This window comes from Canis aureus, chromosome 28 (genome assembly GCF_053574225.1).
Source record: "Canis aureus isolate CA01 chromosome 28, VMU_Caureus_v.1.0, whole genome shotgun sequence".
Taxonomy (NCBI): domain Eukaryota; kingdom Metazoa; phylum Chordata; class Mammalia; order Carnivora; family Canidae; genus Canis; species Canis aureus.
In genome coordinates, this window is record NC_135638.1 from 34,208,542 (window position 1) to 34,352,720 (window position 144,179).

The 144,179-nt window shown below is 39.3% G+C and overlaps 2 protein-coding genes across 5 annotated transcripts; one reads left to right on the forward strand and one right to left on the reverse strand.

Moving 5' to 3' along the window:
* Window positions 1-45,077: 45,077 nt before the first annotated feature.
* CHCHD7 (coiled-coil-helix-coiled-coil-helix domain containing 7) lies at window positions 45,078-51,930 on the reverse strand. The gene is made up of 5 exons (XM_077876901.1): window positions 51,817-51,930; window positions 50,253-50,296; window positions 48,704-48,773; window positions 47,151-47,249; window positions 45,078-46,378 (listed from the first exon to the last, which is right to left on the reverse strand). The coding sequence occupies exons 3-5, from the start codon at window positions 48,755-48,757 to the stop codon at window positions 46,274-46,276; spliced, it is 258 nt and encodes an 85-aa protein (XP_077733027.1). The 5' UTR covers window positions 48,758-48,773; window positions 50,253-50,296; window positions 51,817-51,930; the 3' UTR covers window positions 45,078-46,273.
* A 380-nt stretch (window positions 51,931-52,310) lies between these two features.
* PLAG1 (PLAG1 zinc finger) lies at window positions 52,311-103,257 on the forward strand. 4 transcript variants are annotated; one of them, XM_077876904.1, is made up of 5 exons: window positions 52,311-52,535; window positions 83,769-83,873; window positions 91,796-91,894; window positions 94,444-94,802; window positions 95,327-103,257. In XM_077876904.1, exons 4-5 carry the CDS (start codon window positions 94,561-94,563, stop codon window positions 96,582-96,584), a joined length of 1,500 nt encoding a protein of 499 aa, XP_077733030.1. In that variant the 5' UTR covers window positions 52,311-52,535; window positions 83,769-83,873; window positions 91,796-91,894; window positions 94,444-94,560; the 3' UTR covers window positions 96,585-103,257. The 4 variants fall into 4 exon arrangements, with proteins under 4 accessions (XP_077733030.1, XP_077733032.1, XP_077733029.1 ...); XM_077876906.1 differs by lacking the exon at window positions 94,444-94,802; XM_077876903.1 differs by lacking the exon at window positions 83,769-83,873.
* The last annotated feature ends 40,922 nt before the right edge of the window (window positions 103,258-144,179 follow it).

The window sequence follows — 144,179 nt, forward strand, 5'->3', positions numbered from 1 at the left end:
TTAAAAAGAGGGAGGGGGAAAAAAACCAACCTTGTTTTATAATGATAAAAGCAATAACTAAGGTTTTATTATGCCTGGCATGAAGCTCTGCCCTTTACACACATTATTTCACTAAACAAGAATATCACACGATTACTCAAAGAATAATAAAGGTATTTGGTGTATGCCAAAGAAGAAAAGGCATCTTATTTCACAAGAGTGACATCCTACTCAACTACAGATGTGTACTGAGCAGCTCAAAAGGCCCTCTTAGCCTAACCAGCTAATGTTCCAAATCCTTGGTTAACAAGGTTAATTAAGAGAGAGGCACAATATTGCTCCTCTATTACAATTCCAAAAGCGTAGAATCTAGGGGCCTGTCTATTTAGCTGAAGAATAAAGAAGAGACTCGAGGGATTTAGGAGAACAAAGGTCTGGGGTGCAGTGGGCAGCCACCACATCGTAACAACATTAACAGCAATTTTTTCTAATTGGAGTGCATCTTGGCTGTACTGCTACAAAGGCCTGAAGTTCAATTGTGGTTTTACAGTGCCCATAAAATTGTCTAAACAAATTCGGATTTACTTGAAGAGCTCCTATGAGAAGACACCACATGTAAATTACAGGGTTCTAGAGGGTAATCTACAACAAGGTGACTTAATACAAGGGGGGCAAGTGCTCTCAGCATCTGTTTCGTACCAGTTTCCATTTGAAATTTAGTCCTAATAAAGCCATAATCAAGACCCTGACACCTAAGTGAGCCTTGAGGGCAAGAGTTATACCTCAGGACTGAGCCTTCTGCCATCCATTATGACATGATCTAGCATCCAGGAGTCACCATGCTGCTCAAGAACTGAGAAGAATTCTTGGTATTAGGAGTTTGGCTGGGTACAAATGTGTGGCCATGCCCTTTTTCTTTTTCTGTTCATTTGGTTTTTACATTGGGATGTAGTATTAGTCTGCTCAGGCTGCCATAAGAAAATACCGCAGACCGGGCGGCTGAAACAACAGAAATTTATTGTCTCACAGTTTTGGAGGCTGGGAAGTCCAAGATCAAGGCGCCAGCTCATTTGGTTTCTGGTGAGAGCTCTCATCCTGGCTCACCAACCACCTCATCTCCCTATAACCTCATGCAGCCCTTCCTCTGGGTATGGGCATGGAGAGGGAGATCTGGCTCCCCTCTTCTTGTAAGGCTGCTAATCCCATCATGAGGGCCCTATCCCCAGGATTGGGTCTATGCCTAATTATCTCCCCAAGGCCCCATCTCCAAACACCACCACCCTGTGGACTTAGGGCTTCAATGTATGAATTTGGGGAGATCCAAAGAGCCTGAGATAGAAAAGGAAATCCAGGGCATGAATGATCTTTACACACACACCCCCCCCCCCCCACTGTCCTAATGGTGAGGTGGTCATGATTCGTCCAATGAAATCATTTAGAATCTTGGAGGTACAGTGAATTAAGTGCTTGGGGAAAAAAAAATAAACGAAAACCCTAATTCCGACCTTTGAGAATCAGCACTGGAGAGAAACATGACCAAGAATTTGGTCCAGCAAACAAGAGCTGATGTGAGGCAAGATGTCCCATGCAGGACTGTTCTGTGAAGAGCTCTTATGGCAGCATCTAGGCACCTCCATTTCCAGGATGGTGACCTCTCTGGAGTTTATCCAGGCATCTCCAGCTCACTTCCCTCCCAAACTCCTCAATAATTTCCCTGTGCTGCTGGTGAGCAGACCATGGCTCAGTGCCTGCGATTCCCATTCATTGCCTAGATTCCTTTTTTTTTTTTTCCTCACAAGTTTGCTGTCAACTTGGAATCCAAACCAGTGACAAGTGCACCAGTCATTGGTGCTCAGCCCTTGAAGGTTGCTTGTAGGACGGTAACCGTGAGTGTGCTAGCACCTGGACCTCCCTTCTGTGGGCCAGCACTAACTACAGCAGTGATGGTAGAGGTAAGACCCCTCAGCTCAGTGTCCTCAGCTTCTGCTTCAAGGCCTGAGCTTCATCGGTTTGCCTCACATTGTCTTCACCCTTGCAATTTCCAGGGGCTAGCCTTGCTATCACACGGGGCCTCTACTCAAAGCCAGGTACGCCTGTCCCCCTTGGCTCCTTCTCTCCCCCATGGTGGTCTTTCTGTGCTCCTTTCTTCTCAAGTTCACCAGAATCCCATCACCTTTCCCAAGGGAAACCTCACCTCTCCTACCTCACCAAGAATATTGAAGCTGAGAAATACAAACTCTGCAGCAACCCAATCCAATTTCTTTTTTTTTTTAATTTATTTTTTATTGGTGTTCAATTTACTAACATACAGAATAACACCCAGTGCCCGTCACCCATTCACTCCCACCCCCCGCCCTCCTCCCCTTCCACCACCCCTAGTTCGTTTCCCAGAGTTAGGAGTCTTTACGTTCTGTCTCCCTTTCTGACACTTCCCACACATTTCTTCTCCCTTCCGTTATATTCCCTTTCACTATTATTTATATTCCCCAAATGAATGAGAACATATAATGTTTGTCCTTCTCCAACTGACTTACTTCACTCAGCATAATACCCTCCAGTTCCATCCATGTTGAAGCAAATGGTGGGTATTTGTCATTTCTAATAACTGAGTAATATTCCATTGTATACCTGCACCCCAATCCAATTTCTTCAGAGGCATTTCTTTCTGCCTCCACCTCATCAGCCTCAGGAAGCAATGCACCTACTTGGTTAACCCTATGGCATGTGCCCTCCCAGGGCCTTCCGGGGCTTTTGAGGCACCCTATCCTACACCTCAACCTCTCCACCTTGCATTGCTCCCTGCATCCTGTAAGTACACTAAACACCATGCGAAACTTGAAACTAATAAAAAATTAACTTTCCAAAAACCTCCATTCCACAGTGTCAGTAACACTCTCTCCTCTTTATTAGTAACATCATTTAAAATGCAGCCTAGAGGAATGTGTCCATCTCCTCTCCTCACATTGGTTCCTAAGCCATCCAGCCTCCACATCCAACAGGTGATGGCTATTTCTATGAAAAGATCCCTGAGGATTTTGCTCCTCATCTTATTTTACTTCTTATGACTGACGTTGTTAACCTGTCTGCCCTTGTTCGGCATTATCTACCTACTGGCCTCTTCCACTGCCCACTCCTCAAATTATCAGTGTTCTTCAAGCTTCTGTCCTCAGATTCCTCAATGTGTAGATGACTCCTCACCCCCTGCCCGGGACATCTAACCATGCCCATTGCTCCTCCTCCTGGGCTCTGTCCAAGCCGTCCAGACCAGAAACCCTGGGCACAATGTTCTTTTCTTTATCTCTCACCTCTCCATGCAATTAGTAATCAAATCCAGGCTACTCTGGCTCTCCACCATCACCAGCAGGTTTTCCTCTTGGTCCTTAGTACTCCCGCCTTAGTTCAGGCTCTTACCACTACTCTTTACATCGAGGCTGGCTCAGCCTATTAGTAAGGATTGCCTACAGCTGGGGTAACTGAAAACCCAATGTGAGAAGGATGGAAAGTGGCAATGTATTTCTCTCTGTTGTTTCAGGTAGTTGTTCAGGTTAGTAGGGTGATCCATGTACCAGGGACCCAGGGTGCATTTGCTATGCATGGCTTACAGCCCACATGTCATTAATGAGCACAGTCTACAGTGACCACTAAACTTTGACCATTATGCTAGATTCCAGCCCACAAGAATCCAGGGGACAGAAGCCACCTCTACATCTTTTAAAAACAATCCACGGACATCGCACACCTCGCAAACCCCACATCCTCTTAGCCAGAATTAGTCAAATGACTAGGCCAACCTGCAAAGGAGCCTGAACATGGTCTCTATTTTGTGCTTCCATGAGCCAGCCAAAGATCAGGGGTTCTATTATCATAAAGAAGAACAGATGGCAGGTGTCAACTTACGGTTTCTGCCAGGGTCTACTTTCCCAAGTATGTGTGTATACTCTTCTTATCAGACAGGACCCACAGATCAGGTCCACCTCAACTGCCCTGCCGGGTCGCTGAATGCCTCGCAAAGTCCAGAATTTCTAGTGCCAAGCAGTCCTCTCCATCAAATCCAGATATGCCTCTTCTTGGTTTGATGACAACACAATAAAAGGCAAGCCATTTACCCCCATCACACTCAATATACAGGTGCCTGAGAAGCATGATAGCCATGATTAGGAAGAGAGCAAGAGAAAAGAAAGGAAACAAAAGAAAAAAGAGAAAAGAAGAATCTTCCATTTAAAAGTGGAGGGAAGGGTGGACAGAGGAAACACCGTGGTGGTCCCTAAGGGTGGAATCCTGCTGAGCAGGAATCAGCAGGGCTCCTTTTATCAAGTGGTGCTGCCTGATTCTGCTCTATGAAGTGCTTCCCTGTCCCTGTCCCGGCCCTTGCCCTGCAAGGCCTGAGAGGGCTCTTTGTTGTTTAATTTTTTCCAAGGCCACATCCATGGTAAACTTTGCAGACTATACCCTTTTCTCAAGACTGTACAGCTGATATAGCCTCAAACTGGAGATGTGAAGAATTATAGACTATTTCAAGCCCAGCCTTTGTTTGCTTTGATAATACAATTTGTTCAATAACCCATGGGCTTCTGGTACATCATTTGACATTTGTTATTGTGCTGGATCCCATGCATGGTTGGCAGACAACCCTTGCCAGAAAGGGCTAGCAACAGGCTTGGGACCACAGTTTTACCTCTGCTAAAGCCATTGCGTTTTACCCACGCTGTCGAGGGCTTCCTATCACAAAGGGTGTTGGCCGTTCCAACCATCCAAGGCTCCAGATTGCCACCCTCTCAGCCAAGATTGCAGATGGAGAGTGTCCCCCAACATCTCTGCTTGCACACGGGTGCTCTCCAACCTGAGTTCAAATCCATGAGATTATTCTTAAGCAGCAGATATATCCAAGCCAAGCAAAATTCTGAATCTATCTTTTCCCCTCATGCCACAATCTTCTTCAGTAGATGAGTTTTTAGGGTAAAATAAGGTCATTTGAACCAAATGTCTCCACTGCCAAATAGCTATTAGCAGATTTCTAGTCTGTATTACAGATTAGATTTAAGAACAGTGATTTAAGAACTATAAATGAATAGATAAAGAAGATGTGGTTTATGTATACAATGGAATATTCCTCAGCCATTAGAAATGACAAATACCCACCATTTGCTTCAACGTGGATGGACCTGGAGGGTATTATGCTGAGTGAAGTAAGTCAATCAGAGTAGGACAAACATTATATGGTCTCATTCATTTGGGGAATATAAAAAATAGTGAAAGGGAATAAAGGGGAAAGGAGGAAAAATAAGTGGGAAATATCAGAAAGGGAGACAGAACATGAAAGACTCCTAACTCTGGGAAACGAACTAGGGGTGGTGGAAGGGGAGGTGGGGGGGTGGGAGTGACTGGGTGACGGGCACTGAGGGGGGCACTTGACAGGATGAGCACTGGGTGTTATTCTGTATGTTGACAAATTGAACAACAATAAAAAATAAATTTATTTTTTAAAAAAAGAACTATAAATGTGTACTTTCTGTTGTGTGGAAGTCCAGAACTATGTTACCCATGTCTGCTATGTTGGTTCTGCTCTGTAAAGTTCCAGGGGCCTGGACTACCGACAGCCCTCACTCGGCTGACCCCGGGAACGTGGCCACCATGATTATCAGTTAGATGGCCACTTTTGTAGCCACTTTTCAGGCTGCAGATATAAGAAGGGACAAAGACAAAAGAAACAAAAGCACCAATTTGCCTTTTAAGAATATTTCTAGAAGCAGCCACACAACATTGCCTTCAAACATTATGAGTCAGATGCAAATGAGACCGACAACTATAGTTTTTCCTACATCAGCCATGACTCCATCTAATAACCAACCGTTAAGAGTGGGAAAATGGGCATTCATCACCTTGGTCACAGGCTCTCCCAAGTCACGGCTGGGGATTCAAAGAAGTTTAGCTATGCAACTCAGGTTGTGATTTGAACTTTCTGAAGCCCTTTTCCAATTCTGCAAATGACTGTAATTCCTCATACGACTGTTGTAGGGATTGAGGTGGCAATTATAAAATGCCTAATGTAGGGTTTGTTATACACTCAATAAACACCTCTCTCTACTATGTCCCCTAACTAAATTCTAACCTCAAACTTCCAGTTTGTGGCAATATGTGTGGTACCACTTGAAATCTCTTTATCTTACGTTTATACCGGTATTTTTAAACCTGTATGTGAAAAGTATTTTAGTATTTCACTTGAGAAGTGGATTTATTACCTTTGGACTAACATTTGTGAAGGTTACAGTGTTGAGAAACAAGTCCTGAGGTCTAATCAGAAGTTTATAGAATGCTACCCTTCTCCTCACTCCATACCACACACCAACAGAGCTCCAGCATAACAGCAGATTACAGTGCTGCAAGTACAGGCAGCACTCTGAAAAGAAATACTTAGGGAAACCCCAAAGATTACAGGGGAGACAGAGACAAGGACCCTAGAGGGATTTGAAGACTTTGGCACTTACGGCCACAGGAATATTAACACAGCCCAGCTCCCAGCCAGATGAACATCAACCCTCACACCAAAAGCCTATTTACCCCAGTTTCTATGACCCAATAAAATATGCTCAGCTTTCAACAGAAACTTACAGAGCATGCCAAAAATCAAGAGTAAAACACAGTCTGAAGAGACAAAGTACCATTAGACCCACACTCAGGTAGGACAGAGATGTTCAAATTATCAGTCAGAGAATTTTTAGAAACTATGATTCCTATATTAAGGGCTCTGATGGGAATAGTAGATGATGTGCTTGTTATCCATCTAACAGGCCTTTTTTCTCTTTCCACCAGACCTGAGTTATGTTAATAAAGGGACTTTTGGAAAGCCCCTAGGAATGGGGCCTGATTTCCAGGGGAACTAATCATGACTAGGGGGTTAGAACTTTCAGACCCCCACCCCAACCTCCAGGGAATAAAGAGGGGCTGGAGGTTTAATCACTTGCTAATGGCCAATGATGTAATCAATCATGCCTAGTAATGAAGCTCCTTTAAAACAGAAGAGGACAGGCCTCAGAGATTTTCCATGTTGGTGAATGCTTCTATGTTGCCTAAAGGAAGGTGCACTCCAATTCCATGGGCAGAAGCTCCTGTACTTGGGACTCTTCTGGGTTTTATGTACCTCTTCATCTAGCTATTCATCTATAACCTTTATAATATCTTTTATAATAAACTGGTAAACATGAGTAAATGATTCTCTGAGTTCTTCAAGCCATTCTAGCATATTAATCAAACTAAAGGAAAGGGTCTTGGGAACATCCAATTTATAGCCAGCGGCACAGAAGCATAGGTAACAACCTAGACTTAAAATTCTCTTGTACAGTGGAGGAAGTCTTATGGGATTAAGGCCTGTTGAAAGTAAAACAGCCAGTTATTTTACCAGCAAAATGGGTTTATTCAGGAATAGCAGAGAAATTGCAATTTAGGACATGCTATAGCAAACTATTAAAGTCCAGAGATCCAAGGAGAAGAAGGTTATTTTCTAGAAAAAAGGAGGAAGTTGGAAGGGGCTGCTTTGAATGAAAGCAGGAGGGAAATGAGAGGTCTAGGCTCTGATGGTTTCTCATTGGCTGAGTTGTAGTATCTTCTTATTGGCCGAACTTCTTGCTGGGTCTGGAGTCTCCCAGCTGGAGTAGTAAAGTGGGCTTCTTCCTGCTGGTGATGCAAGGTACATCTTTTCCCATTGAGGTTTGTGATTGACTAATGGTAGGGCATGAGAGCTCCCCTTTCTGGCCCCCTGACTCCATTTTAAATGAGATTTCCTTTGTTCAGTTTCACGTTTCCTCCTTTTGATCAAGACTGTTCACTAAAAGCACTCTTTTAAAAAAAATAGTTTATTTATTTATTTATTCCTGAGAAACACAGAGAGAGAGGCAGAAACAGGCAGAGAGAGAAGCAGGCTCCCTGCAGGGGAGTCTGATGCAGGACTTGATCTCAGGACCCCGGGATCATGACCTGAGCCAAAGGCAGATGCTCAACCACAGAGCCACCCAGTTGCCTCTCTGAAGGCATTCTTTTTTTTTTTTAATGTTTTATTTATTTATTTAATTTTTATTTATTTGTGATAGTCACACACACACACACACAGAGAGGCAGAGACACAGGCAGAGGGAGAAGCAGGCTCCATGCACCGGGAGCCCGACGTGGGATTCGATCCCAAGTCCCCAGGATCGCGCCCTGGGCCAAAGGCAGGCACCAAACTGCTGCACCACCCAGGGATCCCTCTGAAGGCATTCTTGTTAGGAGTCAGATTTTCCATATTTAGTGGTTTTGCCCCTCTGTGCCAGGAAAGACATTTCCTTGTCATGTCCCATGTTGGAGGGAAAGTACATAGCAGTTGGAAAACACATGAGATCACATTTGAGTAACAAGGAAGGTTAGGAAAGAGAATTTTCAGGTATTTCCTATTAAAGTCTATATCTATCGAGGTTGTGAACATCACACTATTGGGTATGTCATTTCTACAAAGATTAGACAGGGAGCAAGTACATGATTTTAAAATAAGTATGTAAAGCAGAATCAAAAGTACTATGACAAATGCACCTTGTATGATGGTTCTAGCCAGGAGCCCAAACCTGACAGTAACTAACAAAATAGGTTATAAGAACAGGGGTCATTAGGGGAAATTTGTTGTAACCAATGGCCTTGTTCCCTGATCTTATGTAATTGAATTTCTACCTCTCCAGCGTCATTTATCTAGGTGCAACAGGTACTATTTGCACTTACATAAACACCTTATTTAGCAAGTAGGTAATCAAGGACTATACCGTTATCTAAGACTACTTTAGCCAATGAGCCTAGTGATCACTTTTCGGCTGCTACTGCTTTGGCTGTGGAATCGACTAGCATTCATTGTTAGGGAGAGATTTCTGATCATCCTTCATTGGCACTTACTAGGGGAGAATGGCTAGGGGAGAATGGCTCTCCCTGTAGAGGAAAACCTGCAGTCATGCATACTTCCCAGAAGCTCCTGTTAAAGACAGCTATGAAGGTTTAGTGAGGGAAATCAACTGGAGACGTCTGGTTTATTATGGATGTCGACAAGGACAGTTAGTTAAACATCCCAATAAGTATTGACCTTCAACTCACCAGCTACATTGACCTTCAACTCACCAGCTAACTAAATTAAACATTCATATGCCCACAGGTAATGCTGTCCACCACAGATAAAATCTGAAACCAGGTGGAGTGCAGGGGACTCCAGCTAAGGTCTGGTTATTGATCCATTAGCTGGGATTTCCTGATCGGCCTTTTCAAGCTATGGATTAGAGGAATTTGGATGATATTCTGTGAGGTACCATTCCACCCTAAAGGGGTCTTTTTGAAAAACCTTGAGATGAGAAGTTAGCCCTTTTGTATTTCCCTTGAGTGCAGGGGAACAAATCGTAAGAGAAATTGGTTACAGGTAAGGCCCAGGGATCTTTGGTATCATGAACACATCAGAGTTGCTGATGACAAATCCAACAGTCAGAAGAGTTACCCCGCTTAACAATGGCCTGGGAGATACGGATATTGGTGTTCTCTTCCCAGGCCAATGCCAGAGTAAAGGACAGAAAGAAAAGAATAAAGGATTTTATGTTTAGTTAAAGTAGGAAATGCTGATACTTTGAATCGGGAGGAAGCAGTCTACCTTGAGGTCAGATTATTTCCTTCCTCATCAGTTTGATTAGGAGGCTTCCAGCATCTGTGCAGGACTGGATGTCAGGCAGAGCCTTCTTCAGGTGTGAGATCTGTAGTCAAGTCTCAAGTCCCCAAAGCTTAGCCACCATCTCAGTAATGAGAAAGAAAGAGCCAGTATAGTCCCTTCCAAGGAGATTTAGGAGCCATCTTTGTTCTTAATGATTCCAAATCAGAAAAGTGGGACAAAACTGGAAACTTCAGTTTGGAGAGTCACAGTCAGATATCTGAGGAAACTAGAATTTAGGATCCAGTCCAGTTTATAGGTGTAGAACAAAATCTCAAAGGCAATTAACATGACTGGAATCAAATAGAGACAAAGATGCAAACATAATTTTTCTCTCTATAAGTATCCCCATTTTTTTAACCAAAGATAATCACAGTAAAACTAATTCATTTGGGTTAAACTTGGCCTGGTTATTCACATATGTATAGCAAAAATAATGACTGCCTATGTGTTTTTCAGACTGCTTTACTAGAACTTTTCATAAGGAGTCTCAGACTGAAATATCTTAGCCCCTGAGGTCAAGAAGCCAAGCCAAGGACTGCCTATCAGATTTACCTACAACACCAAAGCCTTGGCAATATAGCCAGTGTCCCCACCTGTGTCCAGTTTGCAAGGATAACAGATTTTTCCTGAACTTATGCAAATAACTATAATGTCATGAAAAGAATACTCGAGTTTCCAAATTCTGAAGGGATCAGATAGGGAGAAACAAAATTAATATTTTCATATTTGTTTACAAAGGTATACTTTATCAAATTGCTGTATGTCATAGACAGCTTAGGAAAAAATTCCTTTGAAAAAAAACAAAGCATCATGGAACCAGCAGTATTATGACCAGCAGTCATAATAGTTATAGTCACCCTCCTTAGTTCATATAATTAGTACTTGTCCTGCTTGAATCTAGTTTGTCCACTAGTTCTGGAAATTCTTACCTAGTCCAATTTTATGATCTTAAAGTTATCAGGAGAGTGCCTGGGTGGCTTAGTCGATTGGGCAGCTGATTACATCTTAGGTCATGATCTCACTGTCCTGGGATGGAGCCCTGTGTCAGGCTCCCTGCTCAATGAGGAGTCTGCTTCTTTTCCCCTTGTTTCTCCCTCATTCTCTCTCTCTCTCAAATAAATAAATAAATAAATAAATAAATTTTTAAATAAAAATAATGAAGTTATCAGAAATCGTCACTTGTAGGTGCCTGGATGGCTCAGTTAAGCTGCTGCCTTTGGTTCAGGTCATGATCCCAGGGTCCTGAGATGGAGTCATGTGTCAGGCTTCCTGCTCCACAGGGAATCTACTTCTCCTTCTGCCCCTTCTCCAATTCATTCTCTCCCTCTCTCCCTCTCTGTCTTAAATAAATAAATAAAAATCTTTTAAAAAAATAAAACCTACATTTGTCAAAATTGCTCTCCGTGAATCTCCTCAAAAATCAGTAATTCATAGAAACACGTATAAAACCTTCAGAGTAAAACAGTAACTACCCATGAAAATACTTAAAGATGCTTATTTTTAAACATCCGATGAGAGTTTGTTATAATGGAATTGACAAGGAAATTTGGTTATCTCTGTAACATGCAACATTTGAAGATAATAATTAGAATTATGACTGATAACATTATACTAGGACATATCAGATTTCCAAAAATTTCACAATTTTTGAAATGCTTATAACATATACCTATGCAAATAAAACATATAGAAGGCTTATTATTATGTCTCATTTGACAATGCTTCCCATATAATTTAACATAGTAAATTAGCCTAATTAGCTTAATATCTCCCTTCTTACAAGAAAAGAGAACAAATCTTTTGAGATGCTCTAGGGACTCTCTGGAAAACCCAAACATCGATTTCACTAGAAAAGACTGTATTTAGAATTTAATCTGGAGGAAGTTTGTCAAAAATATCAAGGTCTTAAAACATTTGGTCAAAAGCATCATAGGTCACCGTGAAACAATACTTACTTATCCATTTAACCATAGAGACAATTAAAGACTTCTTGGGCAAATATAGATTACATAGCTCTGAGCAAACTTAGCTTGACTTTCAATATTGTGAGTTCTACTAGATTTAAGGCAACCATAGACCCGATTCAGACAAAAAAAACAAAGAACTATTTTGATAAAAAGATCACTTAAAAGGTAAGGAAAACCCTTTGTTTACAATTTCTTATTAAAAGGTGACCAACAATTCAAGAAAACTTGTCCTCTCAGTAGATGAAAGAAAATTAAGGTTTAGTTTTAATAAATTCACTATGGATATCAAAGGCTTTTTTTTTTTTTTAATCTCGACTGTGTTCTTTAGCTTGGCCACACATGAAATTCCTTTCCCAAGATTCCTTTCCACAAATCTTCTACAAGCTTTTTTGTTTTTTGTTTTGTTTTGTTTTGTTTTGTTTTTTTGTCTTTTCTTTTTTTATTCAAATTTTGTCCTATGTTTTTCCTCTCTAAACAGTCTTGCTTTAGGACAAAATCACTCTCTTTTCTCTCAACAAGAATGCATCTCTAGTCTTCATATCATCTCCTACTGATAACACACCTCCTGCTTTCCTTGCATAAGATCTTTCCCCAGTGGGACGCCTGGGTGGCTCAGTGGTTGAGCATCTGCTGTCAGCTCAGGGCATGATCCTGGATCTGGGGATCCAGTCTCACATCCGGCTCCCCATGAGGAGTCTGCTTCTCCCTCTGTCTATGTCTCTGCCTCTCTCTGTGTGTCTCTTAGGAATAAATAAATAAATATTTTTTTAATAAAAAGATGTCCCCTATTATTCACAGTGCCCTTAATTACATTTATTAGATTTTTTTTTTTGCACCTCACAGGTACATCTATTCATGCCAGAAAGAAAACAACACAACTACAAGTGTACAGCGATGCTCCGTGTTGCCATCTAACAGAGCTTGCTGAGATTTACAGCCAGAGTGATGGTCCATCTGACGTGTACTCCGAGTAAAGCTGGTTAATGATGACCTCCAGCGGGTGCAAAACGCCAAGGTTTCAAAGCTTTGCTTCTTTTATCAGCACTTCTGATTTTATAAAAGATGAAGCCCATCAACCCCATTCTTACCCAAATTTCCTGGTAAATTTGAGTATAGTAAGGCACCATCTTTAACAAGGCTTTGAAGCATCTTGGTGCAGGACCCCTGTTCAGACTGCCCCAATATGCACAGCCAATGACTCAGAAAGGTCACCAAGTATGCTTCATTTATTAGAATTCTTAACCCTTTGAAACCTTAATTTCTAGTGAAAACTAACAAGTAAGCAATGATAAACTTTCTGTTTCGTCATTCTTCTTTAGATTGGCAAATTTGTTAAACAAATTTTATAATTCCTTAAAGTATATGCCTTCTTCAATTTTCAATGTAGCACTAACATTTCCAACTATCTTTTAGTTTCTGTGTTATGAGAAGCCGAAAGTAGATAAAACTCTGTTTGTATTTATGTTTCATTATTTTATTTTATTTGGAAATGATCTAGATATTTAATGACTATCTATCATCTAATTTAACTTAGCAAAATTCTAAGTTTTTAAGTTACTGAAAAGATTTGGATAAACTAAGTAAACGTAAGTATTGCTGAAAAGTTCCTTTGTAAACTTTTATCTCACATCTATTTAATAATAAATGTTCTTAATAATTATGCTTAGATTAGTCGTGAAAATTTCATGAGATATTGAATAGCTAACCGTCATCTTACATTATCCTTTTTACTGACAAATTTCTGAGAGATAACAGGAACTCATCTGACCTTCAGTAAGCCTGAGTAGAATAAAAGTATTATATTAACTGCTGGAAACTCTAAAAACATGCCTGTTTTAATTAAACCAACAAGCTTAAAGTAGCTTTAATACTTAACTTTTTTCCTAAATCATGTGAACCTAAAATTCATTTGGATTAAGTTTCTACTATATTTCTAAGAATTCAATTTATTTAAGTGCTTACTGTTCTTTAAGCTAATTACATAGATCTCTTTTAAAAATTAATTTTGGTAATACCATCTGGAGGAAAAATACCGCATATCTACATACCCACATATATAAAGACACACATGAACACACAGACAAATGCAAACAGAGATTTTAAAGCTCCCATGTAAAATTACTGCCATGAATTAGGTATAATAATACAAAACTCACTAGTTATAAGAGAAATTGGATCTACTCAAATAACCTTTCCTCTTTCCTTCCCCTTCTGATAAAAATTGCCTCCTTTAAGTTTTCATATCAAAGAGATGGTTCAAATATGAGTTCTGGAGAAGACTCTGAGTAGAAACTTGGCATCTCAATGGCACATGGGGAAAAATGCAAGATTTTGGTTCCCTCAGGACAATATGTACAAGCCTTCTGGGATGAATGGTAGAGGTTTGAGGATTGGTAAATAGGATTTGTAGACTTCAAATTGTTTCTGGAGCCACACCTCTGGTCTTGCAAAGACTAAATATGTGCAAATACAGCCATTTTCAATTCACAGAAAAATTCAGTTGCCACCTAAATGATATCAAAGGACTGGCACACCCATCTCCACTCACCTGCTAGAATGTTTGTCTTTCCCTCTGACTACATTTAGCTTAAGGAAAAGGCCTAAAAAAAAAATTCTATCAGGCCCTGAATACCAGCTTCCAATTTGACCAAATTTCTGATCACAAAGTTATTTAATCCTTCGAAATGTCTTGTCAGGTTGTACCTGAGACAAACAGTACATATTTCAGGCAGCATTAAACAACTTCATGGATCTAAGAAACATACTCAAGGAGACTATAAAAGATATTATCTTCACAAGATCTAGAGTCACCTCCATAGATAGCTAAAAGGACAGACAACCTGCATGTCCCAGGCAGGCAGAAAACCAAGTTTGTAAAATGAGGCTGCTTGCAAGAAGGCAGAAGTTATCTGTGGGAGGGAGAATATCAATAATAAATTGTTCTGGATTTGGAAAGGAAGGAAAAAAAAGTTTATTTTCCTCTCTGGACTAGACCCAGATGGTAATCTGTTTACAAAAACTTTCAAGGATCCTTCCTGGTTTAAGAAATTCTTTAACTATGGCTCCTACTTTGGCTTTTGACCAAGGATTGAAAAATATCTGAAGAGGATCACTCATAGAGTTGGGTAGTCTTATTTCATTTTGGGGGGGGAGGTGGTATTATTTCAAAAGGTAACCATTTAATAGTCTCTTTAGAATGGAAAAGCAGTTCTAGACAATACTCAGTACTAGACCAAGCACTCAAATAAAGAAAGTAAAGGGGAATTATATCAATCTTATAGGTCAGTCTTATAGTCTTGTGTGAGATACCCTTTATCTCTTTGATTTTTCATAGGCCTTTTGCCGTGAATCTTTCAATGAAACTATTTTGAAATCTTTTGGAGGCTTCTGCATGCCTATTAAAATAGGTATCCCATTCTCTTTGTCTTTCAATTTTGGAGATGTAGCTTTCTAATATAGTTTTTAAAAAACAAGTTTGGCAAGATAGAAGTTCCCTGGGGTATATGGGTGGCTTAGTTGGTTAAGCGTCTGCCTTTGGCTCAGGCCATGATCCCAGAGTCCTGGGATTGAGCCCCACATCAGGCTCCCTACTCAACAGGGAGCCTACTTCTCCCTTGTGTTCCTCTCTCATGCTCTCACTCTGCTTTCTCTCGCATGCTCTCTCTCTCTCAAATAAATAAAATCTTGAAAAAAAAATAGAAAGCTCCCCATAATGGCCACTGAAAATTTAAATTATCTTTAGTTAAGTTGAACCATTTAGTTAAAAATACACATGAGGAAGGACCATAGTTTTCAAACATAAAACCAACTGGGCCCTCTGCAGAAAGTGGGGGCTCTCCACAAAGTATTTAGAGGATTGGACTCCCATTACTCAAAATCAGAGGTTCACAAAAACAAAAAGTACTCACCAGAAAGGACAAAGGCTTAATGAAAACAAAAAGGACAAAGCCTTTGAACAGATCCCTAAATACAGCCGTGAGAGCTCAAAACACAAAGAGAATAGAACTTGAATACTGGAGAAAACATACCCTCAAACTCCAGGGTTAACGACAAAGCAATGAGCTCAATGGCCTCAGTAGGTACTGGCAAATATTTGATCACCAGCCTTGGAGCTATTGAGGTCTTTACTGGATCCTATTTCTCTGACACCTAGTAATGTCAACCTTAAAAGCAGAACATCTTGTTATTTTACCAACCAAATGGACTTATTTGGGAATAGCAAAGGAATTGCAATCCAGGACATGCAAGCTATGGCAAATGAGAGGCAAATATGGAGATCAAAGGAGAGTTGAGAAAGGAAGAGAGTTGGGAGGGGCTGCATGCCACATGAAACTGTGTAGTATTATTTAAGAGTAATCAAAACTATATATTAATCAATTAATCGAAACTATATATTGTGAACTCTAGAACAAACAACCATTAAATTTTTTTAAGAAATATAATTGACACACTAAGAGGAGACAAATAGAATTATATAAAATGTTGAACTAAATGAGGCAAGGCAGAAAAAAGATGGAAGAAATAAAAAACAAATGACAAATGCAACAAGTAGAAAATGCTTTATTCATCTACATAAATAATCACTTTAAATATGTGTGGCTAAATGTACCAATTAAAAGACAGAGATTATCAGATGGATAAAAAAAACACCACAGGATTCTACAATATATCCCAAGGAATTCACTTCAAGTATAAAGACTCAGGATAAAAGCAAAGCAATAGAGAAAGATACACCATATTAACACTAATCAAAAGAAAGCTGGAGTAGCTTTATTAATTTCAGATAAAGCAGACTTCAGAGCCAGGAGGTTTATCAGGGATAAAAAGAAGCACTACCTAATGATAAAGAGGTCAATTCTCTCTGAAGACGTAACAGTCTTAAATACGTATGCACCTAACAACAGAGAATCAAAATACATAAGGCAAAAACTGATAGAACTGAAAGATAAATAGAGAAATCTACTATTATAGTTAGGGCTTCAATATACCTTCATCAATAAGTACATAGACAAAGCAAATAGAAAATAGTAGGATACCTATCATCTGGATAGTACTATCAACCAATCTAATTGGCATTTACAAAATACACCAACCAACAACAGCAGAATATATTTTCTTCTCAAGCCCATCTCTATCTTGGACCATCCACCAAGATAGACCACATACTGGGCTATCAAACACATCATAAAAAATTTACAGGGATGGAAAACGTATAAAGTATATACTCTGACCAAAATGGAACTAAACTAGAAATCAACAACAGAAAAATATCTTCAAAGTCTCCCGAAATATTTGAAAATTAAACAACACACTTCTAAATAAGCCATGAGTCAAGGCAGTCTCAAGAGAAACTTAAAAATATTGTTAACTAAATGAAAATGAAAATAAACTTACCAAAATGTATGCAATGTAGCAAAAGCAATGCTTAAAGGGAAATGTACATCATTAAATATATCCATTAGAAAAAGAAGAAAGCTGAGCTTCTACCTCAAGAAACCAGAAAAGAGAGGCACGTGGGTGGCTCAGTAGTTGAGCATCTGCCTTTGGCTCAGTTCGTGATTGCAGGGTCCTGGGATCAAGTCCCACATGGGGCTCCCCATGGGGAGCCTGCTTCTCCCTCTGCCCATGTCTCTGTTCTCTCTGTGTTCTTCTGAATAAATAAATAAAATATTTTTAAAAAGAAAGAAAGAAGCCAGAAAAGAGAAAAGCATTTTAAATCTAAAGCTTAAAGAAGATAAAACAGAACATAAAATACTTGCAATCAGAAAAGGAAGAAAAAGAAATCAGCAAAGTTGCTCAGTCTCTAGTTGTCCTCATATCTGGTTGGAAAGTCCTTGATAAATTCTTTTTAAGGTTGACTTAGATTCTCATGGAACTTAAACCTTAATTCCTTCATAAAATTTTTAGAGCCAATGTATCAAAGCTCATTTAAAAATATAACTGGGACACCCGGGTATCTCAATGGTTGAGCATATATGCCTTTGGCTCAGGTCATGATCCTGGGATCCTGGGATTGAGTCCTGCATCAAGCTCTCTGCAGGGAACCTGCTTCTCCCTCTGCCTGTGTCTCTGCCTCTCTCTCTGGGACTCTCACAAATAAATAAATAAAGTATTTTTTAAAAAAATCTAACTGGATTTTATTTTGATATTGACCAACTCATTTATTGAGAAATGTGAAGACTAGTAGTTTTAAGTGGTTCAGAATAAGAAATGGCTCTCCAGCAGAGTGGTGGAAAGATGGGCTTCTTAATGAATTTCATTGGAGCAAGAGGAAAACAAATAGGATATCTTACACTAAATTCCAAATAAATAAAAGAATTATATGTACTAGAAGAAAAATATGAGAAAATTCAATTCACAAATTCAATTCATTAAGAAAAACATGAGAAAATTTCATTAAAAACACATAAAAGTACTAGAAAAAAATGAGAAAATTCAAATAGAGCCTTATACTAAGAAAAGCCATTCTAATTAAGACTAAAAATCTAATTAAGACTAAAAGGCTAATAAGTCCAACCAAGTAGATAAATATAAAAACCTTCCTTATAGCAAAAAACAAAAACAAAAACAAAAACAAAAAACAAAAAACAAAATAAAAAAACTTTCTATGCCTTTAAAAGGAATGTGTAAAAAAAATAAAATAAAATAAAAGGAATGTGTATAAAGCTTTTTTGATAAGTATAAAGTTTATATACTTACTTACAGTTCAGTGTGAAGTCTTTTGGTACATAAAATTTATCAAATGAAGAAAGTTTTCTTGCATTCCTAATTTTCCAACATTTCTTTTACTAACATCATAAATAACTGTTTTTTCAATTTTCTAATATAAACTTGCATAAAACCAGAATTAGCTCTTCCTTGAAAATTCTATAAACTATACCCATAAAACTGGATGGGCTAGCAGGTTTTGAGATGGAGGATCTTTAACCATCATTTCCATATATTTAATTCGTATTGGTTGATCCAAGTTCCCTATTTCATCTTGTATCAATTTTGCCCTTGTATTTCTTTCTAGGAATGCAGCTACTTTATTCAAGTTTTCCATTCTCATAAAGCATATACTTCAATAATACTCTTTTATTAATTCTAAATCTCTTCATTTCTGTAATTGCTTTTCCTTCTTCTGTATTTTAAATGATACTGAATCCAACTCTTTTTTCCACACCCATATTACCTTTATTAGAAGTTGAGGCTTTTGTATCTAACGTCTACCTAATTTTTTTAGAAAAAAAATCTATGAAGCTTGGAATTGGCCAAAGAGTCTGCCTTTTTTTAATAGAGATGTTCCTTATTGAGGCTCCCAAGGCAAGTAGCATGGCCAGGCCATGAGGCTTATTTGAAGCTGGGATGAAGGTAGAAACAGGAGTGAGAAAGATTTGAAATTCAGAAAGGAGGAGTGAGATTAAGAGATCAGGCAGCTAGAGGTTGTCATTGTATTACTAATGTGTCAGAGGTAATGTGTCCGCTGAGGCCTCTGAGTGTGAGAACCGCATTCTGTCGTCTGACTATTCCCAAGTAGCACAAAACTTAGCACAAACATTACAAAGAGAAATCATGACTTATTGCTGATTTTGGCCTAAATTCTGACTGGAGAAAATGGGACCATCTTTAAAACTCTCTCTCTCTCTCTCTCTCTCTCTCTCTCTCTCTCACACACACACACACACACACACACACAAAATTCTGGATTTTAGCTAAATTAATCAGAACCTGTTGTGTGGCAATGCGCTTGGGCAGTATTCCCCCCTTGGGCATGTGCCTTTTCTTTTGGCCCACTGCTCATCTATTTGTGTTATCTGCCATTCTAGGTAAACATTTGAGGTTTTGGATCCTGGTATAATAGGTCTGTGAATATCATCCTTTTACAGTCATTACAGACTCATCACCCAAGAATATAAGGTTCTCTGTGCACAAACCCACCATGTCCTGTCATTTATGTACCTAACACAGGATCCATGTTCTCTGTCCACACCTGGCCAGTGACAGTTCTCAACTCATAACCAGCCCTATCCACACCCTTAGTTTTGCAAATATCATATAAAATCAGAGCTTGCTTCTTGACCTTAAACTTAGCTTTTCATTGTGATGAGAAATGTCTAAATGTATTGATTAAAAATTATGTTTGTAAAACTCTTAGGATGATAAGTGAGAAATGCTTCTAACAACTGATACGAGGCTTTAAAAAATAGGATAACAAATGGTGTATAATCCGACCATATAAAATAAAATTTGAAACAATTTAGAATCATTTGGAGAAGACCTTATGGATGGACATGTACCAAACATATCTTAGGTGTGGCCTCAATGGATAATGTGACAGGGTGATTTTTTGTTGTTTTTTACTTCTCTTTCCTGTGTCTTTCAAATTGTAATGAGAATGTCCTAGATGTTTTGATGCCCACTCAGATCTCCCTTCCCCCTGCCACCCCTCCACCCCCACGCCATCCCAGCTGCTACAAGTGATTACCAACAACTCGAACCTGTCATCTTCTCCCCAGATTCCTCCCTCCCTGACTGGGCAAAGCCAATCACTCACCTCAGGGCCTGTGTTTGTTTGATTCAGAATACACGGGAGACAATGCAATGTTAAGGTTTAAGCTCCAGAGTGCCCCCTCCATCAACGTGGATCCAGGCAAGGTACAGCTTTATTTACCCACAACCTCACCTAGCTCTTTCTCCTTCTCTATGAAGCTTCCCTCACTGCCTTGCAGGTTTTTAGCAACCAGCCCATTTACTGAGTGCAATGGATGGCTGGGAGTTTTAAGTGGCCCAGAATAAAGGAAGGGCTCTGCAGCAGAGCTGTACTGGCTGTGGCATTAGCAGCCCTACTACTCAGGTCTTTTGGACATAGTGTGAGTCCTTCCAAAATTCATACTTTGAAATCCTAATCCCCAATGCCATTGTATTCAGAGGTGGGGCCTTTGGGAGGTGAGCTGATCTAGAGGGCAGAGCCCCCATGATAGGATTGGTGTCCTTATTTTTTTTTAGGATTTTTTTTTAAGTTATTTATTCATGAGAGACACACAGAGAGAAGCAGAGATAGAGGGAGAAGCAGGCTTCCCAGATGGGGGATCATGCGCTTGATCCTGACGGCAGATGCTCAACTGCTGAGCCACCTGGGTGTCCCAGGATTGGTGTCCTTATAAGAAGAGTAAGAGACTTCCTCCCCCTCTCCTCTTTTCTGTCCCTTTCCAATCCCTGTTTCCCCCCTCCCCCTCCCTCTCTCCCTGATAGTAGTTACTGAATTTCCCAATAGTCAGATCTACTAAGTGTTCAAGGTGTCAACAACTGAGGGATATCAGAAAAAAAATTGGAAAGAGTTCAATATTTAAAACTGCACAAAACAAAAAACCTTACTGTAGGAAAAATTTAAAAGAAGGACTTTGCTGAATTTTCTTGTGTACATTATATGGTTCACCATGGATTTTTTAAAAATATGTACAGTGAGGCAACATAACCATTTTTAATACTTAGAGCTCCTAAAGATCTTAATCTAGCCCTATCCTTCTCTTTAGCCCCTACTAATCTCCACGTCCTGGCAGTTTAGCATTCTGAGTATCTCTGGTATCCCTGCTGTCTCCCACACTGCCCACACCGTTGTCCTTAACTGCCACCATCCAAGGTCAGGCTTCCATCCACTCACCTGAAGTTTTACAAGAGTATTCTTAATTATCTCCCTGCCTGGGTCATACCATCCTTCCCACAGGACCGCTGGACTGGCTCCTCTCAAAAGCAATTCCAAAACCATCTCAGTCCCTTGCAACAAATTAGCAAGCTAAAACAAAACAAAACAAAACTTCATTAGTAGGTATGACATGGACAACAGGACAAGGTTTCCCAGGTGTGTTCTGGTGTTTCTCAAATGTGACTTTCTGACTAGTTTTATCAGATGCATTTGGAAAGTGTTGAATTTCCTGGAAGGGGGCCCAGGATCTACATATTTATCAAGCCTCCCAAGTGTAAAATGTGAAGACCTGTCTACCACCCCAAGCTCGATTCTCATTACTCACTCACTCACCAACAAAAAGTTTCCCAACCCCAGACACCTGTTAAACTCATCTACGACAATTTTGTTTTTAGCAGCAGTACTCAGGCATCTCTAGATGAATTAGAGAAGGCTATCTGGGAATGAAGACCAGAAATTGGTATTTTGAAACCCCGGAGTGCATTTAATATGCAGCCAGAATGGTGACCTGCTGGCTGTATTTAAGGTTGAGCTGCTCTGAAAAGTAACTACACAGGTATGACGCACCTTACCCCCATTCTGTAACACTGCCTACCTAGAACATAGCTCTACCCTGATATTTGCTAAACTAATGCCCCTTAAGACTTGGCTTAGCTAACCTTAGTAATCCCTGGGAGCTCTCCCACACTCCCTCCTGCAGACTGGGTTTGGTCCCCTTTCTCTGGGATCCTATAACACCACATGTCTTTCTCTTAACATTATGATAAGTACCATTGTGTACACAATATAATTGTTTCTATATCCTTCAAAGAAGTTCGGGCTCTTTAAAGGCAAAGACGTTTGTTCATGTATCTTTGCCTCCTTTGAGCTTTGTGGTGTCTGGCATATAGTGGGTACTGAATAAATAATTGTTGACTGAAGAACTGAGTTAATGATAAAAGGAATGGCTTGCTCTTCTTGATAAAACGGTAGCTGGGTGGCCTATCTGGAGTAAGAGTCCTAGCGTGAGGTTAGAAATATTGGGAAGAAGACAATATGTGAGAATGTAGTTGTGAATTACCAGTAGATGAGTGAAAGAATTGACTCTTGCAAATATATTAAAGTGCGGAAATAAATTTTACTGTATTCGAAATATTGGCTTAACTATGCAATCCTTTCTCTGTGGAAGGTATTGCAGGTGCCATAGGGCTGTATGTATGTAATTAGGAAAGACCCAAAGAGGATTTGATTACTGTTGTAATGGATTGTCAGCCTTTTACACCTTAGTGTAAATAAAAGTTTTGAAGGTGGAAGGGCGCCATCTACTGAGAAAATGGAGCATAACAGAGACCCGAAAGCTTCAGAGATTTCTCATTTATAAATTGTTTCCAGAAATTGTCTTACCTAATTTCTTGCTCTGTCCATCACATATTTTATAGTATTTTTCAAGACCATTTTAAACATATCCAAATTTAGGAAAATTTTACATCTCCTCAATAAATATTCCATGCCCATTTAAAAAAATTTTTTTTTATTTCTTTGTTTGAGAGAGAAAAGGCATGAGTGGGGGAGAGGGGCAGGGAAAGAGGGAGAAGTAGACACACCAATGAGCAGGGAACCCGATGTAGAGCTCAATCCCTGGACCCTGGGATCGTGACCTGATCCAAAGGCAGCTCCTTAACCAGCTGAGCCACCCAGGCGCCCCTTCATACCCATTTTTAAATACACCACATTTTGTTCATATTTTCCTTAAAACTTGCATTATTTTTTCCTAAATATCTTTAATTAAGATTTTAAAGAATAAAAATCAGTGGATAGCACAGCTCCAAGGTCCAGGCTGTTATTCATTAACAAACAAAAACACTGCCATTTGTTCTGTGAATAAATTCAGGAGAGGGGAAGAATTTTTGACACAAGGCAAGGACCAGGTATGGTCACATTATTTCATACAAAAGGTAAATGATGCTCAATGAAATGCATCATTGGAGGCTTTGCAAGAGGTCATCTCTGACATTGTAGTGTGCATAGTACAGCAGAGGAAACCACCTGGATCTCACTTGAAGGAAGAGCCACCTGAAACCTGCTTTTTAGTTCCTATTGGCATAATATGGCTAATGCTCTGTTAGTTGCATAAGATTTTCTCAGGGCCCCTCCTTGTACCCAGGACACTTAGTTCTTACTCAGATGCGAGGCTAAACCAGAGTGGCTTCTGTGGCGTTCCTGCTGTGCTTCCCTGGCGGGTCAAGCATAAGTAGCAACAACAAGAGACTCAGGGAAACTGAAGAAACTTACCCAAACTCACACATCTGGTGAGTAGTTGAAATTCCAAGGCGAATCTCTTTGACCTCAGACCTAACTTTCCCCCAGATGCTGAGCCTGTATCGCCAGGGAAAAGGAGACAGTCTCCCCAAGGAAAAACAGTTGTAGGGCAGCATCAAAGAGACATTAATTCTTAGACTGGGGCTATAGAGTTGAGCAAACCCCCATTAATTTTAATTCTTTGTTGTATCTGTGGGGGAAGTGTTTCTCAAAAGGCTTGATAGGAAAACTAATCATTCTCTAGTTCCCAGGAAAAAAGGATGCCGTACATTCAGTTGGATTTGGAAATTGCTGCAACCTGTATCCCTTCTTGAAGAGTCAAAATTCATTTTATATTAAGAGCTCTGAGAGGTAAAGGACTCCGTTTATCTAATGCTTCCTACAGAATTTTTCTTGTAGCACATCTAACACCTAGTGAACAGGGGTTAGAAAGTGTTGTCCTGGCCAGTCACTGTGAGAGGTCATTAATGGGTTTTAAGCAGGACATTCACATGGTCAGATGTGCATTTTGACACAGGATTCTGGCAGAGGGGGTTTGAGACTGGAGTGTTTGGGGCGGGGGGTGGATTCTGAATATGAGAAGCAGCCAGAACCTGAAATAAAATATCTGGGGGAAAAAGGAGAGAGAGAGAGAGAGAGAGAATGAAAAATGGAAGAATATTTAGGAAGTCAAATCAATAGGACTTGGAGATAGATTTGATACAGGAAACTAAAAAAATAATGAAATAATCTGCAGATTTCTAGCTTGGGTGACTGAGTAGATGTAGCATATGAGAGAGAGAAACTGCTTCAACTTTTAAATTCAGTGCTTTCCAAATGTATTTAAATCTAACGTTTCTATTTATTTTTGGATTTGGGGTATCCAATGGAACTGATCTCCTGCAGAACACACTTTCAGAAACACGGCTATCAGCGTCTTTTGCATCAGAAAGGCAACTGGCCCAGAAAATCTGCTCGACATTACCCAACTTTCAGAGGGGAAATCTTGAGAAAAAATCTATTGAAACAAATGAATTTTGTAATATAAATTAATAGTGCAAAAATAATTTATAGTGACATATAAATCTAACTTTAGAGAATACCCTTATCTCTTCTGCCACTCTGAGATCTAGAGCAAAGGATTGGCAAACTATAGCTCTCAGGTCAAATCCAGCACACCGCCTATTTGTGTAAATAAAGTTTTATTGGAACATAGCTGTACTCTTCCATTTATATATTGTCAGTGGCCACTTTCATGCAACAATGGGGACATTGAGTAGGTGTCACAGAGACTGAGTGGCCTGCAGAGTTTAAAATATTTACCATATGCCCCTGAACAGAAAAGTTTGTGAAACCTTGAGCCAGTGAATTGTGAAGCACACTGGAGACACTTGTAATAAATCAGCAAATTGATACATTGAAATCCAAGAATATGAACACCAATACACTTGCAACCCACCTCCTCAGGCTATACCAGCTGATGAGTACAAAGAAATCACAAGGAAGAAATCCAAAGTGTGGTTCTCTGGACCAGCCTCCCACCCTGCTTGCAGAAATTCAGGATCTCCGGGCCAGCACATACTTACCAAGGCTTGCATACACTTGGCATTTGCCAGCTCTCCCACCACCATTCCTGCCACTACCCTCCTCCCTGGCTCCCAGTCGCCCTAGCAGGCTGGTCCAGATAGCTATTAACAAACACCACCTTGGTGCTTCCTGGAGGCTCTATCAGTTAGGAATGCATTTGGTAGCAAATAAGAAAGTCCTTCTACACATAGCTGGCAAAAAAAAAAAAAAAAAAAAAAAATGCTTATACATTAAAAAAAAAAAAAAAAATCTAGTCCTACACACCCAGGGCTAGTTCCAACCAGGAAAGATAAAGTAAGAAGAATGGCAAAGGGCTGAGGGAGCATTCCAACCCAAATTGTCTTTTCCCAAGATTTTCTGGTATCCCAACCTAATGGCTTGCACTAACACCTTGTTACTCAGAACTAGCTCATATGGGAACCTCTCCCTGCAAGGGAATCTGGGAAGATGAGTGTGTAAGCTTTCCAACCCATAGAGTAGAGGAAGGGAGAGGAAACTGGGAATGGCCCTGAGAGTACCCAGACTTTACAGTATCTGGCTCTATTCTTTGCTTTGTTCCGTCCTCCAACACGTTCTCACCATTGCTGTCCAAGGGAAGACAGTGCCTCGCACTCTTGTTGGCTGCCCCACAACGGTGTGGGCTCCACACAGTCCTGTCAGGGGTGCTCAGCAGCTTACAGAGGCGTAAAGGCTGAGGCCTTGTGTGTGTGTCACAGCCTCCGTTCCTCATAGCGTTAGGCACGGAAGTAGTTCACTATGGGAGATCCTGGGCAATACCTTACTGAGGAATTCCTCACTATATTGACGTTGCCATTATCTCCCCTCCTTTCTCATTCTACAGCTTGAAAGAATCTTGTATGTGTACCAGGTCTCTTCAAGAAAACTCTTTAATGTCCTGCCTAGAATCTCATGTTAGTTAATCTCTGGAGGGTCTTCCAGATATCTCCAAGCAAGGCTGATCTACAGGTTGTATGTAGCTCAGGATCCCACTCTGTGATCCTCACAAATCCTCACAAATCAAAAGTGGCTTGGAAGGGGCCATGGAAGCAAGTATTTACAAAATAGCTACTGTTTGCACAAGTTTACGGTCTACATTTTAATCATGAACTGTTGAATATTTAATATAATGTCAAATAGTAAACTCGATATTTTAATCATAGATATTTTGCCTTTTTATTTTATTTTTTTAAAGATTTTATTTATTCATGAGAGACACAGAGAGAGAGAGGAGGCAGAGACATAGGCAAAGGGAGAAGCAGGTTCCATGCAGGGAGCCTGATGTGGGATTCGATCCCAGGACCGGGATCATGCCCTGAGCCAAAGGCAGATGCTCAACTGCTGAGCCACCCAGGCATCCCTATTTTGCCTTTTTAAAAACCAGACCAGACAGAAAATTTTAGCAACATGGTGACTAGTACAATATCATGTTCTTAAATTTGATAAGAATCTGTACTGAGAGAGTGGATGAATGGCTGGTTGGTTGACTAAAATGTTCGGCTAAAGTCTATACTAAAAAAAAAAAATACAAAATATGTAATATATATTGTATATTCTAAAAAAATTAATCTGCTTTAAAATCAATCAGATAGAGTTTTATTCTCTAAGTTAAAGAAGCTGTACTTAACTCAGATGCATCACAAAATAAATATTTACACCTTTATTAAATATATTCATTTGGTCACGTGTGACACTAAGAATCTGTCCAACATTATAACATAATAATAAATTTTGGCATAGAGTATTCAAATTCAATCCATATACATTATCTCATTTGACTTTCACAATTATTAAATCACTCCATTTTCTCGAGACTGGATCAGCCACCTCAGAAACATGAATCCAAATGTAAGGGGCACTAGTTAGCAGCTCCCTACCCCCACCAAATATATTTTTGCAACCTGTTCACTAATGCTTGACATATTTTCATAAGAGATGAGTCTTTCATTCCACAATTAGAAATAAGACCAAGCAAAATGTGCGTGGGACAGGTAACATTCTATTCAGTTTCATACACAGGTGTGAAGGCTATGCACAGATGGGTTCAGGCTCTAGGCAGATAAGCCAATGATTCAACATGAGCTAGGCCATTATTATGTTTCCCCATCTGTAAAATGGAATGATAATTCTCTCTACTTCCTGTAGCTTTTTTTCCTATGATTAAATAAAATAATATTTACAAAGCACTTAGTGAACCTGGTAGCTAGAAAGGATTCCATAAGTGTTAGCTGTTCTTGCTCTTGTTCTTGGACTCACGGGGAAAGGAGAGACAGTGCAAAGGGCACCAAGGTTTCTAAGGGGAGAAGAAATCTACTCCACAAAGGAGAAAAGAACACCAGAAGAATAGAGACGTTACTGTGGTACATAATGGACCAACAGGCCAAACTTCCCGATTTTTACACTTGGGGGTGTGGGTGGGCCAGCCAGGGGCTCAAGGGCAGCGGAGCCTAGGACTCACTGGGGGAGGCAGTGCAGCGAAATACCACCAGATGGCAGCATAGAGCTACTACCATTGTCACCCTCTAGCAGCATTGCAGCTTCATCCTGCTGAGCTGTGTATGACGTTCCAGAGAATTGGGTTCACAGCAGTGGAAATCAGAATTATCCCAGCCAGACTCTCTAATGCACCATCTGAGCCCTGAGTGCTAGTGTCCCTGAAATCCTCTCCCCATCCACTTTCCCTCCTCTATCTTTTTCTTCTTGCCGTTCTTGGGAATACGGAATGACTAGTAAGTCATTTACTCAAAAAAGAATCAATCTACGCTCAAAATAAAGAATTGCAAGTTCTGCTCTGCAGTAAGCATTTTAGCTGTTCTTTCTAAATCCATAGTACTTCATCTATGGCTAAAACTTTTATTAAAACAAATCACCCGTCGCCATGTCTAACAGCACCACCAGTGACAGGCAAACCACATTCTGACAAAAGCAGTTCAAAAACAAAGATGCCACAGAAACCCAATTGCTTTTGTAGAAAAGTCAACCATTATTCCATCAACGTCTTTTAAGACCAATTTTCTGATACTGAATAGTTTCTCAGTGGATTCCTACAAATAAAGCCTATTTCATCCACAAACCCAAAATCTTTATGAATTTTCATTGTTGATTTAGAGAAATAGGTCCTTTTCCTTAACAGCCACAATTAGCAATAACAATGAGTGATCCACCTCCACCACAGATCAAAATATTGTAGGACCATTATTCTAAGTCTGTTCGTTTTTAATTGGGACCAAGGAAGTCATCCAAGGAGAAGTTCGCAGGTATATATAATGTCCATATATAATGTCCCCCGAATGCTATGATTTATATTTGGTGCTTAGATATAGTCAACAGATCTGAAAAATGTATGTATCCAAATGATTCCCTAGAAACTATACACATGCAGAAGCTAAGAACACTATTCCTGCTTAGGTCAACATTTCCTTATGCATGAAACTTTCCCTTATCTAAATTTTCACTGTGTTAGGACTTAGCCTGATAACGGCAGTATGTTCACATCCCGTTTCTGTAGGTATGCCCAACTTTAATATGGATAAAATGTGAGCCCATGTTGATTTAAAAAATATTTCCAGAATTGTTTTTCAATAATGACACTACACTGAGCTGAAGACAAAAAAAAAAATCCACTGTTTGAAATACGTGTTCTTTCTCTAAAGTTAAGATCACCAGTAATTAATTTTTTCAGCAATAGTAACAAAACACAAAATGTATCTCCTAATATGATGCCTTGGGAAACTGCAATTGTTCTCAGGTGGGACCCCTTGCAAAAAACATGACCTGAGTCCAGTCAGGAGGAAATCATGGGTAAGCCCCAACTGAGAAACATTCTACAAATAATTGAGCTGTACCCTTTAAAAATGTTACTCACAGAAGGCCAAAGAAGAAGGAAAAACTGATTCAGATCAAAGAAAACCAAAGACACAGGAAAACTAAATGCAACAGGTGATCCTGGGTTGGATCTCAGACCAGAAGAAAAAAATCACGGTCTGGAACAGTCCTGGGGTGGGACGATCTTGTGAAATTCACACAAGGTCTATAGATGGGATATTAATCATGTATCAATGTAAATTTCCTGATTTTGAGACTCATACATGGTTGCATAAGTGGATGTCCTGTTCTTAGGAAATATACAATTAAAGCATTTAGGAGTAAAAGAGCTATGAACTCTTGAATGACGCAGAAAGAATATATAATTTTTATGTGTATAAAATACACAAAAGAGAGAAAGTGAAAGCATAGCAAATGTTAACAGTTGGTGAATCTGAGTGAAGAGTATATCAAGGTCCTTTGCACTATTTCTGTAACTTTTCTATAAATTTGAAATTGTTTTTTTTTTTTAGATTTATTTATTTATTTATGATAGACACAGAGAGAGAGAGAGAAAGAGGCAGAGACACAGGAGGGGGGAGAAGCAGGCTCCATGCAGGGAGCCCGATGCGGGACTCGATCCCGGGACTCCAGGATCGCGCCCCGGGCCAAAGGCAGCGCTAAACCACTGAGCCACCCAGGGATCCCCGAAATTGTTCTTTAAAAAAAAAAAAAAAAAAGGTGATCCATGAAAAAATAATAGAAAGTCATTCCAGACTCAGATCCAGTAAAGCGATTTTGACTATATTCTTTTCTTAATAAAACATGTACCAAGAAAAAAAAAAAGGAAAATCTAAAAAGAAAATTAAGATAACTCACGTCTCTCTCCTGCAGGTGCTCCCATGTCTCCAGTATTTCCTCCCCTGTTTTTGCTGCCTTGCGTCTTTTGTACTCTCTCTGTGGTTGCTCAAAGCCTCTACCCAAGCCTCCATCATCCCTTGACTGGAGATTGGGCTCCCTGCCTCCGCTTGTCCCCCTCCCCATCCATTCTCAACAGCGGCCAACGTCCTTCCTTTTGTGTTCAGCACTTTCAGCCAAGTTGTACACATTCGCCAAAAACAAACAAATGAAACTCACCAAAGTAGAGATTTGGGCAAAATACATAGTGTCTGGATGAGTATTTTGGCATTTGAAGACATTGAACTCTGTTTATAATCAGTAAACTCCCTTCTAGTCTTGATTATCCCTAGAGTTCACCTTCTGCCAAATGCCCTCAACTCTAATTTCATGCTCTTCTCTCCACCCTGTCTTTAGTGGGCTGCCCAAATTCGACCTTACGCCATGGCTCTCTCCACCCGGGCATCGCTGAAGCCAGGCAGCTGTATCGTAATCTCTCAGATCAGGTCAGGTTGGGCTCTACCCACTGGTGGAGCCAGAGCCTCCTGGGTCTCCCTGAAATCTGCAGGTCAAGGGTCAGGCACCTGATACTAAGCGTAACTGCCACTAACCAGCTGCAGGCATTTGGCAAATTGTATAATCTTTCCTGTTCTCAAATTTCAATTAAGTAAAACAGAGGATTAAATAATTTCTAAAATCGCTTTTAGTTTTGAAAGACTATAATTCTATGATTCAATAGCCAGGAAAAACAGAAATAATCAGAAACGCAGGAGAAGAAAAATTTTGAAATGCAACAGAATGAAAGATGATCACGAGCATCATGGCTTTATTGTAGGGCTTTGATACAGAGGATAGAAGAGTAAGGCTCCCCTCACACAAACCGGTAGAATAGAATTAGGTGATTAGAGACTAGTAATTATAGAAGGAGATAATAAATGACTTAGCAAAACAGTTGACCATGTCTCTGACCAGCTATGGATGAATGACACATCTCCAAATGCTGTAATTAAATATCTCTGAAACCAAATTCTAGTAGTGAGTAAGCTTTTCTTCCTTTATACTTTCAACAGGTTGAGAAGTCCAGTCCATTTTTTAGGTCACTAGATAGATGGTTCTCAAAACACGGTCTTCAAGTCTAGACTAGAGATGAGAGCATTTCAGCGAGAAGGGAAGGGTTGATGAGCAGCAAGTCTAACTTTTTATTAAGTACGTGGGGAAAGTAAAGACCAGACTGGTTGAATGACTTTTCAGAAGTCCCATTCTTTTCAGAATGGTGGCTCACTCCCAGAATATCTGACTGCATGTGTCACTGCCACATGTTCTCATTCATGAAACGCTTCTAATCAGTCAGTATCAGGCTGGTCTCTGGTGCTCTTACTGAAGCCACGGCCATGCTTGACTTCTGGCATTGATTCACACATTTCAGCGTATCCATGCCTCTGGAACTGCATGCCAGCCTCAGTAAATGATGTACAAGACCACCTTGTGCGGGATTGGAGTCATTCCACCGCTTCGGGAAGGGGTCCAACATGCATACCCCCTACCGTGGGTCCCTCTCTAAAGTGGACCCAGTGAATATAATTACAGGCAACTCTTCAGATGCAACCACCCAGGCATTTTCTTTTTTGCAATGTCAGTAAGAGAATAGGGCTACTTATTGCCCCAGGGACTTAGATCTCCATCAAAGTGCCTCTAGAAATTTGCAGTGTTGGAAAGCCATTGCACTATAGCACCTTGTGCATATTCTGAATTCAGACTAATGAATCAAAGAAAAAAAAAGCCAATTCATTTAAAGGAATACTCAACAACATCGCTTCTCTGGATTTGTCTGGAAAGAGAAGATCAAGTTAAAGGGAACTCCATAATAGAAAATAATTCTCTTCATTACAGGCATTGGCAATAATAAACATAGACTTTCTCACCTGATATGGTGATGGTCACTTCCATTTTACCATGGGAGAGAACAAAAAACCTGACATGCCTCATGCCAGCTCTGCAGTGAGCCTTCTCCAGCACCTCTTGGGTTAATCCCTAGACCCATGCTTTTGCAGCTCCCCTTGCTCTGTGCAGACTACTCTCTCCAAAGCCTTAGGATCTAACAGAACCTGCTATTTCATATTCCCTTGCAATATTTTTTCATGAAAACAAATATTTTTTATCAGGTAGGAAGCATCTTCAAGACAAACAAACAGGTAATTTCCTGCATCTCCAGGTCTTGGGTTTGACACTTGATAAAAACCTCCCCAATCATCTAGAAGTCTGTTTTGTTGTGTGTGTGTGTGTGTTTTTAATGTGACTCTACACTTTGCCAGGTCTCTCGAGCTCTTTTGTAATCCATAGCATTCTAGAAGAATGAAAGTGATTCTTCATCAATTCAAAAGTTTGAGAATTCCTAACCTAGGAACTTTGGATTTAGAAGGACATTAAGTTCTGAGTCCCTTGTTCTAGAGAATCTAGATGTACAATTCAATTTGTGAGATCATTCACAGGAAGGGGGAATAGTAGAATCAGGGGATTCAATTTCTCTTTGTTGGAAATCAGATTATCTGAATCCAAATACGTATTCGTTAACTTACTAGCACGGGAATATGGGAAATCACTTCACCTCTTGAAAGCTCATTTAAATCATTGGTAAAAACAGGTGTGTTAACAAGTTTGATAATAAACAACAGATTTCTATTATTATTATTATTATTATTATTATTATTATTATTATAACTAGCAGCTGCCCAGAAGGCAGTTATAGGTGTTTCTTCTATCATGTAAGGTTGAAGGTTGTCATGAAGAATAAATGGGAAAGAAAACAATGTATCCACAGAAAGTACATGGCACAGGGGTTGGTGCATAGTAAGCATTTAAAAATATTAGTTATTGTTATTACTGATAGAAATGTAGCATCAGTAAGAGGAGGAGCAGTGGTAATAACATTGCTTCATTATGGAGACAACTTGTAGTTATTAACAGTGGAATATCTCCCCAAAAAAATGTTCTTGGCAGAACAAGTATTTCCATCCTTGACTAGGGTTCATTACAAATACCCATCTTCTCTGAATGGGGCAAGGACCTTTGAAAGAACATTCTAGAGGATCTGGAAATACACATTATCCAGTAATATTCTAGATAAGGAAACATTTTTCCCTCCTGAGACCATCTGTTTTTTCTGATTTTATTAAAAAGCTTTCTTGTGCCACTTTAATAGTCGGGACACCGATAAAAACAATAACAATTCCTGCCAATACTTCTAATATAACAATCTTCACTGATCTAATATTATGACTATTTTAAGTATTTACCTTCAGTCAATTGATTCTCAGGAAGTACTATTATATAATAGATGTGCACTGGATTTGAAGTTGAAACAAAACCAGATACATCATATATTAACCTACTCCTCCATCTACTGCCTTGGACAGAATACTGTGGCCCTGGCCTATTGCTGATTTTTTTTTTAATCTGTTTCTTCATCTGTGAAAATAGGAACCCTCATAGCTGCCCTGCCTGTCTTCTAAGGTTGTTATTGGAGATCAGATGAGGGAAAACTTGGATTGAACTGTCATTGAAGTCCTTGTACAAATTGAATTTGTTCTTATTTCAAAATGTGAGCTCACTCAGCCACACAAACACGAATTCTTGGATTTTATTTGTACTAACTGAAAAACAACTTATTTGGTTGGTACATTTACCCCATCATCGGGGCCTGGATTTGGCTCTGGAAAAGGAGGGACAGGCAGTTGCAGAATATGCTTTAAGGTATTCAGATGCAGATCTATCTTCTTGGAGAACAGAGAGGACTGTTCCTGCTGCAAGAGCTTTTCAAAGACTCCTTTAAGGAATTTTACCAGGCCTTCTCAGAGCTGTGCGTGCGCCAAAACATATATTGACATGATAAACCACAATGGATTTAAGTGTTTAAAGTCAAAAATACACTTTTAAAAATAAGTACTTAAGTTGGCTGATTGAGCAATAATACCTGGATGCTGAATTGAATTTGTTTAGAATAAACCACAGAGTAAACTTTTTCTCAACATTTTTCACTGAAGCAAGGAAAACCAAAGGCGAGAAATACAATTCCATGAAACGTTTCCTCATTTCTACATTATGGAACAATTGCACCTCGTAGCAGAGTTACACAGCTAAGCCAACAAACTCTGACATCTCTGTAAAAATATTTAGGTTCAAATTAAAATTAAATAGGCTTCCTATGCCCGTGGCTCTGTCTGCTTATTTCTGTCTCACACTTGAGACTTCTACCTCCTGTTATCCCTTTTCTAAAGTCCAAAAACTCTACTACAAAAGAATCCCCCAAACTTGAAAAAAAAATGCTGAAAATGACAGGTGCCTATTTTTTCACCTCTATGTTCTGTGTTTGCCTGTTGGTGTTAGAAATGGAACCATCCAGGGGCACCTGGGTGGCTTAGTCGGTTAAGCGTCTGCCTTCAGCTCAGGTCATGATCCTGGGGTCCTGGGACGGAGCCCAGCATTGGGCTCCCTATTCAGTGGGGAGCCTGCTTCTCCCTCTCCCCCTGCTGTGCTCTCTCTCTCTCTGTCGAATAAATAAATAAAATCTTAAAAGAAAAATGGAGGCATCCAGACTTTCTTTTCTCTTCCTTTGGTATATACAGTTCCCATTACACTTTTCAGTTGTCTCCATTGGTCTTTTTTTTTTTTTAAGATTATATTTATTTATTCATGAGAGACAGACAGACAGACAGACAGACAGAGAGAGGCAGAGACACAGGCAGAGGGAGAAGCAGGCTCCATCCAGGGAGCCCAATGTGGGACTTGATCCTGGGTCTCCAGGATCACTCCCTGGGCCGAAGGCAGGCGCTAAACCGCTGAGCCACCCAGTCTGCCCCTCCATTGTTTTAATTTGGGTGGAATATTGTGAAATATTTTGACTTGAGCCACTTCTTGTGTGGGTGGGATATCTAGGGTGTTCCGAAGGGTACAGGTGATTTTGTCTTATTCATTAAGTTCATTCAGGGAGACCACACCACCTCCAGCATATTCTAAGGAGTGATATATTATTTTATTATTTTGTGAGATTTCAAGCCCTAGCTTGGAGCATCAGAGGGGAAAAACTCTGTTTAAATAGATAAGCAGTTCAGAGAACTCTTGCTCCCTGTCATGTCCTACAATTTGAAGACATTCAGTGTGACCATACTTGCAGGTAACTGAGAAGGTCTCAGAGTTTGCCACAAGGGCTCTTGTTCTTCCACTTCTCCTGAATTGGTCCTCTAGTCCAGGGCTAGGAGTTGAAAAGAAGGACCCCACTGTGGCCTGAATGTACAGCAATAGATTAGAAGCTGTCAAATTCTCCTGTGGCTTACCAGGTCCCTCCACATAGTGAGATGTGGATTCCTTAGGTTGCTCACCTCCGTCAGAGTTGAAGATCCAAAATACCATGTGTTTAGCACAGCAGGGCCTCCGGCAGCCAGGACAACAAATAGCATATTTCCAAAAAGGGGAAAAAGTGTTTCTTCCTCCTACCTGAGGTTATATTACTCCATTATCAAATCAGCATCTTAAGTATTTTATAGTAGCCTTCTGATCACAGTTCCAAGCTTGACTATGAGTACACAGTGTAATGTCCTGGAGAAAAGTGAGAAACTGAGGCAATTATCAAGGGGCTTGACAAGATGGCCATGGACAAACTAACTGAATTTTTCACCTAAGATCTTAGGATCCCCATGGGGAGAGATTTTCTTCAGAGGTGGTTAGCATTCTGTAGATTCAAAATGGGAAGTGCTTTTGAATTCCAAAACTTCATGCACAGTCTTTATTTTATTTTTTTAACTTCATAAGTTTTTTTTTTTTTTGATATTGTGAAGCAAAAATCCATTTTCTAGAATTTGAATCTAAACAAGAATAAAATTAGGGACTCCTGGGTGGCTCATTGGTTGAGCGTCTGCCCTCAGCTCAGGGCATGATCCCAGGATCCCAGATCGAGTCCCACCGGGCTCCCTGAATGGAGCCTACTTCTCCCTCTGCCTGTGTCTCTGCCTCTCTCTCTCACTCTCTCTCTCATGAATAAATACATAAATCTTTTTAAATAAATAAACAAGAACAAAATTATACATTGATCAGTATGAGTGAGTACCCAAAGAGTTTATAATAAGACATTGATTTGATATGAAGTCTTTGCTCATTTTATGTATGACAACAGCCCCTATTCACTCCTTGCTGTGTACAGTTTTAAAGTTCATTGTACTTACCCATTGTCCTGATCCCACTGTTTCCTTTGCTGCCTGGATCCCAGAAAAAATTTTTTTAAGATTTTACTTTCACATCCTAAAACCCAGATGTTCATTAGAAAAGCAAAGTCAGACAAAATAGCAAGAAGCAAACTCATCCATTTGTGTGGTGGCCTGAACTGCCAGGGAGGACTGAGCTCTGTTGCCCATCCCCCCCAGCCATACCCAGTAACCCCTTGCCCCACCCCCACATCCCAGGACTCCTCCCCCTTCTCTTGCCTTCAGGGTCCTTTCATTCACAGGGCTTAAAACTTTCTAATATGCTATCTAGTTCATTGATTGTGTTCATTGCTAATTCTCTTTCTCTAATCAAGTAAGTCCCAGGGCAGTAGGAGGCGTTGCCTACTTTGTGCAGTAATAAATCTCATTTGCTTTGAAACTCTTTAAGGAATTCAATAAATATTTGCTGTACAAATGAATAAGTTGCCAGAAGTTAGGTACTCCTCTAATGCTTGGGTCATAAAAACTTCCTTACTGATCGCTAAATCTTTTCCTTGCTTACTTTCCTCATCCCTAGGTGCTGAACTCCAGCAAAATTTTAAACGCTGTCCATGTCATTCTTGTACAATTCCCTGTGGCCCAGAACTCTTTCCTAATCTAAACACACCTATTTCTTTGATCCATTCTAACCTATATTCCCCTGAATACCTTATGTTTCAATATATAATTCATTTACTCTTGGTTATTCACCCCTTATAAGTAAATCCATCCTTTGTTTTATTGTTTAGGGAAACATTCAGAACCTCAGAGCCATCACATTTCAGGAGAAAGGTCTCTATTCAAATTAACATAATGCTCTATGCTTTGTAAATACACTACTGTCTTCTTGAAGATTACTGAGTTGCCAAACCATACAATCTTACGCATCTGGCCTTCTCCCTTAAAGATATCCAGATAGTAAAATCACTATAATTAGTTTGGTAATCACTCAGCACTAAAAACTCTTACTCAAGAGCTCTATTTGAGAGTATGAGGAGTTCAACAACATGGAAGTAGATAGTATTGATCTACTATTTGAGCAGATAAAAGACAAAGTATAAGATTCTTGATTTTTGAAATTATTAAATTTTTTTGAAATTTTTGAAATTTTGGGGGTTTTGAAATTAAAACCCCATTATTTGAAAGGAGATTTCATTTTTTTTTTTTTACTTTTCCTTCTCTTGAAAAAGTAGGGATAGAGAATAAAATAAATAATATTTATTGGGGCTCCCTAGATTTCAGTCACTGAGGTTGGTATTTTACAGCTGCAGAATTGGATACTTTTGCATTGAGCAATTTGTCCAAAGCTCATGGCTAGGATAGTTTAGGATAGTTAGGAAGAAGTGGGGTTCTAAATCTGCTCAGTACAAAGCAAAGCACACACCTTCAACCACCAGCTATATACATCCTATTCCGTACCTCGTTTCCGCAGCTTTTCACATCTTCTCTCCACTCCCTCATACCAAAATTATAAATAAAGGATTTTTTTAAAGAGAGGTAACCCTAACACTAAATACTCTTGTGCTAGATGTTAGGGGTCACAGAGTTGTGAAGGGCTGGGACCGTAGCCCCTGTGGTTGACAGGACTGCAGAAGTAACCAGTCCAAGTTTCACTGTAGTGTCATCATTGTTCAGTGTTGTTTTCCCAAGAGGTAAAGAAATGCAGTCTACTGAGGTTGTGTAAGACATTTTTCAAAAGTGGGAATTATGCACAGAAGCTGTCAAGGGTTTGGAATGTTGTTATACAAGATGACATATACATCTGAAATGAAAGAAACAGAAAGACAAGATGACACTCTAGTTGCCAAGTATATGAACTATAAATTGAAAACACCCCACCCCAATCCACTATTCCCTGAGTCTTTAAGGAGCCTATGTATGTGTCAGGAAGCTCTTCAGTACAACAAAATGACAAAACCAGCCTTCTTATCCAGGAAAAAAAAAAAATCCACTCTGCAGATCACCTGGACCCTTTGTGTTCCTCTTCCTTGTTATTTCCTGACAAAGAGCACTGTCCTCTCTATTGTCACATCTCACTATCACCTCAAGAGCAGAGAGGGAGACAGGGTTGACAGCGCACATAGAATCAGACATTTTAAAAGAACTCGTTCGAATCAATGAAAGGTTTGGTAGAGAATCTACTATACAGTCCATGATGCTGATTAATCTGCAAATTTTCTCCTAGATTATAAATTTTCTCATTCACTTTTACATCCCCTAGAGAAGCCTTTTATCTGTGTGCAGACTCAGTAAGTGCTAAATGGCAAAATGAATAGTAATCCGAATAATAGCCACAGCCAGGAGCCACAAAAAATGGAAGGGCATTGACGAGGTAGGGTCCAGCACTGGGAAAACGGGGGTGCATGGGGCCAGGCCGCGGAGCCCTGCCCTGCATCGCAGTTCCTTAGGCTCCACGAGTCTCCTGTCTGCAAGCCACGGAGAAAGCCAATTTTACAGGGTTGGGGTGGGGCTTACATCCCCCCACCCCAACTGCAGGGTGCTGCGCCAGCGTGGAGGACCATAGCAGTCTCTGCTTTTGCAGACCAGGACGTGACAGATACAACCTGTGTGTATGATGTAGGGACAGCACAATAGGCACCAACATATAATCGAGGACGGAGTCAGCTAGAGCTACACACAGTGTCAAGGCATAGGGAAGGTGCAAAGAGGGGACACTGCATGTGAGGTTGGGGAGTTACCTGGGGGAATTGGAGTGTGGAGTACAGCTGACACGCACAAAGATTTCAGGGTGTCCGAAAAACTAGAGGTGATCCCTAAAGGGAATGGAGGGCAGTTTTTGAAGGGAAGAGAAAGGAGAGGGCTCTTGATCATGGGTAGAGGGACAATCAAGCAAATAGGCAGTTTTATTCATGCATGTCATGCCCTGAACATAGATGGACAATATTTTCTTCTGAGTGACTTGGTAAATATTTCCAGTTCTTTTTATAATCTCCCTCTTCCAAAATGGATTGTCTTGTTCTTGCTGACTGGGGACTTCAGGTGTATATGAAGCATCTAGGGTAGTGTGAGGGGGTGAGTGAGAAAAAAAAATTATAAGGAGAGAACATTCTGAGCCAAATTATACTGTGAAATTGTAAAAGTGAAGGAGTGAAATAAAACAACAATCAATTTGGCTTTTTGTAACCGCTTCTAGCATAGATGAAGTTTGGGGAGTTATTCTAGGGGGGATTTTGAGAAGGGATCAAGTAAAAAGGTTATAGCAATTGAGATCATAGCTTTACCAAGTAGACCAAGAATTAGCTAGGCTTTCACTTATTACAAATAAATTCAGTATGTCTATTTTTTATAGTAATCTGAATAATAATCTGAAATCTTCTTTGGGTTTCACAACAACCTATTAGGGCATTTAAAAAATACATCTTCATGGTAGGAAAAGCTCTAAAAGCTGAAGCAATTTACAGTACAGGCAATAAGTGGCAGAGCCAGAATCAAACCCAGATATTTTGACTCCAGATGCAATGCTGTTTCCAATCATGTCATGTTTTACTTCTGTGTATTAAGCGGGATTTTTTGGTTTAGGTTCCGGCATTGGAAGCTTTATTTTCATCATTACTAATCTTTCATTTTTTTATTCTTCAATGCTCATTGCAATCCAGAGCCAGCGCCCTGCACCTATTAAATCACTCCCATCTTTTCTCTCTGCTGCTCATCTGTCCCATCAGCCACCAGCCCCCTCCACCCCCGCAAACTTCCCTGCAACCTGCCATCTTTCCCTCATCCTGCCAATACTGGAATATGATGCTGTGAAATGACCCTCACTTTCTTTTCATATCTCTGGAGGGCTGTCGGTGTTGGTGGAGGAATCTGTGTTGGTCCCAAGCCTATTTATTTGCGGATTCTAAACACAGTGATAAAAGAAACCGAAAAATTAAGCCCCTGGACCTAGGTGACAGTTTTTGAGATAAGCAGATTTTTAAATGTCAATTTACAAGTTTTCCTGGAAGAAAGCAGGCGCTGTGAAACAGACTTTGCATTTTGGTGTGCTCCACCCAGCTGACCAAAGAAAAGCTCAGCATTCTGAGAGATATCCAGCAGGCTTGGGAAGTCTGGGAGGGAGACAGACCTCACACTGACCACTCTGCATGTTCAACCACCACCAGTAGAAACCACTGGTAATCTTCCACCTGTCAAGGAAAATTTTGTCCTGTGTTTGCAACTGAAAGGCAAACCAAGCCCACCTCTTTTTAGCTCCTTTTCAGAATAATGCATTTGAAACTTAAGGAACATTTCTTATTTTCTTATTCTGCAAAATAAAAACAGAAAGTGAGAAATTAAAAGAGCGTTTAGGTGACTTTATTTGTCTCATGTTACCATGTCTGATTATGTAAGTGGCTACCCAAGGAATACACAGTGAGTGTCACCATAGAGGCGGGAGGGAACTGAAGAGAAGGTGACATTAATTCTGACTAGCGGTGCTAGAGATGGGTACTAGAGACAATACATGTGAGCTGAACCTAAAAGCAGCACTTAACTGCAGCTCTTGAGAGATGGCCATTCAAATTGGGAAAATCGGGTACGTTCGGGCAATGGAGAAGGTGGCAGCAGGACACCCCACAGGGAAAGGACACAGTCGGACATTTCCATGTCTGCCTCCCTCACTGAAATCCAAGGTCCTTGAAGACACAGTCTTGGTCTTGTGTGTCTAAAAGCAGACCTGTTCCCAACTCCCACAAGCCTGTGCCCTTCACAAATGTCCCCAGATCTTAGAGGACCTTGTAAACCAAGGGAAGGATTGGGACAAGTATCCTGAGGCAATGGACAGGTCTTGGAATTTTAAGTGGGAATTATGGTATTTGCATTTTGGGAAGACTCTCCTGGCTGCGGCATTAAAAAAGGAACTGGAGTCAGGCAAAAATTTATGGAGGAAAACAGTTGAGACAAGTTGTAGTGATCTAAGATTGTTTTAAACCCTGTCTCAGCACCTCCTGAATTATTCTGCACACAAACTGGATTGGACCCTCTCCATCACAAAACACTTCATAGCTTTCCTTTAGGAGTAGAATAAGGTTTAAAGTCCCAAGCAGAGCATTCAAGGCCCCTCATAATGTGAACCTACTCTACCTGTCTACATTTCTTCCTTCACCTACTCTGGTCGCAGTCAGTAAAGACTAATCTCCAAATACCCCACATGCATGTGTCCCTTCGTGTTTATTTATTTATTTTTTCCCTTCGTGTTTATGAAGGCACTTACCCTCTTAGAAGTTTGTTCTTGCTCCTGCGGTGGCTTTCATTTCCTTCTTCCACTCAGCATCGCCAAGTTCTTTGAGGGCCAGATGGTGACTTATTCATGCATGCTCCTCCACCCCGTTTAGCCTAGCACTTTGCACATTATAGGCACTTGGCAAATATTTGTGGAGCAGAACTGAACTGTAATAGCAGTACTAGTACTTGGATTCTTTTAATATTTATTGAGCACCAGAAACCATAAATAAGAAGATCGGTCCATTTAATTACATTAAAATGTAAATCACTTCACAGAAATTTTAAGTTCAAAGTCGAAAGACACAGAATACAAATGACAAAGAGGTAGTTTCCTTACAACATCAAGAGTTCCCCAAATCATTCACACTGACAACCTAAAAAAAAAAAAAAAAAAAAAGAATTGGGTAAAGGAAATAAATACACCCATTCCATTTTTCATTCAATGATTTTAAGGATGAAAGGGTTTTAAAGTACCCAAGTGGGGGGCAGCTGGGTGGCGCAGTCCGTTAAGCATCAGACTCTTGGTTTGGGCTCAGGGTCTTGAGATCCAGCCCGGTGGTGGGCTCTGCACTCTGCCAGTGTAGAGTCTACTTAAGTTTCTTTTCTTTTTTTTTTTTTTTTTTTTTTTTTTATTGGTGTTCAATTTACTAACATACAGAGCTACTTAAGTTTCTCTCCCTTCTCTCACTCTCAAATGAATAAATATTTTTTTAAAGATTGTATTTATTTATGAGAGACAGAGAGAGAGAGAGGCACAGGCAGAGGGAGAAGCAGGCTCCATGCAGGGAGCCTAATGTGGGATTCGATCCCAGGGCTCCAGGATCATGCCCTACGCCGAAGGCAGGCACTAAACCACTGAGCCACCCAGGGATCCCTAAATAAATCTTTAGAAAAAATAATAATAAAGTACCCAGTAGGATTGAGAGTGTGAGGAAAGAAACACTCACAGGTTTTGTTCATTTTGCCGGGGGTGGGGGTGGGGTGGGGTTGTGGATACCTACAATATTTAAAATGCAGAAGCCTTTTGGATAGAAATTCTATCCCTGGCATGTATTATAGATATAAAAACAGAACAGGCAAAGAGCCATACACAGTGATGGTTGTTGCTACCTTGTCTTTAACAGCGAATCCATCAGTGGGAGACTGGTTCAATGACAGTATAACTACACAAGAGAAAACCGCAGCCATCAAAAGAAATGGAGTAAATCTATAATCACTGGTGGAGAATTACTCCAAACTCTATCACTAAGTAAAAAAAGTAAGGTACCTCCAGTTTATGCACTATGCTGTTCCTTTTGTGCAAAACAAATTTAGAGGTATCCTTCGTATGCATAAAAACCTTGAAAACTTTTTGACATGGGCTGCTTCTAGGCAGATTTATTTACACTGTATACCCTTTGCATTATTTGGACCTTTGAAGATTACATACCTTTTTGCGTCATTAGAGCATGTTCTTCAATGTGTTCAGTTTAAAAAGCCATCCCTTCCCCCAATACATACACATTTTTTAGTCAATTACCCACACTTGAAGCTTGCCAGGTATTAGGGATATAACCATGAGTAATATTATTTATAACTATATATATATATATATATATATGACTTACATGTAACTATGAATGATACTGCTTATACTTTCAAGTAGGTAGTGATTCTCAAAAGGATTACTTTTACATACTGCACTCAGTGTGCCACTCTCTCCCACTGCATAGAGAACCTGTAATGAGATGCTTCCTCAGAGATGCATGTGAACAAGTAATCCTCCTTCTACATATTCTGCTAGTTGATAGTTGATATCAAAGGCTTGTCAGATTTGAAAATTCTCTCACTGCACCAACAAACATCCTGATACAACTGATTTATCAGGGTAATTAGATTCACTTCTCCTGTAGTGTCTTGGAAAGAGAACTACAATAGTGGCAAATTTGACAGTGGTGATGGGACTCTGCCCCTCCAGAGTGGTGCAGCAAGGTCTTGTGCAATCCGGTTACAAGAAGAGTTTGCTGAAGTTATCAGGGTATGTGTAAAGATGCAAACAAAGAATTAGGGAATTAGTGAGGACAAATTGAGAATTGAACATCTTTGCCTAAGTGGAGCCACATTATGATTACATACATTAAAGATTTGCTGGTCAAAAGTCTCCAATTAGTTTGTCACCAGGAGTACTGCATAGAAAACACACTTCCAGAAACCATTCATCAAAGAGCTATGCCCTTACCACAAAGCTACAGTAATCAAGAGACTGTGGCTAAAAACAGACATACAGATCAATGGAATAGAATTCAAAATCCAGAAATAAATTCTGACATATACAATTGATTTGCAGGAGTGCCCAGACAATTCAACAGGAGAAAGCATAGCCTTTTCAACCAAAAGTTCTGGGGACCTGGGCAGCCACATGAAAAAAAAAAAATGAAGCTGATTCCCACCTCATACCATATACAAAAATTAACTCAAAATGGATTGAAGACCTAAAGAGCTAAAACTACAAAACCCCTTAGAAAAAAACATATGTAAAACTTTCTGAGCTTGATTAGGCAATGCTTTCTTAGATATGTCACCGAAAGCAACAAAAGAAAAAATAAATTGGACTTTATCAAAATTAAAAACTTCTGTGTTTCAAAGGACACCATGAAGTGAAAATACAACCCAGAGAAGGGAAGAAATCATTTGTAAACCTTTATCTGATAAGGGATTTGTATTTAGTAAAGAACTCTCACAATTCACTAATAAAGATACACTACCCAACTTTAAAATAGGTAAAGGATCTACATGAACACTTCTCCAAGAAGATATTTGACTAGCCAATAAGCACATAAAAAGATGCTCAGCATCACTGGCTTTCAGGAAAATGCAAATCAAAACCACATTGAGATGCCAGCTCACACCCACTAGTATAAGTGTTAATGAGGATGTGGAGAAATTGGAACCCTCACACATGGTAAAATGGTGCTGCCACTTTGAAGAATAGTTAGTTCTCCCAAACGTTGAACACAGTTACCATATGACTTAGCAATCCAACTCCTAGGGACATATTCAAAGAGATGAATGCCTACATAAAAATTTGTACACAAATGTCCAAGAAACAGCATGACTCATAGTAGCCCCAAAATAGAAACAACCCAAGTACCCACCAACTGATGAATGGATACATAAAATGTGGTAAATCTATACAATGGAATGTTATTCAGCAACAAAGAGGAATGAAGTACTGATACAGGTAACATGAATGAGTCTTGGGGAAAAAAAAAAAAAGTGAAAGAAGCCAGTCACAAAGGCCACATATCATATGATTCCATTCATATAAATTACCAGAACAGGCCATTCTAGAGATAGAAAAATAGTTGCACAGGTGTTGGGAGAGATGAAAAAGGGAGGTGTTAAAAGGAAACAAAAAATGTGTGCTTATGGTTTCTTTCTGTGATGGCTACCCAACTTTGTCAAATACTAAAAACCATTGCACTGTACACTTTAAATGGATAATTTATACGGTATCTGAATTGTATCTTAATAAAGTTGCTATTAAAAAAAAAAGAGGTAGGCCAGGACAAATATCTCTGGGAGCAATGTTGACATTGGTATGTGCATTTAAAGAAGCGACATTAAAATTCCAAACCCTTAAACAGCACTCTTAGATACTGAAATGCTTGTCACACAAGTATTAGTTTCTTGTCAGTTCCTATTTTAATCCATCACTTTTAGAGCAATCAATACAAATCAAGGAATTTCTCAAACAATCCATCTTTTATTCAAATAGAATCACATTTAACAATCAGGGTCATATGGCTTAAAAACATCTGACCCGGGTTTTGGACAAAGACCAACGAGATAGATAGTTTGTTGTCAGCAGCCTTTAAAATAATACACTTGATCCAGCACCAGAAAAACAGAAGGGACACAGGCTATTTCTTTCGTTGATTTTTTAGTAAATGTTAAACTTTATTAAATAATGTTATAAAACTGTTCAGTATATGATAAACTGCGTTAAAAGGTAGTGGCTATGAGAGCTGCCACACAACCCACCTCAGTCACTATACTGAATATTCTTGTTTATAGCATAAAATGAATTGAAGCTCCAGTCTCATCCCAGTGTATCACCTATGAACCCCCATACCCTTCCTTGCCCATCTCTTCCAGCGAATAGAAATCCCCATTTCTAAGAGAATCGCCCTTTTTTTCCATTACTGTGCTGCAGGAAGACCATGCCTTCAGGTTATCCAATATATATGGATTTTAGTCACAGAATCCTTTAACTAAGCCTTTGCCTAAAAAAAAAAAAAAGAAAAAAAAAAAGAAAAGAAAACCAGTTCTTTTGCATGCCATTTATTTAAGATAATCCTCCTGCATCCCTGCTTCCCTACCCAGTCAGCGTGCTAACCTTATATAAACAAAGATAAGGGAGTGAGGTTAGAGGTCTTACTTTGTACCGAGCCTGAGATTTGAGGGCCACCACACATCCACTCTCAACTTACCTTCCCAGTTTCTGTTCTGCCATTCCATCGACCACCTTAAACTCTAGGTAAGACAGTCTACAGACCAGTCTCCAAAGTTATCTTGAGCTTCCTTTCCACTATGTTGTTGCTGGCATCATTTCCCATCCTTGGGAACACCACCTTCCTTTCATGGCCAGTGTTCATTACCTTCGTTCATTACCCAGCAAAAAAGCTCCCCTCCTTGTGTCCAGACCTTTTCTAATGCTCCCTACCTTCAGGAAGTAATGTGAACTCAGCAGCATGGCACAGCCAGCCATGCCAGACAATCGTCATGGCACTGAGAGCAAACACAGAGGACACAGGGCTAACCTAATCTCTCTTTGGAGAATTTAAGATCTGTCTGGGTAAGGCCTAGAAAGTGTTAAAAGATTAATCATTTGTTTAAAATATTCATCTGCTTCTAAATTAAATTAAAAATTTTAATGCAGTCAGTAAGGCATCTTTCCCATTGCCCCCAAGATCTCGTCTCTTTCTGCTGCTGTAGGCATAGATGGCTTCACTCCTTTCTGTCTTCTCTGGACCATGATAGAATTCTGCATGAAGGTATAAAAAGAAGAAGAAACCAAAATCAATCATATACTAAGTGCTCATCATTTGCCAGTAATTGGCCACCTCAAAAAGGAAATTCTAAAAATCAAGCGTAAAGAAGAGCCAAAAAACTAATTCTAGTACTTCAGATAATGTTTTCAAACTAACAATTAAACAGAAGTGATTATTCCCCTAAGAATACATTGATGCTAATTGGGAAGGGAATATACTTTTAAGTATAAGAGCACAAAAGTGTGGTCCATCAAGAGGCTCTACTAAGTAATTGCTATGTGAAAGCAACAGTTAATATAGAAAAGGGAAAGGAAGTAGCTGGATCCAGTGCTCAAAGAAACAGAAATCATATACCAGCATCTAAAAATGGCACCTTTTTACCAACCAAGGGTGGTGGTGGGAAAGGAGAAGGCAGAAACGGAAGCCTAAAATGGTTATGACAGAGCAAGCTATCCATTCTGTTCATCTCCAGGAGAACTAAAGTTATAACAAGGTTATTATTTTAGGGCTGCAGCTCTTAAATATGCATAGGAAGACCCACCTATAGGAGAACGGCATTCTTACAGCCTGGAGGAGGGAGGGGAAGCAGGGGGAGGGAGCCAATAAGAGCTCTCAAGGATCCTTCAGGACACACAAGAGGAGGGTCAAACAGTTAAGTTTCCCCAGTCATCACTACGAAGGGATTGTGGGTACTGACTCAGTTTGGGCTTCAGTTTCAAGCCTAAGAGATGAGTTTTAACACAAAGCCAACCAAGTGAGGCTTACCCAGAATTTCCGGCAGTTTTTGTACTTCATGAAGTAAGTGGAACACCTTTCCCTGTCATAGTTATTTTCATCCATACATCTGGTAGAAGCATCAGATTCCTTCAAGATGTAAGATAGGCATCATTTAAGAGAGTGGAATGGGATCTTAAAACCCCAAAACTCCAAACTTCTAAAGCCACTTCCCCCAAAGCATTCCCTTCAGTTTGTTTTAATGAATATATAATGAACAGAAACTGAATTATCTTTCCAACCATCCCAGCACTCCTTCTGGCCAGAGCAGACATCTTCCTTTTCATAGTCTGGGTCAGTTTTCTGAATATCTGATCATGGGAACTTGAGCTGGAGCAGTGACTGAGATCATTTATCCCAGTAAGCATTTAACAAAGAAGCTGAGGCAAGGTGCAGGGTGCTGAAAATCACTACTGCACAGGGAGAATCAAAACCCAGTCTCCTGACGCAGAGCACAGCTGTCCTGCTTTTCCAAGTTCTCACTTTGACTTGACTGTTTGATGTTAAGCTGGTTTCAAGATCCTAAGTAAGTCACTAATAACTGGTCTACATCAAGGCAACTTAAATTAACACCACTCATCTAAATGTATTTTTGGCTATCTCTCCCTCCATTACATAAGTACATATACTATTATGTACGCAGTTTTAATAGATATCATTAATATGACTTCAAAACCTAAGTGAGCAACACAGGGCTGTGAGTTCAAAGGAAGGTAGGAGCCATTGGGGAATTAAAATTAAGCTGTCTAAACGGAAAGTAGATTGGATAACAAACTTCAAAGTGATAAGTATGATTCTGAGAGGTCATCTAAAGGAAAGCTTTAAAGGGGTAGGTAATTTGCTTCACAGATCTAAGAAACACGGTCTATTTTACAGAGACTTAATAAAGCTGTTGAAAACAGATCTAACATATGAAACAAAGCTAAATTTCTATGCCAAATATTTAACGAATGTGCATATTTGGAAAATGCACGTAGCTTCAGGGAAGAGCACAGTCTGATGACTGCATTTATTCCAGGGTGACAAAGCCACAAGTCTGTATTGCTAGTCATACCAAAGAAATGCCAATAAAACCTTATTACTACCGCAAAACATTTTGTGCATGAGATACCTTCGTAGAAACCTTCAGGCTTTAAATAGGCAAATTCTATGATACCCCTTATTGCAGCCAGGCTCTCTCAAGGACAAGATGAAATTATTGCCATTAACACATAAATTTCAGTGGCAGTTGAAAATATGCTGTGCAACTTTCTACTTTTGGACTAAACACTTTCCTTGGTGTTTACATATGTCTGTCTGATACTATAGCAGCAAGTAAATGCTTGCACATTATGTAAATGCAAACCTAGAAGGGATGGATCTTTGTTAGCTAAATTATCAATACCTAAAAAATGCTCTAGTGAAATAAGGATACACTGGCCAGGAATATTTTTTGAATAGAAATAACTTTATTCAAGAACTGCAGAAAACAGATGCCCACAAAAATAGAACAAGCCTGTTTTTCCAAGTTAATACTCATGAAAAGTGAAAGCAAACCACCTTACCAACAAGCAAGGGTTTATGTCAGGATCTCTCAGCCTCCGTGCTACCATGGGCATCCTAACAGTTTTCTTACTGCAGGCAGATGTTGGAGAAAAGAGTTACACAGTGAATGACAGAAAATAAATCAGTACATCTCATTAGAACCATGAGTACTTAAAAATTAATTTTGGTATAATGATTATCCAGTAAGGAATTTCATACATCCTCTATATTATGAGAATAAATATTTGGATGGGTTTTTCCTTTGCATTGCCATGGTGCCTCAGGCCACATTTAAATTCATCCACTGAAACTTGATTATAATGTCCAGGAAGATAGTTCAGCTATAATTAAGTTTTAGTTTATCTTTATTTCTAAATGTTAAACTATTAAGTATACTAACAAAACCTAAGAATATAGCATGCATTTTTTTTTTTTTTTTAGATTTATTTATTTGCAAGAGAGACAGCACGTGCACAAAAGCACAGTGGGGAGTACAGAGGGAGAAGGAAACAAGCAGATTCTCTGCTGAGTGGGAAGCTTGCTTGGGGGCTCAGGGGCTAGATCCCAGGACCCTGACATCATGACCTGAGTTGAAATGCTTAACTGATTGAGTCCCCCAGGTGCCCCAAATACAGCATGCATTCTAACGATTACTTCCTTATTATATATTTGATCATTATACAAAATAAGTGTGGAGTAATTGGTACAACCCAACTTTAGCAGAAACATTTTTTTACTAAACTTACAGTGTATACTCTGTAGCCAGCACCAGGGGTGGCCAATATACCAAAAAAACAAAAACAAAAACAAAAAACCCAACTTATGGCTTAGCTGGCATTCTAAAAAGCTAAAAAAGAAAAACTGAAACTTTACTTCTAGTGGCATCTTCTATTTAACTGATACATCCCTGGGTTAAAGGAAGTCACAGAGTGCTGGTCCATTCATCTTCCAACTCAAGTCTTACACATGCAACTCTGCAGAAGTCTTTATCAATTAAAGATTATCACAGTTCTCTAAGAGCCAACTAGTGATTCTAAGGCACACAGTACTCATATACGTCAACTATATTCCAGGATAACTGCTCTCTATAATGGAGTTTAACTGAAATTGGTATGCCTATTATCCTCAAGACATGTCATAGAAAGGAACTAAAAGAGAAAAATTAAAAAACAATAATCGACAAACTGTTACTGCCAAGTGATTTTTTTCATTTCAATATATCGGGATACTATTGATGAGCCACCCACAAATATTTTTAAATGCTCTGCACTAAGTTTAAGGGGCTGAGTTAACTTGAACTCTTGAATCCTGTTCTAGCTTCATCATCTTCCACCTAAATTGGGGAAAACAAGCAATAATGTGGTATGACCTACATAACACCATCCAATAAAAAACTGTGTCAGTCTGTATAACCAGACAAAGGTCAGAATTTTTGTATGAAATGGTTTCTACTCTTCTTGCCCTAGATGACACCATCAAACAATATCAGTCATGTTTAAAGAAACAAGGCATATTCAGGAAAATCAATCAAACTCCTAAAAAGTGGAGGTATTTCCAATCAAGACTCACCTAGTAAAGAGACCAGGATGTCCAGGCGATTAATCGAGATTAATCTTTGCAAAGAAGGATGGAGAAAAGTTTAGTCATTCCAGGATCCTTTAACTTTCAGGAATCCTCCAAGTAATCCTAACATTTTATGATTTTTATTGAACAATACATGTGTATATCTAGCTAACAGAAACATCTAGGTAAAAGGGAAATTCAAGGTGCTATTCAATTATATCTAGAAGCTTCTTCCTCTCCTAAACACAATTCTTTTGGAGGCTTGACTTCTTACTAAGAGATGATGATACTAAGTAACTTACACCCTTCTTTTTTTCATCCATCCTATGATGTGAGCACACAGAACTCTGCTTAGCTGTTCCTATTCCTTATATATAATCTCAACAATGATCATTCACAGACAAAATCAGGTTGCGTGCCTTACATGAAAGTACACTTTCGCTGCATTGTTATTACCATCATCAGTCAAGAATTCTTTAAAAATAACATGTAGGTAGCATCACATAGAGGCAAATCAGGTTTGCAGCACGAATTTATTCTGATTTCCTTTCCTTTCCCTTCCGGATTCTAAATACAGGTCAATAGAAATTCGGGTTTCTAAATGTCACCTTTGCACGAGAATCCTCACACCTCAACTGGAAATGAAGAGTCTTGAAATGTCAATTTACAGTGAGGGGAGGGGAGGGGCGAAAGGGAAGATCTGCTGGAGAGGACTTACCTGCTTACTTTCTGAAGGCACCAAACAAATATTCTAGAGCTCTACTTGCAAAGGACAGCCAGAAAGAAAACCAAAGATCTGAGGGAGGGCCGCAAAAGCACGGCACATTTGAGGAATAACTCTAACATCTCTTCCAAAAGGCAAACTGCTTTAAAAAGTATGCCTTGAATTCCCATCCAGTTCACATCCCCACTCTCCAACTAGCTTTGAAAGGTAAGGGGAAGGGAACGTTATTGAACACGTCCATGCCCACATGCTGGTCCGAGCCATGGCAGGGTCTGTGGCTCTGCTAAAACGCAGATGCACCTAGCAGGAAGCTGCAACACGCCATGCGAGCACCTGAAGCCCCTAACCCACTGCGGGGGGCAGAAAGGCAGGGTCAGGAAGTCGGCACGGCCCGGCGGGGCGGGGTAGTCCGGGGAGAAACTGGAGCTGGGAGTCCGCGGCCTCGCTGTCCCCCGCGCTGCTGCCGGGCCGTCTAACGGTGGACAACCGGCACAGGTGAACACACCTTGCTTTGACCTTCAACGGAGCCGAGTGGGGCAAGGGGAGAGGGGCACGCGGGAAACTGGAAGTGGGGGTCGGCAGTTAGGTCCCACAGGCTGAGAAGCAGCGTGAAGGAAGAGCCAGGGGTGCCCAGGCAGGGCGAGGGTCACCTTCCTCGTCCCCAGCCCGAATAAGCCCGCGTCGTGGAGAGGAGCGGCGACAGGAAAGGGCCCGCGCTGGGGCGAGGCCTGGCTGCAGCGGCTCCACGCCGAAGGAGAGGACTCGGGCCCCGCGGTGGCCCAGGAGCACCCCTCTCTTCTCGCGTCCCCGCAGCCGCCGCGGAAGGAGGGGCGGGGGACCACTCACCTCGGGCGGCCGCCTCACCAGCGCCCAGGCCGTCTCCAGCTCCAAACACGTCAATGGCTCACGCAGCTGGACCTTAAGTAGCGCGCATCCCAACGTGCTGCCCCCGCTCCCCGGCGGCCGGCGGCCCAATCAGCGCGCGCCGCCGCCTGACTGACAGCCGTCCGGGGCCGTGCCGGGCGGGGGCGGGCGGGTCTCGCCCCGCCCCCAGCCGGCGGGAGGAGGGCCGAGGCGGGGGGAGTGGGCGGCGCCGAGCGCGCGGCCCCGCCCCTTTCCCCCGCCCCGCCGCGCCCCCCGCGCGGGGGCCCGCCTCTTAACACTTTGGTTTGACGGGCGGCGCCGCGGCCCAATCGGCGGGCCCGTCCGCGGCGGCGGCGGCGCCTAGTGGCGGGCCCCGGGGCGGAGCGCGCGCGGGGGGCGGGCACAGCGGCGGGCGGGGACCGGGGGCGGGCCGGCGGGAGGCGGGGGCGGCGGCCGAGCAGGCCCGGGGAGGCGGCGGTGGGCGCGACGTCGGCGGCGGCGGCGGCGGCGGCGGCAGCGGCAGCTGCAAGTTGGGCTGCAGGGGCAGCGCATACACTACAATGGCTGCTGGAAAGAGGCGTAAGGAAACAATTTCCAGGCCCGCCGCGTCCAGCCCGAAATATGAGAAAAAAATTATTAGAAATTCCGCGGGCGGTGTAAAGGCGGCGGACGGGCCGGAGGGAGGATGTTAAAGCCCCGCGGTGAGTTCTCCCGGGGTCCGGGGCGGCGGAGAGGCGTTTAGCGGGAGAAATATCAGGGTTATTTAAATTATGGGACTAGCCGAGGGGGCAGAGGAGCAGCGGCGGCGGCAGGAGGAGGAAAAGTTTGTGCTACTCTCAGCCCCTGCTCAGGACCCCAGAGAGAAAAATAATAATAAAAAATAAAATAAAATAATTAAGCGGGGGTGCGAGGATTCCCGAAGTCGCTTCTGACAGGGCAGGGGGCGATGCGGCTGGAGACCCAAAGGTGAGGTCGGTGGGAAAAAAAAAAAACCCTTTATTCAGGGTCTGGAAAGTTTGAAAAGTTTTCCTCCTCCTCCTCCTCCTCCTCTCTGGTGCTGTGAATATTGTGACAGCGGCAGCGGCAGCAGCGAGAGCGGAAGACATTAGAGACCCGAAAAATAAGGGAAAAATTAATATAAATTCAGTTTTGAGAGTAAACTCTCCGCATTTTCCACCAAAACATCCCGGGGGAAGGTCGCTTCCCAAAGGGCCTGGCGGAAACCCGCAGTCGGCAATATTTGGGGGGCACTTTGAGTGACTTGGGGTAACTTTGCCCCTTTTTCAAAAGAGGTTTTTCTTTTTTGGAGAAATGAATTTGTTTTTGCCCTTTCCTCAGGTGGGCGAGTCGGGGTCGGGGTGCGGGGTCTGCGGGGAGGTGTGAGCCCTGGATGTGTGGCTGCGAGGGGGGGTAGGGGGAGGGGGTGCTAAATGAAAGCAGGAGATCTGCACAGAGCAGGGACAGCTTGTTGTCAGTATCATAAACAACCAAAATGGAGGGAGAACTCAGGCATATAACCAAATAAAAATTTTTTAAAAATCGCAAAAAATCCCTAAAAATCCGGGATGCTCCCCCTTTTCTCGCTAAAGGTAAAAGTATGAACCGCCTTTCCCCCGAAGTCCATTTTGACTTTGCAGGGACCAAGGAGTTAATATTTATTTATTTTTTAAAACTTTCGAAGGGCAAAAGCCTTTTATAACTCAACCGACAATGAGAAAACGTGAAAATCCGATGCAAGAGAAGGAGGGGGAGGGAGGGGGGAGGTGGTAGTGCAGAAACTGCTAAACTTATTGGTAATGTGGACTGATCTGAGATAAGATAAACACTATATTTGCTGTTTTATAACTCTCTTTTAATGATCTTTGTGGGGTGGGTTGTTTTTTTTTTTTTTTTTTTTTTGGTGGAAAAAAATGTGATGCCATTTTCTTAATAGAGTTAATATGTGTGATTGGAAGAATAAACCTTTCCGGCTCTAGATTGCATTTTCGTCGCATTTATGTTTCAGGTTTTGTTAGTGGCTCCCTCCTTTCTTTAAACTGGGCTCTACAGAGGAGGGGTAGAGAGGTGATGTTGCACAGAGAGACTGGAGTGCAGGACTGGAGCACCTTTTGGGGAGGGGTGGGGAGTTGCTTGGTTTCTCCCTTCCTGACCCGTTTGCTTCACCTGTTCGTCCTCAGTAAAGAATATTAAGCTGAAGTTTTCTGGTTTTACGTATATAAAAGGATGGTGCCTCTTGCATCACATTGAAGTTAATGGGAAAGTGCTGCTGATGTTGGTTCCACGTGGGATATGGGACAGAGCAGGGCATTTTAAAGGGACAGCTTCTCTTTTCTTATGATTTTCATCACCTGCACAGAATCCCTGTCTGAGGACCAAAGGCAGAGGTGCTGGGAGGGTGTGGTGATGGAAGAGCCTTTTCTTTCCATTACTCAAGTGCACCCACCTTTAGGAGTGATGGAGGGAAAGGAGGGATAAACAGTCTCAACAGAAGATGGATATTGTGTAGATTAGTTTGTATCCAAGCTGTTCTTTTGTGTAACACGCCTCCCAGGAACTTTTCATGTTACATTTCTTTGCTTTGGAAGCTGATTTTGGAAGGATTTGTGGAAAAATGGAAATAGTTTAAGGTGTGTGGTGTAATGGTATAGCATTATTGAACAGTTATGAATTCTGTGCAGTAAGATCAAAGAGCTGTGTATGCCCATAATGTGATTTTACAGCCATTTTGTAAAAGCTGTAAAATACCTAATATTCAATTTGGCTTAAGGTACATTGAGGACTTCTGGTTGAAAACTGCAGACAGAGTGGTGGAGATTCTTTTACCCTGTAAGCAGCAGGCATTTCTTTAAGGAGGAAAAAAAAGCACATACACCAACACCATGGAAAAGTTTACTTATACCCATCCTATACATGTGCTGTAACTCTGCTACTTTGAAATTAAAAGGTTTTAAAATCCTGAGACCTATCAGTTTGCATCTTTTAAGTTGAATTTATTTGTGTTATTTAACAGGAAATGTTTACTGATCATAAACTACTCTTGACTCTAATGGTTTACATTTTCACAGTATTTTCAAAATTTAAAATACGTCAATTGTTAGATGAATTCTGTTTAAGATTAAGGTTCATCTCAAGTAGAATTTACTTGTGTTCTGTTTCCCACAGGTATATGGAGTTCTGAAATAAATGCCTCTTTTCCTTTGTTTTTATGGGTTAGAGAAATGGATTTAAATTAGAGCTAGGTTTTTAGACGTCTTATATAGAATATTTTTTACTTCCCAAGCTGTACAAACAGATTATTGTTTTGAAGCCCATTGTATGTTAACATGTGTTCACAACTGAGCTCCTATCTGCACGCTTCTGTAAATACCTCCCTAACAGCATTACATTGGTGTAGTGTTTGAGTACATCATCCTGTGGTTTCTGATTTTGGAAGCAATTATAACTTTCTAAGAACTCTTTAAAAACTATTCCTATGAACCACTGTTAAATCAAAACTGATTGGAAAGTGATTAAACTATCAATGGGAAAGAGAAACTTCCCCTTCCCCAAAATAATCATCTGTCCAGAAGTTTCAGAATGCCATTAATATTTATAAAACCTTTGAAATTTCTCTTATATTTTTATTGTATTGTGGCTGAAGAAACCTATATTAACTATAAGTAGTCAGAATTAGCCTCTGTGTTTAAAATAAATGAGACTTTTGGATCTTGAATAGTTGCCACTTTGACAAACTAGATGCAACTATCAATAAATTCAGTTTCTGTAAAAGTGAAGGAAAAATATTTCTTCCAAGTACATTAGACCATTGAGTTATTTAGTCTGTTTGGACACTTAAAGTTATGATTAGTTTGTCAACCTAAATAAAAGTGCTGATATTGTGATTTTTTTCCCCCGCTCTCTCACAAAGGGTGGTATAAAAGTTTCTTCGTGTTTGGGTTTTACACAACTAGCTACTTATGTGAATTAGAAAATGCACTGAGAGTGCACAAAGTATAAAATCTGTAATTCCTTAGAGAGTCTTATTTAGATAGGACACAGCACAATCTCTAATTTAAATTGGTTATGTTGAGCTTTTTTAATGTCTCAGATATACTGCCTATTGAACATAGCTTTTCTGAAGCTACTACTAAATTATACCAATTTACAGAAATAACACAAGGATATAGAATACTCAAAATCTTTATTTCAGTTAGCGAAGCCTCCTACTTTGAGATTCTTACTTGAAATTTATATGCCTAATTCTGCTATTCAAAATTCTGTAAGGAGTTTAGCTGTTGTGGAAGATAATTTATAAATATGGGCTAATACTGATAAAATTCCCTATATGTATGATTATTATAATCAAAATATTTTAATAAGCAGACATCTTACAGCTAAATAAATTAGTGAATTTGCTTTTATCAGTATAGTTTAAAATTTTTAAGAGTACTCTTTGATTTTAATATCCTTTGATTTAATATCCCACAAAGGTGGGAATTTTTTCCTTCATTTTTAACATAATCCTGGTTGTTACTATACACATTTTGGTTGCATTCTGGAAATTTTCCTTTCTAAGGATTAAATTGTTGTTTGCTAAATGAAATGTAATGCTTCCCTGTCTTTGACATTTAAAAAGCCAGATAACTGAAACATATACCTATAGTCATCTTGTAAATTTTGTTTCAATGATCATTTGCCTCTTGAGCTGTGTAATCAAAATATTGACTCCTTCCAGGAATGTTTTAATATTTTTTATTTGGAATCTTGTTCTTTGGAAAATTAAGATATAAAAAAAATTACCTGTTACACAAACATTTATGTACACACACACACACACACACACACACACAAACCCAAGAAAAAAGTTTTACTGAATGAGTTTACTTACACTGCCTGGAATATTTGTTCTTTTTGATGTGTTTCCAAATGTATAAGGAATAAATATAAATTTTTTTTCTCTTTGTATTGATAACATCTTAGATTCTTTAGTTATTTGAGTAAGGGAAGAGTTTCAGAAGAAGGAAAAAGCAACTGAATGTATTCAACAAAATCCAAGATAGTGAATATGTTAAAGGTAAAAGGGCTATAAATTGTCCCTTGAGCTGTGTTTTAAATGTTTTAAGAACCTGATAAACACCTTTTCTGAAACATCAGATACTTTGAATGTATATCAGCCACTGTGAAAAAAACAAAAGGGGACCTTTAATTTCTTTAATTTTAACAGGAATTAATGTAGGCAGCATATTTAACCAATTAGTAAGTGTTTAGGTAGCCTTGTGAAAGTATTTACAAATAAGTTAAATGTGAAGGCAGGGTACATCAGATTGATAAACTGCAAAGTTAACTATGATTTTAGGATTCATGTGTGGGAATTCTTTTCCATTTTATAATAAGATCACTTGGGAGGTAACTAATTTTTACTTTTTGCATTTATTTCAATGCCTAATTTTTTTGAAATGCCTGAACCTGACATCTGTTGTATTACTACTTCTCATTTATAACAGGACAACTTTGATATTTCATTAGCAAATTTAATTTTCAAGCTTAATTAAGAGAAATTAAATGAAAATGTTTAGGTCATAATATTTTATAAAAGTATTGGTGTGTACTTATTAACATTTGATGTTGTAAGAAATATACATGTATGAAAGCCTTCTAGAAATTATAACAGAGGCATAAGTTGATTTTTACTTTTAAATCACTTGGCCTGCTGTCCAGTGGTTTGCATTCTATTCAATTTGTACACCTGTCCCTGCCTCCACTTTCCAGAGTGATATTGACAAGGATAGAGTGTTGGGGAATTACCAAGGGTGCTTTGGTATTTTTGTTTTCTGTATGTTTGGTATTTTTGTTTTCTGTATGTATTATTGTTTGTTGTCCTTGAGGTGTTGGGGCTTTTGCTTTTTTTTTTTTTTTTTAATGTTTATCAGAAAACAGAAATCCAGTTTTATAAAACAATTTCTTATTTTAAAAAAGTGAAGTGGTGTGATATTGCATTAAAATTGTTAGTGTTTAAAAGTCCCAGGATGTCTTGTAAACAGAGTTACTGCAGGATCATGGTATTAAAACTAACCACAGTGTGTGTTGGGAATTTGAGATGACTGCCTAAAAGATGTGTGTGCATATGTAAAATGAGTGAAATTAGGCAATTAGGTCCTAGGTTAATAGGATAAGCAATTTGCTTGAAATGTTTCCTTGCATTATTTTTTAAGTGAAATTTTTTCCTAACCTAAAAACAGAAAATCTAGAACTATGAAGGTGTTAGAAAGTCTTTTTGATGCCTTTTAAAAACAAGAGTTTAAATAATGAAAGTGTGTAATGGGAACATAAGAATGAACTAAAATGTCCAAAATTAATGGGAAAGAAGTAGGGAGATGAAAATTTTTGAATAAAATAAAAGTCATGGTAAATTGAAAAATTAACCTATGTGAATCAAGAATAACTAACTACAAAGCAAAAATGATAAATTTACCCCCCAGAAGGGGAGAGATAATTGGGGGTATCTATAGGATAGTATTTCTGATACAAATTGCTGACTTTTGATAGCCTTTTAAAAATAGATTCCCCAAAGCCTTTCCTCCATATCTTCTTAGCTTATGAATTAAATTAAATTCTAAGAATAATTTGTCATGGTTATTTGCAATTCTTTATTTTTAAGTAAGGAAAATTATTTTTTGCTATGTTTAAATGATTTTAGAGATTATTTTAAATGTGTACCTAAGTGAAGTGTTCTGAAAAACCTTAGAAAATATTGAAAATTATTTTCTTCATTCTTCATCAGAAAGTTTAAAGCTTTCTCTTAGGTTAGTGAAATAGATTTTAAAAACTTAGTCTAAGAACAGGGTACTTTGTGGACTTTTTTAGGGCCATTTCAATCATTTTCTACAGACTTAATAGCATTTGAAAAGCTTTTCACAAGGTAATGATAAGAACATTAAGCATAGTTCTTAATTTTTGGAATGTTTTTAAGTGTATGCTGACAGTAAAAGGAAAATTTTCTTTTCTATTTATTAATTAGCAATTGATTTTCTGAAGGAGGATCTAGACTTATTATAGTGTTATGTTCCAGTGTAGAGGTTTTCTTTGGTATGAGAAAATATTTTGAGGGTAGAGGAGGCATCTTTTCCTAAAGGACGACCGAATTCCCCATAGATTGTGAATGATGATCTGCCCTTGGCAGAGTCTTGAACTCTTCCTTTTTTGAGAATGAGAGACTCATTTTAGACTTGTAACTATCAAATATTTGAATGATTGTCTCAAGCCAATATTGAAATTGCACATGTGCATATTGATTACTTATAACCTATCTTTTGGTTTTTGAATATGAGAATATTAATTCTCAGATTAAATGCTACAGCCAAAGGGCTGCCATCAGGTTTTTAAATATATTCTATCATTTTAATTTGTATTTAGACTTTAGAGCCTTTAATTTTGAGAAACATTTTTAGAGACTGTTAAACTAGAAATCAACCAGATAATGAGGGATTTAGTTCCTTTGGCTACAAGGCAAAATAAAAATATGTTTTAATCAGTTTTGTTAACTTGAAGGTATATTAGTAAAAAGTTGATCGAATTGTTCTCCATCAGGAGAATTTTAAGAAACCGAACCTGGAAGATTAAGGTAGTTCAGACGTTCAGGCTAAAAATAATACAAGTTGAATTTTAGTCTGTTACATTTTCTCAGTAATTTGATTTTATTTTCTTGTATTGTCTTAAAGCTGGAATTACATAGAGCCCACATCACTTTTCATCATGCCCTAAAAGAGTTAGAATAACAGGGTTGTTGTTTTTTTAAAATCAACTTTAGTAAATGAAATGAAAATACAATTTTATTTAAGAGTATATTACCTTTTCTAAGCTTTTTGCATTTCCTAAATATAATTTCTATAACTGTTCCATCCCAAAGAAGAGATATTAGCTCCTTTACTTTCAATTGAATTTGTTCTAAATTTGCAGTTTATGAGAGTTGTCTCTTTATATAGCTGAATAGGATCTATTATAACCTTAAATATTACCAGTATATCTGATTATAAACTCCATCTCAAACATGAATTTACTTTCCTTGTATTTCTAAACTTATTTTTAAAGTAAATCTGATAAAATGTTTTTCATGTGTTTTTCTAATTTGTTACGGAGTTCATTTAATTGTATTGAGTTTCAACCTTTGTTATGTTACTTTTCTAATATTAGTAGTAGTTTATCTGCAAATTACTATTCAGATGCTTAGCGTTTCAGCTCTAAAATAGAATTAGATCTAAAAGAAAATATGTTAATTTTATCAAGAGTGGTGGAAGCAGCTCTAGTAGTTCTTATTTGGAAGAGTTTAAAGTGTTTGAAAGAAGGAAGGTGCCTGCAAATACAGGCACTCTTTGAACAGCATTTGGTGATATTTTATCCTTCTCTTTTAATGCTTCATAAAATTTGAGCATCTTCAGAGCTCCTGTCTTATAAACAAATAACTGATTTAACTATGCCTTGTGTAAAGTGTATGTATCAGGCTTAACTTTTAAGGTAATTTGCTTTAGTTTCTTTTTAAGGAAAAAATAGAAGACAAATATTCCTTAGCAATAATTTGGCACACATACATTTTAAAAGGTTAATACATGTAAAATACATCATCATAAATCAAAATGAAAGTAACTATCAAGTAACAGATTTAATTAGACATAGAATGAAGGTTATAAATATTTGGATAACTTGATGTACTGCTAAAATTAGGGAATTTTAATTGAAAGTTGTTTTTGTACCTGAATTTATTTTTATATGCCTAGAAGTTTGTAAACAAGGTGAATACATATAATTGACAGTTTGTAGAGGTTTATAAATGTCTATCTTTTGACACAGTGTATATTTTTCAAATACAGGCACAAAACTACTTAGAGAATTAAAATATTCGATTATTGTAGTTTTTTTTGAAGGAAGAATGGTGACAAGTGGGTTAGAACTGTTTTTATCTATGTCACTTGAATATCCACTGTAGTTGAAATTTTTAATCATTAAGCATATAAGATTCTTAGGGATATTTTAGTTCATTTTAAGTAGCATTACAGATGTTTTCCTTAAAAGTCTCTTTTTGGATGTTATAATTAAGACAATCACTTTAAATCTTCAACTGCTTTTATTTAATAGCAGTTTTGTTCCCAAGATCAGATTATTCTTAAAAGAAGTTTCTACCTTGAAGCACTTTTAATTATAGCTCAAGTAATCTTTTTCAATATGCATGAGGCTACTCTTGTTTCTTGAGGTAGGCATTTATCGCTATGAACTTCCCTCTTAGAACTGCTTTTGCTGCATCCCATAAATTTTGGTAGGTTACATTTCCATTTTCATTTGTCTCTTTTATTTCTCTTTTGATTTCTTTGACCGGTAGGTTGTGCAGTAGCATGTTGCTTAATCTCCACGTGTTTGTGAATTTTCCAGTTTTCTTCATGTAATTAATTTCTAATTTCATACCACTGTGGTTGGAAAAGATGCCTGATATGATTTTAATCACCTTACGACATTTTTTTTTTGTGGTCTAACATATGATATATCTTGGAAAATGTACATGTGCACTTGAGAAGAGTGTGTATTCTGTTGTTTTTGGTGGAATGTTCTGTGAATATCTGTTAAGTCCGTCTGATCTAATGTATCATTTTTAAGGCCAATGTTAATTTACAGATTTTCTGTCTGGATTATCTATCCGTTGATGTTAGTGAGGTATTAAAATCCCCCACTGTTGTACTGCTGTTTATTTCTTCCTTTATGTCTGTTAATATTTGTTTTACATATTTAGGTGCTCCTATTTTGGGTGCATAAATATTTACAAATGCTATATCTTCTTGTTCAAATGAACAGCCTAAATTTATACCTCAAGGAACTAGAAAAAGAACAAACGAAGCCCAGAGTTAGTAGAAGGGAGGAAATAACATATATTAAAGCAGAAATAAATGAAATAGAGACTAACTAGACTAAAAAGACAACAGGAAAGATCAATGAAACTAAGAGCTGATTCTTTGAAAAGATAAAATTGACAAGCCATTAGCTAGACTCACCAAGAAAAAAAGAGAGAGGACTCAGATAAAATCAGAAGTGAAAAAAGGAGATGTTAAAACTGATACCACAGGAATACAAAAGATCATGAGAGACTACCATGAACAGTTGTTATACACCAACAAATTGGATAACTTGAGAATAAAACAGATAAATTCCTGAAACTTACAGACCTCAAAACTGATTCATGATGAAATAGAAAATCTGAACAGATCCATTACTAACAGACCAATTACTCGTAAGGGGATTGAGTCACTAATCAAAAATTTTCCAGCAAACAAAAGTCCAGGACCAGATGGCTTCACTGGTGAATTCTACCAGTCAAGGAAGAATTAATACTACTCTTTCTCAAACTCTTCCAAAAAATAGAAGAGGGGGAAATTCTTTCAAACTCACTTTATGAAGCCAGCATTACCCTGATACCAAAACCAAATAGGATGCCATAAGAAAAGAAAATTACAGGCTAATATCCTTGATGAACATAATATAAAAATGTCCAACAAAATATTAGCAAACTGACTTCAATAATACATTAAAAGAATGACATATACCATGATCAAGTGGGATTTATTCCAGGGAGGTAAGAATAGCTCAATAGCCACAAATCAGTCAATAATCATATTAACAAAATGAAGGATAAAAGTCATACAGTCATCTCAGTAGATGCAGAAAAAGCATATGAAAAAATTCAACATCCATTTATGATAAAAACTCTCAGCAGAGTGGATATAGAGGTAACACGCTTCAACATAATAAAAGCCATGTAGGACAAGCCCACAGCTAATATCATACTCAATGGTGAAAAGCTGAAAACTTTTCCTCTAAGATCAGGAATAAGATAAGGATGCCTGTTCTTGCCACTTTTATGCAGCATAGTATTGAAAGTTTTAGCCAGACAGATTAGGCAAGAAGAAGAAATAAAAGACATCTAAATGTGAAAGGAAGAAGTAAAACCGTCCACTATTTGCAGCTGATGTGATGTGTGTGTGTGTGTGTGTGTGTGTGTGTACGTATGTATGTGGAAACCCAAAAGATTGCATCAAAAAGCTGTTAAATTTAATAATGAAATTCAGTGAAGGTTCAGGTTATAAAATCAATATATAGAAATCTGTTGCATTTCTATACGTTAATAATGACCTATCAAAAAGAAAAAACATTACCATTTACAATTGCATTAAAAAGAATACCTAGGAATAAATTTAACCAAGGAGGTGAAAGACCTTTATTTTGAAAACTAGAAAATATGAAATAAATTAAAGAAGATACAAATAAATGGAAAGATATTCCATGCTCATGGATTAGAAAAGTTAATATCATTCAAATGTGCATATTACCCAAAGTAATCTATATGCAGTACACTCTCTATCAAAATTCCAATGGTATTTCTCACAGAAATGGAACAAACCTAAAATTTGTGTGGAACCACAAAAGACAGCAGATAGCTGAAACAATCTTGAGAAGAACAAAACTAGAGACATCACATTCCCTGATTTCAAGCTATATTACAAAGCTATAGTAGTCAAAACAGTATGATGTTGGCATAAACACATACACATAGATCAATGGAAAAGAATAGAGACCCCAGAAATAAACCCACATATATAGCCAATTAATTTATGACAGAGAGAGGAGCCAAGAATATACAATGAGGAAAGGACACTCTTCAATAAATGGTACTGGAAAAATTGGGCAGCCACATGCAAAAGAATGAAACTGGACCACTACCTTTTACCACATACAAAGATTAAGTAAAAATCAGTTAAAGTCTTGAACGTAAGATCTGAAACCATAACATTAGAAGAAATCATAGGCAGTAAGCTCCTTGACGTAGGTCTTTGGTGATGATTTTTAAAATATAATATTAATAGCAGCAATGGCCACGATAGCCAAACTGTGGAAGGAGCCTCGGTGTCCAACGAAAGATGAATGGATAAAGAAGATGTGGTTTATGTATACAATGGAATATTACTCAACTATTAGAAATGACAAATACCCACCATTTGCTTCAACGTGGATGGAACTGGAGGGTATTATGCTGAGTGAAGTAAGTCAGTCGGAGAAGGACAAACATTATATGTTCTCATTCATTTGGGGAATATAAATAATAGTGAAAGGGAATATAAGGGAAGGGAGAAAAAATGTGTGGGAAATATCAGAAAGGGAGACAGAACGTAAAGACTGCTAACTCTGGGAAACGAACTAGGGGTGGTAGAAGGGGAGGAGGGTGGGGGTGGGAGTGAATGGGTGACGGGCACTGGGGGTTATTCTGTATGTTAGTAAATTGAACACCAATAAAAAATAAATTAAAAAAAAATAAAAGCAACAGGATAAAAATAAACAAGTGGTACTACATCAAACTAAAAAGCTTGTTTACATCAACAAAATGAAAAAACAACCTACTGAATTGAAGGAAATATTTGCAATCATTTATCTGATAAAGTACTATTGTCCAAAATATATAAACACATACAACTCATTTGTAAAAAACAAACAAACAAAAACAGACAATTCAAGTTAAAAAAATGATGAGAGGATCTGAATAGACATTTTTGCGGAGAAGATACCCAGATGGCCAGCAGACACATGGAAAGATGCTCAGCATCAATCGTCATCAGAGAAATGCAAATCAAAATTACCATGAGCTAATCATCTCACACCTGTTAGGGTGGCTATTTCAAAGGCTAGAAATAACAAGTGTTGGCAACGTTGTGGAGAAAAGAGAACCCTATGCACTGTCGGTGCAAATGTAAATTGGTACAGACACTGTGGAAAATAGTGTGGAGGTTCCTTAAAAAATTAAAAATAGAACTATCCTATGATCCTGCAATTCCACCTCTGGATATTTATCCAAAGAAAATGAAAACACAGTAACTTGAAAGGATATGTGCACCCCTGTCTATATTCATTGTAGCATTATTTATAATAACCAGGATATGGGAACAAAGTGCCTATGGATAGATACATGGATAAAATGTAGTATTTGTGTAGAATATGTAATATATAATTATATATTATTATAAAATCAAATTAATATAATGTATGTTGTATATAATGGAATATTACTGAATCATAAAAAAGAATGAATCTCACCACTTGTGACCATTTGGATGGACTTTGAAGTTATTATGCTAACTGAAGTAAGAGAAAGACAAATACCCTATGATCTCTCTTACATGTGGGAAATTAAAAACAAGAACAAAGCCAAGGACCCATATATGAAGAACAGATTGGTAGTTACCAGAGGCAGGGAGTGAGGTGAGGGAGGGAGAAGTAGGTGAACTGTTTTTGTTTTTAGCTTAAATAAATTTTGGGGGGAAAAGCCCCCCCCCCAAACAACAATAACAAAAGTGTGTGTGTTTGTGCACACATACATATACACACACACACTTGAGATATAATGGCTCTACTTAAACACTGAGTATGATATGGTGCTTAAATTTAATCCTACTCAGTTTACCTTTTATCTGTGCAGAAGAGGAAGAGAAAGTTTGTTTTGAGAAAACTGCAATCAATCACATTCAGAGGCTGACTCGGAAGAGCTTTTCTAAAATTCAGGGTACCTCTGCCAGAATTAAAAGGAATTTCTTAATTAAAACCAAAATACCCGTGTATCTACGAAGTGTTTTCATAATCAGATTCCAGACACACTTGTGAGGCTGCATTGGCCATTCAGGCAGTCTGCCGGCCACCCGTAGCTCTCAGTGCTGCCACCCTGTGTATGGCACTGCCTCTGTGCCGGACGTACTACTTTTCCTGTGCTTTGTATCAAGCGATCATGTCCTGAACCACTTCTGAAAAATAAGCATCCATATTACTATAAATTTTAAAGACGTTTTAGTATCCTCTGCTTCTGTGTCTAAGGCTGTACTAAGCTCGATGTTTGAAATGACACAGTTCAGAAGGATAGTATTCAGCTGCCAAAAAAGGAAATTTGGGAATTTTTAAAGGTAAACACCTTTATCTGGTCCATCACTTACTTCACTAAAATAAGGTGAGATTGTACTAGTATTTTTAAGATAGCTTGGAACTGATCAAATAAGAAAGCAGAGGTTTTGATCCTTTAAAAAATGAGAGCTATTCTAAGATTTTTTTTTTGTTTTAGCCAAGTTTTAGTTAAAAGTTCTTCCTACTAAAAGCAAAACCAAAATGAGCACAAAAAAGAGACTGTTTCTGTTTAAAAGAAAAAGAAACTTAACTTGATTGGTTAAATTATTCCCTGAATCATTAGCCAACATGACTTTTAAATTATATCACCCAAAATATTTTGAGTATTAATGCCATGCGTCCGTTATAAAGGACTTTGGCTGGATAACAGTCTTTGTGCTCTTACCTACAGTCTCTCATTTCATTCTTAACCACAGTGTTGTGAGATAGGAAGTGCAGGTATTACGTGTATGCAAGGAGCACTCGTGATTTCAGAAACTGAAATTCTGTGATTTTGTGTAAGTAAGTCTTTAGAATGGACAGACCATGTAAGCTAGTTATTGATACATCAGTTTGCTAGTGTAAACCTAAATTTTATCCAGGTTGGAATTTATGTATTTATTTAAAAACAATTTGTAAAAAGAAAACTTTCAGTCATAACGTTGATACTAACTCAAGTTAGAAAGTACTGTATGTCTATTTATTTATTAAGCCATGTATTAGGAATTGGAGGGAAATTATAAATTTGCTAAGTTAAAGGAGATTTTTTAAAATATAAATCCAAACTTTGTTTTATAGGATTTAATGATCTCACTAGGGGTAGTTTTATCAGTTTTTGCTTTAAAACGCATTTATGGCAAAGCACTCCAGCTTCAGAATAATGAGTGTCTCTTTTTGAATTTTTGAGTGGTTTTAGCTAAGTAAACAATGTCATTCTTTATTGTGACAATTAAAAATAGTGTTTTGTTGATTTCAGATATTGGGCTTTTGAGATAGAAATGTCACTGATGATCTTACCACTCTGGAGAATTGAAAGAATTTAATGCAGTATATGGTATCATTCCAAGTTCTCCAAAATTCCAAGTTAAGCTCCAGATCCCTATTTTAGTAATTCATGCACTTACCTCCACAGATTTAGGGAATCTAGAGACACACCCCGCATTTGACTGTGTCCATGTTTTTTACTTTGGCCGGTCCCTGCAAAGCTTTTCTCACATACCTCTCCACATCTTACCTGCCCAGTAAGTCCCATCTCAAACCATCTTCTTTTTGATGTTTCTTTATTCTCCAAATGGGAGCCAGAAGTATTTCCTCACCCTATTAGGGTACTTATATTTGCCTTCTACCTTTTTCTTGCCTTTCTTTAATGCTTTGTGGGTGATAGGTTAATTATGAAAGAGAACACAAAGCAGTATATCTTAAAATGGGAAACAAATGGTCCAGACAGTAAAAATTATAGGTATTCCAGGAGGAAGAGGTGGAACTTGAGGTGGGCTTTGAACAAGTGTGAGTTAAGAATGGGCAGAAAGCAGGGAGGGCCTTCAGGTGAATGGTTTCCCCAGAAGTGAGGAGGCAGAAATGTGCTTGTTGTCCTGGGCCACCGGGAATACCAGTCTGACTGGGTAGGATGGTTTGTTGGGGGCAGTATAAGGTGAGACTAGCAAGGTATGCAGAGGCCTGACTGGGAGCAGCCTTGATTGCCATCCCAAGGAGTTCCCACTCTACACTGTGGAAGGCACTGTAGCTTTTTGAGCAGGGGAGGATGAGTTAGGAAAGTAAAGTCAACTCAGAATCCAGAGTAAGTGGAGGTCTTGGTTATGTGACGAAAATTACAGAAATGTTACTGTCATCCGGTAACACTGAAGCAGTGGTCCACTGCTGTGCACGTGACTCAGCAGCTTATCACTGCTAGTCCCTCCCTCACTGGCAAGTTCTAGATGTACATTCTCAAGGGACTCTTTTGCCCAAATGGAAAGCTGGCATCTCAAACTCTCAACATCTCTAAACTAGCAGTTCAGATTTCAGTAGTTTATTAACGGCCCTACCCTTCCTCCAGGCCCCTGGCCACCTCTCCTACATTCAGTTGGAACTTCAGACGTAGGTCTAGTACTTCCATTGCAGAGCCATAAAACGGGGTGGACATACAGAGGAAGAAGGAGTTTGATACCAGGTTATTCTCTCCACAGAGGAGGTGGTCCTAGGGCAGCGAGCGGAAGGGGAGAACTAAGAATAAGGGAGGGGTGACCTTTCTGGACATGTGGCACACCCTGTGCCCTCACCTGTGACTAGAGTCTCCCGTGTCAGGGGTGAACAGAAAGATGGTAGATGACGCTGGAGAGGGAGACTGGGACCAGCATGTCGCAGAGCTTGAATGCCACACCGAAGGGTGTTTATGCTGTTGCAAATGAGACCTCCCAGGGTTCACAGTTGGGTCCTTAGTGATACAGAGCCAGTCTTTTGGCTGTGTATCTGTTCCTCATTCCTTTGTTCAGTCTCTTCCTCACTGATTCTTAGCCCTCAGACCTTGTTCCCCTATCCTCGCACCCAGTGACCCGGCCACGGAGAAGACTGGGGCCATCAGCACAGTCTCCCCTTTGCCTCTTGCTCTTCCAGAATAGTGGGCAACAATTCTGTGGGTAGGACTAAGCTTCAGAGGAGCCTGGGGAGTCTGCCTAGGGAGGCTGGGCATAATGGCCTTGTGAGGCATGTATGAGTTGGCTAGAGCCAACTGGATTACTCCCATTCTGGTATTTCCCATCTCTTCCTGTCCACCTGCGACCACCTGCAAAGTATGCTCCAGTCTCCCCCTGTCAGAGGCAAAATATTGTAGATCTTTGCCTTCATCCCCCCACCATGTGTCTTATCTTGCTTTCCGTAAGTGCCAAACTCACTGAAAGAGAGGTCTCCATCCAGTCTCTGTTTCCTTCATCTCTTTCTGTTTACACGATCCTGCCCCAGTATTTTGAGTCTGTGTCTGAAGAGAACATCCATATCCCATCAGTTGTAGCATCTTTCCATTTTGTTCCCACTGGCTTTTCTGCAGGACTTGACAGGTTTCTGAACACTCCCTCCTCTCCTGCTCTTCTGGCCTTGCTGCTCCTGCTCTAACATGTCCAGTGTACTTTCCTCTGATGAGGCCCATTCTTTTTTTTTTTTTTTTTTTTTAGATTTTATTTATTTATTCATGAGAGGCACAGAGAGAGGCAGAGACACAGGCAGAGGGAGAAGCAGGCTCCATGCAGGGAGCCTGATGCGGGACTCGATCCTGGGACTCCAGGATCACGCCCTGAGTGGAAGGCAGGCGCTAAACAGCTGAGCCACCCAGGGATCCCCCGAGGCCCATTCTCCTAACATTTCGGCATTTCCTAGGTGCGCTTCTCCTCTCAGCATACACTACACCATTCCTGAGCACCGGTTTCCACTCGCACCGTACCTTTGCCTGGCAGCTTTGTACTAAGAAAGCCTCAGTCTCTGCCCCCCTTCCTGGGCCTCCATGACTGTGTTTCTGTTTCCACAAATATCTCCAGACCTGTGTCCAGGACACCTTTCTTCACATCTCCTGGTCAGAGGACTTTACAGAGGGCCTCCCTTGGGCTGGGTACTATGCTAGATGCTAAGCCAGATGGGACAAAAGAGACAGATAGTAGACACAGTTCTCTCAGCTCGTGGCAGGTGGTATGAAGGAAATAATACGAGGATGAAGAGTTGGGGGACTGGGGGAGAAGGGACCTTTAGAGACAGTGCTCAGAGAAGACATGTTGTTAAAGGAACCTTTGTGTAGAGGCCCAAATAATAAAAGGGAGCAAACCAGGAACAACCTGGGAGGGGCACTTCCAGAGAGGACCCTGACAGAGGAGCCCAGCCAGGCAGAGGCAGAGAGGTAGGGGGTGAGGTCAGAGAGCCACTCTGCAGGACTGTCTTGTGCCCTCTTTGGGGACAGCTGGCCCACACAGTGCTTAGAATTCCTCTGAGTACTGCATGGGTTGCCGTTTGCCAGCTGGTTAACACCTCGGGCCTCATTCTCATTCATGACTATTTTCCATGTAACCAGGGGGCCCGGGATGCAGTGAAGTCATCCCCTCCCTGGCATCTTTGAGAGTGCAGCTCCCTGGAACTAGTGACTTCCAGTTCACACCTTCCTCGCCTCCTCCCTCTGTTCCTCCTCTGGAACTTGGTTGCTGGGTATGTCCCAGAGCAAGGTTCCCAGCCTGCCTAGCTCTTGGTTGGGGTGACACTTCTGTGCTTGCACAGCCTATTCCATTCCTTGTTCTCAGACACTGTTCCCATCCTGTGCATGTCCTCACTAGACTGAACCCCAACCTCCTCCTCCTTTCTCTCTCTGGAACCGCCTGGCAAATACTCCAGTAAATACCTGGGAAGGTATGCTGTGCCCTTGGGGCCAGACTGGAGGGCCATAGTGGAGGGAAGCTGGAGGAAGCTGAGAGCAGTGGCTAGGCACTTTGTTACAGGAGTGTCCTAGGACAGCATCAAGGAGGGGAAGGGCAGCAAGAAGAGGCCTGAGTGTTGCCCTCAGGAGTGGCAGCCAGCCTCTCAACTGTGAAGTGCAGGACAGCAAGTTTGGGAGGTAGCGAGGTGGCTTGTTGCATCTCTGCTGCCCCCCTCTCTACCCCCCCTTAGACCCTTCCCTTCGCAGCCTAAGCCCTCCTTCCAAGACATATAGAAGCCCCTTCCTCACCCTCAGCAAGCCTTGTGGTGGGGCTGTGGAGACAAGTACACACACACCCCAAAGACAGACATGTGTATGGGGGGAGAGGACACACAGACACAAACTAAACACAGTGGGGATGGGAGACCTGTACACCCAGGGATACTTTGTCTTTCTATGTATGTATATGTGAGTTAAGGTTTACTCTTCAGGGGAGGGAGAGAAAGCAGCACACTCAGCTCCTAGCCAGAGAGGGGAGAAGTACAGAAATTCTATGTTTGTCTCTCCTCTGCCTTGGGGACACCGATAACTGGGTGAAGGGCAGGGAGTGGCACACAACTACAAGGTGGAAGGATGGGGGAGAAAGAGATTCCAGGGAGGGGGAGATATACATACCTAGAAAGGTTGGGGGATGGTAGACATAGTCATACCAGGATGAGGTGGAGACGCTCGCTATGGGGGGACAGGAAAGATACACATACCTCCAGAAGGTGGGAGAGAACAAGAACTCAGGCCAGGATGTGAAGGGAGATACTTGCACATGCACTTACCCAGCAGGTTGTGAGAGACACACTCATACTGGGATGCGGAGGGGAAGGCACCCTTATACCCAGAAGGAGCTAGACACACAACAGGCATCCGGAGAGTAGGAGGGACACTCCCCAGAATCAGAGAAGAGACACCATATCCTCATACCTTTAGTAGGAGAGAGAGACAGACTCCCAGAGGGAAAAGAAGGACACACACCTACCTAGAGACACACAAATATACATAACTAGAGGGAGAGGGAGTAATAGTATACCCCCAACTGGGAAAGCAGAACAATAGAAAAATCCAGAAGAGAGTGGGCACACGTGTGCTCACAATGCATGTGTGCTCACACACACGCGCACACACACGCCTAGGGGAAGCCACATGTACACATACCAGGAGGGCAAAGAGGCAGACATGCAGGAGGGAGGGAGGTCCATACCCAGGGGATGATGGTACACAGGGCAGTGAGAGGAGACATGGTAAGGGAGATGCCCATGGTGCCTGAGAAGTCACAAGAGACACACAGCTCACCCACGCTATTGGTGTTTGCACAACCACACCAGAGACTCAGAGTTGGGAAGTATTCACTATGCCCCTCAGTCCTGGGGAGTAATGTGTTCTGATGCCCACACTGGGTTTTCCCAGAGGAAGATGTTATCACTTGACCACTGAGGGCACCCGAAACTCCAGTCTATACCCTTCAGGTCACACAGCTCCAGAAAGGTCACACCTTACTCCTTTTACCCCAATTAAAATACTAAAAGTTATTGTACATGCACACAGATGGGGGTTTTTCCTTAGTATAACATACTAAGGGCATTTCATTTTTTCTGACCTACTGGTTACCTTTCTTTTTGTTCCTCCTTAAAATTTATTTAAGAAGTGGAATCTTTTTGGTTTGGTTTAGTTTGGTTCTGTAGAGTTTCCCACAAGTCTGTTTCTTGCTAATTGCATCCCTGTAGGATTGTTTGACATGTTTCTGTGGCCCCTCATTTGATGGAAGATTCAGGTTCTGCTCTTACCTCCAAACATGTTAGAGTCTCCTAGAAAAAAATGTTGGAAAGGTTGAATTTGTGGAAGAAGTGAATAATGAGTTAAGTGCTGTAAGCTAGAATGACATCGATATGCATATAGTAAATATAGATATGTGAAATATTTCTGGTGTAATATTTAAGTTCACATCATCAAAACTATGTTAAATACAAACAGGCTTTTTTTCCTCCTCTAAACTACCTAGGTAATACCCAATAGAATATTACTCAGCCATCAAAAAATGAAATTTTACCATTTACAATGACATGGATGGAACTAGAGGATATTATGCTAAGCGAAATAAGTCAGTCAATCATCATATGATTTCACTTATGTGAAATTTAAGAAACAAGAGATCACAGGGAAAGGGAGGGAAAAATAAAATAAGACACAATCAGAGAGGGAGACAAACCATAAGAGACTCTTAACTCTAGGAAACAAACTGAGCATTGGTGGAGCGCAGGGTGGTGTGACCGGTGGGGTAACTGGGTGATGGGCATTAAGGAAGGCACTTGGTGTAATGAGCACTGGGTGTTATATGCAACTGATGAATCACTGAATTGTACTTCTGAAACTAATAATACACTATATGTTAATTGGATTTAAATTAAATTAACGACTTAGGCAATACCTTTGTAAACTAACTTGAAATCTCCTTTGTTTTGTATCCTACTTTTTGAAAGCCTAACACTGTGTAAATGTTATTTGCCATGTACTTTTATGGTACTTCTTCATATTCCTCAAAAGCTAGACTACTGGTGAATGAGCACCACGATTTATTTATTTAGCCTTATCCCTTTACTGGCCTTGTAGCTTATTTCTGGTCATTACATAAGCAGTGATGAATGGCCTTGTACATAAAGCTTTAGTGCATCTCGGGTTTTTTGTTCCAGATAAATTCTTATGTGTGAAATGGGTGGTGAAAATGATAAATGCTTTCTCTAGCTTGGCAATTGCATGGCCAGTTTGACCCCCAGGAGGACTTGAGTCACAGTAGCAGGTGGGAGTGCCCATTTCCTTAACCCTCCCCCAAGTGGGCCATGACCACTTAAAGAAACCATGCTACTGGCTATGCTTTATTTCTCTTGTACATATTTCCCTTTCGTATGTTTCCCGTCCTAAGCTGTCACCTCCTACTGCCATCATTACATTTGCCTTTGACGCCTGAGGCTACTCATACTCATCTTCCCTGTGTGAAAACTCTCAGCATCATTTTGCCTGAGAGATTGGCACTGGTGAGGGAGGAAACATGGCTCTGCTCCCATCATAAAAATGCATGAAATGTATGCACTTGTAACATCTGCTTTGGCTGTTCAGACCCTTGTTCCTCCTTTCTGTTTTTTCTCCCTGTTTCAGACATTACAAGACAAATGAAACATCACTGTGTAATCATACTACAAGTTCATGCTGTGGTGAGGAAGAAAAAACTCACCTGCCAAATTCTGAAATAATTGGAATTTTCAAAGCAAATAAACTAAAGAAGTAATTATTCACATTACCTAGTTCTTTAAAAAAAAAAAAAGATTCAAAAAAATAAAAAAAAAAGTAAAAAGATTCAAATCGGCACCCTTTTTGGTACCTCTAGGTAGCAACTTGGGGGGCAGATGTTGGTTGAGAAAACTAAATATTTGGAAGGTTCAAATGTCATAAGATTCTCTGACAATATCACATAAACTAAAACCACCTCGTGCTTACATTACACTTTCCAGAGTGTCGTCGTCACCTCAGTCTGCTCACCTCTGTGCCTCTGAACCCCAGTGGGCCTTGCTAACCACAACTTGTGTCCTTCCATTCCACTTAACTGCCCTGCTCTGCTGGAGGTGGTCTCCTCGCACTCTTGATGCCCTCAGCCTCTCCTTTTCTCCTAATGGGTTTTGTGTGCTCTCTGCCGTCATGCTCCCGTCATGCTCTTGCTAGTGCTCGAGAATATTCCACTGCATCAACTGCCCTCTCCCACCTTAGTATTCCCAACCCTGGAAGAATCCTCTCCCCTTGTTTTTCCTTTTCTTGGGCTTTCAGGTGACTGGGACAGTCCCATCACCAGGTGCTTTAGAAGCAGCATACATAAAGTGGTCATGAAAGGACAGCTAGAGTCCAAGGCCTGGTGTGATTTGGTCCTGGGTTATGCCCCCACAGCACCAACTTGAAGTTCCTCAGGCTCATCAGTCTGGGTTTCGTTTGCCTGCCCTCGTTCGCGCCATTTCCTCTGCTGGAATGTTCCTGCCTCCTTTTGCCCACTTGGCCAATGCCTGTTCATCCTTGAAAATTATGCTCAGATGTTCCCTCCCCTCTGAGGCAATGTTCATTTCTGTCTTCTCTGCCCTCCGCCTGTGTGTTGTCTGGTCTTTGGTCAGCATCTGCACATGGCCCATCTTCCTGAACCTACTTTTGTGCTCTGGGTTGCATCCTCACTAATCCATTTTCCTTTCTCAACCTGATCCTGTCAGCACGTAAACATGCCAAACCTCTGCCATCTTAAAAACACAGGGACAGAAAGCTCTGTCTTTTCTCTACCTTCCCCTTCAGCTGATTCCATTTCTCCAAAGAGCTTAGAGCCTCAGATTTCTCACATGGCACTCTTTCCTCAACCTTGGCGTCCCATGCTGGTTCCTCCATCCCCTGACACAGTTCTTTCCAGGATTACCAAAAGCCTACATGTCTCCAAATCAAAAGGGAGTAGAATTTAGTTCCTATCGTGACCACCGTCTCCATGAACTAACTTCTTTCTTTTGCTATTATGACAGCACAGCTACCTGGTCCCCCCCACCCCCGCCCCATTCAGTGGCGGTCCTTCTAGCCTTACACTGGCCAGTCTGATCTGTCCATTCTGCAAGTAGTAGAGTTCCTCCTTTTGCCCCTCTCCGCACTCTTTCCCCTAAACACCTGTGTGTCATGAGCCGTCTGGCTCCTGTGTCTCTGTCACAGGCCATAGTCTGCTCTCATCCTTCCCCTGCTTTTTCCCCCACTCTTCAGAACCTCTGCTGGTTCTCCCTCATCTGTTAAAGATGCTGCCATTCAAGGTCTTCATATTATTGGTGTTCCTCAACTTTAGTAAAACTCTTGAGTGCCAACGGCTGTGGCATATGCTTTGCATGTGATTATCAGAAACCATCTATCCCTTGTGCAACCTGTAAGGCTTAATTGTCTCACTTTTTGGCCGAGAAAACCCAAGCTGCAGAAAGGTAAATCATTTTTTAACCACAGCGTCACAACTGGTCTGCTTGGTCCCCATAACCGCCAGGCAATATTGCTTCCACAGACAGGCACAAGTGAGTCTGAACTTGCCCACCGAAGTGCCTTTTTCCTCAGTGAGCACTTCCTTTAGCCTCCTGGTCCCTCTCAGCCTGCCGTTTCTACAACCTCATTTCCCACTCCCTTCTTGAAAGCCACTGTCGGCTGCAGTCAAGGAAGAAATAACTGCACCTGCCATAGTGTCCACAGGCTCTGCAAGCCCTGCCTTTGTCCCTGCTCCTCCACAGGGGCTGCACCCTACCTCCCAGCTGCCCCCCAAAGGTCCATGTCTTATCTCTCTCCACTTGCCATTCGCATGGCTCTTCCTTCCCTAACTTTGATCTCCAAAGCTTGAATGAATCATTTATCTCTAGGTATTCCCCTTATTCTTAAGCTATGCTTATTTGAGGACATTTTCTACCTTCTATTTTGTGTTGCTATTAATTACAAATATTCTTTTGAGATAGCGCCCCTTCTAGATTACACGCATCTTGGTGGTAGGACTGGTGACTGATTCATCTTTTTATTTTCCATGATAGTTGAATGAAATAATGGAGATCTATTTTTCCAAAACTTTATTCTTACAGCCCATCCCAAGAGCCTCTGTGCAGATAGGGAGACTGTAATGGTGTATGGAGGAAGACGAACTTGCTAGACATGACCACAAGATGGCACAGTGACTGCAGTGTCCTGGTATCTGTTGAGGGTGGGCCAAGAGAGGAAAGAGAACGAGGTGTTTGATTGCTGGATCCTCAAGGGAAATCCAAGAGGATTTTCAAATTTAAAGTATTCAGTCAATTCCTAATCATTCACAAAGGTAATCAAGTAGGTTGGGCAACTGTTTTGTTCCCCAGATCTGTGTGGCAAGAGGATAGAAACCTTCCTGCCCTCCCTCTTTTCTCTTCCTCCTCCTATTCATTCAACACCTATTTGAGTACCTCCTTGTGCATCCACTGTTGTTGATATTAGGGATACAGAAAGGGACAGTAAAAAGCAAGATCTCTGCTGTGGTAGAGCTTATTCTCTATCCTCCGCTGAAACTCAGTGGACAATATTCAAGACAGGCCCAAGAGTTTCTTTGCTTTTTTTTTTTTTCCTTGGAGTCACTTTGCCCCCTTTTGCCCGACACAATTATCTGTAGCTTTATATTACCAAATGAGTTTCAGTTTAAAATGCAAAAGGAAAAATAAATAAATAAAATGCAAAAGGACCACCAATCAGTGTATTGTTGAGATCAATTTTGTGTTAACCATAATCTTCTCCCTTACTTTCCGGGTATCCCACTTGATTGTGTTTTCTTTGCACCTCAAGATACTGAGGCTCAGAAAGGTCAAAACATGTATATTGCATAGGTTAGGTACATGGAAAAATACATACTCAGGTCTCTGTATCATTCATTACCTCATGACCAAGATCAATGCCAGTAGCATTCTTCAAAACAAAAAAACAAAAGCAAGTCCAGTATTGTGGCAGGTACCTGTAGATATATTTGACATAAACTGTGTTGTGGCCAAAGGTAACTGTTTGCCAAGGTGGACCTAGTATAAATTTATTTAGTTCAAATTGTGTCTAGTGTTGAGAAACATTTCTTCTGCAAGAGGAAAGCAAGAATGCAAAAGTCATACACGTATAATCATTTGGAGATCTCAAAAATTACACACTGCTTACCTTAAAACTGTGAGAAATCCTAACTTCTAGAGCAACCTTCTTTGTGGTGTGTCGTAGTCAAACACTGATTTTTTCCCCCCCAGTATTGGATCCCTGTCTTCTCACTGTGCCTTTCCTCTCTACTTAATCTCTCTACCAGCCTGGCTCTGCAAGACAGGATTCATTTTCACACTCCTGTTGCCAACCCTTGCTTCAATTTCAGGAGGATGAGGTTAGGGGATTAATCTGAAATGCTGTGTGAAAGAGACATTCCATTGTTGTTATTAGTGTAGAATTTTGGTTTACTTTTCATGTACTTCAACAGAATACATTTTTTCCCTAATATATAGCTTTTTTCTCTGATTTTTAGTAATTAAATATTTTTGGAGGTGCAATATAATCTTTTCCCACAGTTAAGCCACAGGCAAGGGGCAGTCCATCCCTGGATCGTCATGATCACATATTACCAAATTACCATTCAGCTCAACATTCAGAATTACTGTTGGGTCCACATGGATCAGTTTTGTTTTAGCTGATTTGGGGTTATATGTGACTATAACCACCTATGTTGCAGAGATGAGAAGATCAAAATAAACTACTTACCAAACATCATTCTTAATAGTCATCTTGCATCACACGTGTGGAGTCTCCTTTACATGGAGTATGGCCATTGTCCTTCAAAGATTCTGTTGGCTATGATTCTATAGGAGGTTGTGCCAGGGAGGAAACGAACAAACCCAAATCCCTTATTTTTAAGTGCACATCAAGCCATTTTGGGGTAGCACTTATTTCTGAGTAACACACTGAGTATAGTAGCTTTGCATTTTGAACCCTCAGAACTATGGCAGGGACTGGACATGCATGATCCCCTTCAATTTTTCACCACAAGGTGAATGTTTATTCCCATCTTGCAGAGGAAAATGCTGACCAGAGATTAAGTTGTCCAGAGTTACACTTATGGTAAGGCTCAGGCGGGATTCAGACACTGTTGTGATTCCCAACAAGCCCATTGTCTCCATGCACTGTTCCCTGTAGCACCCTAGACTCTGTGATTCCGTGTAAGGTTTGTGGGGCGATGCCCTCTCTGAGTTGCAAAAGAGCTCCATAAAGACAGTTGCCAGAACCGTACTCGAGCAACAGTATGTGTACTACTCTATGGGCAGGCAACCTTTCTGTAATATGTGTCCCTATCAGAGTGGGGTGAGGGGAGCAAGCGGGGGTGTGTCCTGCAGTGGAGAAGGGGCTGCACCAGATCCTGGTGGAGGCTTCAAGAAAGAAGACCCTGAGGCCTCACAGTGACAAATTTAAACCCCCTTTTGTTAATTACCCGTCAGTAAACACCCCAAAGGCCTAAGTGAATTTATAATTAAGGAAGGTCAGCTTTCTTTGAAAAAAATGTTATCCTGAATAAAAACTGAAAAGGAAAATCCCCACTTAATTCTGTTTCAGAAAGCAACAAAAGCACACCAAGATTGGTTGTTTTCTGAATTATTTAGAAATGTGGCTGGGGACAGGAGTGGCGGGAGCAAGTTGTACAGGTACCAACATTTAGGATACTTCGTAAATTAACGGTATCATTTAAAAATTTTCAGCCCTTGGGGGATCCCTGGGTGGCTCAGCGGTTTAGTGCCTGCCTTTGGCCCAGGGCGTGATCCTGGAGTCCCGGGATCCTGGCATGGAGCCTGCTTCTCCCTCCTCCTGTGTCTCTGCCTCTCTCTCTCTCTCTCTCTCTCTAGGTCTATCATAAATAAATAAATCTTAAAAGTTTTCAGCCCTTGGTAACGTGACTCCTGTGAAGCTCCTCCACCAGTCTCTTTGCTCAGTCTTTCACTCTGGCTCCAAAAATAACAAATTGCCTCAGGTTACCTAGACCCCCTCTACAGTTTCTGACTCCCTCTACCTGAATACCTGCCCAAGCTTGGCTAGTACTTATTCTTTTGTTATCTTGGCTGGAGTGTTACTTCATTTATTCTTTTTTTTTTTTTTTTTTTTAATCAAAGGCAGGCCTACCAATTAGCTCAGCACTCCTTTCTTTTTAAGGCTACCGCTAATTAACATATTTAAAAGGTCTATACAGAGGCTGCATTGAATTGCTTCAGTGGGTACTTCCTTTGGTATTTGATAAATGGAACTTATCCCAGAACTATTTATTATTTGTAAGTCTCCGTTCCAGCTAGCATGTATTCCTGGAGGCTTTAAATCATGCAGCACGATGTGCAAGTCTGTAAAGCAACAGGTGAACTGCACTGGCTTCCTCCACGGGTGACAGCTGAGAATGTGACTCTCAAAACTGCCTAGACAGAGCCTTTCTAGCAAGGACTGAATGTGACTCTTACATTGAAGCCAGTATTCCTCTTTTCCTTTTTTGCCCCTGTGAATTGGAAGGAAAGATTGTAGTCATTTTGAGTCATTGCCCTCATAAAGGATGTTAGTGTATCAGTTCACAGAAAGTGGTTTGGGTTTTGTTTCATCCTTTTTTTTTTTTTTTTTTTTTTTTTTTTTTTGGCACACTTCGGTAAATTCCTATGAGTATCTGTTTGTCATCCTCATTAGTTTTGTTTTTTCTCAATGTGAAAACTTGGGCTTTTCTTCTCTAGCTTTACTGAGATACAACTGATGCTAAATGAACTGCACACATTTAACGTATATAATGTGCCAAGTTGTGACCTGTATCCACATCCTTAAAACCTTCACCACAACCGACATAGTGAACATAACCATCATTCCCAGAAGTTTACTCATGTCCTTTGGTGAGTTGTCCTTCCCAGCCCACCCTCCCTCCAGTCCCCAGATAACCGCTGAGCTGCTTCCTGTCATTATAGATTAGTTTGCATTTCCTAGAATTCTATATAAACAGAATAATTTTATATGTACTCTTTTTCTGTCTGACTTCTTTTCATTCAGCGTCATGATTCTAAGGTTCCTCCATGTTACTGTGTGTATGCGCATTCCTTTTGACTGCTGATTTGTAATCCATCCTATGACTCTACTACAGCTTGTTTATCCATTCACATCCTAATGGGCATTTGGGTTGTATCTGGTTTTTTTACTATTACAAATAAAGCTGACATGAATATTCATGTACAAGTCTTTGTATAGATTCGTGTGTTCATATCTCTTCAGTAAACACAAAGGTGTGAAATGGCTGTGTCATACAATAGGCACATGTTTAACATTTTAAGAAACTGACAGACTTTTAAAAAGTGACGTTAGTATTTTTACCTTCTTGCCAGTGGTAAGAGTTCCATTTGCTTTACATCCTCACCAGTACTGATACAGTACTTCATTGTAGTCATTCTAGGAGGTAGATGGCGATATCTCACTGCATTTCTGTAATGACCTATGATGTTGAGCATCTTTTAGTGTGCCTATTTACCATCCATGTACTTTCATTGGTAAAGTGTCTATTCACATATTTTTCCCATTTTTCAATTGGGTTGTTTTCTTATTGTTGAGTTTTGGAAGTTCTTAATATTTTCTGGGTACAAGCTCTTTATCAAATCTGTGCTTTGCAGAGATTTTCTTCCAGGGGCTTGTCTTTTCATTCTTTAAACATGGTCCTTTGAAGAGCATTTTCAAATTTTGATGATATCCAGTTTATAATTTATGGGTTTTGCTTTCAGTGTTGTAGACAGGCAGTTTTTGAGTAACTGAATGTCACAAGATTTTTGTCTATTTGCTTCCAGAATTTTTATAGTTTTAGATTTTACATTTGTGTCTATGATCCATTTGGAGTTATGTATATATATTGTGTGGTATGGATTCAAGTTATTTTTGTTGTTGATAGACAGAAAACTTTTACAGCACCATTATTTGAAAAGCCATTTTTTTTTGGTAAACTATTTTTTTAATATAAAAGTTGGACATTTGTAAAATACAGAGGAATAAAAAGCCTACATCTTGCTAGTCTTTAAAAATAACTTACCTAGATAAGGGTATTGTAGAAGGAGTAGTTCTAAGTGTGTACTTCACAAAATTGTACTCAGTATATCCTCTCTTGCTTTTTAAAATTTTAGCATTATATCAGTGTTTTCCTGTGTGAATTAATATTCTTTAAATGCATGGTTTTTATGGCTACATAGTAATTCTGTCATATAGATGTATACTTTACCCCTTTTATTAGACATTATCAATTTTTATTCTTAAAATATACTTTGAACCTGCTTTTACTTAAAATCTTTGTTTCTCACTTTTTTTTTTTTTTTTTTGGCTTACATTTAGAAATTTATCCGGTCAACATATATGACCATTTAAATGGCTTTGATTACATGTTTCCACAGAGTAGTCCAGAAAGTTTTAATGGTTTATACACCCACCAACAATGACTAACAAACTTAATTCTTATGGAAAATTCTGTTTGTTTTTTAAAAAGCATCAGGGATGCTCCTGGACACCCTCTCATGTTCTCCATGGTGTCTTTTTAACCTTTGCTCTGGCCCCAGCCGAGTGTCCCACTCCCCTTCATTCTCCTCACATGACCCTTCTACGTGGCCCTGGCAAAGTTAAGCAAACTTCTTGCATCTCTTGCCTCTTTTACCAAGACATTTACGAAGTTGAATATACATTTCTTCCAAGTCCATAAAGAAGCCCCTCTTTCATCTAAGATGAAAACTTCTCCCTTTACTTAGGCTCCCATTTTGCCTTGTCTCCCAGAATGCTCCATTTTTCTTCGCTGCCTCTTTACCCTCACTCAGCACAGAAGCTGTCCCAGGTCTTCCCCACCTGGCATCCTGAGATCCCCCTTAGCTGCCAGCCTGTCTTTTTCTTCTCTTCCAGTACACAGCTCTTTGGAAGAAAGCACCCTTTTGTTGGAAGTCACTTCCTTCCTGCTCAATTGGCAATTCACATGGGGGTATTTCTCCCACCTCCTCCTTCCCCATTCTTGCCCTCCCACCCCACCTCGCCCCACCATCTTTCTTATTGAAGTGTATTGTCTTCATGCCTAAGTGGTGAGCTCTAGGCAAGAATTGCAGGGTGGTTCTAAAACTCATAGAAGCTTTGTCTTTTTGTGGGGCTTGCCATCTTTTTCTTCCTTCTCTTTGAAGCTCTATTCCTGCCCATCCCCTCTTTATTTATTTTTTTTAATTTTTATTTATTTATGATAGTCACAGAGAGAGAGAGAGAGGCAGAGAGACACAGGCAGAGGGAGAAGCAGGCTCCATGCACCGGGAGCCCGATGTGGGATTCGATCCCGAGTCTCCAGGATCACGCCCCGGGCCAAAGGCAGGCGCCAAACCGCTGTGCCACCCAGGGATCCCCCATCCCCTCTTTAAATTAGAATGGCAGTCACTAGGCACCAACATGAGTTAACCAGTAATTTGGTTTGAGTCTCTCTGTTTAAAAGTGAGCCACACAGCCCTGTCTCCCTTCTTCGTATCTCCCTTGTCACTCTGGTCAGACACTTAAGGACCATCCACTTTCCTCTAGGAAATGCCCATTTTTGCTAGTTTTCAGCTCTCTGCTGTATGCTCATTTTTGCTAGTTTTCAGCTCTCTGCTGTATGCTACTCCAGCACCCAACTTCTGTATCTCATTTGCACAAGCATGCCCTAACCTTCTTCCCTCCCCCATACCCCTCCCACCGCCCTGAGTGCTTGTTCTCAGGGCTTCGTAATCGACCCACTTCTTGTCATTAGTACATGAGGGTACAAGTCCCGGCCACTTGGGATTCAGTGAACTTTTCTCATTTGAATCTTTACAATGTCTATACACTACACCGCACTCCAGCCAAAGCATCATCTTAGAATCTGTAATAATCTGTGGTGCTCATCTGTGAGTTCTTCTGGCTAACTGGTGTGCCCCCACCACACCCCTATGCCCCCCCTTTCTTTATTGTACATTCTTCAAGATAAAAATCACCAAAACTCCATTGTATTCTTTTCCTTTTCTGACCTTCTCAGGTACTTGTTTGTACCATATAATAGTGTTCTTTACTGTTGATTTGTCCCCCTAGTACTGCCTTACAAGGGCAACTTTTATTTTAGTTAGCAGTCACTTGGACATAAGGTATCTATCTGTCTTGTGGCCACAACTATCTTGTAGGCTCCTAGAGAACAGATACCTTGTATGTTTGCATCCTCAGGAACTTCAGATTGATGCCATATGTAATAAGTGTTGGTAAGATGCATCACATTGGTGTCAGCTACTTATCTTAATAGAGCAGTAGCCATATATCATTGAACATTGATTCTCTGGTCTGGGAAAATGAAGCAGATGACTTCTGCATAGAGCTCCCGGCATCCCTTTTGTCTCTCGATTAATGCCTGTAGTGGTAGGCCTTCCTTACCTGTACCAACAGAATGAAGCTGTGAGTAATCCCAAACCTTGAGTACTTTGGAATACATGTTGGTGTTTCTTTGTGTGTTGTTGAAGATGGACGTGCCACCTGTGAATTCTCTTTGAAACAAGTAATAGCTTCATCATAAAGACACACCCTTGCCTGTGAACACATGGCCAAAGGGAAACACTCATCAGGAAGGGTTTCTCCATCCGCTATTGTTTAGAACAAGATATACACCTCAAAAGGCTTTTCTGAAAATTATTATAGAGAAAATAGTCCGTGTGTTTCAAATATAAATGAAGGATATAAGCAGCAATTTTGAGGAGTGACAGTAAACTGGGAGTAGTATTTGAATAAAAATATGAACAATCTAAATAACTGGTGATTCAGGAGGGAAATATATAAACCTAGGGATATTGATTAATTTACTTTTCACTTCTCAGTGTACTGTAAATGTTGTATTGTTTCACATTTGTTTCTAATGGGAATTGAGATAGGTTTTCCAATAAAGTAAAAAATATGATGAATAAAAACCAATTTGACTCCTGTGCCATTAACCAGATTGGGTCACACTTTTGGAATTTCAAACTAATTCTTCTTTTCTTTTTAGGTTGCCCCTTGGTGCTGCATTGGCCGTTATTTGGCACCCAGAATGCTTCATTCTGTGATGGTCTATTAATAAGGGTGCCTTGTAGAGTTTGGAGCAGGGCCTCAGGTAGGTGGCTTTTATCATTATATGGCATGGCTTTCAAAGTGATCCATTATTTCAGTTTCCAAATAATTTAAGATATCATATTAAAAGCTTTGAAAAGCATGCCACATAATAAGCATGCCACTTACTATTTTAAGGTCTATCAATGTGTATTGTGTTCAGCAGGACTTTATTAAGAGTTTTAGTCTAATGGAAGAATTAGAAGACTGGCAATGAGCAGTGCACAAAATGCCTACCTACCATAAAAGCTTATTTGTTCACATTCCCCCAGATAGCCTGCAGATGAACTCTTAAGCTCTTCTTTCTCCAAATCTTGCTCAGAGTAATAGACTATCCCATGTTACCACTATGTCTTCTTTCTGTCTGCTGGGAGGAATCTGATTGTCTATGGGTAGGTGGGGAAGGCGCTCACTCTGCTTGCTGGGATGGGGCAGATACTAGAATAAGGAGCTCCGTGGGACAAGTACAGTTTGCTAGCCTTGTTGGAAAGGGGACACAGGGACACACCCTGGCATCTAGACTTCCCAGCCTGTAGGTGCAGCTCAGTGGCACAGAACCAAGGTGTAGCAATACTGGAAGTCCAGGCACCCATGGATGTGATACCAGGTAAGTCTGTCAGCAGGACCTCACACACAGGATTGAGGTTTAGAGGCCAGGACCCTCAGCACTAAGAAAGGAAGAATGATAAAAACAAAGATGGCAGTGCCAAGTACCAGAGGATAGTCTAAAGGTCATAAACTCCACTGAGGGCAGGCTGGGAAGGGCCCAGCCCTGGGGACAGGAGGTCATGGCCCAAGAGTCAAGCAGGATCTCACAGTATAATACACCAGCAGAGCTTTTATAATTAAACAAAAGGTACGGAAATTAATCTGGCTAAAATTCCTAATCACAGTATTCTATGAAGATTAAGCATTAAAATCTAGTTAACATAAACTTCTAGTCATTTTTATATTTGGTCAGTTTTTTAAACATATGAAGAGATGTTAATGGTTTTTTAGTGTTACAGATTCTGAATGTTTTTCCTTTTCTACCTCACTGTTGTTTTTGAACTTGTTTTTGATGAAACTATTTTAGCAGCTGGAAAAAAGACAAAAGTTTTTCACTACTTTTATGTAGCCAACGACATTTAAGTAGATTTTGTCTCTTGATTCCTCTCATATCAGTAATCCCTCAGACATTTTCTCTAATATTTTCAACATCATCCTCACATTTGAATTTCACATGAAGAACATCATCTTTCAATATTTGAATGTCACTTTGTTCCTTTTTCTTTCCTATGAAACTTCACTGGCAATTTCCAAATGATAGGTGGTAATTGATGCAGGTTGCATGTGCTTAAGGAGCTATGGAACAGAGTATTTGAAAGCAGACATGTCCTGAGAATCCAGGCTGGCTGAGTGCATCCCGAGTGTGGGTCACCCTCGAGCCTCTGAGTAGTACTTGCCCATGTGTTCCTAGCTTTTGGCACCCCCTGATGGAAACAGGAGGGACCCCCAGGTGGTTGTGATGCTTCTCTCAGATCTACTACTCTGCCAAAGCAAACTAACAGCTTTATCCTTCAGGGTTTGTCTTCTGAGCTTGCTTTATGCTGATTTGAAATGGCAGAAACGTCAAAACATGTTTACCTGCTTGTCCTGATTCCTGAAATCCCTTATCAGGACCATAGTTATGTTCAATAAATATTTATCAAACATCTGCTACATGCCAGGACCCTGACTGGGTGCTTGGGGTATAAGGATAAATAATAGTCTCCCTGCAGATGAATTTAGAATCCCCTGGGGAGAGACAGGTAATCTCAAGAAGAGCTTTACAGTCTGTATTAGTGGTAACAGACACCCCGAGAGGTAAAGATGTGAAGCTCATTCTGGCTCAAGTAAAATCAGTTGAGGAATGTAATTATCAAATCTCTTCTGATTGTGTCAGCCCGGGCAGTGTGATGTCCTCTACAGGTGGAGGAGGGAGCGGCCGCCCCTCATGTGACAATTTTGCCTAGAGCTGATCCTATTTACTCCGTTATAGGAATATATAGAAAGGGTGGTTTCCAGAAGTCGTTGTGTCCTGGATGGTCACACAGGCATAACTTAAGGAGGACAGAGTAATGACGCATAGAGAACCTTACCTGGATGGGGGCTCTTTTTCATGATACCATTAATGCGGCTCAAAATTTTGAAAAAACACACTTAATGTTTATATCTCCTTGTATACCATAATGCCAGCCTGTTTGTTCAAGTGCATCTTACTTTGAGATGACTTAAAACTAATTCTCTGCATGAGCTTTTGTAACTACATAAAACTTTCTCTCCTCATCACTTTTGTTTGAATATGTACTGTTTCTGCCTTCCCATTGGCATTTCTAGGCAGATTCAGTAGGAGTGCTTAGAGTTCAGACATGAAACCTAGATGATGCTGTGTTTGTCATTTTAGTAGTATCAGGCCCTTGTAGTATCAACCTAAATGAATGGAAGCATGTTCTCCAGATGTCTGAGGTCCATCTGTGTGAATATTTTTAGAGTTGATGGCAGGCACTTTTGTTGCAGCCCCAGGAATGTAAGGAATCATTGGTCATAAAAACAACCCCTCACAATTTGGGAAATAGGCAATTTTCAGATTGGGCTGATCTGTGAGTTGCCTACTTTACACCTAGCCAGAGCACCAAAATTTCGGAAATGTTTCATACCAAAAAAAAAAAAAAAAGAAAGGAAAGAAAGAAAGAAAACCAAAGCCAAAAAAAACCTCTAAAAATGGTTAAAGTTTTGATTAAGCAAGCTTACTTGGTATTCAGATATAATTGATTCTTCGCTCTCTCCCAAGCACCATCGCTTCCCTGTGCACAAATCCCTTCACACATCCTGTTTACAAATACTGACTAAAAGTGCCCTATGTGAAGAAAATGAAATACCCAGTGTACCACCCATGTGTATTCTTTTTAGCTTTTTATTTTGATGAGAATGTATGGTCTTAGGGGAAAGAATCCTCCATGTAGTTGTTTTTTAAAGATTTTATTTATTTACTCATAGACACAGAGAAAGAGAGGCAGAGACACAGGCAGAGGGAGAAGCAGGCTCCATGCAGGGAGCCTGATGTGGGACTCGATCCTGAGTCTCCGGGATCACACCCCAGGCTGCAGGCAGTGCCAAACCACTGCACCACCAGGGCTGCCCCCATGTAGTTTTTTAAATGAAATGCTGACTTCTAAATTATGGATCATTAAACAAGAGCTTTTAAAAGAAAAGAAAAAAATGTAACTTACCATGACATTTATGTTCTACAAAATAAATAACCAATGAAAATATTTCATATTTGGAAGGTAAAATTTATTTGAATACTCCATCAGATTGTCTCTTCCTTCTCTCTTAAGGCTAGAAATTGTAATAAACAGCCATACCCAGGTTCCAGGTGGCCCAAAGGGGAACATCCTAATTGTACAGAGAGAGAACTGATGTTGGATTTGTTGGTTCCACTTTGGAATCCATTGATTTTTTTTCCTGTCGGTTCTTAAGAACAAATAGGTCTGCTTTGTCCCTTCACTTGTCTGTTGGTTTTTATTATTTGTGTATTAAACATGAGGCTTTCTACCTATGATTAAGGCTAAATTTTATGCTAAGTTTCAAAAGAGTTGTGCTAGAGCTACCTTTTAACAAATTGCTCAAAAGTTGAAAACATGAAGTACAGTCATCCAAAACAGGCTGTGTCTTCTACTATAGGAAAATAAGCTCTGATTTTCAGTATTGGGGGTATGATATGTGTTAATCAGGTACCTTATTACAACGTGGGTGGGTCCAGCACAATCCCAGTTCTCTGCACTATCTCTTGCTTCTTTGTCCTCTTGAGGCATCATGATGCAGCCCATCTCACCATCTAACCATCCAGCCATGCTTCCTGCTCCATGCCAGCCATGGGTGCAGGTTCCAGGCATGTTTGCACTTTAGAAATTTTTATTAGGAGGGGATCCCTGGGTGGCTCAGCAGTTGGGCGCCTGCCTTTGGCCCAGGGCGTGATCCTGGAGTCCCAGGATCATGTCCCACATCAGGCTCCCTGCATGGAGCCTGCTTCTCCCTCTGCCTGTGTCTCTGCCTCTCTCTCTCTCTCTCTCTCTCTGTCTCTCTCTCGAATAAATTAATAAAATCTTTAAAAAAATTTTTATTAGGAGCAGGGACTAGATCAATATTATCTACTTATATAGATTCCTTAGCAATGGATCAGAGAAGGCTTGTTTTCTGAAACAAAACAAATATTTTAGATTGTACTAAAGTTGCTGTTGTTTTAATATAAGACTTTACAAATAGTGGGTAAGTTTCAAAATAACAACAATAATAATAATAACAAGTTATAATAATAATAATAATAATAACAATAATAACAACAATAACAACAAGTTTGTTGGACCAAATTTGTATCTATGCCATAATATTTTTTACTTGAACATAGATATGTATATTCCATCCTATGTCTTTTATGATGATTGAACAAGCCTATCATTCATTTTGATGCTAGAAAGTACTTGCCCTGCTTTAATTATTTTCATTCATTCAAAAAAACAAAAAATTTTTATGGGAAACAGCAGTGAATAAAACTGACACAGCTCCTGCCCCAATGCTGCAGTCTATTTTTAATAGTCTTAGATTTTTATAGTTGCAAGATCTACTTCTCCTTTTTATTATCCATTAATAAGGGATTTTACAGACCTACAGAAATTGAATGATGTAAAGATTTCCACATAACATTCATGACCAAAAAAAATGTGCCCACTATGCCGTTGCCCTTACTTCAGTATTGGTCCTCAGTTTATGTTATTTGAAGCTCTGTTGTGTTTTGTACTTGTGAATTAAAATATTAACTGTTGGTAAGTTTCCTTTTGCAAGCTACCTTTTTATATGAAAAACATGTTTTAAGCAAATGTTGACATTTTCTGCATTGTTTGCTAACGGTGTTTTATGATTAGCATATGGGAGAATGAACAGTGCTTTGATTATCGATGGCGTTTGCCCCTAATTATCGAAGTGTATGTTTGACTTTTAATTTAAATATGAAAGAATTATTGATGCAGGTAAGTGTTGTAAAAATTCACAGCTGTTAGACAAATGACAATCAGAACTGTGGAATTTAAAGTATTGAAACAGTTTCCAGTACAGGGCTGTTCTTATGCCAGCATTCTCATAGGAATTTGTTTTAGTAGACCCTCTGATGTATGATTCATTTTTGCTTGTTTTTTTGTGTGAGTCACTGTTATAGAATGTAAAACATAGGATGATGAACATGTGTGTGTGCATGCACACACACTGTTCTCTTTACTTTTTTTATGTATGCAGAGTTGCCCGAGGGGAAAAAAAAAAGTATGTTCTCATACCAGCAAAAACTGGAAGGGCATTCTGAAGTGTTAATTTCTTAGGGCGATATGAAATGGGTATAGGGGTATATTGTCTCACAATTCTTAGATAAAGGCAAAGAAGAATTTTAATCCTTTGGAAAGCATAATAACCGCTCTTTGACACACAAAAAAGAAAGCTAGGAGTACGCATTTTGTTGTAGACTTTTCAGAAGAATAGCTAACAATACTTTTTAAAAGTCTTTCTTATTTCTATAAAAAGGAATACATCATTTTAATTGACATCTTAGTTAGGATTACATAAATACAGACGGTATATTTTTTAATGTTTATTTTATCAAGCCAAATAATAATGAACTCTGGCTCCTAGTTTCCTTGGTTTGGGGAAATAGTTAGCAGTCCTTTGAAATTATTGGATCACTCATAAGAACTCAAAATAGTTCAGTTGAAGTTAGGGAAATTAACTGTGAGTTTGGAATTACGTTTTGTGATAAAATGAATGAAAATAATGGCTTTATTTCAGGCTAAAATATGAAATGGGTAATTTGTAGACTATAGTAATATTTCAAATGAAGATACAAATTTTAAACTATATTGAAATACTTCAACTTTTTATTATGCCATTGAAGAATCAGCATCAATGAAACTTTTATTAATGTATTTGAGATGCAATAAAATTTATATTAGGAAAAATACAAAAATGTATTGTTGACTAGTCAACTTTGGTTTGCATTTGTTTCTACCCAAATCACCGTCCATTCAGATACACTAGTTGTTATTTTAACCGTTACATAAATTACTGAAAATTTACTTTGCAAACTGCCTTTATTAAAAGAAGCAAAGTCTTATATTTGTTTCTTTTGGGGGATCCTATTGGCAGCTCTGCTAGAGATAATAGGCACTATTCCCTATTCTTGTCTTTTAAATGTAATGACAGGATTTATCCACTTGCATATTGGTTTGCCAACCTACCCTTCTCCTAGAATGCAGTCATGTAAGAGTGAAATCGGAATTTTAGGGCTTATGCCCCTTCTTGACCACATGCGTGCTATCAGGATATTCATCCTCTGTGAGCCTCTTACCTTAAAATGGCAATGATGATAAATGCATCCACTTCTCAGGTCATTGAAATCCAGGGAGGTCATAGAGCTGAAAACACAGTACACTTGCAAGGTATTTATATTATTAAAATAACACAATACACAAAACAGGCTCTCATGTTCTTAACTACCCTACCAAAACCTCAGTATGTACGCTGGGCAAGTAAGTATTTACAAAGTTAATTTTATTATTTTGCAATTTTGATGTGCAGAATTCAGTTCTTCCATTTATGCATGTCCTGTGCTTTACCAAAGAATAAAGCTTTTGCTTTAACTTTTTAAATATCTTTTATTAGTCTGATTTTTAATGTTTCTTGTTTTTTAAACTATGAGAATAATGCTGCTTTCAAATATACCTTTAGTATTTTTGTAATGATGCTTGAATGTCCTCTGGCAAATATTTTATTTACGCATCAAATTCTTAAAAAGTATGTGAAAATGTGATTTCAGGAGAAATTAATTAGATTTATGTTTGGAACGTTAAGTAAAATTTTTTCACTTGTCATTGGTGAATCCTTTTATTATTACATTTTAACCATTTGACTGATATTATATAACTCTCATGTTCTTACAATTGTGATTTCTGAACGTTCATCCTTTAAAATATTCAGAGCTTACTAATTTCTCTGTGCCTTGTAGTCTCTACAGTAGATAATCCTAGGGGTTTTTTTGGGGGGGGGTTTGGGGGGGTTGCCTTTGACCATTCTTTTCACATTGACTGATACAATCAAGAATTATTAGCAGATTATTTTCTCTGTGCATGTTTTCAGTTTACTGAAGATCCTGCCAATAGGCATTTTTTTTTACAGATATTTTAAGATTTTTCAACAATGATCTTTTAAAACCCAATGATGCTTTGTTCTGGATACCTCTGCAGCAAACCCGTATATAACTTCCCTTGCATGCTTTGAAATCTAAAGAGCACAGAGTTATTGCTACCTTTCAGCAATCCTTGCAGCATTCTGAGAATTAAATTGGCAGGTATTGCAGAAACAAAAGGGCAGCTCAGAGAAGCCCACCTTGCACAAGTATGTGCAATGTGGGCATAGGAGGTACTTTCTTCGGGAGTCAGCTATTCTTTGGTGAGGTTCCAGATGCACCAAGTGTGTGTCTTCCATAATATTAGTAAGCTTAATGAAGTTTTGATCCTTTTGGTTTACAAACAGTAACCCTAATATCCATTTCTCTCAGTAGGCAAGTTAGATTTAAAAATTTAAAAATTGAATTTGGGACAGAAGTGGGGAGTCATTCAGCATCACAAAATGCCATTTATATAGGTAATACTACTTTACTTTTCATTTCCGCATTTCATTTGGTCATGTAAATGTGCTTAGAACTAATAAAAATTTGCAACTGGTGAAAATTAATGCATGACTTGTCAGCAGAGTATGGAATGTAAGCATGTGCCATGAAATTGCAATTCTTTCATCCTTTATTTTCCATCATTTACATACTGATTCCATTTAGAGTGTAGTCCATTCTTATTTTTTGTTTCACAGATTAGCCAAAATGGGAAGGACTGGATTCCGCTCTCTTCCACGAAGAGTCAATGGGACTGGCTAAGATCAAGGTCTGAGGCTTTTTCCATCGGTCATCAGGTATGCATTGAACAAGAATTACTAAAATTCTATGCATGTGTCTTTAAAATATATGATATGTATATTATGAATGTTGACTTTTATTCAATGTTGAGCTCACTACCTTATATTATCCTATAATTTTAAATGCTCCTATAACTAATTTGAGTTTTGTAATATATTGAGTTGAAAAGATACTATTAGCCATGAAAAAATTTCAGCTGGTCTTAGAAAAGTGTAATATTTGAAATTTGTAGTCCTTCATTGCTCAGTATGTACATGCAAAGATGACACAATTCATTTGTTACTCCATATTGAGGATCACCAACTTTAATACAATCAAATGTTTATGTGTTGTTTCATGGTATACTTGCAATACTTTTTTTTTTTTTTTTCATTAACTCAGAAGTTACCTTTTTTCTTTTTTTCTCAACTGGAATTCTCTGCCCCTTATGCTTGGATCTCTTAACACAACAATGACAAATACAACCAATCTGAAATATCTCCCAATACTAGGTATATTCAGGGACTTAGACGCTTGGCATTCCATGTTGATTTTTACAGTTGACAGATTCATCAGCTTATTTCCCACAGTGCTCTAAAGAGGTACATAAAAGCATCATGTTAGGAAATCATATAGTCAAAATTACTGTTTTTTCCTGCTTTGGCAGAGTAGTTTCTAGCAGTTTACAGTGTCATTGCTGGACACAGCAGGAGAGCTATGTATAGATATTTCTGAGAGAGATAGAGAAGCTATCTCTTGAATGAGAATATAATAGGAAAAGTACAAGTCCCCGAGATTCATGAAATCTAAAACCAGGGGAGCATATTGTGTTAGCATTAGTAATGTCAGCTGTGTCAACTGTGTTAACATCACTTTTAAACTGCAGAGGAGATACGATTTGCACAGCTTGCAGGAAGGCCTTGTCTGCGTCTGCTTACTGATGAAAGGGTACATGAAGCCAACATGGTTAACTTACCCTAAGGCCTTACATTTTAATCAAATGAGTGGATAATTGCCCTATTTTGCCTGTTTAGTGACATTTAGTGCCTCTACATTGAATCACAGTGGGATCTGTTGTAGCATACACTTAGTTTTACAGAAATTAGGTTAAATTTAGAGCCCCTGCAAAAGTATACCTGGAATCTGCAGGAGTCAGCATGACATGTCTAGCTCGTAAAGGCAACCGAGTATCAGTATGATGCCAAAACAAGGAATATATAGAGAAACTGACTTTTGTTTTTTTTTCTAAATACATAATAGGATAAAAAAATCCAACTGAGTAGTAGTTGGTAACAGTCATTTAGCCACATGCAGTTTCACTTCAAACAGCAGATCTTTTTTAAGAGAGACTGTTGTAGGTCTCCCCATCTCTATGTCGCTTAAAAGTATGTTGCTAGATTGGCACTCAGGAACCTTGAGTCATTTATGTCAGGTGGATCTTTGGGGAGTAGGTTTCTTACTTTGAGAAATACAGCTGATAATATTTACTATCTCTTACCCATTTTTCAAAGGCTTCAATCAATTGAAAAATTTTTGTTTAAGTAGATGTACTCTTTACCATACGATATGTGCATTTCATTCTTCCTCACAGCACCCCTAATGAATTGAAACTCTGACACACCTTTTACCTGAAACGCCTCCATAATGATGTGTCCACGCACAAGTATTGTGCTCCACGCCAAAAGTCGCACTGGTGTGCCGCACACGGGTTACAGGTGTGCCAAAGACTGATCCCCTCAGCTCCTGGGGCGGCCTGATGACTCTGGCTCATCCGCTAACCTCAGTGTGCCCCATGAACAGAATCATTTTCTGTGATGTGCAAAAAGGTGAGGAAAATTACCTCAACCAGATCTTCCTTTCCCCTCCAAATGATAAGCCATGATCCTCACCTCAGATAACTTCACAAGGTGTTACCATTTCAAGAATGTGTATTTGTTACGAAGAGAAGTCATTTCTACTCTTGACTCGGAAATCCCTGTGTGGGTGATGACACTGATATAAAGAGTAAATTTCTACTCTGGGTACGTGGTGCTTTCAACTCTTTCAGGCCTCCCGAGTCTGCATTAAGGACTTCCTCCATGGACCAAGTGGTTCACAGGGTGCCTAAAAGAGTTTTCAGTCTCTTATCTATATTTTTCTATCACACGGAGCCTTACTAGAATTGACTCACACAAGTTTAAATGATTTTCTGACGTTAAAATATTTGCAGAAACATTTTTCTGTCCTTAGTCAGATTTCTGTTGTCTGATCCCTTGTCAAAACTGAAGATTAATAATGCCACTTTGAGTGTCATGTTTTGACGCTTCCTGAGAGTTCCTGAAATCACTACTACTTTCCCCAAGTACGACATTTGTTAGGTGGAATTTCTGGGGGTGTGTGAACTGTTCATTCTGAGCAATGCATTAATGTGTATTTTGGCAAATATAAAGAAACCTACAGATATTACATTAGACCAGCTGAATCCATTTTATGGTTCCTTTTTGAATTCAAAAGCATCACATAGCAAATAAAATTTTTAAAAATTAAATTTAGTTACAAACTAGTTGTTTCTTATTTTTTTTTCCAGTCCCTTTTTGCTTTCTTTTACGACCACATGAAACTTGAGAAGCCACCTAAAGCTAAATCATTTAGTGGAGTTGGGCAGTTCCCAAGTGTCCAACAAGAAGGCCTGCTTTAGGCTGCGATGGCCACTGTCATTCCTGGTGATTTGTCAGAAGTAAGAGATACCCAGAAAGTCCCTTCAGGGAAACGTAAGCGTGGTGAAACCAAACCAAGAAAAAACTTTCCTTGCCAACTGTGTGACAAGGCCTTTAACAGTGTTGAGAAATTAAAGGTTCACTCCTACTCTCACACAGGAGAGAGGCCCTACAAGTGCATACAACAAGACTGCACCAAGGCCTTTGTTTCTAAGTACAAATTACAAAGGTATTACACTCTATTTGTCTTTCAGATTATATTTTCTATTATGTTGGCCATGTGAAGCCGTTGTAAACGTATATATTTGTATACACCTTCTTTAGCTGCTTTGCAGAGAGGAAATGTTACGTAGATTAGACGGCTAGTTTTCGTATTCTAAGTCACATACTTTGATGTGTTAGTTGTCTTTGGGTTTTTTGTTTTTTGTTTTTTTTAATGAAATGCTTAATGAGAGTAGAATTTCCGTTTGTTCAAAGAAATTACAAGGAAAGGGTCTGGACGTTTACGTGAGTATGTTCAGTCTCGCTCATTTGTTTGTGTAGTAATAGCTAAAAAACAGCGAATACTGAAGTGGCAACTTCAGTGGCTCATGCAGTGTTTAGGGGTACTGACTGTCCTTGTAGCGCATGTTAAGTTAAAGTGTGTCCGTTATCAGGGAGCCTCTGTTGTAGCATAGCAGTTTAGCTTCCATTTGAAAAGTGAATACGTGCCATTTGTGTTGTGATACTTACAGAATATGTCTGTGTTTAAAGGCACATGGCTACTCACTCTCCTGAGAAAACCCACAAGTGTAATTATTGTGAAAAAATGTTTCACCGGAAAGATCACCTGAAGAATCACCTCCATACGCACGACCCTAACAAAGAGACGTTTAAGTGTGAAGAATGCGGCAAGAACTACAACACTAAGCTCGGGTTCAAACGTCACCTGGCCCTGCATGCCGCGACCAGTGGTGACCTCACCTGCAAGGTCTGTCTGCAGACTTTTGAAAGCACGGGAGTGCTGCTAGAGCACCTTAAATCTCATGCGGGCAAGTCATCTGGTGGGGCGAAGGAGAAGAAGCACCAGTGCGAGCACTGTGATCGCCGCTTCTACACCCGGAAGGATGTCCGGAGACACATGGTGGTGCACACAGGAAGGAAGGACTTCCTCTGTCAGTACTGTGCACAGAGATTCGGGCGGAAGGATCACCTGACACGACACATGAAGAAGAGTCACAATCAAGAACTTCTGAAGGTCAAAACAGAACCGGTGGACTTTCTGGATCCATTTACCTGCAACGTTTCTGTGCCTATAAAAGATGAGCTCCTCCCGGTGATGTCCTTACCTTCCAGTGAACTGTTGTCAAAGCCATTCACAAACACTTTGCAGCTAAACCTCTATAACACTCCGTTTCAGTCCATGCAGAGCTCGGGACCTGCTCACCAGATGATCACGACTTTACCCTTGGGAATGACGTGCCCCATAGATATGGATGCTGTCCATCCTTCTCACCACCTTTCTTTCAAATACCCATTCAGCTCTACCTCATATGCCATTTCTATTCCTGAGAAAGAACAGCCACTAAAGGGGGAGATTGAGAGTTATCTGATGGAGCTACAAGGTGGCGTGCCCTCTTCGTCCCAGGATTCCCAAGCATCGTCATCTAAGCTAGGGTTGGATCCTCAGGTTGGATCCCTCGATGATGGTGCAGGGGACCTTTCCCTGTCAAAAAGCTCTATCTCTATCAGTGACCCCCTAAACACACCAGCCTTGGATTTTTCCCAGTTGTTCAATTTCATACCCCTAAATGGCCCTCCCTATAATCCTATATCGGTGGGGAGCCTCGGAATGAGCTATTCCCAAGAAGAAGCCCATTCTTCTGTGTCTCAGCTGCCCCCCCAGACACAGGATCTTCAGGATCCTGCAAACACCCTAGGTCTCAGCTCCCTGCACTCTCTGTCAGCAGCATTCACCAGTAGCTTCAGCACAAGCACCACACTGCCACGTTTCCATCAAGCTTTTCAGTAGAAGTCCAAGATGTGGACTGCTGACAGCAATCTATGTGTAGCCCTGACTTAGATGACCATTTTTATTTTAGTGCCTACTTTAAAACAGCATAAAACTTTCTGCTTTTGTACAGTACCAGTTTTCATTAAGCCAGTATGAAATAGAAACAAGCTTTATAAATGAGCTTCAGAACCATTTGTGTTCAGTTATGTTTACCTGGGTATTTTTGTCCACACTCACTGCCAATTGTCATAGTTTAAGATGATTTTTTCTTCTAGGAAAGCCATTATTAGCAGTAAAGTCTTATGAGTCCCATGTTCAAATTACTTTAAGATCTTAAAATTTTCTGTCCAGCAACAGTGGCTCTACCTTTTGACATTTTGGCTCACTAAAGATCTTTGCAATAGAATGTACAGTTTCTAAAACATGGATGAATAACCTGAGAGCTTTTAAATTTTTTCCAGTCTCTGAATGGATTCATAAGTAAATGTTTCAAAGGAATTAATCCAGTTTGGAGAGATAATAGATTTTTCTTAGATACACCGTAATTTCAGGTCAGTATATTTTGAAGACTTTGCTATTGTCTGGCTCAAATATTTGCCGTCTTTATTATACACATATAAGGAAAACAAAACCTAAACACAAAGCACCAGTATTTCTAGCAAAAAGAGACTCCTGGTGAGGTGACAGTGGCATTCCATGGTATTCAGTAGTTGGCCTTAAACTAGCACACGGGATGTTGGCAACATATCAAAGTTGTTCTTGTTCCAACTTAACAGCATGCATCGTGTTATGGCTTGGGAGTCTTCAGAGTCAGTGTGTGGCTAGATCTCTTTAATCTTTTCTGCCTTGTAGGGCCAAAGGGTGGGTCAGGTGCAGCCAGCAACTCTATCTTAATTGTCAGTTCGCAGCTAATCCAGAACCGAGAGCCATCGTGGAGCACAGATGTGAGGGGTCTTTATCCCAGAGTGGCCTGTCTTTTCTCCAATGGCGATGGTCTCCTAAGAAGGGAGATGTGAAGCACTTAGTTCAACTTGCGAACTTGTCTAGGGATCCTGTCCCTTGTTGCCAGGCTTAAAAACTAGACTCTTTAGGTGTAAAGGAGAAGCATGTCGCTTACATCACTCCTTGCTGAATTTAATACAGTTTTCTTTCCCAGAAGAGCCAAAAGCAGAAAACGAAACAGCCCTACCCTCATGGTATCTTTCTTCAGTATCGATTTCTCTCTCCTTGCTATTTTTGGAGAGAGAATTTAAAGTTAAATGCATTAGAAAACTCTTCAAGGAATGACCACAAAGTCTTAAGTGGCTAAAAATATATACAGTAAAACCCCACTTTTACACATCTCTGGGAAATCAGGGGAGTGTTGCGAATCAGTCGAATCTGTAGAAGGGGGAGGAAACCAGAGCAGAACAAGCACTGTCTTAGTTAACGTGAAAGCAACAATCAAGAATATTGTGTTCACTAAATAAAGTAGTACGGGCTTTCCTCAGAGTAGACAACCACCATCATCTGTTTGAAGGTCAGATTATACTTTTCAGAATATTGGTTGCGACATCAGCCTACGAAACATATCTATTAAGCACTTGTTAACACCTTATTTTGGGACCTGTCTGTTGGGGTGGGTGTAAGGGGGAGGGTTTATAGAAGAGTATATATCTCTTAAAAAAATATTTCTGAGCACTCATTAGCCCTATATGGAAGCTTCTTTGTTTGTTTATAGGGCCAATTATCACTGCAGATTGCGATGTTTACCAAGAATTTCTAAAAATGAGTGCAGATTACTGAATATAATACATTATTTAAAATATTTGGGAGTAGTATAATTTGTGGAGAAATGTAAATTGTAATAATGTAAATGGGGGTTTCACTATATATATTATACACACACACACACACATATATCGCACTTCATAGAATCAGAATTGCTCTCTTAAGGGAGCTGTGGCTCCCTGATACTCTATCATGCTCCTATTTTTTTTTTTTTAATTCTAGGAGCAGTAGTTTTTATACTTATGTATTTAAATTTTATTATAAAAAATTACATTTTATAAAAAAAGTGTGTTCCAAAGGCATTAAAATTATATATGTTTTAATAAGGAAATACATTTAAAATTTTTCAAACTGCTCCTAAGCTTTTGATTAGGAGAATATTTGCTCTGAAAGTAGGCTTTTAGCTCTGCTTTATTACTGCTTCCTCTAGTTTCTATGAAACAGATTGCTTACTTAAATCATTAGTTGAATGATTAGTGTTCAATATTGCTTTAATCACCATTTAAAAAAAAAGGAAAAAGAAATTGGTGACAGCACAAATAAATAGAAAACCTATTTTTACATAGAAGTCACAAATACAAGTGTGGAAGCACTACTTTACTTTATCGAAAATTTGCTTAAGGAGAAGTCAAATTAATGACCTGAGACGTTGGCCTTAGTAGGCTGTATTTCACTGCTAATAAACAATTAAAAAGGGAGTACCAGGATTTATTTAATAAAGCATTTTGGAAATGGGGAGTGGCACCATACATGTATGTATATTTTTAGCCTAATTCTCACCCTGCCTGGAATTAAAATACGTGGAGGCACATCTTTCAGGGCACCAGGGTTAATATTGTAGAGTCTTACTAATCTTCATGTGAACCCCTCTTTGCCTGTTGCCGCCTCATAGACTTGAAATAACACTTTCCAAGGAAGAGAGAATTCAGCTCATGTTTTTCAAATTGACTATATACTGGTCACTAAACCCTTTTTTGAGAGAATTTCTGTTCAAGACGAGGCAGATTCACTTATTTTAATTGCACAGTGCTCTAACAAGGATGTAATGCAGAACCAGCTCTTTTTTTTCTAGAAAAAGATGTGTTTTTACATCAACTGGATGTGATTAAAAATTGCCAATGCTGTTTTCATTCTCCCCATGGCCAGAATCATCATCCTTGAAATTTCTAGTAGTGCCTTTGCTTGATTTTAAAAAAAAAGGGATTATCATTAAGTAAAAATATTTCAGTTTAGAATTTGGACCTCAGACAAGATATTGAACCTCATTCAGTTTGAACTTCCACACGTGTGTACAAAGTCACCAGGCACAAAAGCATGAGTGTGGAAGGGCCTTGCGCTGTAAGCAATATTATCCACTGATATATGCAGATAACATCTTTAGTTATTGGCCACTGTTAAAATTCGCATTTTCAAATCCTCTTATTTACCAAGTGCAGTTTTCAAAGTTTCAGTTCTCCTGGCTGATCGCTCGCCACTCTTTGTGCAACTTTTTAATTAGTGTTTCTTCCAAGCTATGTATTTTTGCCTATTTGTTACTTGTGCTTTATTATTCTTAGTCATTTGTGGAATAGAGTGATATATTGTGTTAATTTGGACAGTAGCGGTTTTTAAAAACCATATACTGACTGAAACATGAGCCAGAGCTGATTGCTTTATTAAGCTAATAATGAATGTTAAAGAGTACATATTTCAGGATCATTCATCTAGTAAGCAATACACATATATAGGCCAATATTTTTTTAAAAAATAGAGCTTGGTCAACCTCTATACTACACATATTACAAGATATAGCACTTTCAAAACGAATCTAAACCTTTACAGAAACTTTCTTATAGGTTATGCCTTTTATTTTAAGACTTATTATAATTTGTTTCAAGTGCCATTAGATGATATATATGTAGGCCTTTGATATATAATGCTTTGTGTTCAAAAATGGTAGATGTATATTAAACAGGTACATTTTTACAGTGTTTTCTTATCAATTTGCTATATTGCACAGAATCAGTGTGTGTCTTTTCATAAGGTTTTACAATGGTTTATTTTTTTACAAGGTTTACGTGTTTCAAAACACACTGTCTTCCCAGTATGTAAATTAAAAATTACCAGTTCCCCCAAGTTGCTTCTAGCCTACTGAGATCCATGTGACATTGGAGGAGGTCTCTTAAATGTCGAGTATTCTTCATTAGCAATAGCAGACTGTTATCTCTGACAAATAGTGCCTACGTTGACTTTACGTCTTTTCTCACACTGTGTCAGAAGCCATGTCTACAGCACAGATAGTCTGTCGTGATTATGTAGATCCACAGAAGTCGCCTTGTGTAGTTTTGTGCTAAAAATTACCCCTACAAAGCGCCTTTTGGATCACATAAAACAAATCAATCCCACCAGCGTTGGTAAAGGCACACTTAGATCATCACCCTTAGGCCCTTCTTGTTATCACCCCTTTGAGGATGGAAAGGCAGTGTCTTTGATAAGCTTATCTAGCTCTAGAAATGACAGAACTATTGCTAATGTATAAAACACTTCCTTGTATAAGCTTCAATGGTACAGATGAACCAGAATGAATGTTTATCTTCTCAGAAACACTCCTTCAATATCATGTTGGATCATGCTGCTAACGTAACTTGGGATACAACTCTTCATGGTGCTACAAACTTCTCTGTCTCATTCAGTCATATTTTTTTAGCCATAGGAAAAAAAGGACTCCAGTAGGCGTAAAGGTGTACAATATATTTTTATACTGTGACTTGTCATTAACAGACTTTTACACCACCCACCACAATGTATTCACGTGCACTTGCAAAAGGAAATCTTGGACGTGCAAATGTTATCAGAACAAACCCAGCTTTTGTCCACAAGGTGACTATAACTCAGAATGAAAAGTGGGCTTTATAATATGGTGTGGAGTGAAGAACATGCTGTATGTTACTAACAGCCCTTTGAATTTAACAAAAACTGGGAATCCATTAGGAGATGGATTGCGTCATGCCTGAACATAAGCTGGACTGCTGAAATTGTATTTTTAGCTGATGAAAAAGTTTTTGGACTAGTACTCTAAAAAATGTTCTAATGATAAAGTTTTGAGTCAAAATAGAAAAATCTGCATTCCAGGCTGAATTTTGTATATTTTTATTGCATTTAAAATCGCTATTCTGTGATATTGGGAAATCAAGTGGCTTATCATGTATATCATGTACTTAAAATGTATTCACAAACTACTGTTGTATTTGTATAAAATATAGACAAAGATCGTATTTTTTTGTGTGTGTATAAGCTCTGTAAAATAGCAATCACATTATGAAGCTGCAGTGATACTACATTTTAAACATCCACATCCAAAGAAGCAGGCTATTTATTGTCCAGTTACCCAGATATAAAATATTAACTTGCTGCTAATGAAACAATAGTACTGCAGCTTCTTGTGGCCTACAGTGTTATGTTTGCTGTAAGAAAAAGATATGTGAACTCCACAAAATATATGAATAAAATTATAGAATGGCTTTAGATAATGTAGATCTTCCTGAAATTTTAATAGATGATACATTTCTATTTGGTATAACTTTTTCTCTTCACTTTGAATTTTAAATATTTTCTCATTCGTAAATATACGATTCTAATAGCTGGCTCTAGGACAATACTTTGTTGTTGAAACAAAATGTAAAGTTCCAGGGTTTCTTTTGTTTTGTTTTAAAACTTTTGTACCTTTAAAGGAAGGATAGGAACTGTAAATAATAATAATAATAAAAGTCAAAAGATCATGCATCAGAATTGTAATCCAGATGAGCATCCAAAAAGACTTCCAAAAGGCAATTAGAATGTATAAATCAGTGTTTCTTGTTCATATGAGATAAGATTGGCATTCAGTATTCCTTTAACACTTACTGTCTGCCAGTGCTATAAATGATCCTTGGAGAGGTTCCCTTTGGGCTCTTTGTCTAAAATTTTGCTGAAAACCCTCCTTTGACAGTTATCTGTACCAAAACACACACACCACTTCGTCTAAAAGTCATCAGAGAAACAGTGATGCAGCTTCAGAAAGAGCGACATCACCCAGAGATTCGGTTAATAATCTGAGCGGGAGTCAATTGCAGAAATGATTCCTTGTATATCTAACAGCACCTCTTTCAGTGCGATAGGAAAGTTGCCTCTTTACCTTTGGCTGTCCTGTTGTAAGGCCCTCCCGCTTTCAGAGAGAGAGAGGAACCGGTGATTTCCAGTATCAGCAGTTCCTCTCTTCACGTGCTAACTTTCAGAAAATCGAGAAGCATCCCTTTGTTAATTCTTAAGGTTAACACTAAATACATTTTATTTTATTAAAATTCATGCATGTGAAATATTTCGAGGACTGTATCAAAATAAGATGCTTAGTTACAATACTTTAAAAAAGTACGTTTGGGATTAATTCACTTAAGGTATAATCTCCCTTATGGAAAAGTAGTTCGAAATGCAGTTTGTCTTTTGTATCAGACCCAACGGGGCTAAAAGACTTTTTCACTTGTGTCACTGTTAAACGAAAAAGTTCATACTGATGGTTTACCATTGAGGGGAGACAAAATTTCAAGTCTGGCTACAGACAGCTTGGGTTTGGCTGCCATTTTTCCTCAATCAGACATGTCCTCAGCAACAGGCACCACTTTGTGCTAAATCCTCGGGGTATTCCAAAAGAAATTGGCTTTATAAAAAGTTGTTTTCTGATCAAGCATCCAAGTGATGATGGCAGTGTTACTGCAACTGCTGGAAAGCCAAAATATTGTATTGAGCCATACCCAGTTACTCTTTTTGCAGATCAAAAATGGTCAAATATTGGCAATGTCAGCCTAAAACTAAAACAAAACAACAAAACCCAAGATGTCTTGACTTCACTTGCATTCTTTTCAACACAGAGGTCAATAATAAATTTTTCTACTCTGAAGATGTTTGACTCTTGGCTAGTGTGATGGTTAATTTTATGCGTCAACTTGGACGGGCCTGGGTACCCAGATTAGACGTTGCTGCGAGGTATTTTTTTAGGTGTGATTAACACTTATAATCAGTTGACTTAATGGGGGCGCCTGGCTGGTTAAGTCTGTTAAATGTCTGACTTGGTTTCAGCCCAGGTCATGATCTCAGGGTCGTGAGATGGAGTCCCCAGTGGGGCTCCAGGCTTAGCGGGGAGTCTGCTTGAAGATTCCCTCTGCACCCCCCACCCCACTCTGTCTCTCTCAGACAAAATCCTTAAATAAATCCTTAAAACACTACCCTCCATAATGCAGGTGGGCCTCATCCAATCGGTTGAAGGCCTTAAGAAGAAAAGACAGGTTCCCCAGCAAGAGGGATTTCGACCCCCAGACTGCCTTTGGACTCAGGCTGCAACATCAACTCTTCTCTGGGTCTGCGGCCTGCTGGCCTGCCTGCAGATTTTGGACTTGGCCAACCTCCATGATCACAATTTCTTCAAATAATACATATACATATGTGTATATGTTTATACACATCCGATTGGTTTGGTTTCTCTGAAGAACCCTGTTGTTTTTGTTTTTTCTTTTAAGAACCCTGTTTAATACAACTAGTTTCAACTTTCATTCTTTAGTTGTGATGATTTTACCTTGAAAGTAGTAGAAATATTTTCCTCTCTGATACACTTATGCCAGAGAATATAAATTCCCAGGTTCTGGCTGCTTTAGAAAAGACACACAAAAGAGCACAGTGCTTAATAGAGATCGTGTCCATAAAGAAGTCCTCAGAATCTCCTTTTCTGTACTGTTATTTGGGTTCCTATTATTGCAGATGAAAAGGATTCTCTCCCAATGAACAAGTTTCTTAAAAATGTGAACGGGCTAATCTTGCTCCACTCAGTAGAAGCATACTTGAAATGAAGACCAGTATTTATTATACATGCACATATGTTTGTAAATTGAATCTTTTTTTGAAAACAGGCAGACAGTCCATTTATAATAAAAACCACTTACAGAATAAGAATTAGGGTTCTGAGGAAATGAGAAAAGTATAATGGTTCCTCACATAAACTATGGAATTTTCTGTTTTATGATGCTGGAATTTTTGAAAAGGTTTACCTTTTGGTTTATTTCATTTGTAATTAGAGAACTCTAATCTTTTGGCAGGGCGGTGGGGGGGGGGCTTTCAAAGCGTCAGTGCATTCAGTATTGTTGGAATGATGTTGGTAAACTGCCCTGTTTCTAAAAATACATAATCTGTTATTAACATTCACACACCCCTGACGACATTTCTAAGAAGGCTCCTGTAACCAGATTTTCATGCCCTAGGAACGTTCATTGTGTTAGTAGGTTAATAGCCTAAGCCATGCCCTATTTCACATTTCAAGGTATGTCAGTTTTTCCCACCCCAGAATTAGTGGTGCTTAGTGGCTGTCACAGATACAGGCCCTTTGAAAGGTCACAAAGACTATGTTGCTGAAAGACTTCAGGCAAATGAGTTCGATTCATCCCATTCTCTAAATTACCTTTCGCAGGAGTAAAGTGCTACCTACTGTGGTATTTGCTTTTGTGAATTCTTTCGTGTGGTATTTCCCTATTTACTTCTAGTTAAGTCAGTACCAGTCAGTGATCTGAATGACCCTGAAAATTCTTGTCCATTCTTAGCAGTCTGCCTGTCGCCGCCTCCTCCTCTTTCTCTTATTTTCGTGTGAAGTTACTCCCTGTGCCCCTCCATCCCTCTGCCTTCACCGCTTCCTTTCTTTGCTCCTGCTTATGAATCCACATGTGAAAAACCTCATCATCTTCCACCCCCTTTTTAAATGATGGCTCTTCCGTTTCTTCTCTGGCCTCACCCACAGAAAAGTAACTTTTTCTCTGAATGTTTATTACAGCATATGAGATCTTCTCGATAATATGTATATTTTTTAACTCTTCTAAGCAGTTAAGGGCAAAACCCTGTTCACACCTTCCCCTGCACACATATTTATTGGCTGAAGGGTAATCAACATCCTAGTAATTAGGATCTGTTTTTTGAAGGAAATACTCTTTCAAAATATGAGCCTAGAAAACTTTGTGTTAATTTTATCACTTGAGTTACCTTTGTGGTATAGAAAAGTTTATTTGATACACTAAAGATTGTGTGATCACACTTAAAACTTCCATTTTGTTCTACCCTCTTGCACCAAACCGAGCACATCCCACAATAACATATGATTTCTTCAGAAGTAAACTGCTCTAAATGCTTTCACTACAATGAACCAAAACTAAGAACCTCTGAGAACTCTAATTCTTATACATTTATCCTTCAAAAGCTCTCACCATGGAGTCTTTGGCTCTGTTTAAGATTTCTGGAAGGTGAGTGACCAGGTAACAGGCATCAGTAGCTGGAGTTCTTAAGATCTTTTTCATCAAGTACTCCAATAAGTGCTCGTAACAGAAATTCTCTCTCTTTGTAATCTCCTTCAATATTATTCAAACTTTAATTTGCTTTTTCTCCTTCACAATTAGACCACTGAATAAAAAGCCACCACTGAAGGGGAAACTTTTTGTTCGCTTATGCTGCACAAACAATGAAAATCAATTTTCCTTTAAAAAAAAAAATCAAACTCTAAACCTAAAGCTGACCTTGGAAGTTCTCCCCTCGCCTTTACATATTAGTCCAGGGAGTGAAGGCTGCTGCCCAGGGCCACACAGCTAGACGAGGCAGGGCCCTGGGGTCTCCCCACACAGCCCCGAGCTCCTTCTGCTTGCAGGTGGCTAAATGTCCCCACCCCAGCCAGCCTTGTTTGGGAGATAACACCACTTAGGGGAGAGGTGTCACCACCTGCAAGGCCACAAGCAGAAATCTCTTAAAAGTCTCGTGCTTTGCCTTCAAGTTTCAAATTCTGGGAAGATAACAAAAACCACATGGCTTTGCTTCCCTTGTCAGGGCTTATTACTATCTTCATTTTACACGAAGAAACCAAGGCTTGGAGAGATGGTGACTTGGAAGTGGTGGGACTTAAACCAGGTTTTTTGACCCCAGGTCTTGTGTCCTTAAGTACTCTAGTTTCAGGACAGCCAATACCCAGGCATCAAGAAGGAGAGAGGAAAGTGGAGATTGGGCATTGGGGAGACAGCACTCTCAAAATACACTGAGAATCTCCCCACCCCACCCCAAGCTGAAGGAAGATCCAACATGTGAGATTAAAAAAAAAAAAAGTCTGTTCCACCAAGTCAAGGAAAGTATACTGAATATTTTCACACCAAACAACCTAGCAACAAAATAGATGAAACATTTTTAGAAATGCTAGGAGACTTTGGTTAAGCCACAGTCTTACTTAAGAAAATATGGGGAATTATGAGAACAAATGAAAAAAAAAAAGGTTCCAGATACCTACAATTTGAAAAAAAATCAAAACTGACATCAGACTTACCTAAAAAATTATATGATAGAAGCCAGTGGAGCCAAACAAGTTGTCAGACTGTTCAAGCAAAATAAGACTTCTGACGTGGAGGCTTTTAAAAAGTAAATTATTCTCTTTATTTAAAGGAGAAGAAGCTACAAATAACCCAGAAAAGCAATAATGAAATCAATATGGACATCTCAAGAAAGCAGAAGCTACATAAGTGGTGAACAATAATGCCAACAATTTGGTTAAATCTGAAGTATGATTGTTTGCTGGGGAGCAAGCATTTTTGAAAGAGAGAAATATGACTGTAATGCAGATGCCTTCAAGTGGGAATGTAGTCACCACTCACGTGACTAGGCTTACATATCAAGGTCTGATCACACATGGAAAGAAATCTTGGGAGACTTCTACATGAAGCTATATAACAAGTACTATGGAGTGAGATATGGAACAATCCAGTTTGGTAGGGAGCAATTTGGTGCCATAACAATACTGGAGAAACTCAACTTTTTACAGAAACCTATAGAGAACCCCAAATTCTCACTGTTAGGAAGAAGAAGGCAGGACAAGATGACAGCTATCCTTCAGGCATCAAAATTAAATAAATCCCAACGCAGTAACTCAGATTTGGGGAGACTGGATTTGCCCTACGTATGACCAGCACCCCCTTCCCAAGTTTGATTCCTGACAAACGGGATCCATTCACCCTACAATCGTTGACTGGGCACCTACTATGCATCAGGCATTACTCCACGCGCTGGCAATACAGTATTGGACACCAAGTTCCATTCCCATGAGCCCACATTCACTAGAGTGAGTTCCCAAGGAGTGAAAGCCAGGCTTCCCTGCTCCTGGCCACAATGCTCCCCAAATACACTCAGGATCATGCTAAGAAACTACACCTCCTTGTTTGCTGCCAGCATGTGGGCCTGCATCTCAGAAGTGGACATTGTGTCCACCAAGCCACAGCTCAGTGTCCACTGACACCCACCACCGCCTCTTCAGAGCTTGCAGATCCACTTTGAATGGCTGAAAAGGAGAAGCTATGGTGGTGAAGAGATTACACTCATAATGACAACTGGGGGATGACCTGGGAAGGGGACTACCCCACTTTATACCCCTCCCTCGCTGGTGCCCGTCCAACCTGGAGCACTCGACCTTGATGGGGTTCCAGCTTCCAGATTCCTGAAGTGCTTGGTGCAAGCGCGGCTGTGAGAGAGATGGCCAGCTAAGGGCGCCGGGCACGGCCAGCAAGCCCAGGGCGCCGGTGTCAGGAGCAACCTGGAGGCAGCCAGCCTGCGGGACCTGCCTGCGGGACCTGCCTGCGGGACCGCGGCAGAGACCCCTCAGGGAAGGAGGCGGCGCTAACACATGCAGCACGCGGGTCAGGGAATTAGGAGCCCGTGAAGGTCAAATATGCAGTTTTGAGACTTTCATGAGACTTCAAAATGGGTCACGTACTGAGCCACTGACAACACACAATACACCCTCCCTGATACTAAGATATTTCAACAGGCATGGGAGAATTTTGAATTCTCCCCAAATTCTTAAATTCTGCTAAATATTGCCAGATTGCCCTCCGAAACAGTAACACCAACTTACATGTGTTTTTTTTCTAACTGTTGAAGAAGGTGAGCATTTTTAAATAGGAATTTATTCTTCAGGCAGCCCCGGTGGCGCAGCGGTTTGGCGCCGCCTGCAGCCCAGGGCGTGATCCTGGAGACCCGGGATCGAGTCCCACGTCAGGCTCCCTGCATAGAGCCTGCTTCTCCCTCTGCCTCTCTCTCTCTCTCTGTCTCTATGAATAAATAAACAAAGTCTTTAAAATTTTTTTTTAAAAAGGAATTTATTCTTCGCTAAGTTGCTATTTATATGTGCTTATTTTTCCAGATGGATGTTACTACCATAATGTCACTTTCTTCATTAGGATCTTGAAATGTACCCAAGGATTTGGGGGGCATAAGAGGAATGCATATTACTATTGGTGCAAGTTCTCAGCTAACTATAAAATTTGTAAGTATCATTAGCAAAATTTTCCAAACAAACATTACTAACCCAACTCATCAAAACTTATTAATTATATCTAATACGTTAATATTAATCATTGCTTACAATGATATTTAAATGAATTTGCTTAAGCATTATTTCATAAGAATGCGAATGTTGGGCAATGTTTTTGTTTCCTGATCTTGATCAGTATGAGCAATGCTTTAGTAAGCATTCATGATCATAAGTCCTTATTAATCAATCTATGGGACAAACTCTCAGAAGGGGCTGAAGAGTATTTGAAATCTTAATTTTAAGAGATGTTGCCAAATTGCTTTTCAAAAACGTTATATTGTTCAGTTGCTGTTAACACTTCACATTCCTACAGCAATATGCAAAAACACTATCTCCTACCTCCCCAACCAGTAAGTAATAAGCATTTGGTTTCCTTTTAGTTTTCCTTGCCTGATGGCAGTAACGAGATAGCAGCATTTATTATTTTCTGTAACTCTATGTGACTATCTAGTGAAAAGGTTCGTTCGAATAGTTTCTTTTTACATTCTGTGGTTTTCATTTGGTTCTTTTCTATGATTTTTCTTTCTCTGTGGAGATTTCCTATTTGTTTGTTTAGGGAGTATATTTATTCTTATTCCTTTGAGCACAGATTTCAACTTCTTTTCTTCTCATTCTAGCCACAGCTCCTTCTTAGGGTCAGCCTCCATCAATCACCCTTTTTCTTGTGTATGGCTCACAGATTTCTTCTTTGTATTTCTAGTAATTGTGTGATTTTGGTATGTTTCTCTAAAGAGTTTTGGGTTTGTTTGTTTGAGACTTATCTCCTCCAGGGTGGGCTGTAACTGATATAGAGGTTCTTTTAGCTTAAATGGGGCTCTTTGGGGTCTGCCCAATAATAAATAGATGGCTATTTCAAGGATTAGAAATTTGGGCCAGTTTATACACAGAATTTGGCTCTTGCTTGATAACACTCTTTTCTGGGATTCTCCTTGTTCACCTTTTCAGCTTCTGTATTCCCTTCAAACTCTGTGTCTGGTTTTTCAACTCCGTAAGAAGCAGAGTTTCATCTGAGTCTTAGTAGTCCCTGGGAATGTAATAAACTTGGAAAGTGAATTTTATTTGCTTTGGTTTATAATACCTGCATCTGAAAATGCTATGAAATCTGTTAGACCTTAGAAAAAGTTCCTCAATATTATGTGTTTCCTTGGTTTATTGTGTATGGCCTTTGCCTACAATATGAAGGGTTGTTCTTTTTTTCTATGTAGCAAAATATTTTGTATGATTACTAGATCATATGATAAGCATATGATTAATATAATAACCAAGTTTTATACCATCATTCAAAATGGCTGTACCATATTTTTCATTTCCATGAATAAAGAGGTCTTGTTGCCCCACATCCTCCCAGGGTTTGATATTATAGGATGTTTGAATGTTAACTGGAATTTCATTGTTTTGATTTGCATTTCCCAATGATGATGTTGAGAACCTTTTCATATGCTTACTGGCAATTATGTATCATGTATAGTAAAATGTCTGTTTAAATCCTTTGCCCATTTTTTAAACTGGACTTTATGTTTTTTATTAAAGTGATTATTTTCTTATTGTTGAATTTTAAGAGTTCTTTATGTATTTTGGATTTAAATCCTTTATCAGACAGGTATTTTGCATGGATTTTCTCTCAGTCTGTGACTTGTCTTTTAATTAAGTATGTCTTTGAAAGAGAAACTTAAAACTTTTGTAAAATCCAATTTATATGTCTTTTTCCTTCATGAATTGTACTTTTGGGGTAGTATCTAAAAACCAGACCTAAGGCTGTGCAGATTTTCTCCAAGATTTCTTTTAAAACTTGTTTAGTGTTATGTTTTACATGTAGGTCTATGTTCCATTTCTATTTAGTTTTTGTATAAGATGTGAGGTTATGTATTGAGATCCTTTTCTTCCATTTTGTTTGTTTGGCATATGGACATCCAGTTATTTTAGTACCACTTGTTTATTTCTGGCCTCTCTATTCTGTTCTGTTGACCTGTCTCTTTCTTTTCACCAGCATCACATTGTTACAATTATTGTAAAAGTCTCAAAATCTGAAAATGTGAGTCTTCCAAGTATATTTTTCTTTTTCAGAATTGACTTAACTATTCCTTTTGTTTTTACATACACTGTGTAGATTGTATACATTTTAGAATTGGCTTATTAATATCTACTAAAAAGCTTGCTTGGATTTTTATTAAGATTATTGAAAATATAACTCAAATTAGGAAGAGTAGATACCTTTCAAATACTGAGTCTTGTAATGTATGAACCAGGGTATAGATCTAATCATCCAGATCATCTTTGATTTTTTTATTCGTACTTTGTAGTTTTCTGCATACAAATCCTGCACATAAAAAAAAAAAAAAACAAATCCTGCACATATTTTGTCACTACTTTCTTTGCTATTATTGTAAATGGTATTTTTTAGAATTTCAAATTCCAGTTGTTCATTGGTGGTGTGTAAGAATACACAAAATATTAACTTTGTCTCCTGTGACCTTGCTAAACTCATTTATTAATTCCAAGGGATTTTGTGTGTGTGTATATTTGGTGGGATTTTCCACACAGATAATCATCTGTGAATAGACAGTTTTATTTCTTGCTTTCCAGTCTCTATGTCTTTTCTTTTTCTTGTAGAAACTAGGACTTCCAGTATGATATTGAATAGGAGCAGTAATTGAGAACATCTTTGCCTTGTTCTAGATCTTAAGAGGAAAACATTCAGACTCTTACCATTAAATATAATATTAGTTGTAGGGCTTTCATGAATACTTTTTATTGGGTTAAGGAAGTTCTGTCTATTCGTAGTTAGTATAATTTTTTTAAAAATCGTGAATAGATGCTGTTAATGCCTGTTTTGCATTTACTGATATGATGATGTTTTTTCTTATTCAGTATACTAATATGGTGAGTCACAGTGATTGATTTTGAATGTTAAACCAGCCTTGCATTCCTAGGATGAACCATACTAGATGTGAGATAGTATCCTTTTGTTATATATTGCTGGATTTGATTTGCTAATATTTTGGGGGGATTTCTGTGTCTGTGTTCGTGAGAGATGTTGTCTTGAAGTTTTCTTTCCTCTGGATATATGAGAAAAAGTGTGTGTGTGTGTGTGTGTGTACATAGATGATAGATAGATGATGACAGATAGATAGATGATAGATAGATAGATATTATCCATCAGTTTACAGTTATGCATCCAAAAATTTCAACCAAACAACTCAGAATTCAGCCTAGCATTTTTCATACATTAACTGCTTTCTTCAACAGTAAGAAACCTGGCTCTCATTATCCACAATATATTTACTTATCCAGTTATGGAATACACATAAAGTAGTTTCATAATTGCTCACCCACACTTACTAACTAGAGCACAATATTTGTTTACAGTTCTTGTGGTCTTTAGCCTGTGGGCATATATTCAAAATACTGTGTTCAAAGTTATCCCTCATGGCCTTTCAGTGTGGTCATGTTATCCATTTAGAATATATTTAAGTTCATTTGTTTCTGTATTCTATTTTTTTGTTATTTCCCACTCTTGTTAATATTTTCTTTAAGTATGTGAAACATTAACATAGTTCTAAAATTCAGAACATATTAAAAAGTAAATCAAAGAAATGCCCCTTTGTCATCACTTCTATTCCAGTGCCCTCATGCTTTCCACCCAATTTTCACCCATTAGCCTTGGAAAACAGTCTCATTAGTTTCTGGTCTATTATTTCTAAGTTTCGTTTCTTTCTCTTTTTTTTCCATGAATAATCAGACACATGTATATTTTCTTATCTCCCTTCCTTCACTGATCTACATTTTGCATTTTCAATGAACAATATGTCTGGGATATCACTCCATGTCAGTTGATAGAAATCACCCTTATTATTTATTTTACTTGTAGTACTTTGTGTGGATGTGGCATAGCTTATTTAACCTCTCTCCTATGTCTGGCCACTTAGATTGTTTTCCATATTTTACAATTATAAATAATCATGTAATTAATGACTTTGTTCATATACATTTTCATATTGTAGAGTTATATCTACCAAGGTAATTATAGAAGTTGGATTGATGGGTCAGAATGTAAGCACACGTGTAGCTTTTTTGATTTTGTAAATTCCTCTCCAAAACAGTTGTATTAAAGTGTATTCCCATTTATGTTGCTTCTAAGAAGTTATTTTTATACTTTTATCCAATATATATAGTTGTTTTCCTGGAAAGTTTGGCCTGAATTAAGTATCTCATTATTATAGAAAACAAGAAATTGCTTGAGCATCAATCTTAAATATGGGATGACAGTTAGTGACCATTGGACATTTCAGGCAACACCCCACATGGAAGACACAGAGACCAAAATGGCAAAAAAAAAAAGAAAAGAAAAGAAAAGAAAAGAAAAAAAGAAAAGAAAAGAAAAAAAGAAAAGAAAAGAAACTCATGTGAAACAAAGGCAATGAGGAACAGAAAATAATTTTTAATCCTTTAATTAATATTCTCAAGAGTATATTTTTTAACAAAAGACATAAAAAAGCAGTGTGCGTATATATGAGTAATATAAAGACAGATATACGTGTATGTAAATACACATACACACACACAGAGACACACACACACATATTCATGTGTATTTCCTAACTCTGCCTCTGAGAGGGCTTAGAAGCAGTGATACTTACTAGCAGTGATCACACTAATAACCAGATCTTGGTTTCTAAGTACCATTCTCCACTAATCAGTTCAGAGGTCTTTGGACTGCTTCTAGGACTTGAAGCAAGAAAAGTACAAGACATTCCTGGAACATCTTGTACCAGAAAGTAAGGAAATGTTCATAGGATGATATGGAACATGTGAAAAATGACATAGGAGCCACCTTAAAGTGGCACCCATTGGCCTAATTTGGGGAAATTGGGGCAAAAATAAACAAACACAGTAACATTTAGAATCCATGGAATAAGGGAATATAAAAGGTCATGATGATAGAATTATTTTTTTAATATTTAATTTATTTATTCATGAGAGACACAGAGAGAGAGAGAGGCAGAGACACAGGTAGAGGGAGAAACAGGCTCCACACAGGAAGCCTGATGTGGAACTTGATCCCAGGACTCTGGTATCACGACCTGAGCCAAAGGCAGGCATCTCAATGATAAAAATTAAATGAATAAATATAAATAAGTAGAGAAATGGGATTCCAGCTAATTATTGGAGAAAAAGAATGATAAAATTCAAAAACTATGAACTGGCAACTCCCATAGTGCTGAGTAATTCACAGTGAAACATCAATGGGTATAAACTAGTGAGCTAAGCATTGATGAGAAGCAGCATATTTACATAGGATTAAAATATCTTCCCACAAAATATTTATTAATTACAAAAAAGAATAACTTTGCAATAGAGAAACCAAGTGGACACCAATTTAAACAACTGTTCCGAGTTAACCTCATCAGTAATGGAACAAATCAATAGCCTGTAACTGACCAAATTTAAGCTCATCAGGAATGGGACAAATCAATAGACTACAATGAGAAGAATGCAATAGCATTTTCCTTCACTGATATTCCCGCCACAATTTTATAACCTGAATTTAGTCAAGGGGAAATATCGGACAATCCTAAACAGAGGGATATTCAACAAAATATTCTTCAGATGTGTCAAAGCCATGAAAGATGAAGAAAGGTTGAGAAACTGTCTCAGATTAAGAAAAACTAAAGAGACTTGATAGCTGGGTTAGTTTTCCATTGGTGCTGTAACAAATTACCACAAAATGAGAGATAAGCTCGAGAAAGATCTACATAGATCCAGGACTTGCTGGCTTCAAAATCAAACTGTTCATATTCCTATGATTTCTAAGATATCCAATTTGAGAAAAAGACTGCAAAGAAAAGATCAAATGCAAAGGAAGGACTGTAAGTCCCTTGTTAATATTTCAGTCCCTTGTTAATATACTCAACCAGACAAAATGCCTTCTAAGGATCTTGAGAGCGTGCCCCCAAACGTCCTCTGCTTTAAACAACAGGGTTTCTAAGAATCTTCAGTTTGTTGTCCCTCAGCAGCCTAAGTGGAAGCCCACTCAATGACACTTGGGGAAATAATTTTTTTAATGGACTGGATTTTGTAAATTGATTCACAGGGAACTCATAATGTTTTTAAAGGGATCATATCAGCATGAAATGAAGGGTTAGGAGGCAGTGCAAAAGGAAGAAGAATCCTTGAGTGTGTGTCTCACAGATCCTCTCCATTAAATGGTAGGACTTCTAAGAATCTTGAGTCTGTTGTCCCTCAGTCACTTCATTTGAAGCCCAATCAATGAGATTTCTGGGTGTGGATTCCTAGAAGTTGATTTGTCTAAAAACCCCACAAAATATTTAAAGGAACTTGATCGACATGGACTGAACGGAACAGAGGCAGTACAAAATGAAGAGGCCTTTTTACTCTCAAGACTCTTTGGGCAAGAAGCAAGCTGCCACAATTTCTTAGCTGCCAACAGGGCTGCATTTTATGGAAAAGAAAGGCTAACTCAGAAGGCAGAACCAGGACCCAGACCTAGGGTGAATCATCCCACATGCTGGGCTGAGCTTAGTCGAGGCAACAGGTGCCTCACTGGGCTTCAGAACTGTACGGACTAGTGATTCCTGTGTGCTTCCTTCCTATTGTTCCCTTTTATGAATGAGAATTATTCTCCCATAGGACAGTTATTCTATACTTGTCCCACCTTGTATGTCGGGTGTTTAGTTTTCAGGTCTCAGATTGAGAGAGGCTGTACTTGAGATGCTGTCATCAAGAGCAGCATTGAGGGCAGCCAGGGTGGCTCAGAGGTTTAGCGCCGCCTTCAGCCCAGGGTGTGATCCTGGAGACCCTGGATCGAGTCCCACTTCAGGCTCCCTGCGTGGAGCCTGCTTCTCCCTCTGCCTGTGTCTCTGCCTCTGTGTGTGTGTGTGTGTGTGTGTGTGTCTCATGAATAAATAAATAAAATCTTAAAAAAAAAAAAAAAAAGGAGTAGCATTGAGGCCAGCATCCCCTGGAGCATACTCCACATCTGAACCAAATTTAGAAAACAAGATTCTGGACCTCAAACCTTAGTCTGTTCTGTAATAGATGACACTTTTAGGGATTTTGGGAAGATTGTATGTAATTTGCATATAAGTACATAATTTGAAGCAGAGAGTCAACTGTGGCACATTTAAAACATGCCCACAAAATCTTTGATATTCCTTCTATCAAATGATGAGATCCCCTTTACTTGAACTGTAATGACCTTAGTGACTCAGTTCTAAGAAAAAGAATGCAGCATAAATGCTGCTGTGAGAACTATAAGGCTAGGTCATAAAAATGATACAGCCTTCTTTTGGCTCAGTCTCTTAAGACACACACCTTAAGGACTTGAAGTACAAGTCCTTAAGACACACACCTTAAGTGCCCTGAGCTGGCTTTTAGAAGTCCATCTGCATAAAAGGTACCCTGAAGAAAAACTACATGAAGAAACAGGAGCACAAGGAGCCCCAGTCCCAACTATTTATTCCCAACCCAGATACTTGAAGGTGAGTGAACCTCCACGTGGTGCCATTCTTCGGTTTTCCAACCACAAACTGGCCCCTTTGAGCCCTGCACTATTGCAGACTCATGAAGAAAAGAGAGAATATCAATGCTGCTGCTGTTTTCAGCCACTACATTTAGGGATGCAATAAATAACCAGAACAATTAACTATTGATCATCAAATACATTTGAAGTTTCTTGCCAGATTGTTCCATAAAAATAATTTTCTTTCTTTCTCGGTATTAGATCTCTTCATATGTTTTGTAATTTGACTAACAGTCTCATTTTGAGTGAGATATTTGAGGTTTGTTTGTTTTTCTCTTCTCCCTGTTTTATTTATTTATTTATTTATTTATTTATTTATTTATTTATTTAAGAGGTTGAGAGCACAAGCAGGGGGAGTGGCAGAGAGAGAGGGAGAAGCAGGCTCCCTGCTGAACAGAGAGCCCCATGCGGGACTTGGCTCCATCCCAGGATCCTGGGATCATGACCTGAGCCGAAGGCAGACAGATGCTTAAATGACTGAGCCACCCAGGTACCCCATCTTCTCCGTTTTTGGTCCCTCACTGTCTGCCTGTTTTACTGTTGTCTCCATTCAAGGTCCCTTCCCTATGACCCCTAGTTCACAATAGTTCTTATAATATTTGATTGGGCTACTGTCACATGATGATTAATTGGTCACATTACAGGTTCATCCCTTAGGCATGATTTGGTTCCTAGTCTCAGAGATGGTTGTGTCTGTCATCCCTCCAGGCTCCCCACTTCCATAAACCCATAGCCCTACATGGTAGACAGCAGCTGCCTTTAGGGAGAATGAGGCATCTCCCCTCTAGTTCCTGACCTCAAGCAGGATCCTGGCTTTTGTCCCCCTCATTTAGGTATAAAACTTTCATAGAATTACCCAATTTACCTAGGATCCAAACGGCTGGCAGCCACTGCCAACCTGTAAATCCAAAACCCAGGTAACATGTGGTTTCAGTGCTACACACTGCTTTGCATTTCTGTACTGTGTGTGGTTTCTAGGGATCTTATTTTGTCTTTCAGCCAGACCATGTCTTTTTTCCTATATTTATGTGTTGTCTATTATCATTATGTGTTTAGGGCAGACAGAGGGCATTGAAGCATAACATCATTGCCCCATAGTGACTGGTGGTTCCCTTCCTGTTCCTTCAAGGAGAGCTAGGCCTGGGAATTGAATCGTTTGCCATTGGGGTGGTTCAAGTCAGGCACTTGTTCATCACATGAGGACACTAGTTGCTACAGAAATTAAATAAAGGCTTTACTTGACTCATATAGTTCATACTTGAGAACTGCATGAATATTAACACAGCCCAATGTATCTGTCAGACAAATATTTCTGATTACTGTCTCTGCCCTGCCATCAGTTACGGGAAATACAAACTATGACCTTGTTCACTTATCATTACTGACATTGCAGAGCCCACTTCACCTGCCCCATCTTGTACTCGAATTTTTGGCTTAGAGGGAACAGCCAGGAAGGCACTTTTGGAAGATTCTGGCACTTCCCTTGCTAGCTTGACACATTCTCCAGCCTTGTTCAGATGTGCAAGGATTCAGAAAATATAAGAACCATGTAACCTCTCTGAGGTAAACACTTGGAGAATCTTCAAACTCTAGTTTCAAACCAGTACATGAGATGAGAGGCAGAGCAAAACGTGGTGAGCACTAGACTCTATTATAGATGACAATGTCACTTGGAGCTCATAATGTAAGTCAAGTAAGTATTCTTGAAATAGAAGAATAATTTTAGACTGTGCCTAGACATCTTAAACTATTTCAGCAAGGCCAGCAGTTAGGCAGAGATAAGCACTGGAAAGGCTTCGTTGGTGGCAAGAGGTAGGAAAGTGTCTTAGGGTGAGAAGAGTACATTTATTATTTTGTTCTAATGTCATAATGGGAAAATACTTTAATTGTGATTTCAAGATCACAATGGTAACTGCTAGGAGCACTAGAAAGAACAGCAGAACTCTGAAACTAATGAGGGAGAAAGTTGACCATGTCAGTGAGAGTAAGGAAGGGAGGGGCGCCTGGGTAGCTCAGTTGGTTGGTTAAGTGTCTGTCTTCAGCTCAGGTCACAGTCCTAGGATCGAGGGTCCTGCGATCGATGGAGCCCCACATCAGGCTCCCTGCTCAGCGGGCAGTCTGTTCCTCTGCCCCTCTGCCCACTGGGGTCTCTCTCTCTCTCTTAAATAAATCAAATCTTTTTTTAAAAAAAGAGTAAGGAGCAGCCCAGGTGGCTCAGCGGTTTAGCGCCGCCTTCAACCCAGGGTGTGATCCTCAAGACCTGGGATCGAGTCCCTGCATGGAGCCTGCTTCTCCCTCTGCCTGTGTCTCTGCCTCTCTCGCACTCTCTCTGTGTCTCTCATGAATAAATAAATAAAATCTTAAAAAAGAAAGAAAGAAAGAAAGAAAGAAAGAAAGAAAGAAAGAAAGAAAGGAAGGAAGGAAGGAAGGAAGGAAGGAAGGAAGGAAGGAAGGAAGGAAGGAGAAAGAAAGAAAAAGAAAAGAAAGAAAGAAGAAAGAAAGAGAAAGAAAAAGAAAGAAAGAAAGAAAGAAAGAAAGAAAGAAAGAAAGAAAGAAGAAAGAAAGAAAGAAAGAAAGAAAGAAAGAAAGAAAGAAAGAAAGAAAGAAAGAAAGAAAAGGGAAAAAGAAAAGAAAGATAAATATAAAATATTAAAATAAGCTAGAAAATTTGATTTTTATCCAGTTATGACATCAAATGCAAATTGTATGAATCCCTAAACAAAAGACTTTTTAAAAAGGAATATATTTTCTATTAAAACCTGAGAGAGGGAATCCCTGGGTGGCTCAGCAGTTTGGTGCCTGTCTTCGGCCCAGGGCGTGATACTGGAGTCCCGGGATTGAGTCCCACGTCGGGCTTCCTGCATGGAGCCTGCTTCTCCCTCTGCCTGTGTCTCTGCCTCTCTCTCTCTCTCTCTGTGTCTCTCATGAATAAATAAATAAAATCTTTTAAAAAAGAAACAAACCTAAGAGAAAAACAGCTAAAGCTTCTTGTCATAGAATAGTGGTGAAATCTGAGTTTGCTTATAAATATTGGGAAAAGACTGGCTAAATGGAACTAGTTAATGGAAATGAAACAAATTAATAAGTGAAAAAAGAGAATTAATCGTAAGTTCATAAAACCTGCAAACATGAGAAAATTAGTTAAGAACAAACCCCAAAGTTAAATGTATACTAAACATAAACATAAATTTAGAGCATCAGTTGTGAATGCAAATGTAGTAAGTGGGTTACTTTCTCCTATAAAAAGATACACACTGTCACAAGGGAACTTTTAAAACTTATAAATGCTGTTTACAAGAAACACATTTAAAGCCAAGGGATAAAGTAAGATTAAAAATAAATGAATTTTCCTTTTTTTTAAAAGACTTATTTATTTTAGAGAGAGAGAGAGAGAGCAGTAGAGGAGAGGCAAAGGGAGGGGAGAGAGAAACTCAAGCAGACTCCCTGTTGAGTGTGGAGCTTGACATGTGGCTCAATCTTACAATCCTGAGATCATGCACTTAGCTGAAATCAAGAGTCAGACGTTTAACAGACTGTGTCACCCAGAAGCCCCAAACTTCTCCTTTTTTAATATCCAGGAGGATGTAAGGAGACTAAGAAGGACTTATATTGATGATACAGCAAGAAGTGGCTCTTGATAAGATAGAAAAACAACAAGAAAAAAAAAAGACAAATTTTCTGAGTCTATAATTTTACCCATTTCCAACTACAGGGTGGTGCCAATGGAAGTTGTGCTCAAAAGTGTTTCATCATATGGCTGCTTATAACTTTATTGTAATTTCTCACATTTAACTCCTTACCTGAGTATTTTTTATTTGATGTTTCACAGTAGCTGATGGTTGTTTTTTTTTTAAGTCTGTACCTATTTTTGGACAATAGTAGGAAAATAAAAATTAAGTGAACATATTTTTTGTTTAATTATTTATGGGTTCCATAATAACAATGCTATAAATATTCTTCCTGGTATTGGGAATGAAAATTGGCAAGTACACATTACAGTTATCTATATATGTGAGAATGGTAGCAACAGTCCAATGTTTAATGATTAAATTGGTTAGAAAAATAATCAGGATGGACAGATAAAAAGACAAGTAGGTAGGAACAGAAATAGACAGATGATAGATGATAAAGTGGATCTGATCCTCCCAGTAATGTACCTTCAAAGTCAGACAATAACAAATTAAGTGTATTAGTAGGCCCAACACCAGGAGGAATGATACCATTTATATGTAGTATGTGGCATTCTTTATGGTTTACAAACATTTCCACAGTTATTACCTTCCTTCATCCTGACAAAAGGTAGGGCATGTGTTATCTTCATTTTATAGATTATAGATAACTCTCAGATTAAAAAAAATGAGAAATAGATAGTACAAACAAAAAAGTCATCATAAGTGGCATTATTATTATCAGAAGACAGATTTAATATTAAAATCTTCAAAAAGGGGATCCCTGGGTGGCGCAGCGGTTTGGCGCCTGCCTTTGGCCCAGGGCAGGATCCTGGAGACCCAGGATCGAATCCCACATCAGGCTCCCGGTGCATGGAGCCTGTTTCTCCCTCTGCCTATGTCTCTGCCTCTCTCTCTCTCTCTCTGTGACTATCATAAATAAATAAAAATTTTTAAAAAATCTTCAAAAAGGAAAAACAAAGTAACAATGCATAATTTTTTAAACAAGATAGAATAGTTATAATTTTGTTGCACCAAAAAGGCATGGCAGCTAAATATGTAAATGGCAGTTAGAAATGCAAGAACTTCATTCTAAAAATTATATTAAAATGAGTGCAATAATTCTCTCAGAATTAGATATAAAAGATAAAAATAAGAAAGGACATAACATCAAATAACATAATCGAACTTGATGTGATATTAAATGAAACTCTATCATTTGAGGGGATCCCTGGGTGGCTCAGTGGTTTGGTGCCTGCCTTCAGCCCAAAGCATAATCCTGGAGTTCAGGGATAGAGTCCCGCATCGGGCTCCCTGCATGGAGCCTGCTTCTCCCTCTGCCTGTGTCTCTGCCTTTGTCTCTCTCTGTGTTTCTCATGAATAAGCAAATAAAATCTTTTTTAAAAAAACTTTATCATTTGAAAAAGGAATACACACACACACACATATGTGTGTGTCCAGAAATCACAGAATCTTTTATGCATTTGGTCAAAAAGAAAACACATTTTTTTTAAGATTTATGTATTTATTTATTTATTCAGAGAGAGCGAAAGAGAGGCAGAGACACAGGCAGAGAGAGAAGCAGGCTCCATGCAGGGAGCCTGATGTGGGACTCAAACCCGGGTCTCCAGGATCACACCCCGGGATGCAGGCGGCGCTAAACCGCTGCGCCACCGGGGCTGCCCAGAAAACACATTTTTATTTTTTTTTATTTTATTATTATTTTTTTTTTTAGAAAACACATTTTTAAAAGTATAATTGTTAGGGCCACAATTTCGTAATAAAATTAGAAATAAATAATAAAAGTAAAACTTTAGAAAATCTGTAATTACTTCAAAACTAAAAAATATCCCAAATATTTGTTGGACTAATGAAGAAATCCAAACTGAAATCGCAACCTACCTTAAAAAAAAAAAAAAAAAAAAGTTAAGAAAAGGAGAATTTGTCATAGCAAAACCTCTGAGTCACAGTTTAAGTTGTCCTGAAAAATATTTGACACTTGTAATTCCTTCATTATTAAAAGATAAAGACAGAAAATAAAGAAACTTCGTGTTTATCTATGGGGGAAACTGGTAGCTGTCCTTCAAAATCAATTCTCTCCTCTTAACACAGTAAAAGAGTAGCTGGACATGTGGCACGTCTAGCTGGTGCCCAAGTACACTACTTTCTCATGAGTCCCTTGTGGTTAGATGTGGCCATGTGACTAAATTTTCAAATGTGAGTGGAAGTGTTATGTTCCACTTCTAGGAACAGGGAGCATGCCTCTCCCCCATTTTCTTTCCCCTCCCCACCAGCTGGAAGAAGGCATGGTGGTCACCCACTTTTGATTATGTATACAGAACACTGCCTTAAAGCAGTATCAGCCAAGTTTTTCTGAAAAAGGCCAAAGAGAAAATGTTCTAGTTTTGTGGGCCATCTGGTCTCTCATGACTACTCAGTTCTGCTGTTGAAGCTCAAAAGTAAAATATAGGCAGAAGGTAAACAAAGCAGTATGGTTGCATTGCAATAAAACTTTACTTACAAAAACAGGTAACAGTAAGGAACGTCCTTCATGTGGTATGCTGGCCCCTGCCCCAGAGAATGGCAGAGTTTTCCCATTTGCTCATGTTCCTGAATGACTTTTTGGAATAGGCCACTTACCCACCTGAGATTATTCCATGAAAGAGAATAACAAGTCTTGGGATCATACCCTGCTCCAGCAATTTAGCCATCATCCTAACATGTAAATTTTGAGTTGAATTGTTGGCATTACTTTAGATCTTGAAGATTTTTCATAGGTCTTTTCCCTAAAAGTCTTTTCACTTTATGTTTTCCATATGAGTCCTTGACTCATTTTTAGTTAAATTTTATATAAACTGTGAGACTTAGCAAAATATTATTTTTATTTGTTTGCTTTTAGTTTTTCGCTCTTAGATGTCCAATTGCTCCAGCATTCATTTATTGAAAAGGTTATCTTTGCTATCTTTGCTCTTTTGAATTTATCTTGAGTCTTTGTCAAAAATTGATTGGGCATATTTGTGTGGATCTATTTTTGTGTTCTCTGTTCTGTTCAATTGATCTGTGTGTTTATCTCTCCGATACTACAGGGTCTCAATTTCTATAGCTATATGATCAGTCTTGAAATGGAGTAGACTAATTCTTCTGATTTCATTCTTCCTTACCAAAACTGTTTTAGCTCTTCTGGCTTCTGTACATTTCGTATATACATTTTTGAACATTCTTTATATGTACAAAATGATCTTGCTGGAAATTTGATAAGAATTGTATTAAACCTGACTATCAGTTTGGGGAGAAATGACATCTTTACAATGTAATATTCCAATCCCTGAACATAGTATATCTCTCCATTTATTTAGGCCTTCTTTGATTTCTTACATCAATATTTTATAGTTTCTAACAAACAAATCCTGTACATGTTTTGTTAGATTTACATGTAAATATTTTTGGGTTTTTTGAGAGACTGTAAATGGGACTGTATTTTTAATTTTGGTGTGCATGTGTTCATTGCTAGTATGTAGAAATACAACTGATTTTTGTATGTTTATCTTGTATCCTATGAACTTGCTGAACTCATTAATTCTAAGAGTTTTGAGTAGATTTTTGAGGTTTTTCTATATAGATAATAAGCATGTCGTCAACATATAGGAGCAATTTTATTTCTTCCTTTCCAATCTCTGTGACCTATCCTTTACTCTTCTTACCTTATTATGTGGGCTAGAACTTTCAGCATTTTGTTAAATAAGGGTGGAAGAGCAGACATAAGGATCATGTCTTATACCTTATTCCCAATCTTAAGAGAAATACCTCTAGTCTTTCACCACTAAGTATACTATTAAGTGTAGATTTTTATAAACGTACTTTATTAAGTTGAGGAAGTTCCCTCTATTCCTAATTTGTGAAGAGTTTTATTATGAATAAATCTTGAATCTTTCAAATTTTTTCTGCATCAATTAATGTATAAATGTGACTTCTTATTCAGCCTGTTGATGTGGTGGACGATATTGTTTGATTTTCAAATATTGAACTAGCCTTGCATTCCTTAAATAAATATCACTTGGTCATGGTGTACAATTCTTTTTGTATGTTGCTGAATTCTATTTGTTAATATTTTGTTAAGGATTTTTGTATCAATGTCCATGAGGAATATTGGTCTATAGTTTACTTTTCTTATACTGTCCTTGGTTTTGGTATCAATGCAATACTCACTTCATAAATGAATTAGAAAATGTTCCCTCCTCTTGTATCTTCTGGTATAGATTATGCAGAGTTTCATACAATTTTTCTTTAAACCTTTGAAAGAATTCTCCAAAGAAGCCATCTGTGACTCAAGAATTCTTCTGGGAAAGTTTTAAAATTCAGAATTTAATTTCCTTAATACTTACAGAGCAATTCAAATTATGCATTTCATATTGGGTAAATTATGGTAATTCATTTTTTGAGGAATTGGTCTACTTCATTTAATTTGTGAAATTTATATATAGAGAATTGTTTGTAGTATCTCTCATCTTTTTTATGTTTGTAAGATCTGTAGTAACATTTCCTATTTCAATCTTGATATTGGTAATTCGTGTCTTTTTCTTATATGTCAGTTTTGCTTGAAGTTTATCCACTTTTTTGACCTTCTCAGAGAGCTAGGTTTTGTTCAGTTAATTTTCTCTATTGCTTTTCTGCTTATAATTTCATTGTTTTCTGATCTCTTTTATTTCCTTCTTAAGCATCTCTTGGGTTCATTGCTCTTCTTTTTCTAAGTTCTTTCTTTTTTAAGATTTTATTTATTCATGAGAGACACACAGAGAGAGAGAGAAGCAGAGACACAGGCAGAGGGAGAAGCAGGCTCCATGCAGGGAGTCCGATGTGGGACTTGATCCCAGGACTCCAGGATCACACCCTGGGCTGAAGGCAGGCGCCAAACCGCTGAGCCACCCAGGGATCCCTTTTTCTAAGTTCTTGATGTAGACCATTAATCTGAGATTTTTCTTATTTTATAATGTGAACATTTAGTGTTACAAATTCTTTCTTAGCACTGTTATAGCCATGTTCCACAAATTTTGAATATGCTGTATGCATACCAGTTCAATGTGGTTTTTTTTTAATTTCCTTTGAGATTTTTCCCTTTGAAACATGGATTATTTTCAAGTGTGTAATTTAGTTGCCAAGTGCTTGGAGGTTTTCCTGTTATCTTTTTGTTATTCTATTCTAGTTTAATTATATTATGATCAGAGAACACACTCTGATTGGTTTCAATTTTTTTACATTTGTTGGGGTTTGTTTTCTGGATTTAGTCTTCTTGACATATTCCACAGACACTTGAAGATAATGTGTATTCTGTTTTTGTTAGGTGGAATATTCTATCTATGTCCATTTGAAATAATGGAGTACAAAGAAATATGTTGAACTATACCGTGAGTATGCAATCAGTAAAATCCAGACTAGTGAAAGTCTATAGATAAAATGGCCCACATGCTTCAAAGGATAATTTGTAAAGAAAAAAAATGGGATAGAGAGGGAATCTGCAGATTAAAGACCTTAAAATACATAACAGGGTAAATAAAAATAATGTGTGATATTACTCATAAGGTCTGGGAATGGACACCATTAAATACACGCACACACACACACACACACATACATACCATGGAAGTGATTACTATAAAAGTCAGGGTAGTGGTTACTTTGGAATAGAGAGGGTTATAATGGGATACACGGAGGGGTTACTGGGATGGCTGGCAACATTTATATATTAGCTGGTAGTTTTATTTCTTGACTTGGGTGGTAGTTACAAGCAGTGATGTGCTGGTATTTAACAACTGGCTCTCCAAGGGGAAAAGAAAGTCTGGACTTGTAGCATTTCCTGATTTCCATCATGTAAACACTACCACCATGGCCAATTTTCAAGCTACCAACATGATGTCATTGTATGAGGAGCTGGGAAGAAATTGCACAAACATCTCTGTGGGGACTGTGAACCAGCTCCAGCACAGCACTGGGAGGCTGTGTTCCTTGTAATAACTCACTGAGCTGTACATTTATTTTTTTTAACATTTTAAAGCTAAAAAGATAAAAAAAATAAATTTATTTTTTTTAAAGATTTTATTTATTTATTCATGATAGTCACAGAGAGAGAGAGAGAGAGAGGCAGAGACACAGGCAGAGGGAGAAGCAGGCTCCATGCACTGGGAGCCCGATGTGGGATTCGATCCCGGGTCTCCAGGATCGCGCCCTGGGCCAAAGGCAGGCACCAAACCGCTGCGCCACCCAGGGATCCCTAAAAAAATAAATTTAAAACAATAGCACTGGATGCTAGGATGGAACAGGAAATATGCAAAATGAGCCTTGACCATCTTTTAGTGTCAGAAAGAAAGGAAGTGCTCAAAATAGAAATAAAGAACCTGTAATGATAGGGGTATGTCAAAGGGATACAGTAATCAATTTAAAAGGTTCCCAATGGTCAAAGCTGGAATGATTTGAGCAACAAGATAAAGTAGTATTGTATAATAACCCAAAGTGTAAAGTAAATATCCATGACTGCATACTGATATAAATAAATGATTGAATATGGGGGAGAACAGATACATCTGTTGTGCAGAAGAATCCAAATAATTTATGCATATATGTAACCACATAATTCCTGCCTCTTAAGGAAAGGCTGCACATAGTAACTTCTTTCCAATGAGTACAGTACGGAAAAGGAGGGGGTGCTTAAAATAGTGACTTCGCAGTAGAGAAACATAAACACTACCTCAGCTATGTGAACAAGGTCAACATCAACAGAGATAAGTCATGTTGATATTTTACACCTTTGGTATGATATGATGAAAATGGCACTTTACTTCGTAGTCTTCCTTCCAAAAATCCATAACCCCAGTCTAATCATGAAGAAAATATAAGACAAATCCCAAATGGGGGATATGTTACACAACACTCTTTAAAACTGTCAGGGTCAGGGGATCCCTGGGTGGCTCAGTGGTTTAGCACCTGCCTTCCACCCAGGGCATGATCCTGGAGTCCCGGGATCCAGTCCTATGTCGGGCTCCCTGCATGGAGCCTGCTTCTCCCTCTGCCTGTGTCTCTGCCTCTCTACCTCTGTCTCTCATGAATAAATGAAAAAAATCTTCAAAAAAAAAAAAACTGTCAGGATCATCAAATACAAGGAAAGTCTAAGAAACTGCCCTAGGCAAGAGGAGCCTAAGTAGACATGATAAGTAAATGTAATGTATCCTAGATGGGATCCTAAACAGAAAACAGACATCAGATAAAAAAAATAGATAGGGTCATCTGAATAAAGTATGGACTATTGTTAATAATGTACCCACACTTGTCATTAAATGTGTATGCTGTTAGTAATAGAGGAAACCAAGTGTGGATTATATGGGAACTCTCTGTATATTTTACAATTTTTCTATAAATGTAAAACTGTTCTAAAATTAAAAGTCTAAAGTTAAGTAGAATTTTAAGCTCTCTGTACACTCTGCATCTCTTCCTTATGAAAACCACACATTCAGGCTAACTCATGTCTCCTAAAACTTGTGACTCCAAGCCTCAAATGGGTACTCAGTGATGTCTGGCAGTCTTACTATCTTGTCCTGAACAAATTTCTCTGCCTTTCTCCAAGCCACATTTCCTCACTGCTCACATCTCTTCCATACTGCTCCCCAGCCCAGTCCCAGCTAGTGGTCCTGCTTCGTGTTTTACCAAGAAAATAGGAACAAACAGAAGAGAATTTCCACATGTTTTGACCACTGAATCTAACCATCTACCTGCATCTGCACTCTGCCTTCCCTCCTGTTAAAATAAATGAACTGTCCATACACCTAAGACCAGCTACTCCATTTCTGCACTGGATCCCATCTACACGCCCCCCAACACACACACTCCATTAAAGTAAAATCATTCTTGTCCCCCTTTGTATAGGATCGTTACCACCAACAATGTGTCATGTGAATGTTGTGCACTATCTTGATCCCACATTTCCCTCCAGCCTACCCCCTATTTTTCTATTCTTTACAGCAAAGGGCTCTAAAGGAATTATCTATATTCAACATCACTAGTGTTTTAAAATATAGCACATTAATAGGAAATTTGAGGTATGGTAAGGCCAACAGATCAGGAAATGACTACCATTGAAAAGATAGTTTGTTACTCATAGTTCCTAAAGGCAGATGAATGTTACGCTATCAGGGGCCCCTGGGGAAGCACTGGGAGGTAAGGAGGCAGAGAGAGAGGGAGCCACTATGGACCAGAGCCTTATTGTGGCTTCCTCAGGAAGGAACAGGGCAGGCAGGATAAGCAGGCTTAGGATTGCTCCAGTGGGCTCTGGGGCTCAAAGTATTGTCTGCTTGTCTGGTACTTGGCCCTGGGTGATCTGGAGAGAGGATAATGGCCCAGAATGTGAGAGGTGGGGATATGGGCTCTGGACCAGTTGGCTTATACTTGAAAAGTATGCTCAGGAGCGCATTGTTTAGTATCTCTAGGAACTGGTAACCCTGAGCAGACCATCCAAGATCAGTAAGGCCCCAGATGCCAAGCAACAGCATGTAAAAAACACAGTCAGGCTTTCTTCCTACTACTATTGGCTTCTACATTCTGGTAATAACACCTTAATCCTCCCGGATGTTTTCCTTACCTCAATGGCCACTCCTCACTTTCCTCTGGTGGATCTTCCTCTCAGCCCAACCTTCAATCTTCATAAATAACCCCAAAGTTTAATGCTCTTCTCATTTCTGTCTTCACCAGTCCTCATAAGGCATGCTACATGGACCCCTGTGGTCTCGGAGAGGTCCCCCCTCAGGAACTCCATGAAATGAGAACTGAATTTCCTGTTTCACTCAGTTGGTATTTGTGTCTATGATGCAAAAGGAAAGGCGGGCAAAAGTGCTGGTACCTTAGCATGAGTCAAGGCAATAGCGCCAAACCTGCTAGTAGGTATTCTTTCTTCATTGCCTAACACTCACAATAAAAACAACAAAAGAGGCAGTTTCACTTACAAATATCTCCAATATGGTACTAAAAAGTTTCACTTATATGAAATCTCAATGTGTTAATAATTTGTGTGATTAAATAGGAAACTTTGCTTCCTTTTACTTATTTATTTTTTAGAATTACTACCTTTTATTTATTTTTTAAAAATATTTTATTTATTTATTCATGAGAGACCCAGAGAGAGAGGGAGGGAGGCTGAGACATAGCCAGAGAGAGAAGCAGGTTCCATGCTGGGAGCCCGATGTGGGACTCGATCCCGGGACTCCAGAGTCATGCCCTCGGCTGAAGGCAGATGCTTAATCCCTGAGCCACCCAGGCATCCTGAATTACTACCTTTTAATAGCCTAATTATCTATACTTGTATCTATATCTATATAGTCATCATTACTCAGTCATTCATTGATGGATGCTTAAGAAAGTAATCCTGTCTGTCATTTTAGACAACATTGGATGGACCTTGTGAGCATTCTGCTAATGAAATACATCAGGCAAAGAAAGATACATATTGTATGATCTCACTTATTTGTGGAATCCAAAGGAAAAAAAAACTCATAGAAAAAGAGACCAGATCTGTGGTTCCCTGAGGCAGGAGGTACAGGATAGGGAAGGGAGAATTGGAGGAAGGTGGTCAAAGCTACAAACTTCCAAGTATAAGGTAAAAAATAAGTATGAGGGTTGTAATATACAACATGCTGACTAGAGCTATGCCACTGCTGGGTGGTATGTGAAAGTCATTAGAATAAATCTTAAGAGTTCTCACCACAAGGAAAAAAAATATTTTTTCTTTTTCCTTTTTTGGGGGGGATCTATATGAGATGATGGATGTTAACTAAACTTATTTTGGTAATCATTTCATAATATATGTAAGTTGAATCATTACACTGTACACCTTACACTTATATAGTGCTGTATGCCGATTATATCTCAATAAAATGGTGGGGGCAGTACATACTGGAAAAAGGAAAGCGAGCTTAAATAGATTGTAACACATCAATATAATGGGTAATATATAGATAAAAACCAATCGGTAGATCTCTGTGCACTGACATGGAAATTCCTCCAAGATATAATATAAGTAGAAAGTAACATTCAGAACAAGATGCATATTGTACCACCTTTCGTGTAAAAATAGAGAAAAATAATAATAAAAATAATAATAATGAGGCTCTGTATCAGTGTCGACTTGGATATGCATCAACTCTTAAAAGATACATAGAATCTAGTAACAATGGTTTCCATGGTGAGGACAGAGACGCAAGCAGGAAAAGAGACAGACTTTTCCGTGTCTATCATTTTATACTTACAGAAATATTACCTATTGGAAAATTAAATAAATACACCTTTTACATTGTGGAGGGTGCAGAATATAAAAGATAGATTCTGAGCCCAAAAAGTTTCAGAACCTCTGATCTCACACAAATCCCCGGTGAACCCGGGGATGGTTTCAGAACCAGTTTGCCATAATCTCACGTAACAAAAGTGAAAGAATTCTATTCACATTATGATGGGAAAACTCTTAACCCTTTAGGGTGATGTCCTTAAGGAAAGCACAGTGGACTAGGTACGTATCCTCATCAATAACCACAACAAAACAGCAAAATACCGACCAGGCGGTTACAAGGGACCATTATTATAACAACCTTTGCAAGCCCTAAACCCCTCAATGAATATAAACAGACAATGTTTCAGCTCTTCCTCTTGAATCCAGGTCCTTCCTTCTCCTCCTATCCTCCCAGCAACTTTTCCTTTTTTGCCCCATCTGGCACAGACTAGTCTAGAAACCCCTGGCCCTGGGCTGCCTGGGTGGCTCAGTCAGTTAAGCCTCGGACTCTCAGACTGTTGATTTTGGCTCAGGTCATGATCTCAGGGTCCTGGGATCCAGCCCCATTGGGCTCTGTGCTGAGCAGAGAGTCTGGGCTTCTCTCTCTCTCCCTCTCCCTCTGCCCCCCACACCCGCTCTCTTTTTCTCTCTCTCAAATAAATACATAAATCCTTTTTAAAAAAGAATAGGACAGAACTCCCCAGCCCTAACTTTGGCGTGGCACAGGACAGGAAAGTACCCGGTCAGCTGGGGTCAGGGAATGCCAGTTGTGTCCAAAACTGTGAACCACCACCTGGTCTTTTGGCTGGTGGGGCCTCCCTGACCGTCTTACCCAAGTTACATCACCTTCCTGAGCATTCCCAGGGCATTGCTTGCACTTCGTTCTCGGCCTTCTGCATGTCCCATCTGCTGGTGTGCTTAGTGGACGGGAAGCCTGCCCCTGTGATCACGGTCCACATCTTTCCTTCAGCCCCACTCTTTTCCAGCTGGACCTAAAACCACAAAGTTCTAAAATGATCCTGAACCTCTGGGAGTGCCTTATGGGCCAGCAGCCCTGGGCAAGGGGCGGGGGGGGGCTCCTCTAATTCAAAGGTCAGTGTTACTAGAATGCCCTCCCAGTTGGCTCCCTTCCTCCAGGCTTGCTTGGATCCAATTCATTTTCCAGTAACTACCAAAAGAAACTTAGTAAAAATGCAAATTTCGTCATGTCCCTGAGGCCACATGGTGGAACAGAGGTAGCCACCAGGAGGGTGTTCTGCTGTGCAGCCTTCACGCCATGATTTGGAGTGAATTTCTGAGTGGTTTAAAAAATTGGGGAGTGATCCTTTTTAGACCTCTTACAATTGCTATTAAATCATAAATTTCCTGCAATTAGCAGAATGAAAGGACCGGTCAGTGATGGCGGCATTTTTCAAGTCAGTAGAGTAGTCCTAACACCTGTGCATTCGATAGATGTCTGACAGACTAGGTGGTGGTCTAGGGAACTCTGAGTGCCTACTCCACCCACCTCCAGGGATCAAGCCAAACCAACAATTCTAGATAATGAATAGCCCCAATTACTTTCCCATTAACTGCTGGAATTTGGCAGGTGCCCCAGAAATATCTTGAGATGTTCAGTCAAAATTTAAAACCACAGAGGATACATGAAGGCGATTCCAGCTCTGGCCTCTCTAGCCCTCCGTATATGTTAATATCCACTTATCATATCCAGTACTGAGAACTAATGAATAGGTATAATGGATTAATCTATCTTAGGTTCCTATTCTGAGCCCAAGGGTCTACACATATTTATCATTCTCCTGATTTCTTCCCCATCACTACAGTACAGGGTGAAGGAGATGGATAAAGGTTTTTAAATTTTACGTTGTATCATTAATTGATCACATTTTAATAAGATTTCATGAGTCCTAGCTGAATACGCTTTCCTAGACTTTTCAAAAAACCTATAGAAATTCAATTCAAACAACTGTTGAGCAACATGGAGAAAACATGCATCCTATTCATAAGGGAGAAGGCAATGCTCCTGGTTTAAGAGTTTCCTTTACAGTCTCCAGCTACTCCTCAGAACCAGAGATTTTTCTAAAATCATAGCTCTTAGATTTGGGCTTCTGCTCAGCCCATAACATCCCATAGGTATTTGCTTTCAGAACAGAAAGAGTCTGGACTGCCAGATATTTGGCACCTGCCTGCTGGCCACATTATTGAACTACCACTATTAAAAGGTTAAGAATTGTTCCAATTGGTGCCAGCACTGTTGAAATGCCTCCCCAGCTGGATGAGCAATTGTGGCAATATCTCCTCACTAATCCCTATTATCCCTTTGGGAAATTCCAATCTAATCACATAATCCAGAAGTTAAGCCATGAGATCCAACACTTCCAATCTTTATATAATGAGAGGTGCTGAGATACTTCTTACAAAATGAACATCACTTTCTCTCTTTTTTAAAAAGAAAGTTTTATTTATTTATTCATGAGAGACACAGAGAGAGGCAGAGACATAGGCAGAGGCAGAAGCAGGCTCCCTCTGGGGAGCCTGATGCAAGACTCGATCCCAGGACCCCGGGATCATGACCTGAGCCAAAGGCAGACCCTTAACCACTGAGCCACCCAGGTGCCCCACCATTCTCTTAAGAACACCTTCTACAGAGGCGCCTGGGTGGCTCAGTCAATTAAATGTCCAACTCTTGGTTTTGGCTCAGGTCATGATCTCAGGGTTATGAGATCAAGCCCTGCGCTAGACTCCATGCTGGACATGGAAGCTGATAAAGATTCACTCTCTCCCTCTCCTGCTCTCTCGCTTGTGCTCTCTCCCTCTAAAATAAATAAATAAAATATATTTTAAAAATAAAACCTTCTATAATCACTGAGTTTCAAACTTCCTGTTTTCCCAGCCATCTCCTTCAAGAGCCCCAGCAGACATTGTGAGTGGACACTGGCCTAAGCAACCTAGCTAATCCTACTATGTCACCACCATGAGAAAACTTGGCTCTTGGACACCTGGGCCATTTCCCCACCTATTCCTTGTGGCCTCAACCTTACAGGTAGGAGTGGAGCCTCACTCAGCAGAATCCCGTAAGAACTCAGGGCAATTAGCTCCTGCTGGGGGCAAGGGCACCGTGGAGAAGTCTCTCCCACTCTATTTCCCAAAGGCCAATAGCTTTGCTATCATGTTGTTGTGGGGGAATTCATTACTAGAGCATACACTGTTTTCCATACCTAAGGATAGATACATGATACAGACATAGATAAATACCAATTTTCTCCATTGGGACAGTTAGAATTTGCAGTATCCAAATCAGGAGTTCATATTTTAGAGTTAGAGAACTAGCATGTCAAAATTATGATGGAAATATATATCAAAAGGTTAAAGAAACATAAGAAATCATTGGTGAAATGGATGTCTTCAAGACATTGCCTAATTATAGATTTTATGGACTCTATGATGCTTTGAATGAATGAACAGAATTCAGATAACACAGAAGCCAAAGCAGGGCTGAAGAATCCCTCCACTTCCAGAAGACTTGATGGAATGACCCGGCTACCAGGGTGGAGGAACAAGTGTCTTCCAAGGAGTGAATCTGCCATGCACGGTGTCCAGGGGACACTGTGAGGGACTTCCCATAGCCTTCTATAGGACTCAAGACTTCTTCCAGATGTCAGGTGCTGCCAACAGAATCCTCCATCATCACCCTCCTTTCAGAATGGCCTCAGTGCAGAAGCACCACCTTGGCTACTGTCAGAAGCCCCTTCCAGGGGGCAGTCCACATTCAATAACTGGTCAGTGTAGGTGTACAAATTCCTCACCCCCTTGCCCTCATTTGGGACACTTCTGTATGACCATCCTAGTTCTGGAGCAATCACAGGACTTCCCTCATAGCTCCTACTGTGTATCTCTGCACAGCCCCACTTCCATTGATCCCAAGAACAGTCCATAACAAACACCTTGCACAAAAATCTCCATGTCAGTTTTTTTCCCAGGGAATCCAACCTGCTACAGTTGAGTCAGTAGTGGTCTACTGGCACTGAACCCCTCCTACTTGCTGATAGTTAGGGCTCTTGGTATGAGATAGATGGGTTCTGATACAAAGTAGCAAAGCAACTATTGTAACTATAGCTGTGGTGAACTGAGATGGGATAGGTCTAGTTTATCTTTCTAGTCATCCTGTCAAAAATATGGAGTAAACAGTAGGTATAGAAATAGTAGAATCAGGTGAAATTTGCTAAATGCAGTAGACTCTGTGACAAAAGCTGAATAAAGTTTGGGAGTGATTAATCAGCAAATTAAGTGTGAAAGCCAGAGGGCTTTCTTGGTGGCATAAAAAAAAGACACCTCCTAGAGCTAGAAGAGTATCAAATATATTTATTTGAAAATACCTTTTTTTTTTCACACTATGCCTTGCCTTCTTTTCTTTTTTAAAAGATTTTATTTATTTATTTAAGAGAGAACAGATGAACAGGAGGGGTAAAGGGAGAGAGAGAGAAGCAGGCTCCCCACTGAGCAGGGAGCCTCATGCGAGGCTTGATCCCAGGAGCCTGGGATCATGATCTGAGCTGAAGGCAGATGCTTAACTGACCAAGACACCCAGCTGCCCCTTCCTTCTTAACGGTATCCTTTGAATTGATTCATAATTTCCACATCCCATTTAAAAAATCTTTGCTTAGCCGAAGATTGTGATTTTTTTCTGTTGTTCTGTTCTGATTTACAATCTTCTCTTTATTATTTCTTGCTATTTCTAGGTCAAGATAAAAGGGTAAATCAGTAATTTTAGACCTTTCTTTTTTTCTAACATAAACATTTTAAAACAGTAATGTTTCCTCTAAACACTGCATTAGCTGCAAATAAGAAAAAAGTGATATATTGAGATTTCATTTTATGCCATTCATTATTCTGGATGTTTGTGTGAGGTGTTTTTTGAATGAGGCTAACATTTAAGTTGATGGACTTTGAATAAAGCAGATTACTCTCCATAATGTGGGTGGGCCTCATAAAATCAGTTGAAGTCTTTAACAGAACAAAGACTGACCTCTTGCAAGCAGGAAGGATTCTTCCAACACATTCCCTTTGGATTAGAATTGCAAATCTTACCTGAGTCTTCAACCGGCCAACCTACTCTGCAGATTTGGGACTTGCTAACGCCTGTATAATTGCATGAACAAGTTTCTTAAAACAAATCTCTAGATAGATAGACAGACAGACAAGCAGACATCCTATTTGTTCTGTTTCTCTGGAGAACCATTGTTCAGTTCTTCTGTATTCCTGATCATTTTTTATCTACTTGTATTACCAATCACTGAGAAAAGAGTGTTGATCTCTTCAATTATGGGTACTCCTTTCACTTTTGTCTTTTTTGCTTTATTAATTTTGAAGCTCTATCATTTCCATTTAGGACTATCATGTTCTCTTCATTCCTTTACCATTTTGAAGTGTACTTGGTAATTCCTGTTAATAATTCCTTCATCTAAAGTCAACTTTTTCCTATTCTTAATATAGGCATGCTGGTATTCATTAGCCCTTCCACCATATTTCATTTTCCATTTTTTCACTTTTATATTATATGTATCTTGACAGTTAAATTAGGTTTCTTATAGATAACACAGAGTTTGGCCTTGGTACTTTATCCAGTCTGACAATCTGTGCCTTTTAATTGGACCATTTGCTTTTAATGTAACCATTGATAGAATTAAGCTTAATTTGGTCATTTTACTATTTGCTCTCCATTTCATATCTACAATTTGTCCCATTTTTCCTGCCTTCTTTTGGGTTAAGTTTTAAGACTTAAAAAAAATCTCCTCTATTGGCTTGTTGATAGCTTGTCTTATTGTTTCAGTGGTTTCTCTAAGGTTTCAATATACGTCCTGATTACAGTCTACCTGCATATCACATGTGACTTCAGTCATCATGTGAACCTTACAACAACAGGTTTCCATCTTCCCCTCCTTTTGCACAACTGTTGTTATGCTTTCTACTTCTACATGTCTTAAACCCAACAAGACATTATTAATATTGGTTTAAGTATTTGATTGCATTTTAAAGAAATTTTTAATTTTTAAATTTTTAAAAAGATTTTATTATTTATTTGACAGAGAGAGAAAGCAAGAGCAGGGGGAGGGGCAGAAAGAGAGGGAGAAGCAGACTCTGCTGAGCAGGGAGCCCGACATGGGGCTTGATCCCAGCACTCTTAGATCATGACCTGAGCTGAAATTAGACGCTTAACCAACTGAGCCCTCCAGGTGCCCCTCTTAAAGACTCTTTCTAAAGTGAGAACATGTAGCTACACATTTACCACTTCCAATCATCTTTATCCCTTTGCATTTGTCCAGGTTTCCATCCACTATCATCTTCCTCTCACTTGGATTGTGCAGAGAATGTCTACAGAGAACAAATTTTTTCCATGTCTGGTTGTCCGAAGAAGTCTATTATGTCTCCATGAGTGATATTTTTGCTAATGATTACTAGATAGATGACTAGTTTTCTTTCTCTCTCCATAGTGTAGAGGCTGTTCCATTATCTCCTAGATCATATAGTTTCTGATCACAAGTCTGTGGGCACAGAAGAACAGAATAACAAACCTTACTGAGACCCCAGCTGAAAGCTTGCTTGATTGTACTGTTCTGGAAGCCTCCAAGCTAGGAGAGCCCAGCTAAACTGCACTTAGATTCCTGACCACATAAAAACTGTGAGATAATACACATGAGATATAAGCCCCAACTAAGTCCTGGGGCAATTTGTTATACAACAAGAGATAGCTCATTCAGAGGCTATCCTAAAGACTTCCACAAATGAAAAATTAGTCACATGCAAGGCACCCAGAAAAAAAAGCACTAAACATCTCATCAGCTGCTTTCAAAACTGGGAAAATTGATTTCAATATACAATTTGGGCCAGCCAAATTAATGAAGTGTCAGGATAAAATACATTATCAGACATGTGGGGACTGGGGAAAAAATGGATCTCCTGTATACTGTTTCTCAGGAAGATGGTGTTCCACCAAAACCAGACAAGAGGAAGGTGCGGAATGCAAGAAAATGGATCCAAACCAAGGGAGAGGCAAAAAGAATTCCAAGAGTAAAAAATAAAAGGCAAACCCAGGATGATAGCTATATAAGAGACTAGAAAAACCACCCACTTGTTCTCCCATAGGAGCATGGCAGAAGTGTGCCAGAATAGGTAAATACCCAAATACACAGCTTACAAAGTTGGAAAGGGTTGTCTCTGGGTAACAAGTGAGAAAGGGAGACTGGTGAGCAAGGCTCCTATTTCACCAACTTGTGGGGAAATTCTATATCTCACTCACCATGGGGACTTCCTTACATCCACCATTTCCCCAAAGGTAATTTATTTACTGCATCACATAATTGATGTGTCCACAGTATCTTGCTTCATGCAGAATTAGTTCTAAGAATTCAAATGTTGTTACTTGAGCCCCCAGCTCTGTATGACCACAATTTGGCTCTGCTTTATTCTGTGTTCACTTCTCTCAGCTAGGCACTTGGTCTAGACAACTCCTGAAACTGGGACTCACTGAACCAATCATTTGGGCCATGAGAAAGAGGATATGATGATTAGCTAAGCCTGAAGGCCCTAATAAATTAAATGACCACCCTTCATCACTGGAACTTATGGAAAAGTGAGAGTCCAAAGTGACTTAAGTGTGCAAACATCTCAAGTGGGCCAGGCAGGCCTGGTGATACTGTGCTAGTTTTACCCTTCTCAAGATTAGCATGAGAATGGATTTATTGTGTTCCTTAAAAAAGGAAACTATCCTTGAAAAGTCTGAATGTGTGGAGAGAACATTTGAAAGGGACTATTATGAGGACATGCAAAGCAGGAGTCTTTGGAATCCTGTACCACAACCTAAACTATAAACCTGAAATAGCACAAGGGCTCTTGAGGATGAAAAGTCATCACAGCTGAATATAGGAACTAGATGCACCATGGTAGTTCACACCTCCATGTCCTCCTTAATTCTCTGGTTTTTGCCAGAGATAGGTCCTCTGGTGAGTGTAGGGCGTATTTGTCACCTTTTGGTTATAAAATACCCAGTCCTTCCCAACACACTTTGGCTTCTTTTTGAAAAATTACTTCTCCCCCAGTGTTTCATGGTCTGGTTGAAAGAGTACATCCAGGTGTCTACCTGCTTCCCACAAGGGAAGCCAAAGGGTTATGTTCTTTCCCCCATGCTGGTACAACCAGGAGGACAGAAAAGTGAACAAAATTGACCTGGGCTGCTCCATCCTAAGGCTCAAGATTACAGTCCAGTAGTCATGTCCTCCTCATACTTTTCTATCCATCCCATTACAACATTGGTTCATGCTTCCTAGCTCTGTACAAATGTCTTGGTTCTTGCTCACTTCTGAGCATGGTTCTTCAGGCTCCCACAGAGTCTGTGATCCTATAAAATCTTTCTTTAAAAAAAAAAAAAGATTGTATTTATTTATTCATGAGAGACCCAGAAAGAGAGAGGCAGAGACATAGGCAGAGAGAGGCAGGCTCCATGCAGGGAGCCCGATGTGGGACTCAGTCCTGGGACTCCAGGATCATGTCCTGCGTCAAAGGCAGACAGGCTTAACCACTAAGCCACCCAGGCATCCCCTGTAAAATCTTTCCAATAAATTTCTCTTTGCTTAAACTTGGCTTAAAAATGGCTTCTACCATTTTTTTTTTGAAACTAAGAACCCTAATACTATGGATACTATGGATTATAGTAAACTGAATGAGGCTGCTCCTGCTGTGTCAATGCTATACCTAATTTTGTTTCCATATCTAAAGATCATCTTAAATCCCCCTAATTTTTATAAGCTTTTATGAATCGAGCTAGTATAGTCTTCTCTCTCCCTGTAACACCTCTGACAAGCAATAATAATTTGATTTATACACTCCCCAGTTTGTGCCATACTGCAGTGCAATGGAATTTAAGCCTGTTGCCTAAACTAGATAAATGTATAATCACCTATTGCATTGATAATATATTGACTGAGGTGGGGGGAGGATGCAAACCTGGATGACAGCCTGTAGACTAATTATGCAAGATACAAACCAAACAATAAAGAAGTATAAGTTGAGAGCACTGGGAACCCGAACCCATTCAAAATGAAAATGTATTATAATCTCATGTCTTCTAGTATTCTTCCCTGACCCTGCTTTCTGACTGGAGCTGCTGTTGTCCAAAGTTGGAGCTGTGATTCTGCTTCACCTGGATCAACGCTCTTGCTAATGTGCTAAATCAACACTACTCCTTCTGGGGGAAAAATGACACAAGCTACAGAATGTCTTCTATGGGGTCATCTGGGACAAATTACTGTGTAACCAACCCCCTTCCTTGGGTTGGGCTGCATGCAGGGACCAATATGGACTCAAGTGATTAATAACATCTGGCCACATAATTAAACATTGTCTGTAGGGGAGAGCTGGGTCATATGGGATTATGCTCAATTATGGAAGGGACTAAGCTGTTAAGCTGTTCTTTTTTGGTAATTATTAAATTAAACATTTTTCAAATGTGTCAATAATTGGGATATATGAACCCCAAATCAGCCTCCAGTTGATATGTCTATGGACATAGTTAAAATTATACAGTAGTAATTTAGTAAGTACAAAAGCCTAAATCGAGGGAATATATATTTCAAGTGTTCACTGGTATCCTAAGTTTATGCTCCAGGGAATCAAACATTCTACTCATCCCTCCCAGAAGCACCTGCAGCTCCCATATGACACAGGTGCCTTTTCCCACACACCTCACTGTTTCATAGGCAACTTCTGTGTGTGTACGCACCCGTATGCACACACACACACACACACACACACAATTCTCAGAGATGTTCTCAAGTTGCCTAGGTAAATGGGTTGCTGATGTTGCTAAATTAAGTTCCTCCTATTTGTTCTATAAAAAATGATGGAAAGAGCAAACAAAACTTAGAGATTCAAAGACAACCAGGGGGTTAAACCATTGATATATGTATGCTTCTCTATTTCTTCCTTCTGCGTACAGATTAGTAGTAAATGACAGGGTCAATTTAAAGTTTGAGACCACAATTTTTATAAGAATTGGCATGGTCATAAGAATTTGGCATGGTCAGCGGAATCTGTAGCAACAGGGAACTTCAGCTCAGCAACGGAAGCTGCAGAACCATTCACTTAATGTTCATGAGCCTCTTGTCTCCCCCTCTTCAATTGCCCTTTGCTATCCCAGGGTGGCATGTTTGGACTCCAATACACAACTCTGTTTCAGCAACCTCTAGTCTCAGGTAAGAATCATATATTAAATTTTTGCCTAGCCTCTCTCTCTCTCTCTCTCTCTCTCTCTCTCTCTCACACACACACACACACACACACACACACACACACACACACCTTGTATCTTTCCTGTAACAGCAAATAAAAGGATTTAATATCCTGCTTTCTTTCCTAGGCTGGATTGACAAAACATGGCTACCACCACGTCTAAATGTCAGGAAGGCATGTCCTGCTTTCCTCAGATAGCTCTGGACCATTATAGCACATGGTCTGCAAACTCTGCAATAGGTATGTTAGAGATGACTCCAAATTTCAATTTCTCCTTTATAGATCCTGGGACTATGGTATCTTGAAACATCTGAAGGAAAGCCAGAGTAATCACCATGCCAATGAGACTGATTCATGGTGTGCACGGAAGAGGAGATGAGAATCTGACACATGTTGCCAAGAAAATGGCAAAACCTCATTAAAGATGTTGAGAGAAAAACCAAAGGGAAGCCTTCCAGAAGGTTCTCTTTCCATTGCCTGCCCAAGTATGACCCACTGAGACTATACCCCAGCCTCCCATCTCAATGAGAGTTAAAGACCTTCTAATAATGGGTTCTTCCTCCTCCAGAATCATCCAAAATCACTGTGTGGGGGGTTCCAAGTTTCCTGATGTTCTGTTTCCAAAGATGTGAGCCAAGGATGCCAAGAGCTTTACTATAAAGTGCTTTTTAATTTCATGCAAGATTAAGCCTTAAAGCATTAGCCCAAAATCCTCAAGCTGGCAAGGAGGCACACTCTAGAAATAATTTTTTTTTTTTGTCTTTTAAAGGTAGAACATTTGAGTACTTCAGAATAGATGAAAATAATGTGTATCTCTCCTTTGATAAGTCCAGCCTGCAGAAGGCCAGGTGAGAAATGAGTTGTTTGTATTTCAAATTTAAAAAGTCTTAGTCTAACAAGAGGCATTGGGAAGATACATTACATATTTTATATAAACATAGATTTAAGTCTTATATTTTATAAGTCTTAGTCAAATAAGAGTCATTGAGTAAGGCAATTTTTTAATCAATAAAAAGAGAACTACTTACAATTTTATATACAACCTACCTATACAGACACACACATAAAACAATTCTCTTTGTACAAATGCCTTACTTCCAAAAGGCACTTGGGGTACTGTGATTGTCACGAGTGGTCTGCTTGGAAACTTCTAAGGTTCTGTTGCTTTGATTATATATACAACTTTGTGTTTACTCCTTTGGTTGAATGTGTGTAAATATAAATGTATAAAGCTAAAACAAGAATGGGTTTTAAGCAAATACATCTATTTTTTAAAAGCCTAGTCTTAACCTCAAAAAGAAATACAACTTGTCAAAAGGCTTCTTAAAAACTGGAATTGTACACTGTAATTAAAAATTAGGATAATAATAACTATTATGTACAAAATAACATCAGAACTTTGACCCAAGTACAGCGACTTTCAGACAAAATCTTTAAAGCTTATAAAATTTTATCTGTGGTGGCCATGAGAATGTGTCTCTCAGATCAATGAATGCAGAAAGTATTCCTGGCCAGTAGCCCCAGGGTAAGCTGTACTTCATCTGAAATCGACCACAATGTCTGTACTGAAGCCATGCTTCCCAGCACTGCTCCCAGCCAGTGCCTCTGTGCGCAGGGACGCAAAAGCCAGCCCATTCCCAGGAGATATGGGATTCCTCTAATGGGCAACTTTGACTTTAGGATGTCTCATCCATCATCTTCAACATTCTTAGGACACACTACAGGGAACTACACTATGGACTAAAACTCTCCCACCTCACCTTCCTTTTCTCCCCGTCCTTCCCAAGGGTCAGAACTGCATCACAGGCTGAAAGCTCTCCAGATACCACCAACACCCTCCTCGTTTCCCCCTCAGAGATGTTCCTCTAGCAAGTCTCTTGCGCATTTAATCTTGCCTTGCTGTTCCTCAGAAGCACGGGACTAACACAGCATCCTTTCTTAATAATACAGAATCCTAAGATACTACATACTTCCTTAAAATCTTCCTGGAAAAAAAATTAAAGATTTTTGGCACTGGACTGTGATAAAACCAGTGCCCCCCAGAGGGGGCACCTGGGTGGCTCAGTGGTCAAACATCTGCCTTTAGCTCAGGTCATGATCCCGGGGCCCTCATATCGAATCCTGCATCAGGCTTCCCCCAGGGAGCCTGTTTTTCCCTCTGCCTATGTCTCTGCCTCCTCTCTCTGTGTCTCTCATGAATAAAAAACAAACAAACAAACCTAGAGAATCACTTGGATTTTACACATTTTAAATTTTGGTATAATGTGATATTATTAAGTTGGTAGAAAAATGTCACGTACTACGTAAGGAAGCTAAAAAAGGGAATAATTAATTGTAAAGGTTTTAATATCATCTCATATTTACGGAACATATAAACAGATGTAGGTTCTACTATTGCCAGAAATTGAATAGAAGACAGAATTAGGTTGCCCAACCAGAACTTGTATATATGAATCGTATGCATATAATATTACATTTGGTCATCACAAAAAGACCAGCTGGTAGCTAAATGAAACTTTCATACAGAATTTGGGAAATTAATTTGCTTGATTTGCCCTTTACTCTTCATCTCATAAGATAGACTGTTAATTGATTTCTACCATCCTCCAGGGTTTGAATATCACATAAAAAGAAAACATCTTGGCTGAAAGCCACCACCTTCTAAGAAAATTGCTGATAACCTCTCAGAATTTAAAACAAATTAAATCATACTAATTACAAATGGCATATACATATATGGCCATGCTATATATTATTACATAGACTCACAACAAATTATTATGAGTGACTCTACCAGACAATAATTGGACTACACATCCTTAAGTGTAGGCATTAAGTATAAGGATAAAAATAACTGCAAAGAAATCTTAATTTTTATTTAATAATTCTCAGACAACATTAGTAATTATGTTAATTTTGTTTAGAATCAAGATTTTAAATATAAGAAGGAAATTATGAAATCAAAATGTTTTAACTAGGAACTATAATGTTAGAATTGAATTAGAAATATCAATATGAACACGTTTTTTAAAAAAGTATGTTTTCTAATTCCATGAGCTAAAATGAGCTAGGGTCAAAGGCCTAAGCGAATGAACCTAATGTGTAAACTTTACTATTATGATTTCTAATCCTATCTCTCCAGGATACCCTGGAGAAATGGCTGATTCTGGGGTACCTGGGTGGCTCAGAAGACAGAGGCTTATTATGCTCAGTCATGATCTCAGGGTCCCAGGATGGAGCCCCACTTTGGGCTCCCTGATCTGCAGGAAGCCTGAATCTCCCTCTCCCTCTGCCTGGCACTCTCCCTATTTATGCTCTTTCTCTGTCAAATAAATAAATAAAATCTTTAAAAAAAAAAAAAAAAAGAAAAGAAAAGAAAAAAGAAATGGCTGATTCCATGTCTAGGGTATGGTGGGTTATAAGCCTGGGTCAATTTATTGTATCAGTAGATGAGAAATAATACAGATTAATGAGACTGTGTCAAAAGAACACAAGTGTTTTAATACCTTAATACCCAGGGGTGCATTAATTTGAGCAATAAAAGACAATGAGTGTTACATTTGGTTAAATCACATTGAATGTCTGAAAAGCCATTGAGTCCATACTGATATACAAGAAAAAATTGGCATACAGCTGAATAAAAGTGGTGAATTTAATAGCCTAT

What these genes read in the sequence shown, in the direction of transcription:
- CHCHD7 (XM_077876901.1), bottom strand. Translation starts at nt 48,757, where the DNA reads ATGCCCATGGTAGCACGGAGGCTGAGAGATCCTGACATAAACCCTTGC. An exon ending in ACATAAACCCTTGCTTGTTG is followed by an intron (nt 47,250 to 48,703) that starts GTAAGGTGGTTT and finishes TACATCTTGAAG; the next exon opens with GAATCTGATGCTTCTACCAG. An exon ending in AAAACTGCCGGAAATTCTGG is followed by an intron (nt 46,379 to 47,150) that starts GTAAGCCTCACT and finishes ACCTTCATGCAG; the next exon opens with AATTCTATCATGGTCCAGAG.
- PLAG1 (XM_077876904.1), top strand. Translation starts at nt 94,561, where the DNA reads ATGGCCACTGTCATTCCTGGTGATTTGTCAGAAGTAAGAGATACCCAG. An exon ending in TCTAAGTACAAATTACAAAG is followed by an intron (nt 94,803 to 95,326) that starts GTATTACACTCT and finishes CTGTGTTTAAAG; the next exon opens with GCACATGGCTACTCACTCTC.